Raw genomic sequence first — 144,179 nt, 5'->3', positions numbered from 1 at the left:
CAGTCTTTGCCCTCTCTCAGGCAGAAGCAACTGCAGGCCAACCCAGCAAAGCACAGTCATAGGCAAAGGGGCAGTACGCCTCCTCCAGCTTCTCCATCTCTACTCCCGGGCAGAGGTTCCTCTTGGTTCCAGAAGTAATCTGATTTTCAGGGGTTTTGGGTGCTCTTCTTATACCTCTTTCTGCTTTTGAAGTAGGACTATTTCAAAGAGAAGTCTCTGTTCTTTTCAAGATCCTGCCTTGCCCAAGCCAGGCCCCAGACACACACCAGGGGGTTGGAGACTGCATTGTGTGAGGGCAGGCACAGCCCTTGCAGGTGTAAGTGACCACTCCTCCCTTGCCCTCCCCTCAGCTCAGATGGCACATCAGGATATGCAGGCTACACCCCATCTCCCTTTGTGTCACTGTCTAGAGGAGAGGTGCAAACAGCCTAACTGTCAAACTGACCCAGACAGGGAATCCACAAACAAGCAGAGTCACAGAATTGTATAAGCAAGAAAATGCCTACTTTCTAAAAGTGGCATTTTCAAACACACAATCTAAAAACCAACTTCACTAAAATGTCTATTTTTAAATTGTGAGTTCAGAGACCCTAAACTCCACATGTCCATCTGCTCCCAAAGGCAATATGTACTTTACTAACATTTAAAGGCAGCCCCCCATGTTAACCTATGTGAGAGAGAGGCCTTGCAACATTGAAAACTGAATTTGGCAATATTTTACTGTCAGGACATGTAAAACACATAAGTTCATGTCCCACCTTCAACATACACTGCACCCTGCCCATGGGGGTACCTAGGTCCTACCTTAGGGGTGCCTTATATGTATAAAAACTGAAGGTTTTGGCCTGGCAAGTGGGTACACTTGCCAAGTCGAATTGGCAGTTTAAACTGTACACACATAGACACTGCAGTGGCAGGTCTGAGCCATGTTTACAGGGCTACTAATGTGGGTGGCACAACCAGTACTGCAGGCCCATTAGTAGCATTTGATTTACAGGCCCTATTCACCTCTAGTGCACTTTCCTAGGGACTTACTGGTAAATCAAATATGCCAACAACAGATAAGCCAATGTACACATATAATTTATACAAGTAACACTTACATTTTAGCACTGGTCGGCAGTGGTAAAGTGTCCAGAGCAGACAAAACAGCAAAAACAGAGTCCAGCACACAGAAGCAACCTGGGAAGTAGAGGCAAAAAGTTAAGGGAGACCAAGCCAATGATGCCAAGTCTAACACTCCACAAGTCCATTAAAGGGGTTTAATCACGACAGAGGTGTAGTGTCCGCCGCAATTAAACCTAAGGTCCACTCACTTTTAAATTTGGTAAGCGGACCTTTATCTTGGTGGTATGTATACTCTGTTTCCATTGCGACAGTTTATATATACACCAAGATATGAATCTGAACTACATTCTCAAGTGTACAGCAAATAAATAGAAAATCGGACACCATCCCTAGTGGCTTGGGAAGGAGTCTACCGCACCCCGAAATTCAAGAGTTTATATGGCCCTTTTTGCATAGGAAATCACGGAAACAGCAGTCAGATTGATGTGAGCATTTTTTATAACAAATCATATTTCATATATTTTAAACGTCACATAACCCTGGCATCTTATCACTAACCCACTACATATATATTGATGCACCCCTTCTATTCTAATGTCATCCAGAGTAGTCATAACAAAGTAGTTACTTATACAACTTTAAACAATCATGAGTTAATGCAATATGTGCTAGCAGGAAGAGTCTTGGAAAGTAGCAAAAAGACTTCCTCAAGAGAGTTCTCCAGAACAATATGTCATACAAAATTAACAGTGCACATCTTTCTGCATGTGTTGCCAGTGAAAACTAGAAACACAGAATGAACAGTATGATTTGGCCGCCATTTTAACATGGATGGAGACAATCCTGATGCCTAGTTTGTCTAAGCCAGAAAAACATATCAATTCAATTTCAGTTGCAGTAGCTCATTATAGTACGCCCAAAATAACTAATGTTAATGTACATCTTAGTTCAATTGTGGAAAACGTACACCTTGCTTAACCCGTTCCTACCTACCAAAGAAGCCAAAGCCTAGCCATGATGGAGCCGTGCTGTCTAGCGAGAACAGGTAATGAAACTCCCGCTGTCCCACAGAAGGCAAACGGAAATGGCAGCCCTGCGACGCGGGCACCATGCTGATTCTGCAAATGTATGCAGCTTGTTGGAAAGACATGCCACCTCCTATCCATCTCCGCTCACAGTTCCCTCCCGAGAGGTCTCGGTGAGTCTAAGAAATCAATGCTATCATTTATACGTGCGCTGGTAAATGTTCCGCTTCCCGTCCAAAATCGTTTTTCTCTTGACGTTTTCTTTTTCTCATTTTATTTTCTTTTTGATGGAAAAAGGGACTTTTTTGCTAATACATCCAACTGATTGTCATTGTGGCACCTTATTACTCAAAGGGGTCGTCTAAGCTGCATAATTAGGTTTCTGAGACCGCATACAGTCTGCCAATGTAACTCAATTTTGTTTTGTAGGATTTGCTGCGCCGGTGTTATTCCACTAATGGGCAGACACAAGCTTTTCTAATAATCATGTATTTCATTACGTAGCGCCTCAACGCTCACTTTTGCCAATTGAAGCGCTCCAACTAACAGTTTACCTCTCTCGCGTGAATGGAACGCAGAGCCAAGCTTGTCGGTTATTAAAGTCACTGCTAATGTCGGCAACAAACCGTAACTCGTTAGTCATTCTGTCAATGGTTTAATCAGTACTGACTTGCAATATTTTTTCTAATTCCAAAATGCACACCAGCCTTGCAATTCAGCACACCTGCCACTCAAGTACTGAGGCAAACACACAGTGCCACCAATGCATTTCATCTTGACCTACCAAAGCTCCTCAGTCCTGGCTTTCAGCACCCCTTATTTATCCTAGTAGTGGGATCTTCAGATTTTGTAGCTGTCGACCCCATCATTTTAGGTCAGCTGCTGTGCAAGGCGATGTTTTTGTCAGTACAGTGGGCACAATAATATTGCTATAACGCTATCATATATATTTATTTTTCCTTACGTCACCGTACTAACTTTTACTTACAATAAACAACCAGCTGCAAATTAAAGGTAATTACTGAAATCATACTACCCTTGTCGCCACGTTTGGCATGTGTTTATGAGCCATAGGTTATGCAGTAGAACTAAACTGGCAGTTTCATAATAGTGGACATACTTATTGCTTACAGTGCTGTAGGTCTCATCAGAAGGGCAGGGGCAGTGGCACTGGGGCCTGGCTGTGGGAGATGCCTATTGAACTCCAGTAATGGCTGCCTTGGTGCCCACCCTCATGGCAGAGGAGCCCATTCCTTGTTTGCTCATGATAGACCTGCAAAACCACAATCATACTCTCCTCATGCTTACCTAGTGGCAGTCCATTTAAACTCATTCAACAGTACTTTGAATGCATTGCATGCCTTCACTGAAACCCCCTTACATTGCATGGCCCTCATGACATTCTTGCGTTACCTCTTTGATGCACACCTTGAGCTTCTTTGGGTCTCAAGGGACCCGTCCGGAAGCTCATTGGTGTTTATCTTTGGCCGCATTGACTCATGCCTCAACTTGGGTTGCATGGACCTCAAGCCATGTCTCGGTCTGCATTGGCCTAATTTTCCCCTTTGAAGTGCACAGCTACCATGGTAGCTGTGCATGATTGCACTTAAAACTCATCTTAATTTGCATGACTTTATCGAATCTGTCCCTGGGTTTGCATGGACTTGATTGCTTCTTTTTGTCTAAATGGATCTCATGGCTTGTCTTATGCTGCATGCATCACATGGCCCCCTTTGTCTGTATGGGCATCGTGGCTTCCATTGAGCTTCATGAACCCTTATGGCCCCTCTTGATCTGGATGGACCTCTCTTGGTCTCTATGGACCTCAAGGCTCCCTTTGGTCTGCGTGGACCTCAAGGTTCCCCTTGATTTGTACAGACCTCATGGTTCCCCTTCGTCTGCATGGACCTCAAGGCTCCTTTTGGTCTGCATTGACCTCAAGGTTCCTCTTGGTCTGCATGGACCTCAAGGCTCCCCTTGGGCGGCATGGACCTCAAGTTTCCCCTTGGTTTATACAGACCTCATGGTTCCCCATGGTCTGTATGGACTCATGGGTCCCCTTGGTCTGTGTGGATCTCATGGAACCTCTTGGTCTGTATGGAGCTCATGGCTGGCCTTAGTCTGTATCGATCTCAAACCCTCTTTGGTCGAAATCAACCCCACAACAGCCATGCAAGTTCTCATTAAGAACGCACCTCAATTTGCATGACTTTATTGGTGCTCCCCATGGGTTTGCATGAACCTCTTCCGCCTGTTGATCTACACAACCCTCATGGCATAAATACATTATTTCATTCACACTTCCCTCAGTCTGTCAACATTTCACCTGCTTACCTCGAACCAAAGATGTGGGGCATTTTACTCTGTCCAAAGGGACTAGCACAGAGCTTAGTATGGGTTTTTTCAAGAAGTTAGAGTCCGTGACCCTATGAAATATCTTAATCAGCCTAAGGCCGGGCTGCATGCTGCGTCCCCGCGTGTGCAGTACGACCAGATGTTTGTCTTGCAGCATGGCCGAGAGATGGTCTTTATTTTTGGAAACCCTCGGACTGTAGAGCACTGAGGACATAGATAAAATGTCTTTAAAGCATCTGTAAATTATAATCTGCTACTAGCCACACATAACACATATAGGGTGACCACCTGGCATTGAGGCAAATTCTGGGCAGGACTGTAAAAAATTCAGGACAAAGGGTCAAAATTCAGGACAAAAATTCAGGACAAAGGGTCAATATTCAGGACACAAATTCAAGAACAAACGTCAGTTTTACAGACACACGCAAGAGAGGCCATGCCTCACTATGTTGTCAGTGCATTTATTTACTCTTTTTTAACATAGCACTATTTATTAATTGTGGTCTTTTTGTGATTGCCTACTGGTATAATACATTCAGGTGTCACATTACGTCCTTGTTCAGTAGTAAATTAATGCCCTTCAATACTGAGGCAAGGCCATCACCCCTACCCAAATCTACCCCATCTTTCCTGAAGAGAAAATAACAGCAACATTTTGATTATGTTTCTGAACATTTTAAAACCCCTGGCAAACAGCTTGGGAAACATTAAGGTAATTAACCTTATGCTAGTTTAAACAAATTGAACAAAAACATCTGGCTTATCCCAACCGCCCATGGACTTTCAACTAATTTTTTTTTAAAGAGGCCGGGCAAATGGTGTGGGCGACAGTCTCACACCTAATGTCAGGATGTAATGTACCCATAACTTGTCTGCAGTCTCACTGCACTAGAGTGTATGTCTGGGACTCTACATTTATCTCAGAAATGGGAGCCCGGACTACCAATCAAAGATAATAAAAGAGGAGGATGAAATCGAGAGCAAATGGGAGATCCACGGCAAGTAATTCAAAGGGTTGTTGCTAAAAACTGGATAAATAAAGAAGAGAAGAACAAGGTGGGACAATTCCTAGAATCAGACAAGATGGGTCTACCAAGACTATTCGAAGGTATTGGGTACCTGGGGAGTTGTCTCTGCACACAAGAGCGAAACAGAAGGGGCACTGTCAAAGTGGTTGAACAAGCAACACCCATCCACCTTGGCAAACTCTTCTGGTGCAATGGTCCGCTGTTAGTGCTTTTGAAGGGTGAGCAGGGGCCAGACCCCTTGTAAGGTTGTGCAAGGCAATTGCCCGCTTTGTCCATGTCTTTATATGGTTTTGAAATTGAGCAAAACCCAAACTAGAGATCTGGGTTATCCCTAAGTGTCAAGTACACATAGAATCTTCAAAATATTTGGGATGTAAATTGCACAAACAAAATTTTAAAATGTAATTAGTGTTTCTTTAACATATGCCACTGCTTTTGCCTTTATATACAATTAGATCTCAGATTGAACTGGGAACCAGTTACCTTTTGATACCTAATGATTAATATCTACCATTCTTACACTGATTTCCAGGATGAAAATCTCGGCAGAGCGAACGGTCCCTCCAAACCCAGTTTGCTTTTTGGTCTTCTCTTCTGCTTTCTGTAGAGGCCATGTGGCACTAGTGAAGATGGTGTGCTACCCCAATGATAGTATTATTTTTCAAACCTTCCCCTGCTCATCCTTCATTCCTTCTTCAGACAGGCCACACATCTAATTTGGTCACTGTGGTGCCATCAGGAGCTCTTTCCACTCTAAAGCTAACTGTGACTGCGGGTGGATTAGGTCTTCTGGACTTAGAAGGCTATTATTCAGCTGCACAGGTCTAATGGGTGGCTGGCTGGCTTTCTGGCCACCTTCCTGCATGAGATGGGGTTTACCATGTAAAGACTTTTAAGAAAGGCTTAATGCACTGCTCATTGTTTCCTACTGACCATTCTACGGATCACCATTCAGGGTTATCATGCATGGCTTTCTCTTGCCTTGCCAGAACCTGTAAACTCACTGACACAAAGAAACCCTATGCTCCTGCACTACCTTTGCTAAGCCTTCCCACTCGCACAGGATGGCTGTGCTTAGGACAACTCCATCAGTGGCATGTTGCAGGTGTCTTAAAATTGGGGACTTTGTTTCTGAATAGTGAGCTACTACATTTCCAAACCCTTGTGGTAGTTTTCTTCACCCCGGTCAACTCCTTACTTACAACCACCTTAAATAATCATTAAATGCCCTATTTCATGTCTGCCACCTAGCACTAACCTTACAAGAGGTGTGCCAGAAGCTCTGTACCATAGGAAATGGTGGCAAACTGAGAGAATGGGTGTACAGACCTATCCTGCAACATGGAAACCACTCCAGGTCTTCTCATCATACTACCTGGGTGACTGATGTGGCCAAACCTCTGCAAGATATGGACTAAAATACTGGACTTTCCCCACAAAGTATCCCACAGCTGTCCCTTTATGTAAATTCATAGTGCTTCCTTGTGAATGCATTCTGCCCGTTGCTTGCCATTGGCCTAGTGGTTTGTAACTCACAATTTGTTGCTTTCAATTTGCTGGCTTTATTTGTTTTAGGCTATGCAGCTTGAATTCGTCCCTTCCCTTGCCAAAACCTTATTTACAGTATCCTGCCGAGTGCTCCCTTGCTGTAAACAGGCCTGTAAATCTTGTTCTTATCTTATCATATTTGCTGTGCATTCAAAGGACAAAGTCAAAGGCCAGGCTCTGTCTTCGGTGGGAATTTCGTGTTTACTTTCCTTTCTCTGACTTCAAAGTGAGAGGATTTATGCGACAATCTTGCTGGATACTGGGGTTAGGAAAGAGTTTTTTCTATCACATGACAACATTTAAATAAACTTCAGAATATATCAGAATTATAAGTACAAATCAAGCACATTTTTGTTAATTCTGAACTGTGCTGGAAACAAATACCTTTACATGATTAAAACAAATCATTGCATTAGGTGATGCAATTTCCACACATCATCGTCTGTGCACAGTATAGTTTGATTTGAAAAACTGTATATCTGTCCAAATGTAATGGTCATTTCAATCAAAAATGTGTTGTCTGTCATGGCAGTGTGTTACCACACCATGCATACTCCCTTCCACTCTGGTCTGCACCTACTCTGTATCACTCTACTTTACTCCACTCCATGCCACTACACTCTTCTCCATTCAGAACCACTCAACATTATGCCACTGCACTCTATGCTACTTCACACTTATGCCTCTCTACTCTGTATCACTCTACTCTATGCCACTAGACTTTACGCCTCTCTACACCACTGCGCTCTGCTCGTCTGCACGCCATACCACTCCAGTCTAGGCAACACCAATCTAATCTGCACAACTCCACTCTCTGCCACTCTGCAACACTGCACTGTACGCCACTGCACTCTAAGCTAATACACTCTATGCTAATGCACTTTACTCTGTAACACTCAACTCTATGCCCCTGCACTCTACATCAATACACTGGACATCACTATACTCTACTCTGCACCTCTGCACTCTATGCAACTCCACTCTACCCTGCACCTCTCCACTCTAAGCCACCTCACTCTACTGTGAAATAATCTACTTTATGCCACTGCACTCTGTACCACTGCATTCTATGCCACTGCACTCTACCCTGCACCTCTCTACTCTATGCCACTGCACTCTACTGTGAAACAATCTATTTTACGCCACTGTACTCTATACCACTCTGACCACTGCACTCTAGTTCAATGCACTCTACACCACTGCAAGCTGACACTCTGCAACACTGCACTGGCCGCCACTATACTCTACACCACTCTGCTCTGTACTAGTGCACTCTGCACCAATATACTCTATTCCGCTGCATTCTATGCCACTCTACTCTGCCCAATGCCACTCTATGCAACTGCACTCTACACCAGTGCACTCTAAACAACTGCACTGTATGCCACTGCCCTTTACTCTGCACCACTGTACTCTATGCCACTGTTCTCTGTACCACTCTACACCACTGCACTGACACTCTACGCTGCACTCTATACCATTCTGCTCTATGCCACTGCACTCTAGTCACTCTACTCTACACCACTCTACAATACTCCACTACACTCTGTCACATGAGTCTACTCTGCACTATATGACACTGCACCACTCTGCATTACTGTACTCTCTGCTACTCTATTGTATGCCACACTACTCCACTGCACTCTATGTACCTCTACCCCATGCCACTCTATGCCACTGCACTCTGCGCCAATGCACTCTAAACAATTTCACTGTACGCCACTGCCCTCTACTCTGTACCACTGTACTCTACGCCACTGCTCTCTGGGCCCCTCTACATCACTGCACTGACACTCTACTCTGCAGCATTGCACTCTCCACCACTGTACTATACACCAATCTACTCTGTACTATTGCATTCTATGCCACTGCACTCTATGTCACTCTACTCTGCATCACTCCACTCTACAGCACTTTGCTCTACTCTGCACCACTCTACACTACGCCACTGCACTCCCTGCAACGTGAGTCTACTCTGCAATCTATGCCACTGCACCACTCTACACTACTGCTCTCTCTGCTCTCTCTGCTACTCCATTGTATGCCACTCTACTCCACTGCACTCTATGCCACTCTACTCTGTCCCACGCCACTCCATGCCACTGCACTCTATGCTAACGCACTCTAAACAACTGCACTGTACCCCACTGCACTGTACTTTGCACCAATGGGCTCTACGCCACTGCTCCTATGCCACTCTACTCCACTCCACAGAACTATGCCACTAACTTTAAGCCATGCTGAACAGCAGCTACTCTGGTGTAGAACATGGCTAATGGCTAAAACACATTAGCAAAGCCAATAACTCTTTTGTAGATGAGACCTATTGGCTTTGCCAATGTTTGTTAGTACTATGAGGTACCGAGGTACCTGAAAGAACTGTAAAAAATACAATTACATCATAATAAAGGCTGCTACAAAATGCACAAATAAATTTCGGTTAAATAAAAAAAAAGTGCTTCTCAAATACAGATTTGAATAATATACAGTTTATACCTAGTACTAAAAAATGTTATAACACTCCATTAAAACCACACACTCCACAGCTCACCTTGGAACACCATTACAATACCTCTCTAAAATAAATATCTTTGCCACCAGAAAACTTCAAGTGACTCCTTTTAGTAAAGTCAATGCAGGTTTTCAAGCCCCTTTGTATTTGCAGATTTACCAGTTGGGCATATTTGCATGTCTTTAGGGAAAGAGACCCCCTGTCAAGAAGGTCTGATTCTTATCTCTCTGCCCCTCAGAGCACAGGAGACTCCCTGCCTTTCACTGCAGCTGGGGAAACTGATCTGCCCGTAATTTCGCTCTACCTCCGTTGCCCTTTAGATGAAAGGCTAAAATTATGGACAAATGCCGTCCGTTAAAGCTTTCATCACGGACAACGGACGGCAGGGCGAAATTACGGACAGTCCGTGAAATTTACGGACGGGTGGTCACCCTAGGCCCGCTATTCATTAAGTAGTCATTATTTATTGAGATGAATAAATTATTCATAGAAACAAAATGTATGACATTTACACAATAAAATCACATATTGACCAAATAAAACTAAGGGCACATTGCGTTCGGGGCAGAACGAAACTCCCACGGTATTCTGTAACAATACTAGGGTAATGGAAAGCGCCAGGAACGTAGCAAAGTGTACTTGCAATCAACGAGGTGGAATATTTTACCATGGCCAAACCCTTACCTGTACTCTGCCATCCTTTAACGCATACATTGGATCTACTGTCTTAAAGGGACCATATGGCGAATTACATCAAAACCCAAGCATCATCGATCAACAGAACATTCTGGAAAGTTTATTATTGGAGATTGTTAGAAAAGCAGGACCGGGTAAAAATACTGTTTTTTTCTCTTCGTGGGCACCCCTTTAAATTAATGCGTAGAGTGCCTTACATGTTGAACCTCATGAAGTTTACTGGAGGTTAACTTTCTGTCATCTTCCATCGCCTTACCTAAAGGTCTCAGAAGCACACAGAAGAGATTTAATCAAATATTCTGGCACTTGCGCTTTATTTGCTCTGGGGTCTGCACGTCTGTTTCCAATTTAGTAGCAGATTCAGTGAATCAATAGTGAGGTACGACTGAATGCAACACTGTGGCCGCTTGCTAGTAGCAATACTACAGCAACACCAGACTTGCTGTGATAAGCAACACTGAAGAAGCCACTCAGAGATATGTAAAAGGGGTGATTGAAAGCCTTGGGCATTCTGCCATATTTTCCACAGCACTCACACACCATTCACTGTCAAAAAGCAACACTATGGGCCTCATTATGATCCTGGTGGTCTTCAGATCGCCAGGGTCGTGGTGACGGTCTGACCCTGACGCTTGCGCCATGGTCGGACTGCCAGCACTGCCAGTTTCCCTCCACAGGAGTGACTGGTGATGCTGGTGGTCTGAATCCTCCAGGGCTGCACTGGAAGCAACACCGCCCTGGGGATTACAACCCCTCTCTCTGCCAGCTTTTACATGGCAGCAACACCACAGAGACGGGGTGCAGGTAGGCCCATGGGGGCACCTGCACTTGGCATGGGCAGTGTAGGGTCCCCCATGGTCAGCCCAGTTGTGCAGTTCACTGTCTACAGCACAACGGGTGCCAGTGCACCCTATACACCGCAGCATTGCAGCCGGCTCAATTATGAGCCTGCATCAATGTTGTGGGCTGTTTCCCGCTGGGCCAACCGGCGGAAACTCTGTTCCCACCCGCTGACCCAGTGGGAAATTCCTAATAGGGCCCACAGCTAGGCGCCCGCACTGGCGGCAACCTGACTGCAGGAGTTTGGCGGACTGCCTTTTCCGTCGGTCAAACTCATAGTGACCCCCTATGTTTTCCTTTTTTTTCACTAAACGTTTCTTACATTCATTTCTCTAAGCATTCAGTTTCTCTGGTTATCTTCTCACCTACCATCTTCTATAACAGAAGCTTCCTCAGAAGCAAAGTAAGTCTTAAGGTATGCCAGATAGGGGTTCAATGTCTTAAAACCAGGAGCACAGGAATAATACGGCAAGGAAAGACCAAGTTATGTGGCAGGATTGACTCAATTATGTAGCAAAAGAAGGTAAATAACACAGCATAATGTAACAAATTTAAAAGCAGTATTACTTCACTGTCTTCTCCTTTTTCTACTGTATGCACAAAGGTTGTACCTCACTATTTCAATGAAGCACCCAAATACAGCAATCAGTTAAAGCAGCGCAAATTTACAAAATACAATTATATATTAAATGAAAAATAAAGATAGCAATCAGTGTTTGGTGGATGTGGGAAGGTCCGTGATTTACTCTCGTAATGAACTTTAACAAAACGAGAGGGAATACACAGCCTCTACTTTCATTAGAAAACAAGAACACAAGAGCAGATTGGGAAAGCAATTGTTTTTTTCTAAAACCTAACTCTATTTGCAATTAACATTTTTCATTGTGTTACAGAGGTCTTTAAGAAACGTCCAAACTCCTCTAAATTTGCTGATCATCAAAAATACATTGGAAAAGCTATTGCTGCTTTTAAGCTTCATTCAGAAGTTTGAAAGGTTTATCTTTAATTCTGGCCATAGCCCTGCTTTAAAGTCTTACCCACATGCATGTAAGTGGAACGGAGCTCTAGTGATAGAAAGAAGAGACCCAGAAAATCGTATTTTTTTAATTGTGTGGGCCCACTGGACTCCGACCAGACATATCTAACTTTTTAATATCTTTATGCCCCTCTTTTCATGCTAATTCCTAAAACACAGCTGAACAGATTCACATCAAATCATAAAAATCATGATTTCTGAATACAATTCTTACTTTAGGGCACATTTTGTGTAATTTCTTTTAGGCGTTTTTTGGGTGAGCCTAGACAGGGCACATGCGCTGTCTGCAAGACCTGTTGGATGGAGTATAGGACTTTGCTCCTGTCTGCTGCTTACAATAGGATAAAGACAGTGTCTCTCTTGTTTTGCTGCCTCCTAACTGGCTTGGCATCCAATATGCCCCTTCCTGTACTTGGCTGAGGAGCACCGGCCAAGTACAGTATACAGTAATTACACCTGGAATGTTTTTCTGATGTTTGGACAGACTATTTTTCTTTATTTCCTGCCTCTTGTGTTTGCCAGGAAGCTCTTGTGTTTATGCACGTGGTTCGTCTTCCTTGTTTGCCTTTCACTTGGTCCTTACTTTACATAATCAGTAACTACAAGTAGTTGTGTTGGGTGTGTATTTTGTACTTTTTTTTGTTGCTTTATATAGTATGAAATCGACCCAGGAATGAATCCTCAACAGCAGCTCTCCCGGCACAGCAGAAGAGCTGTTACAAAAATATTCACTACACTTGGGGAAACTCACCCCATAATGGTTTGCAGGCATTCCTTTATACAACACATTTTTGGCCATAACTCAGCCTGTGGTGGTCCTAGGGTAATCGGACCACCACCAAAACATTCAGGGCCATATTTATACTTTTTGACGCACAACTGCGCCAACGCAGTTGTGCGTCAAAAATATTAACGCCGGCTAACGCCACTCCAAAGCGCCATGCGGGCGCCTTATTTATGGAATGACGTTAGCCGGCGGAGCTGACTGGTGTGCGTCAAAAAAAATGACCCACACCAGGCAGCGCCGGCGTAGGGGAAAATGGAGCTTGGGCGTCAAAAAATGGGGCAAGTCGGTCTGAGGCAAAAAATCTGCCTCAACCCGATTTGCGCCATTTTCTTTTTACTCCCACCCTCCTTTGTCATGACTCCTGTCGTAGCAAAGACAGGAGTCATGCCCCCTTGCCCAATGGCCATGCCCAGGGGACCTATGTCCCCTGGGCATGGTCATTGGGCATAGTGGCATGTAGGGGGGCACAAATCAGGTCCCCTATGCCACAAAAAAATAAATATATATATACTTACCTGAACTTACCTTAAGTTCCCTGGGATGGGTCCCTCCATCCTTGGGCGTCCTCCTGGGGTGGGCAAGGGTGGCAGGGGGTGTCCCTGGGGGCATGGGAGGGCACCTCTGGGCTCCTTCCGAGCCCACAGGTCCCTTAACGCCTGCCCTGACCAGGCGTTAAAAAATGACGCAAAAGCGGCTGGACGTCATTTTTTTTGACCCGCCCACTCCCGTGCGTCATTTTTGCACGGGAGTTTAAATAAGGCGCACATGCCTTGGAGTCATTTTTTAGACGGGAACGCCTACCTTGCATATCATTAATGCAATGTTGGTGTCCACGCTAAAAAATGACGCAAACTCCCAGATCTTTGGCGCTAGACGGGTCTAACGCCAAAGTATAAATATGGAGTTAGCTTTGCGTCGGATTTGCGTAAAAAAAACCAACGCAATTCCGGCGCAAACAGAGTATAAATATGCCCCTCAATACATTGTGCTTTTTCTGTTCAGGCCATCTTGTGGGTCACGCAATGTGAGAACGGGCCCAAAACTCATAACCTTTTCCACCATTCAATCCATATTTAAATTCTCTTATATCTGAAACTTGCATTTTTACAGCTTGGAGGAGTTTGTGTTAGAAGGGCTTTGTTTGTAATAATATTCTGACTGCATTGCTTGGTCTGCAAATGTATATTGCACTATGCTATCCAAAGGCTGAAGGATGATAACTACTAAATCAGTTGGCTCGACAGTGACATCTAGCCACGACCAGTGGTATTGCACCTTCTGCTAATGCACAAACACAGTTTATTCTGATAAAGGTTTAATATATGCACAGAAAATCAACCCATAATGCATTGTAGGCATTCCTTGTACAACACATTTTTGCCCAGAACTCAGCCTGTGGTGGTCATAGGGCAATGGGACCATCACCAAAACATTCAGAACAATGTGCTATTTCTGTTCAGGCCATCTTATGGGTCACACTAGGTGTGATGGGCCCTAAAAATCATAGCCTCTCCCACCATGCAGTGCATTGTTTAAATGTTCTTGAAATTGAAACCTTTGTTTTTGTTCAGTTTCTCTGATTATTCTCTCACCTACTATCTTCTATAACAGTAGCTTCCTCAGAAGCAAAGTGAGTCCTAAGGTATGCCAGATAGGGATTCAATGTCTTAAAACCAGGAGCACAGGAATAATGCGTCAAGGAAAGACTAAGTTATGTGGCAGGATTGACTCAATTATGTAGCAAAAGAAGGTAAATAACACAGCATAATGTAACAAATTTAAAAGCAGTATTACTTCACTGTCTTCTCCTTTTTCTACTGTATGCACAAAGGTTGTACCTCACTATTTCAATGAAGCACCCAAATACAGCAATCAGTTACTGAAAAATTAATTGCCTAGGAACGACCAACGACCTAACATGGTGCAGCAACACGTGTAACTTTTAGGCCCATATTATACTTTTTTTGCACTGCATTTGTTACACATAGGAAAGTCCTTACAAATTAGTCATCTTGAGTCTAGTAGGTAACAGTATTTGCTTGTAAAAGTCAGGTTACGGGGAGCAGATACTATAATTTACGAGGGCAAGGCGCTTTTCCAATTCAGAAAAGCATACGTTTCTATGTGAGTAAATCGAGAATTCCCCAAATGTGCCCCTCAGCAGCCATGTGAGGTTAACTCCAGGGGTACATTCATGTTTTTAACAAAAAGAGATCCTCATTGTCTTTGCATTCATAGATTGAGGCTGATTGTGTAGGCAGTGCCTTGTAATGTCAATATAAGACTATACTGTTTCACCAGCACTACATGGTTTGTGGAATCCTTCCTTGGGAGATTGTGAAGGGAAAACAGAAGCACACATTGCTAGAAAAGTAATTCCTGGAGGCACGCTGCAGGGTAGATAAAATAGATAGTCCTGTGCTGTTTTGGAAAAAAGGTTGAGATTTGCATCTCTAGTCTCTGACTTAGTATGTGATGTATAATGGTCCCAAAAGAAATGTTATTTGCAAATAAACCTTATTACATCCAACAAAACCTGAATATGCTGTATATAGATTTATGTCATCTCTACATGTATTTTTTGAAAAAGGAAGGGGCATATTTATGAGCCCCTACCGCCACGGAACGTCACTTTTTGTGATGCTCCAGGGGTGCTATGCCCTGCGCCGTATTTACAAGGTAGCGTTAAGGTAAGCCACTTGTTGTGGCTTAACGCCACCTTGTAAATACCGCCCCTTCACAGGTAGCCCTTTGCGTTGATGGGGCATGCAATCGGTGTTGCTGTGGACAGGCCACAGCAACAACCATTACACTTTGATGCTGCCTCAGATTTACAACTTTTCTCAAACCTGAGGCAGCGCCAAAATCTAATGCCACTCCAGGGGGTGATGTTAGCAAGGTGCAACAAGGAGGAATACTTTCATTTCTCCAAGTTTTTTGCTTTTTCTATGTGTGCTGCATTCTGCAGCATGCATAGAAAGAGCAAAATGCCAGACATGATTGTTTATGTGTGGGATGGTGTCCCTTCCTGCACATAAACAATCATTTCAAAATGACGCTTTGGCACTTCTGGTGTGGTGCATTTTGCAGGTGTCTTGTAAAACACATGTGTACCATAGCCTCTCTAAGCTCAAACATTTTTCAGTTATGTCTAGTCACAGTATTGTAATTTAACAAACAGTGTTCAACATGCCTCTTGCCATTTGGGTCATGTCCAAGAACTCTATTTGTACAGCAGACCTGACATTGTGAACAACAGTAGCACGTAAAAAATGCCATTGAAATACATAGAGGACCATATATTAGAAAAGATAGTCTGGAACAAGTAGAGTGTAAAATAGTAAGGAATATGTGTAGCCCAGGTGATAAATGACAAAGTATTCTACACGTGGAGGAGTAGAAATGCCTCACTAGTGATGCACCACTTTTCTTGCGGCCCCTTGCATCCCCTAACACCACCATGGTAGCACCATATTTACAACATGGGGCACCGTGGCACATGTTAGGGGCAATAGAGTCATTTTCTTGACGCTATTATAACGTTATACTGGATTAGCGTAAAAAAATTGAAGCTAATCCAGTATAGTGTTACGAGGCTCATTGAAATCAATGGAAGTCTCATTTTAATGCCTGCCTTAAGAAGGCATTAAAATGACTCTAGAGATGGTGCAATGGAATCTTGTAGATTCCATTGCACCATTTTTAGTGACCCTCTAATGAGCGAACCCCACCTTTGGTGCAAAGGGTTTACAGCATGGCGCAAACCTAGTTTCGCCCCCTTGTAAATATGGTGCTATGGTAGTGGCCTGGTAGCATCACATTTGCGGCAAAACAAATTGCAGCAAATGTGGCTCTAAGGGGCGCAAAGGCCTTGTAAATCTGGCCCTTTATTGCTAGCAACACAAACAAGTGTCAGAGCTCTTCGTGTGGAGGTGTTATGTGTCATTTACAAAAAAAAAGGGCATATTTCAGAGCCCCTAGCACCATCTACCGATGCATTAGCATCATTTTCTTGATGCTAATTTTACATTAGATGGCCAAAATCCCCATGCCATATTTACAAAGTGGCATGATTCATGCATTGCGCCACTTTGTAACACTTTGAGCTACATTATGCCCGCACCAAGCATAATGTATGCAAAGGGGGCATTCCCTCGTTAGGGGGCAGAAAAAGTGGCGCAAGAATATCTATCAGATTTCCTTGCATCACTTTTTTGAGGCACTTTTAACACCTGTCAGAGTAAGCGTTAAAAGAGGGCACACAATTGTTTACAATGGGTCCCTACGTACTCTGCAGGAGTAGAACCAAAATGTTGGCGCTACTCCTGCAGAGTACTTCAACAGTGTCATAAATAAATCACACTGTTGCCCCCTACCTCGTGTCATAGTGCAACATATTTTAAATATGGTGCATACATGGTGGCGGTAGGGGGGTGGTGAAGGGTGCAAGAAAAGTGGTGCTGTACTGTGTGCAGCGCCACTTTTCTTAAATATGCCCCTAAGGATGCTGGGAGAAACACCAGGAAGGTGTTTAAATGTAAGAAAGAGAGCTCTAAAAATAATCCTGTCCCCTACGGAGGAAATCTATCTTCTATACAGAGCCTCGGTTTCTGAAGCCACAAATGGAGCGCAGTGTGCACGTTGGTGCATTCTGGGCTACTGGCACTGTCTCAGCAGCTTGTTTGGGAATCCATGCAATAAGAAATAGGGAAACTCAGAAACAATTAAATACTATACCTATAAACAGGGCCACTAGAATTATGCGGCACAGGAGTACTAAATTATGGGGAAAGGATGACCAAATGATGCAGCCAGGAAATACAAATTAGGTGGCATAATGATACACATTTTTTAGAACTATGATTTCATTATTTTGTAACTTTTGCACATGGGCAAATAGTTCACCTCATTACTACCAGTTTAACAACCAGGTTCAGAAATAATAATCTAGCTAACTTTTGCAAAGTGTCTTCCACTGTCTCATTTTTTGTAACTTTTGCTCTGTTTGAACTAGTAGCAAGCTTTTTTGTTACAATCTACAGATTTTACAGCAAATTATGGATTATATAGCAAACGCAGCGAATCCATAACTATGCAACAACAGCAGCTGCAGAAGAATCACATCATTCCAAGGGCCCTGCCCACAAGTCTGGTATTTTGTCTACAGAAATGTTGTGAAATTATTTTTAACTTGCATATCTTTGTATCAAACCTACAACTTTGCCACTAAATACATCTGCCTTTAATACATAACTCCTGCACACATGTGCTTGTCAACAGAACATAGAGAGTGAGGGAGGGCGAGGGAGTGAAGGTAGCACAGACAATAGGGGAATCGTTATCAGGTGTATTACCCTATGCTTGCAAACTGCTTAGTATTCAGCTCTGCCATAGAATAAAAAATACTTTCTTCTCCAAAACGACAAGCACTGGCCTGGGCATGGAATTGTTGTGGCCATATGTACGATAGTTAGTGTTTGCAATTTCCATATAGTGATTTTGTAGAAATCTCTGTTTGGAAATCACAAAATAAAATGTACTTAGGCAAGCATTCTGATAAAAGTGATTTCTATAAATTTACATCCACAAATAGAAATGTTCCTATTTGGAAATCACACAGATATGATTTTCAAATAAGAAATCACAACTAGGAAAACTCCCTTTCTGGATGCAGAATGATAATGTAAAAACCAGGAAGTTTAGAAATATGAGGTGTGGTCACAACCCAGAAGCCTAAGAAGGTGCAGGAAGGAAGTAGTGCTCCTGCATGACTTATGGCATTTGAAATCTTATTTTTGAAGAACACCATGTTCCAGGGAGATGGGGACGAGGATTCTGGCAGCAGGAAGCACAAAGTAAAATTTCCTGAGAAGGAGCTGGAGCTGTCAACAGAAGAATGTGTGAAAGTCAGTTCACTTGGAGTCACCGAGGGAGCTATACCTGAGATTATGAAAAGCTGATATGACCCAAGATCCTGCACAAAAGAGAAGGTGGCCAGAAGGGTGTCTAAGCTTGTGCACAGATGGTGGGCCTTCCAAACATCCTCCTTCCACTCCAGTGAAATCACAGATTGAGGGGACACTTGAACCTGAAAGTGTGGCGGGACTGTCAGTTGACAGCTCCAACCCTGTAGGTTCCAGTCAGGGTAAGCCATTTTCCTGTTAATTTCTTATCATAACATATTTTTGTAAGTCTTCAAGTGAAACATCTTAGTTAACAATACTCCATAGAGAGGTTTGATGTACTTTGGCAGTGCATTATGAGAGCTGTAAAACATTGAGGCTGCTACTCTTACGCCATTACTTCTACACCAACTATTATGAGAGCAAATATGTCACCACTAGTAGACTTTGAGAAAGGTGATGAGGAGCTATCACAAAGCAAGAACACAATTTCATCTGTGTGCAATGCAAACAGACACCATAGTGTCCAAAAACCAACAGTTCACAGTGATGTTTTGGATGAATTGGCAGGAGGTTCCCGATTGTTTGTAGGCGTGGGCATAAAACTCTGCTCTGTCGGTGGAGTTTGTGGAATTCAGGCACTCCGCACTATGTGGAGTAGCACGAAGTTCCCGAATTCCACTCTCCGGCACATAGCAGAGTTTGTTCATGCTCATGAGATTGGGTTTTGGTGGTCTCTCGCAAGCGTGCCCATTCTCTTGGGCCACTAGTGAGCTCGAGCGAGACTTCACGTTCTCTTGCAATGCTTCCAGCCGCATCTGTGGCCAAAATGGGTTACTTGCGACCGCAAACTCACTTCTGAAGTAATATTTGTACTCCAGAGCCACTAAATCTGGTCAAAAAGACCTTTCTTGGCTAGATTTTCTTCTCCAATGGACCATGCAATTTGTTTTTCAGATTGAGAAGCCTTTCTTTTTTTCAAGCAGCAAGGAAGTGTCTCAGAGACTCCAAATTCCTGTTTCTGTCCAGTGCTTTGTCCATCCCCTGGTCACTTTTCACAAGAATGTTGAGGTAAAAGTAACTCTCTTTGCCTCCTGGATATATCTTTGGATTTAAGGACTTTGTTTGTTGTTGTGAAAACACACAAGTAAGTTCTAAAACTGTATTGAATAAGGGTGTTGTTGTTTGTTTGCTTAGGTATGCACCAGTATTTCCTTGTACTTTAATTTGAATTAAAAAATGTGGTGGGTGGCCTGGAGTTTAAGTATGGGACTAGTTATTATGTATTTTGTATTTCATTGATTTTTCACCTTTTGTAAAGGAAAATTGTTGCACAGTTCAGTACCTTCTCTACATGTGTGTAACAATATTATTTTAGAACGTGGTCTAGATTTCCAAAGGGCCATTTAGCCAGTCTGCCAAGTACTAGTTAGTGCATGAAATAAATGTTTCAGTGCTATATGTTGTTAAAACTTCATTAAGGGCAGGGATGTCAATGGATTACATTTAAAAGGCTGGCTATAGTAGGCATTTTTTTTGTTTGTTGCAAAAAGTGTATATATTGTGGGGTAATAATATTATAATTTTATTTTTTACATTTGAATTTTTATTTGTAATTTAATTTTTAAGCCGTTTTTACATGTATTTTTTATTTTAGTTTTTAAAATGTATTTGTTTACTGTTTTTTATTTTAATTCTTTTTTATTTCATTTTTTACTTTTTTAACCTTTTTTTTCTTTTGATTTTTTATTTTTATTATTTTTAATTTTAATTTTTATATTTTATTTTTTATATTTTTATTTTTTATTTTTTTATTTTTATTTAATTCTGCCTTTTTCCTTGATTCATCCATCTGATTCATTCCATTCCTCCATCAGTCCATCAATCCATCCACCAAAGATGCACAGCTGCACTCCAACATTCAGATTCCCAAGTGTAATTTCATTTCCTCTTGGATACCCTGGCTGTGGAGCACTGCAGACAAATCAACAGCATAATTCATTTTGTTAGTGATTATTCCATTTCCAATGGACCACCTTGCTGCCACGGGTTATTTTGTCTAGAGGATTCTTCCATTTACCCATGCACCCCTCTTTTTGACAACCACATATGTCTCCTAAATCAGATAGAAATAAAGCAAAGACCTAGATCTGCCTGTTGTGTTGTCTGACTTGAAATGTACATTTTTTATGGTGTGGTGGTGTGGTTTGCCTTTACAATGTTTGATTAAATACTAGGTATATCACAATGTAACCAACCGCATTAAGATTGCATTTCTCTATACTATTTTCAACCTGCTGCAACAATGTAACATTTTATTTACTACATGTTTTTCTTTCTCGGTTGTTTTTTAGGTTTACAAGAGAAGAGACTGCACATCACCCTCAGTACTGCCAAAGAGAAAGTTACTTCGGTACACGGGCACCAAACTCTTCCGCTTGTGCATCTTAGTGCCACTGCCAACCTAAGGCTAGTTGAGATGGCCCCCCAAAAAACTGCTCCCAAGAAAGTGGTCAGTGAGTAGAAGCAGGTTTCCGCCATCTTTTTCGGGAGACTTGTGCCTGCTCCCACACAGGCCTCCAGGGAGGAACCTAGGAGCACTCCCACATCAACAGCACCACCCCAACCCAAGCCCAAGGCCATGTCTGTCAGTGAGGCAGCCCATGCAATCACAGCGACGCCGAAAAGCTGTGGTGTTAAATTGGATTTTTCCCTTTTGCCATGTAGTACCTGATCATCTCAGGAAACAGAGCAAAGTGGACAGCAGCCACAGCCAGATCTTCCCAAAGTTGGAGCAGAATAGGAGGTTGAGCTTTCTGTTGAACAAGAACCTCTTCTTTTAGAGTTAAGGGCCCCAGATCTCCAGCAGGAAAAAGGAAGGGTACTACTCCATCATCTTCTCCAAGCACCACTTCTGATGATGTTGATAGGGACATGAAGTGGATCCCAACAGAGTCTGGGAGATGCCAGGAGAGGTAAGGGAAAAGAAAAGTTCCAGAAAGCCTTAGAATCATGGAAAGGGGATGATAAGGATGCTGATGACAAGCCAGTCATTGTGGAAGCTGGCAAAGAGGACTCCAACATTTTTATCCAACCTGCTCCAAGGGATCTGGCACAGGCAGCACTGCCAGCTCCCATATTTGGAAGGCCCCAGAAGAGATCTGCAGTAACCCCTACCTCAGTACAAGTATGCACTGCAGAGAGGCAATTGACACATCCAAGACCACCTACATCCAGTTCGTCTTCAGGCATTGGTACTGGGCCAATAAAAAAGTACTCCTCACCAGTTTGGGACTTTTTTTCGATTAGCAAACAGAAGCAGAACATTGCCAGATCCTCATTTGCCATGCAAGCCGAGATAAGCCTGGTCGACATTATGGCAGTGGAGGCCAGACAACCCCTAGGAAAAAACATCACTCAATCCGGTGGAAGCAGCACCATAAACAATCAACTCCATGTGGTCGCAGTGGTGAAGGTGAGGAGAGCCAGGAAACATCAGCTACACTTGGTCACATCACAGTGGAAGGTGAGGAAGAAGACGGTGCATCATCCCCATGTAAAGCAGTCCTGCCCCTAGCAGTGCGCCAGAATCAGCCACCTCATCGGCCTCACATGGCATAGGAAGTCTCAGAGTCAGATGGAGACACCACAGCATACGGTGACTGCACCATGACGCGTATTGAGTCTACCACCACCTACATTTGAAAAATCATTTGCGTTAGTGGCCCCACAAAAGAAGAACATCCAGGCTACAATTACAGGCTTGTTTAGGCAGAAGGTGCCCTACAATCGCAACATGCTATGGCATGTTTGTATAATGGGAAGCTGGCAAAAATGTCAGCAGCGGACCTCCCCACTTTTGCTTTTGTGGAAGGAGTGGGATTTTTAGAGTTTGTGGCAGCCCTCTGCCCAAACTGGAAGCTAACAAGGCAGACCTATTTTGCCCGAGTTGTTGTTCCAGCACTGATTCACAATGTGCTGCAATTGGTTGGACAAGCTTTGCAGCAAAGTGTTGTCCACATTATCCACCTGACTGCAGACACGTGCCCCAGTTGTCAGGAGACTGATTAAATGTGCATCACTGCACTCTGGATTTCTTTTCTGCAGTTAATCAAAAGATATCTACAGGTCTTGGCCCTGAAGAAATTCGGCCGCATGCAACATTAACCATGATTGCCGTAGAGAAGTCACACACAGCTGCAAACATCCTGGAGGAATTTAACAGCAAGGTGTCTGAATGGTGGCGACCCAGAGGATTTCAATTTGGATTTGTTGCAACGGACAATGGTAGTAACATAGTCAAGGCCATGGAAGACAGTGGCTATTTCAGGGTCCTGTGTTTGGCACAATGCATCAACCTGGTTGTGCAAGATTTCTTAAAAAAGAAGATATAGTCAGAAACATACTGACCACCTACAGACGCATCCGCCCTCATTTCAGCCATTCTTTTAAAGCCCGGAAACAGTTGCAGATTATTCAGCGTCATAACAGAGTACCAGTTAAAGTCCTGATGCAAGCAGTGCCAACATGTTGGAACTCAACCTATTATATGTTGCAACATTTGTTTGAGCAGTACAAACAGATCCATGACTATGTCATTGAAAGAAGAGCTGATGCAATTGGATGAGTTTTGACCATTGATGCAGACAAATGGGGCTTAGTCAAATGCCTCACACAGATGCTGCTCCCTTTTGAAGTTACGCTGGAAGTTAGCAAAGAGTTCAGTACAATTGGCCAAGCTATCCCATTATTGGATCTGCTACAAGAACAGCTAAAGAAGGTGTCTGAAAGGTTTGCATTCGAGGGTGTGAAAAAAAACCCAGAAGATCATGCCTTGATCACTAGCCTAAGCTTTTGCTTGACTTGTAATGCAAGGCTGCAAAATGACATGATCTCATCTAAAGAGTACATCTGTGCCAGCCTACTTGATCCAGACTACAATAAAATTATTTGCACTATCATTCCTTTTTCTGAAGGGGATGTGTCACAATAGAAGAGGTTGCTTGTTGAGCAAGCAGGAGAACTAAATGAAGAATGGCTGGAACTTAGAATTCCACTCTGCAGTTCTGGAGTGCTGCCTTCAACTTCCAGAGAGGGCAGTCTTGTCTCACGTCCACCAACCACACCAACAAGAAAACCGTCGACAACAGCAACAAAAGAATCAGACCCGACCTCTGCATTGGCTTGTTTTCAAGTGGCAGGTCTTAAGTCCTGTGCAGAGGCAAAGGAAAAAGCGGTCAAGCAGGTGGCAGCACTAATGACCATTCAGAGGATGTTGCAGGGGTATCTGGACAACCCAAAAGAGGTGTATGTCGATCAAAACCCATTGGTTTATTGGTATGGGAAGATGTGCCAATGGCCAGAGCTCAGCAGTCTGGCAGTAAAGTATCTAGTTTGTCTTGTAGCCAGTGTGTCTGCTGAAAATGTTTTTAGTGTAGCTGGTGCAGTAAGAAGGACCAGTCTCTTGCCGCAAAATGTGGAGAGATTAGCTATTATTAAAATGAACCAGCTTTTTATACCACCTGATTACACCCTTTCCCAAAACACCACAGGAGGAGGAAGAGGATGATTGGTCAGAATCAATTGTGTTAGCTGACCAACTTCTGGGTGAACCACCAGAGTTTGAGGGCAAACTCTACTTCGTGGACTGAGTATGCCAGTGCCAGCACCGAACTTTTGTGATTATTTCTCATCAAACTTCTTTTTGTCTTTCTTTCTTTGCAAAAAAAAAGTGGAACATTATGTTTATGTCTGATTTATGCTGCCCAGAAGCCCCGATTGGAGTTGGACATGTGTGAAGTCAAGATCCCCCACATACCCTTTAGGACATTGGAGACGATGCCTACCTCCCTCACGTGCTATTGCCTATCCTATTTTTTTACATCACCTAGGAGGGCCCTAGAAGATCATTGATTAAAACAAAAGAGTGCCAGTCAACAATGTGTTGAGTTGCCATCAAAGAGAAGATATTTTGTTCAACCACCATCCTTGGATTGGAAGAGGTAACTACTGCTAGTACTAGGGTAACTCCTTTTGCACCAATGAATGGTGATATATTGAGTGTTTGTGAATTTGTGATTGATGACTGATGTATGTGGTGGTTGACATTGAGGGAAGGAGTACAAGAAATGTGTAAACTTGTTTCTGAGGATTTGCAATGTTTTGGGGCTGATGGGCGATCATTTTTTTCCTCAAAGAGATTGGTTTTTCAAACCTAGTGAATTTTACCTGCAAGGTCCACTCCTTTTTTCTGGTTCCTCAGAACAGAACAGCCATGTTAGTTACCAAACACAAATCTACACAAAATACTCCAGTTCTGTTTCTCTATTTGCTCTAATCTTCATTTCTACTGCAGTGCACTTCACAGGTTTACCTTGCTCGGTTTGGGACTCGGGCAGAGTTACTCAGAATCTGGAGGAGAAAGATGGAAGGACTCATTGTCGGACTACCTCAACAGATAGAAGGAGAAAGTTATTGACTTCAAAGAGAGACCATGATGATGGCGAAGTCTCTGAGGCCTAGTACTCACTCACTCAGCTCTGTGAACTGTAGAGAGGTGTGTTGATTTGGAAATGCTGCTGAGTGTGTGTTTGATGTACCACTGCCTCAAACGTGAAACTGCTTATGTTCTTGTGCTGCCTCTGAGTTTTCTAGGAATACTCCTGACGGCTCATGAAGCTTACCTTACTTCCTTTTGTCATTATCCTTTACTCTGTAATACAGCTACTGTTTTTTTCTCAATTTGCAGGCCTTCTCCTAGTCCTATCCTGCATGAACAAAACTTGGGGAAAGCTCAAGACTCCAGCTTACCTATCAGACAGGTTCAGAGTCAGACTTAGGACAGGCACTCAGTAGAGACCAAAATCCAAGAAGAAATGAGAGATGCATTGCCCAATTTAGGAAAATAGTATCATTTTCGTTTTAACAATCATAATTTTTAAAAGTGTTTGGGTTTTCTTCAATCTTCCATAATTTCTATTTTGCAAAAATAGAAGACATAACATTCAGGACATACTATCTGGGGCCTCTCTGGAGCAGAAGGGCAGTTTGTTACATGCATTTAACTGAACAGTGTCATACTTATTCCTTTGTTTCCACTTTCCTTCCACAGCAGATTGAAGATAGTGTGCTGCTCAGGGCACCAAAGAATATTGCTGTGGTTTCTTTTGCAAAGCATTTGTCTTTGTCACACCTTTCCCCAAATTCTCTTTCCCATCCATTCATCAAGCTCTTAACCCTCTTCCGCGGGGCTGTGTGATTTATTGAGGTGTGACTTAATTTTATGCCATAAATGAATCACACACTTGCTGGGGTTGGTGTAGTGAAAGTGACACCAAGTTAATGGCACTCCCATGACCTTCAGCCACCTTCTACCTGAGCAATGTTCCACACCGGGCAATCAAATCATCATCATTCATGCCTTGTGTGTGTGTTCTGTAGATTCTTAACCTGGCCCTACCACTCCAGTCTTAGCCAACTTCTCCTGACTCCATGATTCAATTTCCAATATTTGGTTTTTATAGCTCCTCACCATTGTTCAGAAGAAATTGATATTGCTAGATTGTATTATCATATCCGAACTGACTCTTCTTTGCTCTGTTTCATATACTGTCATTGTGGTAGTCTGGTCTCGGTCTTCCTAAAGTTATGATATGATGACCCACTAACTTTGTTTTACTTTCTTTAAGTCGTGTTGACAGTGATGCATAACCCTTTGATTAATCCTGTGGTTGGAATGGCACCTTCTGTGAAGTTCCCCTGTTAGTGTGCTAGCCTGCTACTACTACCATCCTCCTAAGAGTTACAATGCCATTTTGGGGAAAATCCTGCAGTAAGAAGAAGACGACTCCCTGGCTTCATCTGTTCAGGTAAGAAAAGAACTATGGGTTGAAGTAGGTAACCTGTTTAGTTATTAATTTAACTCCTACTAAAGAAGATGTTGTCTTACCTGTCTATGTGTATTTAGGTTTTTAGGCAAAATAGGCAAAGGCAGTCATCCACTAGTGATCAATGTAGTACAGCTGCAGAGGGCAATAGAGCAAGGTTAACTGTATAAGTAAATGACATGCACTTTTTTAAGCAGATTTAAAAAATAGGCTACACTAAAAGACATCAGTGCAAACTAAAACACCAATATAAACATTTGACTGAGGCATAAATAAAGTAAAATAAATGATCCCTTTTTACTTTCACAAATAGAACACCCTCCCTTTCCACCCACAACAGGCCCTCCCCTTTCCCCAAACAAATAGCCTGACCCCAAAAATACCAGCGAAAAGTCCAAGTGACTTTCAAAACTCATCCCAAATCCCTCCCCACCTTCTCCACCTACAACAAGTGTTCCTCCCACCAAAACAAACAATTAAATAAAGGGTCTGAAGAGGGTGTGTCCAAGTAAGAGTAGGGTCCAGATATCATTGAGTGCTGAATCATTGCGTGCTACCCATCTGTCCAGTTGTGCTAGGTGCTGCAGGATGCGGTGTTGGAATACAGTATGTAGTCATGGGGTTGGCGTGAGAAGGTGGGGCAGCAGTAGTGGAACTGGGACGGGTTGCAGGTGCCAGTGCCGATGGTAGGCTTGAAGTGCTGGCGGCTGGCTGGAGGAGCTAGGGCCGGTGGCCATAAGTGCTGCCTCGGTCTCCTCCTCCTCCTCCTCCTGGAGGGCTACCAGCTGCTAATATTAGTTTCTGATGCCCTCTAGCCTCTGCTGCCAAAGCCGTGCTGCTATTTCCTGGCGAGTTGGATGACAGTGTCCACCAGGTGTAGGTATAGCAGGAAAGAAAAAAGAAAATGACAAAATATAAACCGTGCTCTGTTCAAACAATTTTTTAAAAAGTACAGTGACACATTAGCAGTAATTTGCTGGTCCCTTATGGCCATTGGAAATTGATGTGGCTGATTGTTTATGATGAGTTACAGGGCCTTTTTTACCCACACATGCCCCACTGTAGTTCAGTTGATGTTCAAATGTCAAAAGGGTAAATATTTGAACTGGCATGAATCCATTATGGAAGCTATGACGTTATTAACTTATACATACATGTGGTGCATGCCAAAAGGGATTTAAATGTGTTTTTGGGTGGCCTGGGACTGAACTTTGGAAAAATCATAAAGGACTGAAGTAGTATGAGGTGACAGGTTGGGCACTGGGGTAGAAGGAAAACAACTTTTTAATTTTGAATTAATTGACTTTGTAAATGCTGCATTAACTGGAGCAGATGCACATATTGCACATAAAAGACCATTGTACACTGCCACACTGCAGTTACATACTCATAGTAGGATTGGTGACTAATGGGGAGAGAGGTATGACATTGATGGGTGCGAGGACACATATCTGCCTTCCTTCAACTGCTGGGACTTAAGGGAGATGGGCGAAAATTAAAATACCCCCACTTTGAATCATAACCTTTATAATAATGCAAACCAAGCAAGCAAATCAGGTGAACAACAGCAGACATGTCCCGCTCCTCAACAGCTCTCTTATTTCTTCTTGATTCAAACAATTATACACTTATCTTTACATTCACCTAATCTGTTCACCCTTTGCTACCCACCATTTGATTTAAGCTTACACTCTCTCATCTAGTCTTTCACTCTTTCAATCCAGCCATCCATACTTATCAACCTGTCCATCCATACTCTCACCTTTCCAGTATCCACCCTTTCAAACACCCTGCTTTCACCTATCCATCCGGCATTTACCCATATATTGTTCATTACCATCTACCCATTCTCACCTGAGCATACTTATTCACCCTCCCTTCCCCCACTGAGGCATCCATTCACCCCTTTCATCCCTTTCATCCCTTTCATCTATCTTCACCCACACATACATCTCCTATAATTCACTTTTGCATCTTACTTTTCCTTTCACCCACACATCCTTTCACTCATATACCATTTCACCCATTCTTTCTTTTAGCCATCCATCCTTTGCTTTTCCATCAAGCCATCATTTTTAGTCTCCATTCAATCATTATAATGAGCTTTTGTCTGCTGATTTGCAGAGAGAAGAGGCCATTAAGATTAAGAATTCAATCCTCACTGCAGCTGCTGAACCAGGTGCTTCACAAGCAACACCCTTGCAGTGAGTTTATTAGTAATTGTCAATGAGCAAGAGCAATCTGACTTACCAGCGCCTGTCCCTGCTGCTGCCGATTCTCCCCCTCAGACCGCTGCTGCGTCCGGCATGCTGGTGCTGCCACTAGCCCCTGCACTGGTGGTCAGTGCAGCTGGAAAAAAAAAATCACAATTTAGTTCCAACAAAAGAAATGCAACCACAATATATCATTACTTCTATTATTCACTATAGGATTTTTTTTGGTTGTTAGAAAAGCAAGGTTGAAAAATCCTCAAGCATTTCGTAATGGAGGGGCAGAGCTCAGCTACGTCACTGAAGCGCATTAAAGGGGTGGGATACTTTGGTCGTTCCAGGAAAAGGTATGATGAGGTCTTATTGCAAGGGGCATGAACAAGGCAAAAAAAGCCTTCACAAACATGTGTAGAAAAGCTGACTTGGGCATGCAATCTTGTTGTTAGGGTACCTGTCCTAGAAATCAGTTCTCTTAGTATTAAGTACCAGTCTGCAAGATACATAAGGGGAGAAGGGAAAACTAAGCTTAATAAATAGTAACAAAGCAGAAGAAAGCTAATACAGACTGCAGACAGTAGGAAGTCAGGCACAGAAGAAACATTTAAATAAAAAGATAAAAGCAGGGATACCAAGAATTTAACCAAGCCTACAGAGAACGAAAATAAGTACAAAAAAAGTAGACAGGCACTATAAAACTAAAGGAAACATCATTTGAAATGAGGAGAGGTGAAAAATAAAAGTAGGGAAATAAAAATAATATAACAGAAAGACTTACTGGGGCCAGCTGATTAGCTAGCATACGCACTGGTGGTGGTACTGGAAGTACTGGCACCCTCTCCTTCCGTACCCATAGACACTGTTGCCCTCTTCTTACCCCTAGGTGCTGAGGTAAGAAATGAAGATAAAAATAAAAGATTAGTGATACAGTTGATCTCCCCAAAAATGTTGTTTTGGTGGCAATACAGTAACGTACTTTTCTGTATCAGATTGCCAATATGATGGGCTCAATTCAAGTTGACCTATTACTTTTACTTTCCTAATTCCTACACCTCAGCCCTACTCCAATTTTCCTAAACTACAAGCCATATTATTGTTTGCAAACGTTTGATGCAAGGCAGCACCGCAAATCTTCTTGCAGCGCTTTCCTGCCTCAAAAGGAGAGGGCAGGATTGTGCTATATACAATAGATATGGTGCATTCCTGTCCTCCTTTTCCCCTGCATTGACGCACAATTGATGGCCATGAGCCAATGCATGCACCCCGCACCATGCTACAAGGGTGCCTACATTGAAGGGATGATTGTTTTTGCCCAGGAAGGGACACCTTCCTGCAAAGAATTAATTGCAAGAGTTTTCCACCATAAAATCCATGGCAGGCCTCCCTGTCACAGGGTGAGTCAATGCAGTGACTTGCATTGTTAGACAACAACACACACAACAATAAATAAAAATAAATACATATTACTCACCAAGATCCGACCACTCTACTCCCAGTAGGTTCTGTTTGCAGTTGATGATGTTCACAGAAATGTTCATCAACTGCTGACGGGTCCACTGGCTCTCAGTGTGCTGACGAACCAGCTGGTGCACCTTCTCCCGCAGCAGTTGACGCTTCCGAGGAGAGTAACCTGAACTAGGCCAGCTGCTTGCTGTCAGCCTGGAGGGGAGGTGGCGCTGTACAAAAAAAACTTGTGCTATACCTCCCTCTCCTTGAAGATGGGGGTGAAGATCCACCCCTTGGCGGCGCAGCTGCTGCATTGATCTGCTATGGTGCTAGATGTGGTGGGGTGAGGACAACAAGAGATAAGCAAAAAAGAGAATGAAGGAAGGAAGAACAAACAAAAAGACAAAGGCCCTCATTACAGCCCTGGCGGTCAGTGATAAAGCGGTGGTAATACCGCCAAAAGGCCGGTGGTAAAAATAATGGGATCACGACCACAGCGGAAACCGCCAACACAGACAGCCACTTTAACACTCCGACCGCCACAGTGGTAGCAACAAACACCACAGCAGTAACCGCCAACAGACAGGCATAAGACAATGTACTGCCCACGCTATCATAACCCACCAATCCGCCAGCTTTTCCGGGGAGGTACCAACGCCATCAAAAGCATGGCGGAAACAGTACACAGAAGGGGAACCACTCACCTTTCGACACTCAACAAAGAACCTGGACGCCATGGAGCCCGAACTACAGGTCCTGCCGATGCTGGTGTATCTGCTAATATACCAGGAATATCAAAGAAGGCGGCGGCGACAACCACGGTGAGTACTGCATCTAGCACACAGGGGAGGGGGGGGTGAAAAAGAGAGTGACACACACACGCAACATGCAACACACCCACCCCCACCCCCACCATCACCCACACCACCATACACACAAAAACATGCATCAACATTACATTTACACCCCATAACTCCCTGGAAGAACTCAGGGACAAAGGTCTTGAGTGCAAATAGTAATATTTAGAAATATGCAGAAAAAGTTAACGATTTTAAACAACAGTATATACAAATATGTACAGAAGGCCGTACACTGTCCTTTGCAAATGTCCGTGGCCCAGTGGGCAAAAAAACATGGGCGAAGCCCACACTTGACTCTTGCCTCAAAACGGAGAGAACACTGCTGGAGCATCAGGTCGAAAACACACAGGCATCTCAGGGGGAAGGGGAGGGGGGGCACCTCAGCCGGAAGATGGTACTACGCCACTGCTCCTGGAGGGGACAACATGCCCACTGCTTGGTCCTGGGGAGTGCAAAGCCACAGTCTCTCAAGTGGGTGGTTTGCCCACTGCTTGGTCCTGGGGAGTGCAAAGCCACAGTCTTTCAAGTCTCAAGTGGGTACTCTGCCCATTGCTTGGTCCTGGGGAGTGCAAAGCCACAGTCTCTCAAGTCTCTTAAGTGGGTGGTCTGCCTACTGCTTGGTCCTGGGGAGTGCAAAGCCAAGGTATCTCAAGTGGGTGACATGTTCCACTGGTTCTGGAGGGGGCTTAGTGCCCAGTGTGCTTCATCCTGCAAAGGAAAGTGATAGTGGATGCATATCTCCACTGGTTCTGGAGGGGGCCTTGTGCCCAGTGATGCTGCACCTGGGGTGTGCCAGCTCCCATTCCCTCACCTGGGTGTCTGAGGCACGAGATGTGCAGGGAACAGGTAGCATGAATCTCCGTGGAGGCAGAGCCACACTCCATCCTGCGGCGACTTAGGCTAAAAACTGCTGGTAGTGCCAGTGGACAACGAGGAGGAGGGGGACACAGTGGAGGAAGTGGATGTTGGTGTGTCTGCATGTGGATGGTGCTTGTGTGAGTGCCTGTGAGATGAAGTGTGGTGCTTGTGTTGATTTGGGTGATTGTTGGTCTGAAGGTGTGAGGGGGGAGGTTAGACACAGGGACAATGGCTGCCATCAGTGCTGAGGCCAGAGCCTGAACTGCTCTCTGTTGGGCCGCCACGCCAGAATGAATGCCCTCCAGGTATGCATTTGTTTGTTGCAAATGCCTCTGGACACCCTGCTTGGCATTCAGAATGGTTGACTGCCCAACAGTGAGGGATCTTAGGAGGTCAATAGCATCCTCACTGAGGGCGGCAGAATGGCTGACTGGGCACGGGAAACACGCTGAGGGGCTGCTGGGAGGGCGGTGCTGATAGGGGGTGTGGCGGCTGTACCTGTTGTTAGGGTAGGCACAGAGGTGTCCGCCACCGCCAGGGAGCTTCCATCGGAGGAGGAGTCGCTGTCACTGGTCTCCCCTCCTTTCCCCGTCGTGGTGCTCCCCTCACCCTCCGTCCCACTGGTGCCTTCACCTTCGGTGGATTCGGACTCATGGGCCATGTGGGATGCAGCTCCCTCCATTGCCGGTGTCTCTGCTCCTCCGCCAGATGATGCTAATGCACACAAGGACAGGGTGACAAAACAAAAAGGGGGGAGAGACAGAGGATACACTTGGTCAGTGCCAGCAACAACACTACTGTTGGCATACACAACACACAGGGAGCTGCCCTATGCACTAGGTCATGCCCAACCAGTCACTAAGGTAGTCACAAGCCCGTAGGTTACAATGCCTAACACCAGCATCTGCACACCTGACACCCACAGGACCCTGCCCAGTAGTATATGTCCACTTACACCATTGGGTTTGGAGTGTTTCAGAGCCTGCACACAAGGGACCTACCCTACCATGATCGCCCTGGCCTAGGGGCACCCACAGGCCACATCCCCCACCCAGCTAGCTCCGAAAGCGCGCAAAGTCACGATTCAGAATCTGTACTCACCCCCTTGTGGCTGCTGTGATGCCCTCAAGTGCCCATCCAACTCCAGATAGGCCACCGCCAGGATGCGGAACATCAGGGGGTCATGATGCGACAGGCACCCCTTCCACGTTGGGAGGCCAGCCGTTTTCTTGGTCCAGCGGCGCAGGTTCTCCCATCTCTTGCAGCAGTGGGTGCTCCGCCTGTGATAGACCTCTAGAGTCCGCACCTCCTTGGCGATGGCACGCCAAATACACTTTTTCTGGTGGGCGCTGACCTAGTGGGAAAATACATCAGAAAACGAAATTACTCACCCGTCCGGACCGGCATACTCATTGCCCCCCAGTTCCCACCCATGCCCTGACACACATACACTGACCACCTCTCATGCAGCACTCAGGCCAGGACGCATCAGCACTCCCCAACATGTGGCTTACATCCACACCACTCCAAACTTGCATTGCCCACACATCATGCTCACAGTGTACTCACCTGTTTGTCTGGAGGACCGTAGAGTAACGTGTACTGGGGTAGGACCCCATCCACCAGTTTCTCCAACTCCTCCGCAGTGAAGGAAGGGGCCCGTTCCCCAGACACTGTAGCCATTGTCACTTCCAGACTCAGGTCTCAGCAGCACTTGCAGTGTAGGTCCTCTCCTGTTGACGGTCAGGTAGCAAGTGAGTGAATAGTTAGAAAATGGCAGTGACGTCCGCGGTGGTGCGTACCATCACTGCCGGCGTACATCGTCATTGGCTCCTGGAACCCATAGGGCCCAATGATAACCAATGCGAAGTTGCGCGGCGGTCATCGACCGCCTACTGCGACGGCGCACAATGCCAGCGTACTTACCTCATTTCCACTTGTCCCTCCTCACAGGTCAGGCAGCCGCCATTTCAGGGTGGCACATGGCATGGCACCTAACTGCATCACAGCAGACATTGGCCCATCAACTGACTCTCGACTTCACATACTGCTTGTGTGACCTAAATTCTGGAACAGTTGTGCATTCTATGTGTAAATATGACCTTCTGCTCACCGTTCTCCTCCATAGGCTACTACCGCTGAGGCAGATGATCAGTTGGCGGCATCCTCTGGTGTACAGAACCCTGGTGGACCTGTCGACAATGGAAGACAGACACATTATCATCACATACAGACTTGATCGTGCCCCACTTCAAGAACTGTGTGCCCAATTGGAGCCAGACCTGATGTCAGCTATCCGCCAGCCCACAGGAATACCCCCTCTAGTGCAGGTTCTGTCAGTGTTGCATTTCCTGGCAAGTGGTTCCTTTCAAACTACAGTGGCCATGGCATCAGGAATGTCTCAGCCAATGATCTCCAACGTGTTTTCCAGAGTGTTGTCTGCCCTGCTGAAACACAAGCGCAGCTACATCGTGATACCTCAGGTGGATGATTTGGCCGCAGTGAAAGCTGACTTTTATACCCTGGGACATATCTCCAACATCATTGGCGCCATTGATGGTACACATGTGGCATTTGTTCCCCCTCCCCCCTGGAGAAATGAACAGGTTTACAGGAATAGGAAAAGCTATCACTCGATGAGTGTGCAGATGGTGTGTTTGGGGGACTAGTACATCTCCCATGTGAATGCCAAATATCCTGGCTCTGTGCATGACGCCTATATCTTGAGGACTAGCAGCATCACTTATGTGATGGGACAACTCCAGAGCCACCGGGGTGTGCTTTTAGGTGAGCCTAAGGTCCCCACCCACTATAAGTAGGTGTCTGGGTATGGGGTTGACCCTAAGGGTTAGTGTGTGTCTAACAGTTGTCCCTCGATATTTACAGGTGACTCTGGTTACCCAACCCTCTCATGGCTACTGACCCCAGTGAGGAATCCCAGGACAAGGGCAGAGAAATGTTACAATGAAGCACATGGGCGTACAAGGAGGATTATTGAGAGAACCTTAGGCCTCCTATAGGCCAGGTTCTGGTGCCTCCATCTGACAGGTGGATCCCTGTACTACTCACCTAAAAAGGTGTGCCAGATCATCGTGGCATGCTGTATGTTGCACCACCTGGCCTTAAGACCTCAGGTGCCTTTTCTGCAGGAGGATGAGCCTGGAGATGGTCTTGTGGCTGCGGTGGAGCCTGTCGACAGTAAGGAAGAGGAGGCAGATGAAGAAGATGTGAGCAACAGAACAAACATTATACAGCAGTACTTCCAGTGACACACAGGTATGAGACTGTGACTCAACTTTACTTTTCAGTAATCTTTTGAATATTGTACATGGCAGCCTCTTACCCTCTGTCTATGGACACTGACTGTACCCTTTGGATTCTCTATTCTCAGATTTGTGGGCCCCATTCTGGCTCCTGCTATATGTACTGCTGGCCACCAAAGCTCATCCTGTAGTATATTTCACTGAACATATATGTTGCAATGCTTTGATAATGTTGTACTAATAAATTTTTCAATTCGTGACACTGGCTCCAGTATGGTATTTGTTTCAAGGGTGTTTATTTTTGTTGCAATAAGTATGGGATTATGTGCAAGGGGCTGGGGATGGTGGAGGAATGTCCAGTTAGAGTCCAGTCTATTGGTATCACAGGTGCATTGTCCAAGGGGACACAGGAAGTGGAGCAATGGCAGTTCAAGGTGGACAGGGTAACATAGTGGGACAGAAGGGTGACAATCAGGAGGGTCTTATTTCCTGGTGGGGGTCTTGTAAATGTTTTCTGTCATCTGCCTGGATCGCAAGGACCGTTTGCGGGGTGGTTCTCTTTCTGCAGGGGGTGGGTGCTGGTGGTCTGTTGGTCCTGTGGCGGGGCATCCTGTCCACCAGAGCGGGCAGAGGTGGAAGGCTGTTCCTTGGTTTGGCTAGTGTCAGGCGCCCGTTGTTGTGCCACTGCCTCCCTCATTGTCTTTCCCATGTCAGCCAGCACCCCTGCAATGGTTACCAGGATGGTGTATATTTTTGTTAGGTCCTCCCTGATCGCCAGTTACTGTCCCTCCTGCAGCTGCTGGGTCTCCTGTAACTTGTCCAGTACCTGGCCCATGGTCTCCTGGGAATGGTGATACGCTCCCATGATGTTTGAGAGTGCCTCGTGGAGGGTCGGTTCCCTGGGCCAGTCCTCCCCCTGTTGCACAGCAGTCCTCCCAGCTTCCCTGTTGTCCTGTGCCTCTATCCCCTGAACCATGTGCCCACTGCCACTGATCCCATGCCCCTGATCGTCCTGTGTTTGTGGGGTTGCCTGGGGTCCCTGTAGTGGTGGACACACTGCTGATTAACATGTCCTGGGGACGGTGGCATGAGCCCGCTGGGTGGGTGCTGTTGTGGTGTTTCCTGAGGGGGGAGGCTCAGTGGTGGTTTGGGACTGTGGCAGGGTAACTGATAGTCCGGAGGTCCCTGATGGGCCAGGTTGGTCATTGTGATCCAGGCATGCAGAACTGCTGTCATCACTGTGGGCCTCTTCTGGGGGGGGGCTGGATGTGGCTGGCACCTCCTCTCCGGTGACGTTGGATAGAGGTCCTGTTGGGAGTAAAATTCATTGTCAATGTATCTGCGTGTGCCATCTTGTGCATGGCTGTGTTTCCCTCTATGAATGTGATTTCCCTGTCGGCTTGGCCTTGTGTCAGTGGTGATTTTGTGGGCTGGGTGAGTCTCTCTATTGGGCATGCTGGGGTGATGGGTGCCCATGCAGATCTGTGATGGGTGTCCATGCATTGGGGGTGCGTGCAGGGCTTGGTATTGGGATGGGTGGGTTGTGTTAGTGGGGTATATGTGAGTTGGTAGAGTGATGGGGTGGGGGTACGAGTTTGTGATGGCATGCAGGTAGGGGGGATATAGTAGTAAAGCTTTGACTTACCAGAGTCCAGTTCTCCTGCTACTCCTGTGAGGCCCTCAGGATGCATGATCGCCAAGACTTTCTCCTCCCATGTTGTTAGTTGTGGGGGAGGAGGTTTGACTTACCAGAGTCCAGTTCTCCTGCTACTCCTGTGAGGCCCTCAGGATGCATTTTCGCCAAGACTTTCTCCTCCCATGTTGTTAGTTGTGGGGGAGGAGGTGGGGGTCCACCACCAGTCCTCTGTACAGCAATCTGGTGTCTTGAAACCACAGAACGCACCTTCCCCCGTAGGTCGTTCCACCTCTTCCTGATGTCATCCCTTGTTCTTGGATGCTGTCCCACGGCGTTGACCCTGTCCACGATTCTCCGCCATAGCTCCATCTTCCTCGCAATGGACGTCTGCTGCACCTGTGATCCGAATAGCTGTTGCTCTACCCGGATGATTTCCTCCACCATGACCCTTAGTTCCTCCTCTGAAAACCTGGGGTGTCTTTGGGGTGCCATGGATGTGGTGTGAGTGATATGTCTGAGGATGTGTGGGGTGCTGTGTTATGGTGTGTGGTGTGAGGTGCGTGGATGGTGTATGGGTGATGGTGCTCTGTGGCTCAGATTGAGTGGGTGCTCCTGGCTTGTGTCTCTCTCTGTTCGCAATCTTTTTTTTCTCGTACAGGGTTGTGGGTAATGTGGGTGGGTGTTTTATATTGGATTGGGTGTGTGGGTGTGGTGTTTGTATGTGTGTCAGGTGTGTGTAGTTTGAATTGTCCAATGTGGTGTCGTTTTGTAAGTGTGTGTGTATTTTGAGTGCGGCGGTGTGTGCCGCCAATGGGTTACCGCGGTTGAAAGACCGCTGCGTTGATTCGTGGGTCTTGATACTGTGGGCGTATTCCTGTTGGTGTAACAGTGTGGGTTTTGCTATTGCCAGTTTATCACTGACCTTTGGTCTGGCGGACTTGTTTGGGTGTCTGTATAGTGGCGGATTTCTATGTGTGGGTCATAATACCCGTGGCTGATTACAGCTGCGGTCACGGTATGTTGGCAGCCGTCAGCACGGCGGTGAGCGGTGTTTACCGCCAGGGTTATAATGAGGGCCAAAATCATAAACAAGAGGAACTTAAAAAAAAAAAGTAAAAATATAGATATAAGAGAGGCTAATGAAATAAATATAAATGAGGGGTAGATAGTTTAGGAGGGTGGAGGATTAAATGGATAGCAACGGGATTAAATATAGGCCTAAAACCATAGGCAGAGTGATAAACAAGATGGCCACTACCTTGCGAACTGCGTGGTGCCGTTCGCATGTGATGTTTAACGCAATTACATATGTTGCATTGCATTTGATGCCAAATGCAATGCGAATGGGTGCTACAGAGAACTCTGCCCACACGCGGAACTCTGCGTAGCCCAGCAGAGTTTTTGGGGAACTCTGGAGAGTTCCGTGTAGCGCAAATATGCACACTACATGGCCTGGAGAAATCTGTCATCATAGTACATCACCTGCAAACCAAACAGATAAAAACTGTAATAGGCATCTGCATAGCATGTCAAGGACAATGCTGCAATTGCAGAAAGAACAAGACTATTGGCTTGCTGCCATGGCGAAGGAGCAATGTCTGCAAAGATGCAGGCACAAGCACCACATAGCACACTATGATGCTTTCACTAAATCTATCAATTGATTGTCCATAGTCACAACCACCCTCGCCTGGAGATTTGTCAATATCAAAAATTAAATAGGAAACTGCTGCCAGGATGTTGCACGTGGGCTGGTGCATGTACCACAGCCCTGGAAAACATACAGATCCATGACCTATCTGTTCCCAACATTTTGCCGTCACCTGAAAGACAAGATGACGCTAGCCTCATTGCCTCATATGTGCCAGATGGATGCTGTACCTGTTGAACATGCCAACTCACATCTGGAACATATATATCCCCACATTCTAAGCCAATTCCTGCTGAGAAGGCGACCAACACCAAAGGCCATAAAAAGTGATTTTTGTAGACACTTAGATGTGTGATTTTGTGTTTTCAAACTTTGTTAAAAAAACACACCCTATAAGGATACAGTTGATGATGAATTGCATTGTTACAACTGGAATGAAAGGTTAACTTTCATCCATGCACAAAACATTACCATCATGTGTGTTGTCTGTTTCTTAGATGTGGTCATCGTTCTTACTCTAAAAATAGTTGTTGGTCATCTCTGTGATTCAAGCTCGACCCTCTGCTGCACATGTCCCATCCTGCTGAATCTGTAGTTAGTGGTGTTAGATTGTCAACTGATTCTGGCTCTATGTTGATGTTGTGCAGATCCTCACTCGTGGCTATGTTCTGGAGAATGGCACATGTGACAATGATTTTACAACAGGTCTCTGGTCTGTAGAGTAGTACTTCATCAGTTTTGTGGAGACATATGAATCAAGACTTGAATATTCTAAAGGTACGTTCAATTATTTATTGTGTTGTCATAGGTGCCCTGTTGTACTGCCTTTCACTTCTGGTTCTTGGATGAAAGTATGGTGTCAGTATGCAAGGGCACAAGGCATATGTAATGTCTCCTTAAATAGTTTGAGAAGGATAGACTATTAGGTCATTTTACAAAAACACTATTAGACACTGTATGAAGTGAATTTTCATTTCTCTTACCAAGTAAAAAGCTGTCACCAAAATCACCTTGGGACAGACATTTATTCTACCTTGGCGGAACATGAAGGAGTCATGTGTACTGCCTTTGAATATGGCTACAAGGTCAGTTATGATGCTTGAGACATCACACACAACCTGCACTTTGAGTGAATGTTGGGGGTATATAACAATATGTGGGCCATCAGCACAACGAATTATATTGGGAAACTGTGCTACCCAGTAAAACATTAGTTTGGTCAGTTGTAAATATTTGGGAGTATTTGTAAAATAAACATATTGGTTCACTTTGCTAACTCTGATGTCCAGAAACCTGTGCAAAAACCTAAAAAATTACTTTGTATTACTTCCCCTGCCACTGCTATGACTCCTTAGTAACTGTCAGAAGCTGAAAGGTGTAGACGACACAACACCTGCGCACGTGGTGGGATTACATTGCTTCTGCACTGTTGGGGTCTGTAGCTGAGCCTGTAATTCAGCAATTAAATCCAGATTTACCTCACTGCCTAATCTGTACATCTCGTATATCTCCTCATCAGTCTGTTCAAATAGCTTCACCCTCACCATAAATATCCTCTCCTTTCTCCTCCTTTTTCTCTGCCTACCAGCCAAAATTCTCATCTTCTTTGCCAAGACATATAGAGCCGCCATTCTGAAAAAGCCAGATGCATTTTGGGTGATTTATTGAAGTTTGCACCTGGTTCCCACCTAATCCACATTCATGCTAATTGCATTTGCTAAATAGCCATTTTGTCACAATTCACAATTAGGAAATCCTTTATACATAGTGTTAGTGATTTGCTATCTGGAAATTCCAGTTTTTGATCTCTTATTTATGAATTTCTAAAATGCAATTTCTACATGATGGGAATCGCAAATTGTACCACCGAAAATCCCTTTTGTACACACCGGTATGGCCTTTTGCATTTCCTAACTGCTTGAAATTGCAAATCACACAAAATGCTTTTCTACATAGAGGCCATAGTCTGTTAGTTGATTGTTGAGTTCTGAGTCTCTGTACCCCCACTCCAAGAAAATGATAGCTGTGTGAAGGTGAAAGGTGAACAGAGTAAGGGATGTGGGACAGTATTGTCAGGTGTCCTCCGCTGCCCACTGTCTGCCGCCTGGCTTCGTTCTTGTCATCAACCATGCAGTGGTCTTTGGAATCTGAGTGAGTGTGGCTGTAGGAGTGTGCTCTGAGCAGCATCTAGTGACCAAGTTAATCAGAGGCAATATTCAGATCACACAGACTACTTGCTATGAATGTGCCTCCCATGCCCCAGCTCCAGACTGAGTGGATGTGCATTGAACTTTGTTCTTTTCTCTCTTTAATATACAGTTTGACAGTTGAGACAGACTGTTTGTACTGTTGTCCAATGCTATAACTCACTCAGGAAGCACCTACAGAAACAAGCTATCAGTGAGTAGCTAAGCTCCTCAAGCCAGAAATGCCAGACTCTGTTCTACTCCTGTCAAGCTAAGACAGCCCTTTCTGCCTCCAAACCACTGCTCTCTACTTTGACGTCCCAGCTAAGCCACACTGGGATGCAAAGTGCACGTGGAGCCAGCTCACCCCTCCCACAAAGCAGGCTTAAATGGACATCAGACCAATCGCTGTTAGGTTTGATCCTCCCAGCCTACTCTAGCTGTGACTTCACATCAATAATAACCCAAGCAGCAACTATGTGTTGTTAACATTGCCATAATTAAATCTGGGAATAGAGTACCTGGGGCCAGCGTTGGCACCACCAGCATGAGCACATCAAAACTGAGTGGGTGAATATTGCTAAATTTGATAGACTCACCTGTGATGCATGGCAGTTGGAAAGGATGCCGAACAGGTCTGTATCTCTTTGAAGCTCATGGGGTATTCCTGGTTGCTGGAGATTCAGCCTCTTAGTTTGGGACCTCCAACTTCAAGAAAACACAAGTGTGTGTGGCAGACTGGCAGAAGATGCCTGATTGTAGTCATGAGCAGCTGCTTGGATGTCTCCTGCTATTGTGGAGAACCTCTTTTCATTCTTCTGGTTTGAAAAAAAAGCATTAAGGAGAACCTGTGGAATGCAGCACATTTTGTGACAATATTACTGAATTGTTTTGTCATTTTTGCACAGGGTAACACTCTCCGGGCAAAAGTTCCACCTCAGTAGTAACAGTTTAACACTCAAATGCAGTGATAGGCATTGAAAAGTGATTAGTAAACTTTTGCGATGGGCTTTCCACTTTACGGCAACACGTTGCTGTATTTTTAGAAACTTTCATGCATTTGAGATAGAAACAAACTTCTTTAAAAAAAAAGAAAGACAAATTATGCAGCAGATTCTGTATTATGTGACAAATATGGCAAAACCATACTTAAGTGTATATGCCTCCGAATAGATTTCATGTAGCCCTGAATATAAGCACAATGGAAAAATAAACATGTCAAAATGTCACACATAAACACAGTGCAACTTTGCAGCTTTGTAGTGCTGCAGGAGCAACATAAACATACGCTAGTGTAAAGCAACCTTGTCAATTTCTACACATCCTGGATTTAACTAACACATTTAATTAATTTATCCATATCACTAAGAGGACTGTAGATTGTCATGCAGTTCCAGCTCAGTACCCAAAGCTGAATGTTCACAGGTATTCCTCTCTTGCCGTCTCATGGCAGTACACTGCCTCATTTCAAACTGAATAGTGACACTTCATGGCTGCTCAGAACCAAGCCTGAAATCATGTCCCGTCTGAGGCTATATTCTAACTGGACCATGATTGGGTAGCATCTCTATCTAGCAATGATTATGTGATAATTGATGACACATTGGCCTGTCCACACAATTGTAGTGCTGTTCAGTGACCACCAAGGGACTGGACTGTTATGAGAGGAAACAACTATGCAAGAATGGAGAATCAGCCCTATTACCAAACAGAGGCGGTCATTATGAACATGGCGATGTGGGCCGCCATGCCGGCGGTGCTGGGAAATCCCGCCAGCCGGTATGGCGGCCCACACCGCCACATAATGAAGTCATGGCAGGCCGCCGTAGGCAGCCCTCAACCACCGCCAGGCTGCTTCCGTCAGGCAGTCTGGCGGTGCATGGCATCATTATCTGACAGGGCAGCGGTGCTGCCCCTTGGATAACGATCCTTTAGCCTTTGGCTGGCGGAAGGGGTGCACTGGGGCACCCCTGTGGGCCCCTGCACTGCCCATGCACTAGGCATGGGCAGTGCATGGGCCCCTGTGCAGTGCCCCATCGCGCAGGTTACTGCCCGATTTCCGGGCAGTGATCTGCGCGACGGGTGCAGCTGCACCCGCCACACAGAGCCATTGGCGGCGGCTCTTCCCGACTAGGCATACCTCTGGCCCAGCGGGCGGTAACAATGTTTCCGCCAGCCGACCCAGAGAAATGTTCATTATATGGCCGGCGGAGTTCCGGGGGCGCTGGCGGTCACGGAGAAGACCGCCAGCATGAACACAGCGGTTTTCACCGCCGTGTTCATAATGAGGGCCAGCGTCTTCACCATCTGAGGAGTTTGGTGAATGGGACCTCTGACTGATGAGCAATTGTGTAACTTAGTGCTGGGGGAACTTACAGTCTGCATGAGATAGTTGCATCTGGTAACTGGCAAGACAGAGTTACTGTGACTGACCTTGCTTCAAATCAAGTACTCTGCAAGGCCTGACTCTCTAACCAGATAAGCAAGCTCCTTTGACTCTGAGGTGACAGTTTGTTCATTTGCCCAGAGTGATATGGCAACATGAACCGGCAAAGACTGCATGGCATTGCAAGGAGCTTTTTGCAGTGACTAGTGTACTGTCTGGGGGAGCAAGTGAAGCAGCACCACTGAACGGTTGACTACCACTTATCCATCATCCTGGAAAAATAAACTCTTTTACACCCCTTATAAATCACTAAACATATCAATATATTGAAGCAAAGCTGCTAATCTGTAATATCAACATCTACAGAATAAAACTATGTACTAAGATCAGACAGCAGTAAAAGGATGAACAATTCCCACTGAAAAGATGAAACATAGTGAGCCACATATACAAAATGTTCCACTGACCAATTACGAATTAAATAGAATTTTCTGAACTCATCTACGTACTAATAAGATGGTTTGAAAAACTCCCATTTGAAGTGGGTACAATTCAACCTACCTCATTACTATTCATGGGGTAAGTCACAAATGGCAATTCACTCATATTCGTGGCCATTGTAGTTATATTGGCCTATTGGGGTCAGCAGACCACCATGTCTATGACCACTTTGTAAGATTTTTTTTTATGCAGACAGTTTTCCTTAAAATAACTGAGGAAGTATTTAAAAAACGTTTTCATTTTTTGCCAAGTTTATTTTTTGAGTAGGTAGTGGTTTTGGGGACCTCTGCCTACTCTCCAACAAACTTTTTTTAAACTTTCACAAAAGTGCAGGTGCTCTGCCTACTAAAGTTGGTATGATTGTCTTATACCTAATTGGCAAATTTAATTTACCTATAAGTCCCTTGTACAGTGTTATCTCTATACCCAGGGCCTGTAAATTAAATGCTACTAATAGGCCTGCAGCGCTACTTGCGCCACCGGCTGAAGTAGCTTTTCAAACCTCTCTCAGGGCTACTAGGGCAGGGGCTGTGTGCACAGTTTCTGCCACAGGGACCTGGCATCTAAATGTACTTGCCAGGCCCAGAACTCCCCTTTTACTACATGTAAGTCACCCCTAAGGTTTGCCCTAGCTTGCCCTATGGGCTGGGTGCCGTGCATGTAGAAGGCAGGACATGTGGCAGGTTGCGTGGCCTGTCCTGGTAGTGACAAACAGCCTAACTTGATGTCTCACTGCTGTGAGTGCTGCCTTCTCATAGGATTGCCTTAGAAATGCCCTGCCTTATGTGTAGGGGGTTTTGTCTGATTTATGAGGTATAGCTTAGGCATGTTTGGCATGGTTGTAATGGTAGTGAGAAATGCTGCTTACTGGTGTAGGTGGATTTTTTATTACTAATGCAGAAATTAGCATTTCTCTGTGCTTATGACGCTTATGACGCTGGTGTTTTGCAGGTTGACTCTAATCCACGTCAGGGCAGAGTGACAGTTGGGCTTTGTGCATAGTTTTCAGACACTTTGCATACAGGGAGGGTGGAGGTGTCACAGAGGTACATCTGCATGTTGAATAGTCTTCCTGGGCTGAGAGAAGGGGGAGGCGGGCACACATGCATCTGTAAAGGCTGTGCCCTTGCCTCACACAAAAGGGTCGTTTACCCACTGATGTTTGGAGCCTGTGCTAGAGGAGAGAAAGGGGCACACCCTGAACCAGTTGCAACCTCCTCTCCCCTTCTTTGTTAACCCACTGCAAAAACTGAATATAAGCAGAGGGGATTTTTCCCCACAACTTGGAGACATTTTGGAACTAAAGAGACTTGTAACTGGACACAGAATGCTGCTGGAGGGACTCATCAGGAACCACCTTGGTCTGCTGCTGCTGTGCTGACCTGTGACCTGCTGGTCACTTGGAAGATCTGCTAACTGCCTGCAACCCCTTTGTGCTGGCCTGCTGCTGGGCCCTGCTGCCCTGTGGTCTACCTGCTGTTGTCCCCCAGGGACTGGGTGCTGTGGCCCCTGGTCCCTGTTATCATCTGATAAAGTGCAGGTGGAATGCTTTATTTGAGCACCTCGAAGCGCCTTAGCGGTGTTTTCCTTTTGATGTACCTTGCGCTCTGTAAGCGTGTCGTGGTGTCTGAAATTGCCCCCGGCACTCGTGAAGCGCTTTGCCGCTGTCCGATATCACCGCTGCGACTTGGGCATTGTCGACTTTAAGCACCTGAGATGCGCTGCCCCTGGGACCCTCGGGGCACCACTAAAGTAAAGACACCCGGGGCACCATTAAAGTAAAGAAAGGAGCGATCACGCTCCTAGCGTGCCTCAAGAGGAGCACCCCGGGGACACAAGCAGGCACCCACTTTGGTGCTTGCTCACAGTAGTGGCCTGGGATGGCTCTGCTTTCTGTCTAGGAGACGGATGGGTAAGGAAGCCTCATCGGATGCTCCCCTGCCCCACCGGAGCCCCTTGTGTGTGCTGCAGAGGTCGGGTGGGGGTGGAAGCCTTGCCCGGGGCTGCCCGCACCACGTCGTCGTTCCTTTTGGCCCCTATTGTGTCCTAACTCCCCCCCTTCTGGAGGGCCAGTTGCGGTCCAGAGCGGCCCCCAGAGATCGCGGGCCCCAGGAGCGACTGGATATAAAAACCGGATGGGGTGCATGCCGCCCCGGTGACATGAGCATGAGGACCCGTGGAGCGCAAGGTGCACCAGGGGCCCACTTTGTGTTTAGTGGCACTAGAGGTGCCTCGCCATCATTAAAAACAAGTACTCTTCCTGGACATATTCTTTCCTGATATTCTTATGATGGACTTGCAGGGACTGTGAAGCTAACCTGTTTTTTGAGTATAATGTGACATATGTGTGCTGATGTTCCTTGTTATGGGCATTCTAGGCTACTATGTTTTTATGACTTGCCATATGCTTTCCTATGTTCCTAATATGGACATTTATGGTATTTTTATGACAAGTGTATTTCTTTGGTAATGTGACTCCTGACTACTGTTTATGTTGCAGAATAATAATTAACCTGTGTGTTATGTGGGACTACTGCTGGATTCTGCAGAGTAACTATTGTGTAATGTTCTGACAACTGCTTGGGTAGCAGGGTATTACTGACATGTCATGTCTGGTCTAATAATGTTGTGTACAATACAGTTTATTTTTATATAGCTTGGTGTTGTGTTTCCTTTGTGGTGGGGATAGCGCGTCACGGGTTCTGTGTGTGTTGTGCAAATTCTTTACACATTACCTCTGAGATAGGCCTGACTGCACCTGCCAAGCTACCAAGGGGGTGAGAGGGAGTTATATTAGACGTGTAACTCCCTTGTCCCGACTGGAGTGGGTGGGTTCTGCCTAGCTTAGGTGCATACCCTAGCCAACCAGAAACCCCATTTTTAACATTGGTTGTCAGCGGTGAGGATAGGGCTTGTGCTTGCACAATACCATTGTGACTCATTATTGCACCACAAAAACTGTATTTTAGTCCATCACATGTTTTGATTCTCCTAACGTCTCTCATTGGTCATTTTTCCTCTTTTCAATTCTCCCGCTTGGGTATTTGGGTTGTCACACTTGTGTTTACTGTACCTTTTCAAAATGGGGCCAACCTTTAACCTAGAGTACCTGCCATTTTACACGCAGAAATAATTAGAGGGTTTCCGTAGAGAGAGAGGCCTGCCAGTGAGACGGGGAACCCAGGAGATCTCTGAATTTCTTTGAAAGGTTTGTGACATGTGCCCAGGGTAAGAGTGTTCTTAGGGTCCCAGAGGATCCATAGTGTAGTGAGGATTCCCAATGGGAGGGCTCCCAGACGTCATCCCTAGAGAGTGTTGGAGAGACTGATCAGGAGGGTGAGAATGACTGGGCGGGATGCCAGTTGACAGGGAAAGCCCCAGTAATAGGGAGTCCCTTGCTGGGTCCAATTTAAGAAGCAGGGCTACCTCTCATTCCTTGATGCCTGATGAGCTAAGAGATAGGCAGAAAGAGAGGGACCTGAAGTTTCAGATAGCACATCCGGCTGTGGAGGAGAACCTTAGTGCAGGAGAGGATGGCAGAGGCAGACAGGGCTTTTGCCTGGGAGAGACTCACTGTTGAGCGCAGTCTGAATCTTCTGAACTCACTAGTGCTGCAGGTGGAGTCCAGTGGTGGCAGCAATGTAGAGTGCTGTAGCAAAGATGGTCCTCATATACCCACAGATCTGGTACCTAGGTTCCAAGAGGGGGGTGGCATACGGCAGGTGGTTAAAGGAATATGAGAGAACTCTGGTAGAGAGCAGGATCCATGAGAAGGATTGGTGAACTGGCCTAGGGAGCTATATTCCTGAGGAGGGGAGGGATGCCCTGCTGGCTCTGGAAGGAAGTGACAGGGAGAGGTACTCCACTATGAAGAACACACTAATTGAGAAGTATGGGTTTTCCCCTGAGGAATACAGAAAGAAGTTCAGGGGCTGTAAGAAACTGCCCCACCAGTCTTGGGAGGAGTTTGTGGAGGATTGCTGCATTGCACTAGATGGATGGGTGAAGGGTAGCACAGTAAACTATTTTGAAGGGCTGTTCAATCTGAATGTCAGAAAGCACCTGCTTCGTTCTTGTTTTCCAGGGTTACGTCAACACTTGTCAGTGTATGAGCTCTTTGACCCCAGGGAGCTTGCAAAGGAGGCAGACCTCTGGTTGAGTGCCAGAGGGTCTGGTGTGGCATTAGGGGTTGTTCCTAAAGAGAGTGGTCTAGGTGTTTCCCAACCAGGTGTGGTGGGAGAGGCTTGTGTCCCAGGTAGGTCCCAGTGTAATGGGATGGGTTCAGGTTCCCATGACTTGTCTCAGAGGAGAGGGAGTGGGGGTGTGCTGTGTGCCAGGATGTCCGAGACCCAGTCTCAGAGCATGGTTGATTCCATGAGGGAATGCCAGGAGAGGAGCCTAGCCTGCACTGTAGGGCAAGCTGCTCAGAAGGATCCCATTTTGCCAGGAGGACTTAGGCAGGTGGCTGGTGATAGCGTTCCGCCGGTCCTAGTGTCTGGGAGTCTCACTCCAGAGTGGAGGAGGCGGAAATCCAGGTGTAAGGTTGAGAGGGGGCTGCGAGCCCCAGTGGAGAACCTAGGTGTTCAGGAGTCAGCTCTGAGGTCAGAGCCCCCAGGAATGACCTTGGCGATACCATTTCTGTGCTGGGGGAAATCCAGACTGTGCCAGGTGGACAGAGGTCAGGAGACCTGTGCCAGACAGACTCTACTGTAGCCCTTGGGGAAGGTGTTTCCCTTGTGGGGGGTAGGTGTGCCCCCAGGAACTCCTGGTGTGCCATGCAATGGTTCAACCTCAGGGTGGTGACTCTGGGTTGGATGGTCAGGTTCAGGGGGTAAGCTCTGACCCGGGGGAAAGGGGGAGGTGTGCTCCCCAGGAAGTCCTGGTTCTCCGGGCAGTGGTCCAGTCTGAGGGTGGTGACTCTGGACTGGGTAGACAGGTTCAGTGGGTAAACTCTGACCTGGTTGCAAGGGGGGGGGGTTGGTGTGCTCACCCCCATGTGTGACTTCTAGAGGCACTCCCCATGGTTGGGAGGTGCAGTGCTCTGGATGTGGGGTTCAGGGAGGTGGAAACTCTCCCCGGACCCTGATGCAATCCATGGGTAGTGACCCTGGGTTGGGAGGCTAGTTGCTGGGTGGTGATCCTGGACTAGCGGGAGAATTGTGCAGGATGGCTGTACCCAGCTCACTGACAGTTATGGATTCTGGTGATACCCCTCCTAGGAGCGGAGGGCGGAATCCTAAAAGGAGGGGTAGAGGGTAGAGAGCCTCACCTCTAACCCCAGTGGACCCTATGGGTGCGGACCCTAGGTTGGTGGATCATTGGCAGGGTAGACTCCCTGAACTGATTGGAAGTGGAGTGGAGACAGATTGCTATGCACCTGGGGGTACCGCTCCCCACTCATTGTGGTTTCAGAGACCAGAGGCCCCTAGATGGGCTGGGGCCTGGTTCTGGCCATTGGCAGCTAGGTAGCCCCTGTGGGTTACTCTAGGTTGCCTGGGAAGCATTGACAGAGGGACCATACTGGGATCAGAGTGGCGTAGACCTGGAGCGTGCCCCTGCAGTTGTGGGCCAGGGTCCATGTTCTATCGCCCCAACCAGGGAAGCCCATCAAGGTATTGATTGGTCACCCCTGGCTTTAGGCTGGTGGGAGGTCGTGTTGGACCTGGCCCTTTTGGCAGGTTCATCCCCTGACTTTTTGCCTCCTTCATCCTATGTTTTCTGACCTCTCGCTGTTGTCTCTAGGACTCTGAGCACTTTATCACTGCTGATCAGTGCTAAAGTGTGGGTACTCTCCCTACTAAAGTTGGTATGATTGGCTTATACCTAATTGGCATATTTAACTTACCTTTAAGTTCCTTATCAGTGGTATCCCTATACCCAGAGCCTGTAAATTAAATGCCACTAGTGGTCCTGCAGCACTACTTACGCCACCCACTGGAGTAGCCATTCAAACCTGTTTCAGGCCTGCTAGTGCGGGACCTGCATTCACAGTTTTCTGCCACAGGTACCTGGCATCTAAATTTGCCAGCCACTGTACTCCCCTTTTACTGCATATACTGTATATAAGTCACCCCTAAGGTAGGCCCTAGCTGGCTCTATGGGCAGGGTGCTATGTATGTACAATCCAGGACATGTGCCTGGTTGCGTGGCCTGTTCTGGTAGTGACAAAAAGCCTATTTGGTTTCTCAGTGCTGTGAGTGCTGCCTTCTCATAGGATTGCATTGGAAGTGCCCTGCTTTATGTGAGGGGGTATTGTCTGATTTATGAGGGTAGCGTAGGCATGTTTGGTATGGTTGTAATGTTAGTGAGAAATGCTGCTTACTGGTGTGGGTGGATTTTTTTATTACTATTACTGAAATACCACTTCTAGAAATCTCTGTGCTTATGACTCTGATGTTCTGCTGGTTGACTCCAATCCGCATCTGGCAGAGTGACAGTTGAGCTTTGTGCAGACTTTTCAGACAGCCTGTACACAGGGAGGGTGGAGGTGTCACAGAGGTGCATCTGCAGTTTGAATAGTCTTTCTAGGCTGAGAGAAGGGGGAGGCGGGGAACACATGCATCGGTAAAGGCTGTGCCCTGGCCTCACACAAAAGGGTTGTTTACCCCCAACTGATGTTGAGAGTCTGTTCTGGAGGAGGGAGGGGACACTTCCAAAACCAGTGTAACTGGTTGGATCCTCCTTTCCTCTTCTTTATTAACCCACTGTAAAAACTCAGTATAAACGCAAGGGATGTTTCCCCTCAATGTGGAGATATTTTGGAACTAAAACAGATTTGTAACTGGACACAGAATGCTGCTGGAGGGACTCACCAGGAACCGTCTTGGACTGTTGCTACTGTGCTGGCCTGTGACCTGCTGGTCATTTGAACGAACTGCCAACTGCCTGCAACCCGTTTGTGCTGGCCTGCTGCTGGGCTCTGCTGCCCTGTGCTCCACCTACTGATAGCGTGCAGGAGGGGCGCTTAGTTTGAGCACCTCAAAGTGCCTTTGAAGTGCTTTCCTATTGATGTACCTCGTGCTCTGGAAGCACGGTGTGGTGTCAGAAATTGCTCCACTGCGCTCGTGAAGTGTTTTGCTGCTGCGCGATATCACCGCCGCGATCCGGGCATTTTCAAGTTTGTGTGCTGATGTTCCTTGCTATGGGCATTCTAGGCTACTATTTTTTTATGACTTGCCATACGCTTTCTAATGTTTCTGATATGGGCATTTATGGTATTTTTTATGACAAGTTTAATAATGTGACTTCTGACTATTGCTTATGTTGCAGAATCATAAGTAACCTGTGTGTTATGTGTGACTGCTGCTGGTTTCTGCAGAGTAACTATTGTGTAATGTTCTGACAACTGCTTGGGAGCAGGGTATTACTGACATGTTGTGTCCGTGCTAAGAATGTTGTGTACAATATAGTTTATTTTTATATAACTTGGTGTTGTGTTTACTTTTTGCTGGGGATAGTGCGTCACATGTGTTGTGTGTGTTGTGCAAACGCTTTATATATTGCCTCTCAGATAGGCCTGACTGCTCGTGCCAAGCTACCAAGGGGATGAGCAGGGGTTATCTTGGATGTGTAACTCCCTTGCCCCGACTGGAGTGGGTGGGTTCTGCCTGGCTTAGGTGCATACTCTAGCCAACCAGAAACACCATTTCTATCAGTTACCACCCCAGCTGTAGCTTTGGTAACTTTTTCAATGTTTTGCAGCAGGAATGAAGTCACAAAACATTAGACATTGCATAACGAATTACAATTTGGATGTGGTGCCCTTCACATGCCCTTTCATACTACTAATTTAATATGCATTTGTAAACCCATTTTACATTTCTGTACCCATTTTTACTGGATCTCAAAATGGACTTAGTACATAATGAAAAGTAATTTTGCAGTGAAAACTGCAATTTTCCAAATTGCAGACTTTGCAACTGCTAAATGGCTTCATTCCTCTAGCCCCATGTACACCATTGTAGGTTTTAGCAAAACATGCATTATTATATTTACTTGTTTATAGATACAAATGAAATAAAACTACTCTCCCCTGTGTAGCCCCAACCGCCACTGCTTGGTCTTAAATTTTTGTAACTCTATCCTATATGCTAACATTTTACACACGTTCAGCAAGTTCAGGGTTTCTAAACCAACAACTCATAGAAAAACTGCAGGACCCAGAAACCAACAATCTGCATCAAATTTCACAAAAAGTTAGGGAGGGGCTCGCACATCATTTCTGAAATTGACATAATTACTAAGGCATACTGTTTCGTTTTCTTTTGGCACTCAAAATATCACACACAAAACAATTAAATGACACATGTAAACATACTGAACACTTGTGGCACTTTAGCTCAATACGTAGAAGCTATTGTAAGTGGTACAAATTAACAAATTTACTGTGACTGTCTGTAAAGCTGTTTGCAGCACTGGTTGCACAAGCCCAAAGGAACAGCAGGGGCCAGCATCACAGAAAGACAGGCAGGAGTCCAGTCCTAACTCCTCCTTCTGCTGTCTAGTGAGTCTGCAGGTGATGTGTGTCCTTGCAGGTGGCATTTGAGCCTGGAGACCTTGAAAAGTGTGTTGCTAAGCAACACCTTAGCAAACCCTTAGCTAGTGGGACAAATTGAAACAGCTGCAAACTTCATCTGTGGGCTGCCTCCAATAAGAACAGCCTGGACCAACTGCTGTTTTAAAAGCAAAGATTTTTTTAATTTTCAGAGGAAAATGTCTTGTTACCACTATTCCTGGTGCCGCCTATTGCAGCCTGCTGCACTCTAGCCCAGGAGTTGCAAGGACAGTGCCAGAGTCACAGGAGAAAAGCCAGAGGTCACACCTACAAACCCTGGCAACCCTAAATTATGCCATGATCTGCTCCTGCTCCCCCATGGAGAGACTTTGGTGGTCATTACAACCCTGGCGGACGGTGTAAGACCGCTAACAGGCCGGAGGTAACAATTTTGCAATTACGACCGTGGCGGAAACCGCCAACAAAAACAGCCACTTTAACACTCGGACCGCTACTACGGTACAAACAAACAGTGCGGCAGTCAACGCCAACAGACAGGTGGAGGACAATGTACCGCCCACACTATTACAACCCACCAATCCGCCACCTTTTCCGGGGCGGATTCACCGCGGATAAAAACATGCCGGAAACAGGATTCCGAAGGGAAACCGCTCACCTCTACACACCCCACGAGGAACCAGGACACCATGGACCCGGAACTCCTCTACCAGGAGCACGAACACCAGCGGCGAAGACCACAGTGAGTACTGCACCTACGACAAAGGGGAGTGGGGAGGGAAAAAACAGGGACACACGCACGCAACACGCAACACCCCACCCCCACCCTCACCCACTACAACACACACGCTAATGCATATTGATACATCACAGTTACCCTTCCCAGCCCCCCTGGAAGAATGCAAAGACAACAGAAAATGAATGTAACCATTGTAATATATTAAAATCAAGTATGCAAAAATATATAAAATATATATATATATACCATGTACAAAATATATACCAAGCATAGCAGTCCAGGTAGTGCTCCAATTAAGTCCGTGGAACACTGGGCCCACACGGTATGGGCGAGGCCCACACAAGATCCCCGACCATGACGGAGAGAACACTGCAGGGGCATCAGAGAGCAAGAAAACAGGCACCTCAGGGGAAGGGAAGGAGGGGGGCACCTCAGCCGGTTGAGTGCACGACGCCAAATCCACGAGATGGCCACATGCCCACTTTCAATCCTGGGGAGTGCAAAGCCACAGTCTCTCAAGTCTCACAAGTGGGTGGGTTGCCCACAGTTCAATCCTGGGGAGTGCAAAGCCACAGTCTCTCTAGTCTATACAGTGGGTGGGTTGCCCACAGTTCAATCCTGGGGAGTGCAAAGCCACAGTCTCTCTAGTCTATACAGTGGGTGGGTTGCCCACTGTTCAATCCTGGGGAGTGCAAAGCCACAGTCTCTCTAGTCTATACAGTGGGTGGGTTGCCCACTGTTCAATCCTGGGGAGTGCAAAGCCACAATCTCTCTAGTCTATACAGTGGGTGGGTTGCCCACTGTTCAATCCTGGGGAGTGCAAAGCCACAGTCTCTCAAGTCTTTACAGTGGGTGGTTTGCCCACTGTTCCATCCTGGGACTGCAAAGCCACAGTCTCTGTAGTCTATACATTGGGTGGGTTGCCCACTGTTGCATCCTGGGGAGTGCAAAGCCACAGTCTCTCTAGTCTATACAGTGGGTGGGTGGCCCACTGCCTTATCCTGAGGAGTGAAGAGTGCTTCATCCTGCTAAGGACAGAGGTAGTGGATGGATCTCTCCACTGGTTCTGGAGGGGGCATGGTGCCCAGAGTGCTTCATTCTGCTAAGGACAGAGGTAGCGGATGGATCTCTCCACTGGTTCTGGAGGGGGCATGGTGCCCAGAGTGCTTCATCCTGCCTGTGACGGACTCAGTAGCGTCAGTGCTCTTGGCTCTCATGGGCCAGCGGTGCTTCATGCGGCGGTGCCCTGTTCAGTGGTTGTTGAGGCAGTGGTGCCCTGGTCAGTGGTGCATGAGACGGCGGTGCCCTGTTCAGCGGTTCTTGAGGCGGCGGTGCCCTGTTCAGCGCTTCTTGAGGCGGCGGTGCCCTGTTCAGCAGTCCATGAGGCGGTGGTACCCTATTCAGCGGTGCATGAGACGGCGGTGCCCTGTTCAGCGGTTCTTGAGGCGGCGGTGCCCTGTTCAGCGGTGCATGAGGCGGCGGTGCCCGGTTCAGCAGTTCTTGAGGCGCGGGGGCCTGTTCAGCGGTTCTTGAGGCAGCGGTGCCCTGTTCAGCGGTGCATGAGACGGCGGTGCCCTGTTCAGCGGTGCTTGGAGCGGCGGTCTCCATTGCAGTGACTCAGCTGCTGTCCTTCATGTCCCAGCGGGGCTTTTGCTGGCGTTGGCATCCTGGGCAGCTGGGCTTTTGCTGGCGGTGGCCTCCTGGGCAGCTGGGCTTTTGCTGGCGGTGGCCTCCTAGGCAGCTGGGCTTTTGCTGGCGGTGGCCTCCTGGGCAGCTGGGCTTGTGCTGGCGGTGGCCTCCTTGGCAGCTGGGCTTTTGTTGGCTGTGGCCTCCTGGGCAGCTGGGCTTGTGCTGGCGGTGGCTTCCTGGGCAGCTGGGCTTGTGCTGGCAGTGGCCTCCTGGGCAGCTGGGCTTGTGCTGGCGGTGGCCTCCTGGGCAGCTGGGCTTTTGCTGGCAGTGGCCTCCTGGGCAGCTGGGCTTGTGCTGGCGGTGGCCTCCTGGGCAGCTGGGATGATGGCGGTCTTCTCCGCCGTGCTGCTCTTCCCAGACTTGCTGACTTGTGCCCCTTCCCCACCTTGGAAGGTGTTGCAGCTGACTCTACACTCCCACCTGTACCCTTGGGAGAGGCTTTGGTGGCTGGAGTCTTCCCCCTCTCCCGCAGGGCACTGGCCAACTTCTGATGCTTGACTGGTGGGGGACTGTCTGTGCTGTGGCTCAATGCCACACTAGCTGCCCTGGTGGCCGGTGCACTCCAGATTCCGGTGACTACAGGCACCACTGGTCCCGGAGATGTTGTGGCTGAGGTGCTAGTTCGGGACCTGGGAGACGGACGGGGTGGGGGAGGTGTGGGAAAGAGGTCAAGGTTGGACAGGAAATGTTTTTTTGACACACTGGGACGGGTAGCTGGAGGGGGTTTGGGAGTGGAGGAAGAGGTTGTGGTTGTAGGAGGTGTTCGTTTGCTGACTTTGGGTGAAGGTGCATGCGCTGGAGGCTGTCGTGAGGTGGATGGCTGTTGGGTGGGTGTGTTCCTGCGTTTGTGTATCTTGGGAGGGGGTGTCACAGACACACTGGGAGAGGACACAGGGGATGTGTGAATGGTAGTGGGGGTGGTGACTGCACATGAGCGGGGTGTGGTGGTGGGTGTGCTGGTGATGTTAGTAGTGGCTGTAGAGGTAGTGCATGCAGGTGTGAGTGTAGACGAGACTGGGAGGGAGGAGGGAGATGAGGAGGAGGGTGACACAGTGGAGGCAGTGGATGTTGGTGTGTCTGCATGTGTGTGATGCTTGCGTGAGTGCCTGTGGGATGTGTGGTGCTTATGTTTGCCTGAGCTTCCCTTGTGTGTTGACGTGTGTGCATGCTGGTCTGTAGGTGTGCTTGGGATAGACTGAGGTACAGGGGATTGGGCCTGGGTGGAGGAAGTTGGAGGGGGGAGGCTAGACGCAGGGACAGTGGCTGCCATCAGTGCTGAGGCCAGAGTCTGAAAAGCTTGCTGAAGGGCCACCTGACCAGAATGAATGCCCTCCAGGAATGCATTTCTTTGTTGCAACTGCCATTCTACACCCTGGGTGGCATTCAAAATGGTAGACTACCCAACAGTGAGGGACCTGAGGAGGTCAATGGCCTTCTCACTGAGGGCAGCAGTGTATGGTCACTGAGTTGTCACTTTCCCTTACGATTTCACAGATGTGGGTCCCACTGTGTGACATCTGCTTTGATTCCTCATGGACTAGAGCTGTGTGACATAGGTATGTTGATATTACCAATGAAAAAGCTTTTTGCCACAGTTATTGCTAGTACACTATTTCGAAATCACAGACTGACTCCAGATAGTTTTGTGCTTTAAGGGTGTTTATTTTAGTGCTCAAAATTGGAGGGGGTAACAAAATGGTAGAGTCCAGTCTATCAGTCTCACAGGTGCATTGCCCATATGTGCATAGGAAGTGTAGCTGGGGCAGTTTGCGGATGGCCCTGGTGACAAAGTGGGACAGTAGGATGACAATCAGGGTGGTCTCATTTCTTGGCGGGGGTCTTGGCATCGTTCTCTGTCTTTGCCTTGGATCTCAGGGACCGTTTGCGAGGTGGTTCCCCCTCTGCAGGGTGTGGGGTGCTGGTATGGTGGTCCTGTGGCGGGGCGTCTTGTCCACTAGCGCCGGCGGAGGTGGTGGGCAGTTCATCGTCCAAGCTAGTGTCAGGGGCCCCTTGTAGTGCCACGGTGTCCCTCCTGGTGTTGAGTACTTCCTTCAGCACCCCTACGATGGTGCCCAGGTTGGAATTGATGGTTCTGAGTTCCTCCCTGAAGCCCAAATACTGTTCCTCCTGCAGGCCCTTGGTCTCCTGAAACTTGGCCAGTACCGTTGCCATCGTCTCCTGGGAGTGGTGGTAGGCTCCTATGATGGAGGAGAGGGCCTCGTGGAGAGTGGGTTCCCTGGGCCTGTCCGCCCCCTGTCACACATCAGCCCTCCCAGTTCCCCTGTGTTCCTGGGCCTCCGTCCCCTGGACCGTGTGCCCACTACCACTGCCCCCAGGTCCATGTTGTTGTTGGGGTGGTGGGTTAGCCTGGGTTCCCTGTAGTGGTGGACACATAGCTGATTGACGTGTCCTGGGGATGGAGGTACGGGCCCGCTGGGTGGGCGCTGTGCTGGAGTTTCCAGAGGGGGGAAGGTCTGTGGTAGCCTGTGACTGTGTGAGGGGAACCGACTGTCCAGAGGTCCCCGATGGGCCGGGCTGGTCATCTAGATCCAGTTGGACAGAGGTGCTGTCATCACTGTGGGCCTCTTCTGTTGGTGGTGTGGACATGTGTGGATCCTCCTGTCCGGTGACGTTGGGTAGGGTCCTGCAGGGGTATGAAAGGATGTTTATTACATCTGTGTGTGCTATGGTGTGCAATGGGTGGGTGACCGTGTACCCCAGTGCTTGCATTCCTGTGTGGGACCTTGTGTGATGATGGTTTAGGGGGGTGTATGGGTATGTGCAGTGGGCATGCTTTAGTGATGGGTGTCCATGCTTTGTTGTTGCATGCAGGGCTTGGGGTTAGGATGTGTCGTTTGTGATGTTGGGACATTTGTGAGGAGTTAGAGTGATGGGGGTGAGGGTGAGGGTGGGGGTATGTGCTGGCACGCAGGTAGGGTGGGAGATGTAATAGTTAAGATTTGACTTACCAGAGTCCATTCCTCCACCTACTCCTGTGAGGCCCTCAGGATGCAGAATCACCAAGACCTGCTCCTCCCATGTTGTTAGTTGTGGGGGAGGAGGTTTGGGTCCACCGCCAGTCCGCTGAACCGCCAGGTGGTGTCTTGAGACCACGGAACGCACCTACCCCATTAGGTCGTTCCACCTCTTCCTGATGTCCTCCCGATTTCTTGGGTGCTGTCCCACTGCGTTGACCCTGTCCACTATTCTTCGCCATAGCTCCATCTTCCTTGCAACTGAGGTGTGCCTCACCTGTGCTCCGAATAGCTGTGGCTCTACCCGGATGATTTCCTCCACCATGACCCTGAGATCCTCCTCCGAGAACCTGGGGTGTCTTTGCAGTGCCATGGGGTGGTGTAGGTGATGTGTGGGGTGGTGTGTGGGATGATAAGTGTGATAATATTTAGTGGTGTGTAGTGTGCGGTGCGTGGTAGTTATGTGGGTGATGGTGTTGTGTGCCTGTGGATGCTAGTGTTGTTGATGGTGGTGTCTTTCTCTGGCCTTCGTTCGTGATTTGTTGTCGTAAGGGTTTGTGGGTGATGTGGGTGTGTGTTTTATATTGTATTGCGTGTGTGGGAGTGGTGTGTGTATGTGTATCAGGTGTGTGTATTTCGAATTGTCCAATGTGGCTGTGTTTTGTAAATGTGTGTGTATTTTGAGCGCGGCGGTGTGTACCACCAATGGAATACCGCGGTTGAAAGACTGCCGCGTGGATTCGTGGGTCGTGATAGTGTGGGCGTATTTCTGTTGGCATGACGGTGGAGGTTTTGTTTTCGCCAGTTTATCACTAACCTTTGGTGTGGCGGACTTGTGTGGGTGTCTGAATTTTGGCAGATTCCGAGCTGTGGGTCATAATAGCTGTGGCGGAATTTCGCGGCCACAGTGGTGTGTTGGCGGTCTTCTGCACGGCAGTAAGCGGCTTTTACCGCCAATGTTGTAATGACTGCCATAGTCAACTAGAGCACCAGTTACTGCATAGTCCCTCCAGACAAGAAACTTTTCTAATATGTGCTCTAAGATGGCAATCAATCAATCAATAAATAGATCACTCAATCAGTAGATTTGTAGCGAGCTACATGTCTCCTTTCAGGATACCCAGGCGCTCGCAGGGTCCAGTTGATTAGGCTAATATTCAGGTCTTCAGGGACTTTCAGTACTCTGGAAGAAATGGGGAGGCGCGTAGATGAAAGGGGAGATCATTCAGTGTCTGCGCTGCTAGGTAGGAGAAGAAGCCACCTCTGGATCTGATACGTCAGATCAGGGCAGTGAGTGTTAGAGAAAGAGACGTGGATCCAAGGTATCTGGCGGACTGATAGAAGTTTAGGCGGTGGTTCAAGTATGCTGATCTGCAGTTGTGTAAGGCCTTGTATGCGTGGCTCAGGATCTTGAACTGGCATCTTTACTGTACAGTGAGGCAGAGGAGTTCCCTGAGGTAGGGGGTGATGTGGGTTCATCTAGGGAGTTCCAGGACGAGTCTAGCTGCAGCCTTCTGTATGGTCTATAGTCATCGGAAGAGATGAGTTGGCAGCCATTGAAAAGAGTAAGGCTTATGTGTACCTTTGACACTTGTACAGGTAAGGTGGCAGCTAATCTGTTATGGCCCTCATTTGTGTGTTTGCATTCTGCTGTTGTCCAGCACATTGCCTTGTTTAAGCTTTGCAGTCAATGACAGGTAATCATAACATATCACTTCTCACCTCAGGAGCACAAGATATTCAATGAGGAATGGTAAACATCATTTCATTTTTTGGTAGCACCAACGGGAATTCACCCATCTTTAAAGATGTATGGTTTGTATTTTTGGGCACAGACTAACTAATCCTTAATTGATGGCTTATCTATGACATACTTCAGTGTATTCTTTAGGATATACTGCTGTTCCCTAGATTTTAGGCCCCCCACTTTAATCGTTTCATTTGATCATGTATTTGATAACATTTCATAACATCGCTATTGCTATCTGAGCCCCAAATATGTAAGGAAAGTGGGATTCTACTCATGATTCTGTGATCTCTAATTGAACATTAGGATTGTTATCACAGCCTCGGAATAAGTTCTGTTAAGGACTGCTGTCTGTGGCCTGTGATTTTGAATTTTTTATAAAATTTTGAGTATTCACACTGACCCTTTCATGTAGAGTCTGAATGGGAAATTAAGTGAAGGCAGACAGAATGTACATTCTATAAAATGATCGGCTATTTGAAATTTGTTGAGACAGGTTTTCTCAAATATCCTAATGAATAGATATCTTCAGCAAAACTTTGGTAGACATTACATTGCTAAGCCATGGCTTGAAAACCAGTTATTCAAATTATTCTCGAGGAGGGCATCCCCCAACAACTCAGAGGAAGGTAAGGCTTGTTTAACACACCTCAAATTGTTTTGAATATTTCATTAGTGCCCCTTTAACAATTCTGCTTTTTTAAAGGTTTTATGTGAAATGTTTGCTGTAAGCACAGCAGTATTTGGCTCTATGATTATCAAAAGGAGGACCTTGTGAACATTCCTAAAGGTTCACCAGTTAAGGCACTGTCAGGGAGTTAGTGGTTAACCCTTTTAAATGCTGGAGGTTTGTACTTTGTAAGTTTGTAGGTAATGGTGGATGACATCAACTGCTTCGGAGGACCATGACTTTATGAAGGAATAACTTTGCATTTGGCCTCATATGAATAAACTTCTCTTGTCACCTATAATAAGTAAATGATGCAGCTGTTCAACTGTCATAAGTTATTACTTTCGAGTTGTGTAATCATATTATTATGTAATCATATTACAAGTTGTGAGAGTCAACAGCAAAGGTGAGAGATAGGTCATAGAAAATAATTACAGCTGCAGTTAAAACCACAATATATTAGAACGGGCTTTTTGTTCTTCTGATCTATTTTTCTAAAATCAATAGTGATCAGATGAAAGGCGATATTTATGGCGACATCTTTTCGCATGGTGCAGGTCTTAGATCATTACAAGAAATTTAGAATTTCTCTGTATGTTAATACACATTCAGCGCGACATGATTTTTGTTAATATGATTAACATTACATGATCCTAATACCTTCATACTAAAAATACTAACTCCTTTTTGCTGTGTTTATTTAAGACCAAATTTCCTGCTTGTATTCTTCATGTTTGCAGCCCTATTGTTGCTTTCATATGAAAGAGCAAGACATCAAGGGATTAATTTGTCTGTGGTAAAATTTGTTTGCATTAATGGTGAGAGTTTGACCTTGTATTATAAGGATTAAAATGATTTCTGCCATACCTTATATGGATATTTCAAACAACTTCATACTTCCATGATTATTTCCACTGGCTAGTAATAGTTAGGGCCGCGTTACCACAGGAAAAGCATTTTTTAGTAACTTTGGCACCATTTGATGAATCTTCACAAACCTTTTAAAAACATAGTTCATCCACCTCAGCCCCTTCCCGAGAAAAGAGGGAGTTCTAAAAATGTGTTTTCCCTGTGCAATTTACTATAGAAAAATTAGACACAGCTACCGCTATAATACTTGAGTGAAATTACACCAAATTTGGAACAAAGCTAGATCTTGGTGCAGAAGTGCATAAAGGGTGCTTTGTGTGATTTGGTGTAATCCTTTCAATAGTTTTTGATAAATGAAGGAACATATTTATATTTGTTTTGCACCAAATTTGTGTCATTTCTTTTTTTTACGCAAATTCGGTGCAAAACTAACTCGATCATCATACTTTGGCGCTAGACCTGTCTAGCACCAAATTTATGGAGTTAAAGTGATTTTTTGGATGTGGAAACCTACTTTGCATCAATGTAATGCTAAGTAAGCGTTCCCATGCAAAAAAAGACTCTATGGCCTTAGCACCATATTTATCCCCTGTGATAAAATCATGCACGAGAGGGAGGAGGGGTTGGAAAATGGTACAAAACTTGCTTTGCACCATTTTTTAACGCCTGGGTCAGGGCAGGCTTTAGGGGACTTGTGGGCCTATTACCATGGTGGAACACCATGGAATAAGCCCACAGGTGCCCTCCCCAGGCCCCAGGGACACCCCCACCCACACCAGAGGGACAGAAGAGAATGGGGGACCACATCCCAGGTAAAGGTAGGTAAGTACAGGTAAGTATTTTTTTTTTAAGTGCCATTGGGGGCCCTGAAACGGGCCCCCCTACTTGGCACTGGGTGCAATGGCCATGTCCAGGGGACCCTGGTCCCCTGTGTTGGCAATTGGGGCAGTGGGCAAGACTGCTGTCTTTTCTAAGACAGGAGTCATGTGGTATGGATGGTTTTGCATCAGAAAACGACTCAATGCAGGTTAGAGTAATTTTTTTTACTCTAACCTGCTTAAAGTATTTTTTTTGGTTCAAAACCCCCTTCTTCCATGCCGCCAGGCCCACCCGACTAACGTCAGTTTTTTTACGCTAGCCTATCCTTTGCACCGGCTTACACTATTCCATGAATATGGTCAAGGCTGGTGCACAGAAATGATGCAAGCCAGTGCTAAACTTTTTGGTGCAAAACTGCGTTAGTGCAGTTTTGAACCAAAACATATAAATCAGGACCGAAGTTTCAAAATGTATGTATTTATATATATCACACTGCTGGGGACCCGTGGATCCAATAGATCAAAATATATCATTTGATTGGCTGCCACCACATCAGCAAAGATGTGGCAGCAGTCATTTTAACACTCAGGTACTCGGTTACCTGTCTTGCATAATGGTTAAAAAAATAAAAGGGACAGGGTAGGGATACCCTGACACTTTGGGCCTGGTTGGGGGGTTCCAGAGGAACTCCCATGGACAAAAACATATTTTTTAATTCTACAACAGAGGATCTGTGGATCCTCAGCCCAGATAAAAACAATCAGATTCTCACCCTTTTTAGTTCTATGGGGGTGTTATTTTTAGTGTTATATAAGGGGTGGGGTAAGTACAGTTCCCCTCCTCGAGCCATTATCAGACCCAGGGAACCCATCCCCCAGGGCTGCAACAGAAGTCAAAATTGTGTGGGTGCCCATGTGCCCAACTGGGACACCTACAGCAATTGCTGCCCATAGTGCGACGGGGGAGCCCCAAGGTCCCCGCATCCCTGACAGCTCCCCTGCCAGAACCCTTCCAGAGTGTGATGGTGCTGGCTACAGTGGTTTGCTCCCACAGCTTTTCTCCGCTCTCAACTGGCAGGAGCAAACCTGTGTTCCCTGCTTGCAAGATCCCAGGTAGGGAGTTGAAGTGCTCCCTGCCCACGCTTTTACAGGCAGGGACCTGCAGTGTCCCAAGGACCGAGTCCCCTGGGCTTTTCCATCATCAGGACCCAGGCTAGGGTGTACCTGGTGCCACTGGATGTGTCAGGGAGGGGGGTTCATGCAAATCATTCATGAGGAATGAGGACCCAAGAGTGCTTAAGTGGTCAGGGTGTAGGGCCCCATGTTCCCTTCGCAAAGACAAAAGTCAGCCCTGGTGGATGGTATCCTCAGGGCCCTTAAGTGTCTCAGGGAGGAGGCCCCATGCCCCTTTCCATTTAAAAAGATATCAGCCCGAGGGCAGGGGTTCCCATGGGCCTTTAGAAGGCTCGGGGAGGCTACACAACCCTTTCCCCCACAAAACACATTTTTGTCCTGGGGGTTGGGATCCCTGGCACTCTTACATGGCTTGGGAAGAGGTGCTGCATGCCCTCTTTCCCAAAAGCTAAACCAAAGCCCCAGGGGATGAGATCTCCAGGGCCTTTTCATGTCACGGAAGGGAGGGCTGTGCGTCCCCCTCCCCCTTAAAATAAAAGGATTTTCCCCAGGAGATGGGATCCCCAGGGCCATGAAGTGGCTTGGAAAAATGGGCTGCATGCCCTCTTACCCAAATAATAATTTTAAAAAAATAGTGAATGTGGAATGAACTGTCACAGTTGACTCGTCGCTTACGCGAAGGACCAGATGTATCTGCCGGATGGTCTTGCTTCTTGTAGGTCCTGCCTTGACTGAGATATGGGCGACCCTTTCTGGTAGCCACAGTGCTGCTGACAAGGGAACGTCAAGGCAGTCCGTGCCCTCCAACAGGAGTCCCTGAGGAAAAACCCGAAGGAAAAAACCTCAAAGGCTGGAACTCCCTGGCACAAAAAAGAGGCACAGGCAAAGGTAAGTCTTCAATAACAAAAATATAACTGGAAGTACCAGAAAAAAGGCAAAAGAAAGGCTGGAAATCCGGAGCGTGATAACCACCAAAGGAAGTGTTACAGCGCAATGAGACCAAGAGTCTCAGTCCTTATATACCCAAGAACAGGAAGTGACATTCAGGAAGGAAAAATACGCCATGTTAGATTGGGAAAAACTACCATGTTGGAAAGGGATCCTGATGCATGCAGGGAAGAGAAAGACATGCTGGGAAGAAGAAGAACATGGCTCCACCCAAAAAGAGGCTGACAAGAATAGAAAAGAACAAAATAGAAAAGAGAAGAACAGAACAAAGCAAAAATACCAGGTAAGTGATACAGTGGGGGGAATGGAGGTCCACTGTTAATTCCCAGGCCGTGCCGTGCCCCAAGCTCGCCGAGGCCCGATGCCAAACCTAGGGCCTCGTGCGAGGTAATGCTGAAAAAAAGGGCAGCGGCATGCCCAGCAGCCGAGGAATTGCACCGCGGCCCCAGCCGCATTCCGACCTGTTTCTCCGTGCATGCCACGGTAGGCCGTGGCGCAACATGAACAGAGTAACCGATCATTTCACATTCACTGCTCCACCTGGGGAGCACTCCTTAGTGTCCTGCAAGAGCTCTTTTGAATCAAGGTGGTGTGCCTAGAATGGGCAGGGTCACCACCAAGCTTTTTTAATATTGTGGAGGGCTGTAGGGAGCGCAGCAGCCCCTTAGCAACATTAAAACACCCAGTAATTCAACTGGATCATTGAGTCCATGACCCCAGGATAGCATAACATAATCTTGGAGCTCAACCTCCATGCCACACATGACCGAAGGCCATAGAACAACCATGGAGAGTAGGGTCCTGCATCCCGCCCCATGTCGCACACAGTTGAAGGCAGTGCACTGATGGAGCGGGGCACTCACGGGGAGCTGGTGCAAGGCATAGCTATATGCCTGGTCATGCTGCCAACCATGCCACACATGGCCAAAAGCCATGCACAGTGGGGGTTAGGACACTCACGGAGGTTGAGCACAGTCCCCAACCCCAAGCCACAAAAGGCCAAAGGGCATGCATTACAGGTGGTTGGGCACCGCACAAGGTAGTAGACATCCTACTTTAGGTTGAAACATAGACATTTAATGAAAATCAAAGATGCTATAGTTAGGAATTATAAAAATATTTTACTTTATATTCCAAAAACACCTTAGAATTACACTGAACAAAAAACAAAGGTTAAAGGGACTTTATAGCTGGGTCAAAATGTCTGTTGAAACATACATTTTAAACAAACAAAACAACTGAAATTCACTGGTTATAGTTATCTCCAGTAACTACAATTTGTGACCTAAGGCAACTATTACTCATGCCCTCACCATGCACTGCTAGCTACCTCAGATATTACATAATTCATGACATGTTCTATGGCATAATTGATAATAGTTATAGTTATGTTTAGCTGAAGTAACTATAATTCGTGCCATACTGTAAATATAATTTGCGCCCCAGCCATGCACAGTTTTGTCCTCAATAATTTTACTGCAGATGTTACATTGATATTATAGATAATGTTATCACAGATATCACAAGTGATGTAATATGTGGAGTAATTAGCAGAGCATGGTGAGGAACCAAGTTATAGTTACTTCAGGGCACAAAATATAGTTAATTCAGCTAACCATAACTAAAACTGCTTAATGACTATGCTTATTAAATTCAGAACCAAACTATAACGTCCCCATATCCTTTATTTTTTTAAGTGAATTTCTATTTTTTTAAGTCTATTTCCTAACAATAAGGTCCCTTTTTCAGTGAATTTCCATGATTTTTTAACATTGAGTAATTTTAATTACTTTACATTAATTCAACCACTGCTGCACATTCCATTCAGTTGTGTGAGGGTGGGGTTGGATGCAGGGAATGGCCAACCCCACTCCTTAGGCTGTGTGCAGCGGGGATTGACCACACAGCCTGGCTTGGGACCAGGCCACTCATGAAGTGCTTCTTTGTTTGGTGGAGATATGATCATATTCATGTGCATCAAGAACGTATCTCCAAAATCAGTGGGAAACGCTGCTAGGGGCTCCTTTAAGTAAGCTGTCCATCAACCTGTAAAATGGTGGGAAGACGTTGCATACCACTAATGTATAAGGGGTGGGGCTAAAAGGGCAGGGCTTCTAGGCCATTTTACATACTCGTAGTTTTTAAAAGGGATAACACATTCGCTGTTCTCAGCAGCAGATGACAAGAACAAACCCACTCATTGCAGCCACTACATGAGATATTGCGCTCCAAAAAAGCTAGAATGTTAACACCTCCATCAAGATTTACAGATAATGTTTCAAGGTGCAAATGAAGAGTAGAAACAGTTGCTTTAACTTGACCATGCACAAGAAATTAGGATGATTAATAGTTTACAGAAGTGAAGCTTCAACTTGGGACCCTTCTTTGTTTATATCTGTAAGTGCTTCCCATTGAGGTTTAATTTCTGTGAAGTTACCATCATGGCAAAATAAGTCCATCCCTGGGTATTTATCTAAGATGAGGCCACCGGATTTTTAAAAAAGGATCGGGTCCCGGTCCTGAAGTGTGGTGGTCCCCAGGGCCATGAATGGCTCCTTTGTTGTGCACGGACCGGCCCAATGGAGGTGGTCGTCCCCGGGACTTTATATGGCCAGGGAAGAAGTGTGAGCAGCCCCCCTTCATTTTGTTAAAATGTAAATAGACCTGGAGAGGTGGCTGTCCCTGGTGTGTGGAGGCCCATGCAACTCCTGCACTTATTTTGCTTTTTGCCCTAGGGAGGTGATGGATCCTGGGCCTTCATACAACCCCAGTAGCGGGGTCCATTCACCCCCTCCTTTTTAAGAAAAATCCCCAGGGATGTGGTGGTCCCTGGGGTGGGTGGTCCACACAGTCCTCCTATATAATATTATTAATGTAGCCCTGGGAGGTGGTAGTCCCTGGGACATAAAAAAGGCCTTGGAGGGGGGCCCCATGTACCCCCTCCATGCTTTTAAATAAACTGTGCATACCCTGAGGCCTGGCATACCCCAGGGGCTACACAAAAAAAAGCGCAGGAGTCTGCGCTTGAGTTGTTAAAAATTCATGGCAAAATGAGTGAATATTTATGAATTTTGCCGTAAATTAAAAAGAAATACTTTTTTGCCCTGGTGGGGTCCCAGGACCAAGGCTAAGGGGTAAGGCCATTTGTACCCTGCCCCTTTTCTTTTTTTGTGTTTTTTGGGGGGCTTGGCTGAAGCTGAGTCCTAAAATGGCTGCTAACACTTCCTAGTTGAAGTCTTGGCAGCCAATCATATTTCTACATGAGATAAGGAATATTTGCAAATTATTTGTGCACCTATATATACACATTTGCATTTCTTTTAGTTTCTCAAAAACTACTGAATGGATTTAGACTAAATAACAAAAAGTGTGCTTTCTAGACCAAGAGCTACCTTTTTGCCAAATTTGGTGTAATTGCGTCCAGTGGTTTGGAATGTAGTCATGTCTAAATTCTTCATGGGAATTAAAATGGAAAACACACTTTTTTTTTACCCCCCTTTTCCTCATCCCCTGCTTAATGGATCACTCCAAACTTTCCTTGCACAAGACCCAAGTTGACACTTTTTAAAAAAATGTCATGATAATTTGCCAAACGGTACCAAAGATATAGCTAAGTCAAAAAACAATTTTCCTTTGGAAACTAAGTCCTAACTATAAATACCTAAATACCTACTGGTGACCGACCACCAGTAGGTATATACACACACATAAATATATATATATATATATAAATAAATATATATATATATATATATATATATATATATATATATATATATTTATATATATATATATATATATATATATATATATATATAATGTATTCCTACTAAGCTATTAAGCGTGATGTCCGCTAATAGTGTGTGATCGCACCAACGTTATTCACTCTTTTTATGAATGACATTGTGAAAGTACTCCTTGATTGTGAAAATGACTCACCAACCCAAAATAATATGTGGACGACTCACTACTCATCTCCAAAACACCAATGGAGTTGCAGCTTCTTGTTGACAAATTTGTAAGCTTTTGGTCGTCAAGAGGACTAAAATTACATATTGGAAAAACAAAATAAATGGTGTTTGGTCACGATGTAGCAAAGAATGTTACAATCCAAGTCAGTGGAGAAGTCCTCAAGAGGGTGAATAATTCTGACTTCTTAGGAGTCAATCTAACTGACAAATTGAAGTGGTCGGTCACTCCAGCTTACCAAGAGCTCCTTAATTATCAAACACAGATCTAATGCTATTGTTAGGCTATATAAGAGAACCAACTCTCGTCCGATATCACCAGCCGTAGAGGCTTACCGAGCCAAGGCCCCAACACACTTTGGCGCTGAAGTCTGGGGTTACAGTAAAACTAATTGCTTGGCTATTGTTGAGAATAGATTTGTAAGGAAGTTGCTTATAATGTCACTCAGAACACTCCTTGCCCCACTTTTTTTCAATTTAGATTTGAGAAGAATTGCTGATTTGGCTGCATTAAAGCCACTTGTGTACTGGGGTTGCCTTTGGTCTACTCTTGAATTGAATAGTTACAGAGATTTTCTAACCAATTTGATTACCACCACTAATGCCAAGAGAATTCCTTGGGTGAAATTAGTTTTTGAATGGCTGTATAGATTATAGACTGTGGCCTGAACTGAATTCCCTTTGCAAAGTTGATCTCAGTGTCTTGAAGACTCATTTTTGGACTTACATCCATGAACAGTATGTATTAAATCGGGACAAAAGTCATCTGACATGCAAGTTCTTGGACTTTAAAATGTACCCTTGTTGTAAACTGTTTCTTGATCTGTTTACCCCCCACTAGCCAAAAACATGTATGTTTGATTTAGGCTTGGTTCCTTGCAGCTGAGATCTTATATCATTAAGCAGGGAGAGGATGTGGGTTCAAATGTGTGTCCTGCATGTAGATTAGACACTGAGACTGAAGCACATGTACTTTTTTTTTTCCTGGAATATCAAGATGGATATGCGCAAACTGTTTGAGTCTTGGGGTATCTAAATACTAACTAGCCTTGGGAATTTTGAAAAGTGACACCACTTAATCAATTGCCTTTGCATCAGTAGATTTTTAAGGCTCTTTTGGTACAAATAGCAAAAGTTGGTATCAGTGACTGGTTTTTGATGTTTTCATTATTGTATCCAGTGTATCTGTATTAGATGTTTTTATATTGATTTTTTAATAATGAATGTATCTTTATACGGGTTTTAGGAATGTAATGAGATGTTTAGTGATCTATTCAATTGTTTATTGTTACTTTGATGGTTACTGGTTAGAGAAAAAGTATTTCTGATGATGATATATATATATATATATATATATATATATATATATATGTGTGTGTGTGTGTATGTGTATATATATTTATAGATAGATATACATATAGAAGAAAATATAGATATTACCTACTGTTGATAGGCAGTTATTATCAGGGTCCAGGGCCAGATGTACGTAACATTTTTGAGGTTGCAAATGGCCCGATTTGCAAAATTAGGCCATTTGCGACCAGAAAAAAAACATTTTTAAATATACAAAGGCCCAATTTAAGATTCAGTAACCTATTAACAAATCGCAAATAGGGTTTGCAATTCGGTGTACTTAGGGAGTCCCTTCCTAATATCGAATCACACTGGTATGTCAATCAATCAATCACTTTTTAAGTGCGCAACTCACCCGGTAGGGTCTCAATTTGCTGGGGGTGGGGGTGCTACTGCTTAAATAGCCAGGTCTTGAGTCGTTTCCTGAAGGTCAGGAGGTCCTGGGTGAGACGTAGGTTGACGGGGAGGAAGTTCCAGGGTTTGGCGGCGAGGTAGGAGAAGAATCTGCCACCGCTTGTGGTTCGATGGATGCGGGGGACAGTGGCGAGGGCGAGGTTGGCGGAGCTGGCGGGTGGGTACGTGGAAGCAGAGATGCTCTTTGAGGTAGACAGTGCCTGCATCGTGGAGAGCCTTGTGAGCGTGGATGAAGTTTTTGAAGGTGATCCTCTTGTTGACGGGGAGCCAGCGTAGGTCTCTGAGGTGGGCTGAGATGTGTTCGTAACATGGGACGTTGAGGATGAGGCGTGCGGGGGCGTTCTGAATACGTTGGAGTTTCCTCTGGAGCTTGGCCGTTGTTCCTGTGTAGAGTGCGTTGCCGTTGTCCAGTCTGCTGCTGACGAGGGCGTGGGTGACCATTCTCCTCGTTTCGATGGGGATCCATCTGAAGGTCGTGCGAAGCATGCGGAGAGTGTTGAAACATGATGATGGGTTGGCGTTGACTTGCTGGGTCCTGATGAGCGATGAGTCTAGTATGAAGCCGAGGTTTCGTGCGTGGGTGGTGGGAGTTGGTGTGGTTCCAAGGGTGGCTGGCCACCAGGAGTTGTCCAATGCTGAGCGGTTGGAGCCGAGGATGAGGATCTCAGTCTTATCTGAGTTCAGTTTGAGGCGGCTTATCTCCATCCAGTTGGCGATGGCATGCAGTCCGTTGTGGAGATTGATCTTAGCGGTGGTGGGGTCCTTGGTGAGTGAGAGGATCAGTTGGGTGTTGACCGCATAGGAGACGATGTTGAGGCCGTGAGATCGGACGATGTTGGCGAGCGGTGCCATGTAGACGTTAAAAAGGGTTGGGCTGAGAGAGGATCATTGGGGGACTGCACAGATGGACTTGGTGGCTTTCGACAGGAACGGAGGGAGGCGGACTCTATGAGTTCTACCGGAGAGGAAGGATGTGATCCAATTCAGGGCCTTGTGGCGGATCCCGGTGTTGAGGAGGCGTGTGCAGAGGGTGTGGTGACAGAAGGTATCGAAGGCTGCCGAGAGGTCAAGGAGGATGAGGGCCGGGGCTTCACATTTGTTGAGCATGATCCTGATGTCATTGGTTGCGGCGACGAGAGCAGTCTCAGTGCTGTGGTTCTTGCGGAAGCCGGATTGGGAGATGTCTAGTGTGCTATTGTCCTTCAGGAAGCGGGATAGTTGGCTGTTGACTATCTTCTCGATGAACTTCACTGGGAAGCGGAGGAGGGAGATGGGCCAGTAGTTCTTGAGGTCTTCGGGGTCTGCTTTGGTTTTTTTTGAGCAGTGTGTTTACTTCGGCGTGTTTCCAGCTCTCCGGGAAGGTGACGGTCTCGAAGGAGCTGTTGATGATAGCACGGAGTTGGAGGGCCATGATTTGGCTGGCTTTGTTGAAGACATAGTGAGGGTAGGGGTCGGTGGGTGATCCAGAGTGGATGGTGCTCATTGTCTTGGAGGTGTCTTCATCGTTGGTTTGAGTCCAGGCACTCAGGAGGTTGGTGTGGTTGGGTGCGTTGGGGTTAGTGGTGGTCGGGGAGGCGAAGCTGCAGTGGATGTCCTTAATCTTGGGGTGAAAAAGATGGCGCAGAGATCTTGCGAGGGGGGGTCGATGGAGCAGGATTTGGGGTTGGCGAGTTCTTTGATGATGCTGAAGAGCCCTTTGCTGTCGTTCCGTTGTTGTTGATTCGGTCCATGTAGAATGATCTTTTGGTAGTCCAGATAAGCTGGTGATGCTTGCGGATGGCTGTTTTGAGGGCGACGTGGTTTCTCTCTGTTTGTTTGTGGCGCCATATCGTCTCGATTTTCAGGCACTCCCGCTTGAAGGCCTGAAGGTCTTTTGTGCTGGTGCGGTTGTTGGGTGGTTTCCTAAGTGGGGCGAGGGTGTTGGCGCAGTTGTCTAACCACTGTTTGAGGTTGATGGCGGCGGTGTTGGGGTCGCTGGTGCTGGGTGGTGTGGCATGGGCGAGGGTGGAAATCAGCTGGTCTTCCGAGATCTTGTTTCCAGCTGTGTGAATGTTATGCAACCAAAGTATGGTCGCAAAACATTTGAATTTTACTGACTCCTTGGAGGAGATGGTTACCCATTTGCAAATAGGAAGTGGTACCCAAAGGACCCCATCCCATTTGAGAGTGCTTGTAAAAATATTTTTTAAGAGCATGCAGTGGTCCCACAGACCACTACCTACTCTTAAAAAATGAAACAAATCCATATTTTTTTTAAATGCATCCCATTTTCCTTTAAGGATATGGTCTGCATTAAAAAAAGTCTGCTTTATTTAAAAGCAAATACAGTGTGGTCTGCTGACCCCAGCAGGCCACTGTCCCTGTGATTTTAGCGCTTCCTGATGAGTCGCAAAGCTAGACCTACCTCATGAATATTAATGGGACAGGTCTATTTGCGACCCACTGGAAATCACAAAAAGTATCAAAGACACGTTACTAAATGGTTTTTGTGATAACCAAAGAGCGAATAGCAAAAATTTGCAATTTGATAATCGCAAAACCAAACCTACATGACATTTTGAAAACTAGTTTGCCACTGATTTCAGCCACTGTGTGGAAAGGTTTATAGTAATTAGTGAAAAAGTGGAGGTCCCAAAACCTGTTATCCTCATGCAATTTCCCTTATGGATTATAGACATGACTACTGTACAAACTGCAGAATAGAATTACACTAAATTTAGAAGAAAGCTAGATCTTGGTCCAGAACACGTGGTTTTTGTGATTTGGTGAAAATCAGTTTTGAAGATAATAAAGGAAAAAGAAATATAGATATATAGGGACCTGGATCCATAGCAGATCGTTGGGTACCTTCAGAGGATCTGAATCCCAATGGGGGAAAAAAGCTCACACAGCATAACTCTGTCACGCACAGCCGAGTGATGTGTGCAGTGTGCAGTTGGGTGCATGTGGGGGAGTTGGAAACAGGGCCCAATTTCAAATAAATAAATATATACTTATGTACATATGTACAGCAAGGGCCATTGGCCAGTCCACAGTGTACAAATGGCCACAGGGCAATGGCCAAGACTCAACTTAACGTCTGACAACCCAGTTGCTCCACTGGGCAGGGGCACCATCATGATGGAGTCAGGCACCTCAGGGGGTGGGGGGTTTCTTCTTGGGAGGGGGGTGCTTGGGCTTTGGCTTGGGAGGGGAAGGGTCTTCACCCTTCTGTCTAGGTGCGGAGGAGCGGGCTTGGGGCGGGAGGCAGGTGCAGTTTTAGGAGGAGGAACAGAATTTGACTGGGAGCGGGAGGTACTGAGTGGTGGATGATCTTTCTCTTACAGGCAAGACGGAGGGGGAATAGGTCAAGCCGGTAAAGGAAAATCTTCTTAGGACAAAGGGGGAGGGTTGTGTGGAGAAAAAGTGGAAGTTGAGGTAGAGTGAGTGGTTGTATGAGGAGTACGTGTGCTGGACTTGGGTGCCATCGCATGGATAGTGTGCATGTGAGAGGTGGAAGGCAGTTGTCTGAGTGGGAATGTTTATGTTTAATTGGAGGGGGCAGATAGGGTGGGAGAGGACAAACACATGTGTATGTATTGTGGTGGTGTCTGCAAGTGAAGTGGGTGTGCTGCATGAGGTTGTGATGGTGGTGGTAGTGACTGCACATGTGGTGTGTGGGGTGCATGTCTGCATGTTGTGGTGACTGTGGGCAAGGCTGTACAGATGGCAGGTTCTTGGACTGATGATTCACTGCATGCAGGTGTGAGTGTTGATGTGACTGTGAGGGAGGAGGAGGAGGAGACAGTGGAGGCAGTGGCTGTTGTAGCATGTGCATCTGTATGTTGGCTGTGTTGTGCTTGTTGAGTGAAGTGCGGTGCTTGCATTTGTCTGTTCGAGTCCTGTCGGTTGTTTTGGGTGAATGCTTGTCAGATTATGTGTGTGGGATGCGTTGGGAAGAGGGCTGTGGGACTGGGAACAGGTAGTTGGAGGTGGGACGGAAGAACCAGGGACACTGGCTGCTATCAGAGAGTAGGCCAGAGCTTGAAACGATCTCTGTAGGGCTGCCAAGCCACTATGAATGCCCTGCAGGTAGGCATTGCATTGCTGCATCTGGGATGCCAGCCCCTGGATGGCATTCCCTATGGTTGACTGCCCTACAGAGATGGATCTCAGGAGGTCAATAGCCTCCTCACTGAGGGCAGCAAGGCTCACGGGGACAGGACCTTAGGTATCTGGGGCAAAGGAAACACCCACCCTCCTGGGTGAGCAAGCACGGGAAACTGGATGGGGGGCTAATGGGAGGGCGGTGCTGATATGGGGTGGCAGAAGACCTTGTAGCATGGGTGGTCCCAGAGGGGTCCGCCACTACCAGGGAGCTTCCATTGGAGGCAGAATCTGAGTCTGTAGTCATCGCTCCTGTCTCCCCGTGGTGCTCCCCTCACCCTCCAACCCACTGGTCCCCTTGGTGTCTGTGCTGTCTGTCTTGGGTTCCTTGCGCTGAAGCTCCCCCACTTGCCGGTGCCCCTGCTCCTTCGCCATATGATGCTAATGCACACAAGGACAAGATGACAAAAGGAGAGAGGGTGGGGGAGAAAGAAAGGGACCACATGGCCAATTACAGCAACAACAGCACATGTGGCATACACATCACATTCACTCACTGGAACTAACAATGTGCAGCATGGACAACAATGACAAACCATTACCTAGGTACAACAGCAGTAAAGAACCCAAACACTACCATCTGCACACCTGCTGGGACTCACTAAGCCTTGTCTGCCATGATATCCTAGCTGCTCACCAATACCAAATGAACATACTACCCTAGCTTAGCAGAACCACACAGGAAAAGCTAAACCGGCATTATATTGGCACCCACTGATTAGAACCTTGCACCCAAACCCCATGCCTGCAAAAAAAAGAAAAACCCACACAGTGTGTACTCACCCCCTTGTGGCTGCTGTGAAGTGCCCATCCAACTTAGGATTGGCCACTGCCAGTATGTGGGCCATTAGTGGGGTCAGTGTCCGATGGGCACCCCTCCCTCGTTCCCAGCTGGGCCTCTGCGGTCTTCTGGGCCCAGCGTCTCAGGTCCTCCCACAGTTTCCTGCAGTGGGTGCTCCTCCGGCTATGGACCCAGAGGGGCTCACGTCCTTGGCGATGGCACACCACAAACCTTTCTTCTGATGGGCGCTTACCTGTAGAGGAGACACAGTCAGAAGGATACCATGAACTCAACAATCCATTCTGTCCCACAAATGGTTTACATCCAGCACATGACCCACATGAAACACACACATGACCCCTACCTCTGCATACACATTGCATGCAGCCAAACGCCCCCACATGACACACTGCCAGCACACACATACCTCTTCATGTAGCCATGTTGCATCCAATGTACCCATAATTTACTCACCTGTTGGTCTGGAGGCCCATACAACCGTCCATAAAGGGGTAGGAACCCATCCACAAACATCTCCAAATCCTCGGATGTGAAGGATGGGGCCCTTTCCCCTGAAGCACAGGCCATTGCACTTTCCAGACACAGGTCACAGCAGCACATGCAGTGGAGATGTTCAACTCTAGAGAGTCAGGAATCAAGTGAAGTGATACAGAGAAAATGGCTGTCAAATCCACGGAGGTGAACACTGTCACCGCCGGCGTTAATCATCCCTGGTTCCTGTACTCCATAGAGCTCCATGTTAGCCAATGAGGAGTTGCACGGCGGTGCAGACCGCTGTCCGCCATGACGCCAAACGCCGGCGGAGTGAGGTCACTTCCACCTGTCCCTGCATACAACACAGGCGTTAGCCATTTCCTGTTACTCATGTTGGACAAAATATTGTGCGCCATTGGTATAGATTGTACACACCTTGACAATTCCAGTGCTCTACATACATACATGTTTTGTATACTGTTGTATTGTGTCCATACTTCCTATAGTCACTCAAATTTTTATTTTGGCTCACTTAGGTACCAACCACTGCGGAGGATGAGGAGGAGGAGACAAGCTCCTGTGTACAGACCCTAATGGACTTGGCTGCGCTGGAGGAGCGGCACATCATACTCTCCTTCCGTCTAGACAGGGCCACAATTACTGAGCTGTGTGTGCATAGTTGAAGCCTGATCTAATTCCTGCTGTCTGTAGCACAACAGCAATTTTCCCTGTAGCACAGGTACTCTTGGTGCTCCACTGCCTGGCAAGTGGTTAATTCCAGGTGACAGTAGGATTGGCTGCATGAATGTCACATCCAATGTTTTCTATAGTGCTTGGAAGGGTTTTGGCTACGTTGCTCAAACACATTATCAGCCACATCTCATTCCCCCAGAGTGAAGATTTGCCCACTGTGAAGGCTGGATTCTACACCATGTGACTGGGGCCATTGACGGGACCCATGTTTCCTTGGTCTCTCCCAGGGCAAACAAGCAGGTCTACAGGAATAGGAAGAGTTTCTACCCAATGAATGTCCAGATGGTGTGACTTGCAGACCAATACATCTACCATGTCACTGCCAAGTTTCCTGGATCTGTGCATGATGCATATGTATTGAGGAATAGCAGCATCCCACAGGTGATGGCACAAATACAGAGGCACAGAGTGTAGCTCATAGGTGAGCTTGAATCTTCACACAATGTATGTCAATGTATGCCAACTGGAGTCGTACTCTGCAATTTTACATTGGTAATGTGTGTCCTTCACTACTTCCAGGTGACTCTGGATACCCAAACCTGTGCTGGTTGTTGACCCCTGTTAGGAATCTGTGAACAGGGGCTGAAAATTGGTACAATGAGGGACATGGCCGTACCAGGCGGGTTGTAGAACGCACATTTGGTTTACTAAAAGCCAGGTTCAGTTGCCTCCATTTAACTGGTGGATCCCTATGCTATGCCCTAAGAAGTTCTGCCAGATTTTGGTGGTCTGCTGTATGCTGCGCAATTTGGCCCTCAAACGCCATGTGCTCTACCTGCAGGAAGAGGGGAGGGACAATGTACCTGTGGCAGTAGTTGACCCTGAAGACAGTGAGGAGGAGGAAGAGGGGGAGGATGTGGACAACAGGACACGTCATAGAACAGTACTTCCAATGACACACAGGTTAGACTGTAGATCTGATCATATCTCTTACTAAGCTAAGCGCTGTGTGCTAGCTGTGTTGTGCCAATCACTGCCTATACATTTCTATTGACTGTCACGTTTGCATTGCCTTTTTGCAGATGTTGGTGTGGTCACAACTGTGTACTGATGTGATGACTACAGTCTGCTTTAACACATTTGTTGGATGGAACTACACATTAAAGGACATTTGTACAGGATGATACAGTTCATTTAATTGCGCATTTCTGTCTGATAAAGCACTATTACACACGTTTCATTCAAGGGTGTTTATTTAAGAGACTATAATAATCGGATAGTGCAATGGAGTGGGGTGATGGTTGAGGAAAACTTCAGTTTAGTGGCTCACTTGGTGTGTAGCTCAGGTCTAGTGTCCGTGGGACCATTGAAAGTTAAGCAATGGCAGTCCAAAGTGAACAAGGTGACAACAGTCTCTGCTGTCTGTCTTGGTCGCAGGGAACATTTGCAGGGTGGTTCTTCTGCGGCAGAGGGAGACGTGCTGTTGTCCTGTGGGCCTTGTGCCAGATCCTCCTGCCCACTAGCTTCAGCAGATGTTGATGGCTGGTGAGTGGACTGGCTAGTGGAAGTGGGCCGCTGGTGTTCTCTGTTCTCCTGCATGGTGTTGGCCATGTCACCCAGCACATCTACAATGGAGGCCATGTTGGCATTTAGGCCCTGCAACTGCTGCATGACCTCCTGGTAGTGTCCCCCTTGCAGCCGCTGGTACTCCTGCATGATTCTGATCACCTGACCCATCCTGTCCTGAGATTTTTGGTATGCCCGAGGACATGTGTGAGTGCCTCCTTGGCAGTCGTCTCCCTGGGGCTGGCCTCCCCCTGGCGCACAGATGACCACCACCGTCCCTGGCACCCTGTGCCTGTGTCCCCTGAATGGTGTGCCCACTCCCACTTACACCAGGACCTTCACTGTCTTGCATGTATGGTGTTGACAGGGGTCCCTGTATAGGTGGGCCCATATTGATCGACGTGTCCTGGGCACAGGGGTCTAGGGGTGTTGAGTGGCTGCTGTGGTGTTGAAGTTGGGGAGGGGCCTGTGGTGGACTGAGTGTGGGATGTGATAGCCGAATGACCTGTGGTCCCAGATGGCCCATGGAGTTCATCCAGCTTGGGACATCCTGAGTTGCTGTCATCACTGAGGGCATCTTCCGGGTGAGGACTGGGTTTCGTGGCATCTACTCGCCGCCGACATTGGCTGGGGCACCTGTGGGGATGTAAGTGATTTGTTAGGGTCATTATCTGTCACATTCTCCACATTTCTACCTTTCCCTATGGGTTTGCTGTTGTCCTCACACCTTTGGTCCTGTATGGTGATGGATTGTGGGATTGGTAGTTCTATAGGCTGTCCATGCGTTGTTGGTGGGTGTGCACGCAGTGCTGGGAGGGGTATGCTTGCAGTGGGTAGGGCATGCAGGGGTACACATTTAAGTTTGGTCATTGGGGTGATGCACTGTGTGGGATGGAGTGTGGTGTAGGGAGTTGGGGTAAGGGGGTGACATACCATGCAGGTTTTGGTGGAGGTAGTTATTAATGTTGACTTGCCAGTGTCCAGCCTTCCAATGACTCCAGTGAGGCCCTCAGGATGCAGGAGTGCCAAGACTTGCTCCTCCCATGCTGTGAACTGTGGTGGTGGAGGTGGGGGTCCACCGCCAGTCCTCATGATGGTGAGCTGGTGCCTTGATGCAATAGAAAGCACCTTCCCCCGTAGGTTGTTCCAGCTCTTTCGGATGTCTTCACTTGTGCGTTGATATTGTCCCACGGAGTTCACCCTATCCACGATCCTCCTCCATAGCTCCATCTTCCTGGCAATGGAGATCTGCTGGACCTGTGCACCAAACAGCTGTGGCTCTACCCTGACGATTTCCTCCACCATCACCCGCAACTTCTCATCTGTGAAACTATGGTGCTTTTGTGGAAACATGCCTATTGTGTGGTGTGTGTTGTGCAGAGGGTGTTCAGTGTTGTGGTAGGGTGTGTGGTGTGTGATGCATGACTGATGAATAGGTAGATGTGGTGTGTGTGCGGTTCTCTAAGGGATTGGCCTGGCAAGGTGTAGCAGTCTTTTCGTGTTTGCATAGGATTGTGATTTATGTGGGGGTGTTTTATAGTGCTGTTGGTGGGTGTGTAAGGTGTGCGTATGTGTGTTAGGTGTGGGTTTTTTGATCTGACCAAAGTTGGCTTGAAGTGGTGTTGGGTGCCCAACTCCGCTGTGGCGGTGTGCACCGCCTATGGGTGAATGCTGTTGAATGTCTGCTGTGGTGATTCGTGAGTCATAATTTCGAGGGCGGTGTTTTGATGGCGTAGCGGTGAGGGTGGTGTGTCCAACAGCTTTTCGCCTTTGTTGGATCTTCCAGACTTGTGGGTGCGGCTAGTTTCTGTCAGTTTTCCATTTGTGTGTCATAATCTGGTGGGCAGATTACTGCCTCCCTGGCGGTCTGTTGGTGGCCGTTACCACGGCGGTCTTCGGTAAAGACCATCAATGTCATATTGACCACCTTTATGTTTAGAAATAAATAGACATTCACTGAAAAAAACAAAGGTTATAGGGATATTATAGTTAGGTTCACATGTAATCCACACAAAACTATAGAAATTCAGCAGTTATATTTATACTTATAGCTATACCTATCTGAAGAAACTATAACTTGTGCCATTAAATAACTTTAGGCCACAGGTTAAAGGTTCTTAATGTAAAAATAACTATAACTGTAACTGCTGAATTTCTATGGTTTTGTGTGGATAAAATGTGAACCCAACCATAACGTCCCTGTAACCTTTGTTTTTTCAGTGAATATAGATATATATTCATATATTTCCACTGCTACCCGAAACCATATGTCCCAATCCTGGTGAGGCAGTATTTATATGGGTCTTCAGGTACAACTTGAGAGCAATCACTACTCCTCCGTACTAAAATCCCACACCCAGTATGCTGGTGAAACAAGTGTTTATTAAGTGAGACAGGTAGACTGGCTCAGCACATTTCGGCTCCCACAGCTAGCCGCGATCACTAATGAATCTATATAGACAGATATATCTAGCTGTATATATAGAAAGAGAGAGAAAACATTGGCCCAGTTGTGCGTCAACATTTTTAACGCGGGATACCGTCATTCCCTAGCCTTATCCATGCACCATATTAAAAAAATTATGTACGATGATACTAAGGAATGGGTAGTATCATAGAAAATGACGCTAGCCAGTGATGGATGGCATTACAAAAAATTATGCTAGTGGCCTAATTAGCGACAAAAAAATCGGACGCTAGTCAGCCTAGTGTCATTTTCCGGTCGCACACGCAGCCATATTATGACGCCTGTCTAAGAATAGACAGGAGACAGTACCACAACCACAATGTCCAACACAGGGGACCAGTGTCACCAGTACAACCCCAACAGAACCAGTGCCAGCCAGGGGGCGCTATTTAAGAGGCCCAAAGTGGCACACAACAGACATGTACGTATACTTACGGAGGATGGGCTCCCTCCACTTGTACTGCCCCTGTGGTGTGGGTGGTGGTGATGCAGGGGTTGGGTTGGGCCCAAAATAGTGACACCATGGTGGACTCCAAGGTGTTTGCACTGTGTTTCCCTATGGAACTGGGCCCAACATCACTTTAACACCTGGTCTGACCAGGCGTTAAAATGTGAAGATAATCAGCCTTTTTGGGTCCGCTTCCTTAGTGTGCGCCGTTTTTGCAGCATGAGGTAAATATGGCGCTGGAGGGCTAGTGTCATATTTTGGAAGGGAATGCCTACCTTGCATATCGTTGTCACAATACGACGCAAGGTGGGTTGGTGCACGTGTCTAGCATCAAAATATAAATAATGAGTTAAGTTAGCGCCGCTTTTGCGTAAAAGAACATTGACACAAAGGCGGTGCACACTTTTCATAAATATGGGCCAGAATGGGTAACTCTGTAATATGAGGTGATATATTGCCATGAAGGGATTCTGGTGAAATCATAATATATGCGATTTTGATGATAACTCAATATTTGTCACAAGCCTTCAAGTGTCTGTGTGTAGTGTCTCTCTTTGCAATTTTGCAGGTTTCTTTTCATAATGCTCATCATGGAATAATCTGTTGCAGTGTGCTACTCTCAGTTAGTGATTGATGATATCTATATACAGGATCGAATTTGACTGTCGCCCAGTCAAAGGCCAAGGGACAAACTCAGTGTGGGCCCTTTTTATGGGTGAGTGCAAAGCACTCTGTCTCATGCTGTAATCTCTCTTTGGGCTTCTAACCACGCCCATGTCATGTCAGTCACTTTCATTGGTTTGTGGGCTTGCGTTTTTAAATCTGTTTGCTTTAATTTGTGAAAGGCATGCATACGCCTTTTCCGGTGTTTAGCCCACCTACAGAGCACCAGTAAACTACTGAAACCATTCAAGGCTCGATTTTTTTAGCATGGTTTCCGGACTACTTTATCTTTTTATTTTCCATGCAGCGTGATCGCGCTGGGGTTTACATAGCCGAATCACGCTCAGTTTTTCTGTTTTCAATTTCCGCGTGATCGCGCTGCGTATTACAGAGCGCGATCGTGCTGTGTTTTTTTTCTTTTAATTTGTGTGGCAACGAACGTCCGGTTAGGAGTTTACAACGCTAATAGCTCTAACTCGAGCAAATGCGAGACCCATTGCATTGCAAATGCTTGTTTCACCTGCTATGTGTGTGCAGGGGCGGGCTAATAGAGCTTCTGTACAACCGAGAAGGCTTCTTTAGCCCGGAGAGCGCACACTTTCACGGGATCGGACAGCATCATGCACAGAATGACAACGAGAGAACTAAGGAAGGCAAAGCTGACTTGTGCTTGATCTTTTCTAGGACAGCACAGTTACAACTCCACAGGGAAGGAGGATGGGTCAGAATGTTAAGGCTGCGGGGGCGTAGGGGGATAATGTGAGCTAGCACAGAGCTTTCCTTTTCTTATGTCTCTTCAGACATGTTCGGCTGATAGTGCGAATTATCACAGGAGAAGTGTATGCAGGTAAAGCTACTATAGGTAAACTTTTTATCAGCAGGTTCATTTAATTTAGAAAAGTGTTGAGGTTTTCCTATTAGCAGTGAGATGTGATTTGCATGTCAAAGGCCATGTCTACCCTTTCCAACACCTGCCAGGTTAATGTTCTGAAAAAAAGAGCTTCACAGTTTAAAGTGCAGAGCAGTAATCTCTTGTAGAGGAATTTGTCTTACTGATAAACGCACCAAGATGTGTACGTGATCTATAGGAGGGGGATGGGCATGAACAATATATCACGTGTTATGTCACAAAATAAAAATAAAAAACACCCAACTAAATTTGCATTTCCAGGCCTTCCAACTAGCATGGAGCCGCTGTGTGACATATGATTTCATGCCTCATCATATGGCCATACCATGATGTGGCATACTCTGATGGTGAGCTGGGAATGCATGCACAAAAGGGGTTTCCAACTAATTCGTGAACGCTCTGCATGGCAGGTGCACTCTGGTGTGCATATGGCTGGTTCCAAACTGAGGGGAACTTGTAGGTGCCAAACAACGGGCTGAGGTGTGACCCCGAGAGACTGCCAGTTGCTGGGATTAATTTAAGCATTCTATCTTTTGTTTTTGATTATCTAAGTCTAACGGACATGTTCATATATGGGTCCTGTACTCACTGTGCCACTGCTAAACCTGGCTGATGAGCTCAAATAATGGCGAAACCAGTCCTGGGTTGCCCGTCTTCCAGTTCAGGGAGGATCTGGGCTTGGACTTCGAGCTGAACTGTTGTCATTGGAGGAGGGTCAAGACTGATCTGAAAATGGCTTGATCCAAACTGAGGGGGCATGGTGAGGAAAATACGATAGGTTGGGATTTCCCTAAGAGATTGCAGGTGGCTGAGATTATTTTCATTATTCCATCAATCACATTTTTTTTTACTCTATGAAACTGGATTGTAGCAGCTGTCACACCATCATGTCAGCCTGGCTGTCAGCAGGCTCAACCGCCCTGGATGTCTCTGAGGGCACAGTGCCCTATTCCAGGCTCTGGGTTAATGGCGAAGCGTCGGAGGTCATGGATGCAGCAGATGGTTCTTCAGGATAGGGTGGATTCTCTGACACCCTCCTTCACAGCGGCCTGCTCTTTTTCAGAAACAATGTCTGTACCACAGTTCTCTTCATGCGTATATCAGAACAGTGCCTCAGCCGGCCACACTTCTCGGAAACACTTCAGGACGGTGCCACAGTTTTGACCATACATTGGGTTCAAAGCACCTTTGCATGCTTTAGGCACACTTCAGAACTGTGTTACGGGTTTGACCTCTGCAGGCAGGGGGGTCACTAGTCCAAACAGGGAGTAAGCTGGTTGTGCTCTCCAGAGTCTCTCTGGGTGAATGGATCCATGCTCCTTGGGCAGCTCTGCTGTTCCTGGTAGCCAGCACCTCCTGGACAGTTGGCACACTCTTTTCTCGTCAGGCAAATCATTTTCCTGAGCTTCAGAGTGAGGACACAGCTTTTCCTTCCAGATTAGATTTCCGGTGATGTTCCCTCACCTCTAGAAAGGTGGCTGTCAGGTAGACACTACTTCTGTTTGCACTGCAGTCCTCTGAGTATGCTGTGGTGCACCCCTTTCCAAGACATCGGTCTCCAACATTTTCTGTTACAAAAGCTACACATGTCTAATGAACACCATCCCGAGCTACTAATGTTATTACTGTATTAGTGTTGCAGTAGTGACCACATAAGAAAAGATGACGTAAGTGGTCACCCCATGCAAGATTATCAGTACTGATCACCTCAGTGCATCAGACTGGGTTGCCAGCAGTAATGTAAAAAAGGCGTTTATCAGTTTGGAATGACCATACACGTGCAATACATAACGGCCTTTGCTCCAATACACCAAGGTAATAAGTCACTCCAAAGCTGCATATGTTATCACTCAAAAGTCACCTTTAAGTATAACCTAACGTGTATATTAGTAAAGTGTACATTCATTCTGAAAGGTTTTGTTAGCCAACTCAGTGGTTGGGATTGGTTCAATTAGAACTTCATTTGGAAATTCAATTGGAACGTCAACCAATTTTCTCCATCCGATTGGGATGTGTCTGAGCGTCAGACCATCAGAGTGGCAGAGTGTTGGAATGTGGCCGCTGGGTGGGGCGGTTGTGCAGCTTGCTGCCACCGAGAAGTGATCGGTGGAAGACGTGTGCATTACAAAAACACTTACCCACTTGTGAGGTGTTTAAAAGGATGCTTTATTGAAACAGGTGCACTTAACAAGAAAATACCGGGGCAAACTGCTTTACAACACTACCACCTTTCTGTACATGCAATTAACTATCCAATTTCCTACACCCACCCCTACTGATCCATCCACAATATCCCACCCCACAAGTATCACCATGTTATTGAAATGCATTTTAACATTTTTAACCTTAACCTTTCCCCATTCTATGTGCAAATATAAAACTCTAACACTTAAACATCTTAACCTTATAATACCTTGAGCTTCCTGCCTTCCCTCCCTGCTCCCCGTTTCAGATTCTGTAGCCTCCTAGAAACTTTCCAGGCCACCGCCACCCAGAAAAAGGCTTTTTCTGATTTTTTTCTGCCTCTCCAAATCTGAGGCTGTCCCACCAAATCCTCCCCATAGCCTCAGACATTCAAAGTCCTCACTATTACTTCCTTCAGCTCCAAAAGATACAACTCCATTCCAACTCTAAACAGGTGAATTCTGTCACCTCTAAAAAAATCCACATTGTCATATTGAATAACTGAGCGCCGGATGCAACCAAAACCAATGTTCCTGCATAAACGACTCATTTCTTTGTTGATTTTCCTACATGTCCTGTCCACTGCTGCTAGCTTTGCCGCCACCCTCTACTGCCTGTGGGGCATAATTTCCATGCACAAAATTAAACCAACTGACCACTGCACATTCAACAAATGCAAATCATGTTTCATGTCCCTCATCAATACTACACCTTACTCCTTCACCAAATCATTCTCACCCAAATGAATGACCAGGATATCTGGGCATCTCCTCCCTACTAACATGCTGTTTAAACACTTGAGGAATTCACGCCATTCCCATGGCCCCTTTAACCAGCCAGATGGCAGAAAAAGGTTCAGATCAAAGCCCAAGTTGATTTCAGAAACCCTCTGAGGTGCCCAGTGCTCAGCCCACTTGACGAGGGAGTGTTCTACCACCCAGATGGTGACATCTGCTATCGCCAGACCTGCCATAGAACCTGAAATTAAAATAGCAGTAAATATTCACACGGAAACCCTGATGCATTAGCCTCCCCCATGGTAGGGCACCACACATATCTTCTAAAAGAAATTGATGTCAAGCACCCCAGCCTCATAATGCCCTCCCCCACCCAGCCGCAGCTGCCAGCCTCAGTCTCTGTGCCAATCATGAAAGAATGGGCTCAATATCCTGATGGTGGGATCTCCAGAACACTGAAAGAGACTGGAATGCTGTAAGCCTTGCTGCCAGCTCGATGCAGGAAAATCACCCCTCCGTTCACCCCGCAGTGTGCTGCCCACCTGTCTCCCCATGCTACCGGGCAATGTCCTAATCCTGGCATCTCTCTCAACACTATATTCTTCCCTCTCACTCTCTCCTCAGTCTTGGAACCACAAAACCATACAACCCAAACCCTTGTCTTTTTGCAACCTCCTCCAACATCAAGCCCCCAGCAATTCAGGCTCCCAAAATTCTCCAAAATATATCCATGACATTAATATGGAGAGCACACAAACTTACTCTTCCCCTTGCACACCGGTAGCAAACACCGCAGCACCTGACAGAAAAGATCTCACAAAATGGGATTCCTGATCCTACCCGCATGACCTTGTTCTCTTGCCAACCTTCCAGCATCCGCTGCCACAGATTACCCAGTAATGGAGCATAACCCCATAACAGCATCCCCGTAAATGGGATGCCTGAAAGCTTTTTAGCAAGGGTCATCGTTGACACACCTTTCTCCATCAGATCCAATATAAATAGCACTACATTCTATGACCTGCTCCACCCTGCCTCCATGTGCTATTCCCCAAATGCTAAGAATTCTGCCCATGCCTGACCATATGCTCTTCTCGTCATTTTCAGCTAGCCACCTACCACTGACTGCACCATCCTCTGTTGCCTGGGTGTCTTGCACCTGTCTGCATCCTTGGTCAGCCCACGGAATTTCTTCTATTGAAAATAAGACAAAGTATCCGCAATGTCATTGTCTTTTCCTGGCACATGCCTTGCCTTAAAGGAGGTATATACCGCAAGCAACACAGCACAATTTTAACACCTGCTCACCTCTTCCTGACTGCCTATTGAGCACCTGAACTACAGCCATGTTGTCCACCCAAAACAGCATGTTCCGGTGCGCAAACTCTTTCCCCCATAGCATGACCACTACCATCAAAGGGAAAAGTTCCAGAAATGCAATGCTTCACCCTCATGCTTTCCACTGAACTGGGCTTTCCTCCCACACCAGCGGCCCTGCCTGAGGGAAAAAAGGCCATGCCTCCTGCCGCATTAGAAAAGATGTGTACATCCTACTCATCATCATCCTGCTGTGCCAAGGGCATTCCACTGAACGACTGCAAGAAAAATCTCCACATCCTTAAATCTTCCCTAACCCCACTGAAATGCAGACATAATGATTATGAAAAAGTCATCCTTTTAGCCCTGTTCACCCATTTTATTCTGACTGATACTGTTGGTAACTGACTCTGACTGTGCCTGGGCTCTGCTAACCAGGGCCAGTGGTCTTATGAAAAAGGTATATGGTAATTAGCTATAATTACAATTGGCAATGACAGATCCCTGTAGGTCCCTAGTATATAATAAGGCAAGGGGGATTCAAACTACCTATAAGTCCGTAGTATATAATAGGACAAGGAGGTTTATAGGTCCAGTAGTTTTCCTGCACTGGAATGTGAACTGCTGTGTTGCCTGCTGTCACTTTTAAGGCAGTCCTGCTTTGCAGACTGTCTTCAAAAAGTAAAATATATGCAAATTCGACTTTTGAATTAAAGGTACTTCAAAAGTGATAATCTACCTTATTTTTCAATATGTCACTCTTAAGGTCTCCCTTAGCTGCCCCTGTTGTGGGGTGCCATGTAACTATATGCGGGCATTATAAAATATGTTTTATATGTCCTGATGAGAGAAAAAACTAGACATTTCATTTTCCCCATTGTCTATATTTAGAATCATGGGCTAACATTGGAATTCGTATTTAAGTATTAATTTTGCTAGGAAGGAGCTAGAAATCTCATCCAAGGACTCAAAAGACTGGTAATGATCAATCCAAAAATGTGCAACTGTTGAATTTATCATAACTATTGCAGAAAATAAGTTATAAGACTTTCTTTTCTGTGAGCCAAAATTCAGCCTTCTAGCAGCCTTAACAGGCTGCTTTGATGAGGTGATAAGTGGCCTGCAAATTGCAGAGGTTATCTAGTGGGGAGGCTCTGCAGTTGCAGAGCAAAGGCCAGAAAGGGGGCTGGTTAAATCAAACTGCGCTTCAAAGATAACAGGACACAAATGAATGCCAGCCAGGTGTACCCCCTCTTTCTTTACCCCACAGCCAGATGGTTGGCCAAGGAATGCAATTTGTAGATAGTCTGGAGAAGGACTGTTGATGGAAATGAACCACACCAGTACGTTGATGTTTCTTCTCTGGAGAAGAATCCTCCATCTTGGATTTTTAAAGTGCAGTGCTATGTAGGACAATAATATGCCACACTGTGGGGCAAGCTGTCCTGCTTTGGGGTGGTACCCTGCATTTCATTGGATAAAGGTGTCCCCCTGCTTGCACTCCCAGACTATTGAATAAATATGTGTAAGCTGCATAGCAACTCAGATCTGCTTCCTGAAACGACAAGTAGAAGAAAGATTGCCCTGTAGGAACCCTGGTCTGCACCCCAAACAACTGCTCTCTGAAAAACTGCTACTGCTGCACCCTGGGAACTACAGCCCTGAGAACATTGCCTTGCTTCTAAAAGGATTGGGGAGTGGACTCCCTGAAAGCAACAGATTAACAGAGCTTCCCTGCACCATCTCCAAAAGAAATTCCCAGCCTGGAGTGTGTCCAGTGGACTTTTAAGGATTTGGCTAGGTGCATTGCGGGAATCATGGTCCAAACTTCCAAAGACCATCTCAGCGCTTCTAGACCCTTGGATTTGTGTTTTGGACACATTGAACCCTCAAAGGAACTTCACGTAGAGGCTTAAGAAGTTTGGAGCATTTTTTGGTAAAAACTCCATAAGGTGACCGACCTATCATCGAGAGTCAAGCTGCCGCTGATGAACCACGACCTGGCCTGAATTTCAGGTTCATCTGGCTGAAGCTCTGGAGCTTTTCCCCGTTGTTAACACTTCCAGGATTTTACAGGGACCCCACAGAAAAGCAAGCCTACGACATTGCCTCTGATCCAGTTCTGACGAGGAGCCTTGCCCAAAGACGAGAGATGAAGCTCCTGAAAAATGACTAAGTCCAAAGGTAAAACTTTGACTGAGGCCTCCCGCTCAGTGTAAAAAAGCAGGGCTCCATTGCAGTTGGCCTCAAATTGTGACTTGGTTGCGGTCTAGTGCGACCAGATGTCCCCGGTTGTTGCTATTGGTTTTTAGGCACTAGAAAGCACTTTTTTTTATTTAATCTTTGAAAACTCATAGCTCCCAATTCCTATATTATATCTTGTCATTTTGTTGTCATTTTAGAGATAAAAATATGTCCTATTGTTATAAATTGGTGTGGGATTTTTGTTGTGTGTTGTGTCTTGCTTATTTGCTGTAGCCATGTATTTAAATGCTTTACTTCTCAGTCTCCTAAGTTAAGCCTGCCTGCTCGCTGCCAGCTACCAGGGGTTGAGCCAGGGGCTAATGTATTGAGACCTTGACTGGACCTTATGTTGGGGTGGTGGCCTTATTATTGGTGGTAGCTGCATACTTATCCCTACCAATAACTCAGCCTCCAACAATAATGTGGCAGTGAACCCCCTGCAAGTGCTAAACTTAGCTGCATACAGAATTTCCTCTTTGCCTTGACGACCCTGCAGACAAAATTCAGGTAACCCAGCAGGACCTGTATTTCCTTCTTTACTCTCACTTTCTGTCTGTTCAGCATGGCTGCCAACAAAGCCAGAATTGTTTTCTTTTATCTTGTGGAAGCCTGGCTTCTATTGCCTGTTCATCCAATTTAATGCCCAACAATACCAGTTCTGTACTGGGCCCAGCTATCTCCTCTGAGACCAGCGGAATTCCCAGGTCACTCATGAGCTCCTGGAACCTAGCCAACACCTGCTAACAGTCTGCCGAGCTGGGTGCTCTCACAAAAAAGAAGTTATCTAAGTAATGAGTCTCAAGGTTATGGCCCATCTGCCAGGTAAAAAGCCACTGCAGAAAAGAGCTGACACATTTGAAAAGTGCACTTGCGATAGAACAGCCCATTCGCAAAGCTTTGTCCACATACCCTCTCCCTTTGAAATGTAAGCCCATCAACTGAAAATCATCTAAGTGAACCCGGAGCAGCTAAAAAGCTGATTTTATGTCATATTATGCCTCTCTCGCTGGCACCACAAGTGACATGGTCACTTCCACCGAGGAGTAGCATACCGAAGACATTTCTTTGGATATAAAGTAATTGACAGACCCACCTTGAGGCCAAGTCGAATGCTAAATTAGGCAAAACTGCCCTTTTTCCGTTTTTTGCACCACTCTTACTGGTGGCACGATCAAATCATTCATGGACCAGTCATCCTAGGGGCCTACCATCCTCCCCTCCAGCATCTCCTTGTCCAATTTTCCTTGTACCGCTGTTTGTGTTCCTTTGAAAACCTCAAATTATCTGCCCACTATCAAACGCAATGGCCCCTGTACTCCAGCAGAAAATCATTCCTGAAACATTCTCTCAAAATTCTTATTTCCACGGTTTTACGTAAACTTTCAACCAGTATTCCATTCTGTCCAATATAACTGGCATACAATCCTTTTTCCCCAATTCCCTATGTCCCCTGTGTTAATGAATGCTGCTGTTGTTGGTGGGCCCCATGTCTCCCTCCAAACTGTTGGCTCTGCCTTGCATTCTGGCACCCCCAAGTGTTCCCAAAACAGTTGATAAAGGCGTGCCTGCCTGCGCATTTGGAGCACTCATGACTAGATTTGCAGTACTCCTGTGTGCATAGGCATTTATTTAAGTCCCAACAGGCTTCCCTGAGTTTCTCTGAACTTTAGTTGCCTGTCCCTCTGTAGGAAAGTACCATCTTGCCTGGCATGTTACCCCCATATTTCACTGTATATATGTTGTTTTAGTCTATGTGTCACTGGGACCCTGCCAGGCAGGGCCCCAGTGCTCATAAGTATGTGCCCTGTATGTGTTCCCTGTGTGATAACTAACTGTCTCACTGAGGCTCTGCTAACCAGAACCTTAGTGGTTATGCTCTCTCTGCTTTCCAAATTGTCACTAACAGGCTAGTGACAAATTTCACCAATTCACATTGGCATACTGGAACAGAACTTATAATTCCCTAGTATCTGTTACTGAGGTACCCAGGGTGTTAGGGTTCCAGGAGATCCCTATGGGCTGCAGCTTTTCTTTTGCCACCCATAGGGAGATCTGACAATTCTTACACAGGCCTGCCAGTGCAGCCTGAGTGAAATAACGTCCACGTTATTTCACAGCCATTTACCACTGCACTTAAGTAACTTATAAGTCACCTATATGTCTAACCTTCACCTGGTGAAGGTTGGGTGCAAAGTTACTTAGTGTGTGGGCACCCTGGCACTAGCCAAGGTCCCCCCACATTGTTCAGGGCAAATTCCCTGGACTTTGTGAGTGCGGGGACACCATTACACGCGTGCACTATACATAGGTCACTACCTATGTATAGCGTCACAATGGTAACTCCGAACATGGCCATGTAACATGTCCAAGATCATGGAATTGTCACCCAGATGCCATTCTGGCATTGGGGAGACAATTCAATGATCTCCCCGGTCTCTAGCACAGAACCCGGGTACTGCCAAACTGCCTTTCCAGGGTCTCCACTGCAGCTGCTGCTGCTGCCAATCCCTCAGACAGGTTTCTGCCCTCCTGGGGTCCAGGCAGCCCTGGCCCAGGAAGGCAGAACAAAGGATTTCCTCTGAGAGAGGGTGTAACACCTCTCCCTTTGGAAATAGGTGTGAAGGCTGAGGAGGAGTAGCCTCCCCCAGCCTCTGGAAATGCTTTGATGGGCACAGATGCTGCCCATCTCTGCATAAGCCAGTCTACACCGGTTTAGGGATCCCCCAGCCCTGCTCTGGTGTGAAACTGGACAAAGGAAAGGGGAGTGACCACGCCCCTGACCTGCACCTCCCTGGGGAAGTGTCCAGAGCTCCTCCAGTGTGCCCCAGACCTCTGCCATCTTGGAAACAAAGGTGTTGCTGGCACACTGGACTGCTCTGAGTGGCCAGTGCCAGCTGGTGATGTCAGAGACTCCTTCTGATAGGCTCTTACCTCTCTTAGTAGCCAATCCTCCTTCCTAGGTAGACAAACCTCCTTTTCTGGCTATTTAGGGTCTCTGCTTTGGGGAATTCGTCAGATACCGAATGCAAGAACTCACCAGAGTTCCTCTGCATCTCCCTCTTCACCTTCTGCCAAAGGATCGACCGCTGACTGCTCAGGACGCCTGCAAAATCGCAACAAAGTAGCAAAGACGACTACTAGCAACCTTGTATCGCTCATCCTGCCGGCTTTCTCGACTGTTTCCAGGTGGTGCATAATCTGGGGGTAGCCTGCCTCCTTTCTGCACCAGGAGCTCTGAAGAGATCTCCCATGGGTCGACTGAATCTTCCCCCTGCAACCGCAGGCAACAAAAGACTGCATCACCGGTCCTCTGGGTCCCCTCTCAGCACGATGAGCGTGGTCCCTGGAACTCAGCAACTCTGTCCAGTGACTCTTCAGTCCAAGTTTGGTGGAGGTAAGTCCTTGCCTCCCCACACTAGACTGCATTGCTGGGTACCGCGTGATTTGCAGCTGCTCCGGCTCCTGTGCACTCTTCCAGGATTGCCTTCGTGCACAGCCAAGCCTGGTTCCCCAACACTCTAACCTGCAGTGCACAACCTTTTGAGTTGTCCTCCGGCGTCGTGGGACTCCCTTTTCTGACTTCGGGTGGACTCCGGTTCACTCCCCTTCTAAGTGCCTGATCCAGTACTTCTGCGGGTGCTGCCTGCTTCTGTGAGGGCTTCCTGACTTGCTGGGCGCCCCCTCTGTCTCCTCATCCAAGTGGTGACATCCTGGTCCCTCCTGGGCCACAGCAGCATCCAAAAACCCTAACCGCGACCCTTGCAGCTAGCAAGGCTTGTTTGTGGTCTTTCTGCGTGGGAACACCTCTGCAAGCTTCTTCACGATGTGAGGAATCCATCCTCCAAAGGGGAAGTTCCTAGTCCTCTTCGTTCTTGCAAAACACCAAGCTTCTTCCATCCGGTGGCAGCTTCTTTGCACCCTCAGCTGGCATTTCCTGGGCTCCTGCCCACTCTTGACACTGTCGCGACTCTTGGACTTGGTCCCCTTGTCTTACAGGTACTCAGGTCTGGAAATCCACTGTTGTTGCATTGCTGGTGTTGGTTTTCCTTGCAGAATCCCCCTATCACGACTTCTGTGCTCTCTGGGGGTTGTAAGTGCACTTTACACCTACCTTTCAGGGTCTTGGGTTGGGCTATTTTTCTAACCCTCACTGTTTTCTTATAGTCCCAGCGACCCTCTACAAGCTCACATAGGTTTGGGGTCCATTCGTGGTTCGCATTCCACTTTTGGGGGATATGGTTTTTGTTGCCCCTATACCTATGTGCTCCTATTGCAGTCTATTGTAACTTTACACTGCTTGCATTACTTCCTTTTGCTAGTACTGCATAATGTTGGTATTGTGTACATATATCTTGTGTATATTTCTCATCCTAATATTGAGGGTACTCACTGAGATACTTTTGGCATATTGGCATAAAAATAAAGTACCTTTATTTTTAGTATATCTGTGTATTGTGTTTTCTTATGATATTGTGCATATGACACCAGTGGTATAGTAGGAGCCTTACATGTCTTCTAGTTCAGCCTAAGCTGCTTTGCCATAGCTACCTTCTATCAGCCTAAGCTGCTAGAAACACCTCTTCTACACTAATAAGGGATAACTGGACCTGGAACAAGGTGTAAGTACCTCTGGTACCCACTACAAGCCAGGCCAGCCTCCTACACCCTCTCCACCTCGGGTGGGGCACCCTTGAAAGGGCAACAGGCAACTCGCGTGCGCTGAATATTGTCTTTCAGAACTTAGCAGGCCCATGGTATGTTGTCATAAGTCTGTGTCCAATTCGCCTCATTTCGCTTCTGGGTTCCAAGCCACCCTTGCTCGGCATTCCTCATCATAACGGGCCCAGGCATACCCTTCATACTGTACATTACTTGAGCCTTGGTATTAGTTCTATGTATTTAAAAAGTGAAACAAAGCACTCGCTAAACTTTTCAGAATAGACACTGGTGTAAATTGGAGAGTCAGCAGTCCAATTATCTATTGTCAGGGGTAACCTTGGCCTCTTGGCCAGTTCATAGTCCTCCTTTGACCCCTCTTTAGAATGCACCTCCCTAAGTAGTAACTTGAACATCTCCAAATATTCACCCTTCCAGATTTTTTCCTTTGTTGCCAACATCAAGTGATCACCCAGTGACTTTGTTGTCCCCTTGTAAGTCAGTCACTTGATTTTTAACTCTTTGTTATTTGGGCCTTCTTTTTAGTCACCAGTTTCACTAGTACTCATCCGACCAGTATCCCCTGCAGCCACCCCCCTTTGTCTCTGCAATCCCCCTTCTTTTCTCCTTTTGCTTGTGCCCCTTGTGCAAAATCACCCTCTGCCTGTTCAGTACCTACTGCAACATCAGCCACATGCGTCCTTCTCCTCATCCCTCCATTACCACACGCTTCATCCACACCCATGGAAACCATCACAGGGCCTGTTTCCTTCACAAGACCCTTACCTGGATCCAAGGACGGTACCCATGCAGGTGTTTGCCACCTCGCCATTCTCTGTGATCCTGCTGATGTACCGATTTGTGCTTCATGACTAACACACTAGACAGATTCTCATTAGCAGAACCCCCTCCCTGTATCTCAACCGGCATTCCCCAAAGTTTATTTGCATCTCTCACTTTACCTTCCACAAGGCTATCCTCATCAGTCATTATCCAATCTGGACACTACCCTAGTGCCATCCCCTTCATCCCAGGTCGGACCACCCCATCAAATTGCTGTATTACATACACACTTCTCTGTGCTGTGGCCCGACACCTGGCGACCAGGGTGGCTGTTGAAACCCCACCATACCTTCTGTTGATGCTATGGCCCTCGTTATAACGAAGACCGCCAAAGCAACAGGCACCAAATGACCAGCAGTGCTGGCAGTCTTCCACCCACCATATTACGGGTACTGCTGGATTTCCGCCACATTTTGGGCGGAAATCCAGCAGTAGTCGTGCATGTTTAGATGGGTGAAAGTATGTGTGCTTGTCTGCATTTGTGTTTAGATGGGTGTGTGCATGCGTGCTTGAATGCGTGTATGAGTGCTGAGGTGAATGCGAGTATGAATGCGTGTGAGTGAATGCGTGTATGTAAGTGTAGGTGAATGAGTGTATGCGTGATGCGTGTGGGTGTCTGTGGGTGTGCATATATGCAGGGAGGGGTGAGGAGGAGTTGGGGGATGGGGTGCTGAACCTGGAGGGGGGAGGTTAGGTGCTGTCCCCGGTGAGGGTGTTCGGGGGGTTCTGTACCTGGGGCAGGAAGGAGGGTGCTGTACCTAGACGGGGGTGGGGGGAGGGTGAGGCTGTGCCTTGAGGAGGCGGGGGGGGTTTAGTGCTTGCTGGGGGGTGGGTGAGTTGTCTACCGCTGACAGGGAAGAAATTCCCTGTCGCCGGTAGCCTTTTCGTCAGGGTTTTTGTGGCAGTGCTACCACCGCGGAAACCCTGTTGGAAAGGCGCCTCCTAATACTGCTGGCAGACTGCTGTGGACCGCCGGGTTGGAGATGCTCATCTCTGGCCCAGCAGGTCCAACCGCCCTGGCGGTATGAGTGGAGATGTTACGGGTTGGCAGAGGTTGCCCTGCCACACTAATAATGTGGCGAACTTCACTGTCTGCGTGTTGACCGCCAGGGTCATAATGACCACCTATGTGTCTATCCTCCATTCTGGAATAGATATAGGTCACCCAAGACCTACCTGCAGTGTGAGCTATCAAGGTAATCCGGCACCTATTTCTGCTGGTTGCACTAGGATCCCCTGCAGATGCCCGGAAAACTGCTCTGTGTTCACTATCACTTCACCTCAGCATAAACAGCCATGGCAAGCTCTCCTGAGTCTGGCATTCTGCAATGTTCTTCCACCTGCAAAAAGGAACACAGGACTGGTGTGCTGGCATCCCACTTTCCCATCAGCCTCACCTGCGACACACCTTGGGACTCCTGACCACTGATCCTGGCCTATAGTACCCTCCTCTAAAAAGGGCTGACCACTTAAAGACCTAAAATCCCTTCCCCGATCCCTGCTAGAAAAACTGTTTCTCCCCACCCCATGATCATCGGGTTCTGTCCCATCATGCTCGCCACTCCACTCAAACATAGCAGCATCTACTGCCATGGTCATGTCCAGAGGCCACTGTAATACCCCTTGTTCACCCGAGGCCTCACCCCCAACCCATCCCAGTCCTGCTTGTCCTTACCTTGTCTACCTCCCTCATGTCCTCCCAGGGGCCCTTGTCTGTCCTACAGTCCTATAATCCCTGTGGAGCCATCTGAAGCCAATCACAGTGGCCTAGCCAAGGGTCCCAACCTGCCCCTGGTGACCTTACCCTGTAGGGTCACCACCCCGGCCTCTTGCACCAACTTATTGAAACCAGTTGCCTCTGCCAAAGCTAGGACCTCTCTGGCCCCACCCATAACCCCCATTCTCCATTCTTTTAATGGCATGTGCCCACTAGGTTCCCCTGTCCCACATCTGGCCATACTCCATGAGAGGAACCCCCCCCACCTCCCTCTCTACATTGATTCCCTGGGAGTCAGGGAGCACAGAACAGCTTCCTGACCTCCCACATTTGCCTGCTGTAAAGTATTGAGTGCCTCCTGGGGGCTGGAAGTAGCCTTCTGCCCACCCGGCTTGCCATCCAGTTTTTCTCACTTTTCCCAGAGGGCGCGAGGCCCCACAACAGCCACCCACTCAATCAACCCACCAGCTCGTGAGCACCGGGATGCGCTTGGGCGGCTGGCTGGTCGCTCTTATATTTTGCAAAGGAGGCACTGCCTACAGCCTCCCTGGTGCCTCCTGACTGTGTGGAGCCATGTCCCGGCCTCCCCTTCCACACAGGGGCACTGATGACTGGCCCTGGGGCATCAGGCCTCTTGTGCAACCCCATGGCATCCAGTGCTGCCGCATCACCTGTCACCCTGCCTAAAGATGCCCCATGCCCCCGCGCACTCCAAGAGACCACTTGTGATGGGACAGAGTGGCCTCTTTCATTTATCTGTTGCGATGCCTCCTGCACTTTGCAGGGCGACGAACAGGCCAAAATGGGTCTCTGAGTCTTGCCTCATAGGCTTCACATAGGCTGCCTCGTAGCTGCTGCCTACGACCAAATCCATGCGCCCAGCCTCTCGAAGCAACTGCCAGGCTTCTGCTACTTTGTCGACGGTAGCAGCCATTTCTCCTCTGAATAGCCAAGGGGAAGAAATGAATTGCCCAAACCCCCAGAATCACTAATCTTGGGAAACAAGCACGTGGGGTCAGTGGTAAAAAGCCCTTAAGTTCAATCAATATAGGACGTGGTGACTGAAGCTACACTAAAGCAATGGCTATCAAAAAGGCATTTCGAGAGGAAGGAAAAGCTATAAACAGCTTTGCCCCATTTCTGTTTATGAAGAACTGCAAGATTGTAAGAAAATTAAATAAAATACAAAAAAATAGTGGCAGCATAGGCAAGCTGCCAGTTGAAGTTATACCCTCTGATCCTGAACAAGGATACCAAATCAGCTAAAGATCTCAAGCCCCATGCATCACACACCCAGGGAGGAAGCTCAGTGAGCACAGTCCCCTCTTCTTAGAATACCCTCCCTTAACTGTCCCATTAGTCCTCTCTCCAACTCCACCCCAAATCTCGAATATTGGCTCAACAGTTTTTGCCATGGCAGAACAAGAGGAACAAAATATCAAGCCATATTTACAACACCATCAGTTTATCGTCACTAGGCCCCAACTCTCTTGGATAAACTTTTACATGCAATTCCACCCACATTGCAGAGGAGACCTGAATTTCAGAATGTATACCTATCCAGGAATACTCCTACGTTGCTGACAATAATTTTCAAGCAAAGCATTAAATTACATTAGCTCTTCACTTTCATGTGTGACAAATTAATAATCGTCCAAAATAAAGAACTCTTAGTTATCAGACAAGGAAGCAGAGCTCTCTATTGGGAACCCTAAAAGCAGCAGGCATTAGATATTTTGTTAAAGCCATCATATATATCATGCAGCCACAAGATTATGTCAATTGTACCAACATCCTAAAATGATAATAATAATAATGATAATTGAAAGTTCTCAGCATTCTTTCTAGGGTGTCTGAAAAATTCAGCGCCGTGGGTGGAGACGTGGCATTGTACCCACTCTACATTCTGCTTGGAGCGTGGAATTCTAGTAATATGCAACGAACCGCCACAGAGCAGAATTTTATCTTGGGTGCGGCTCGCCAACACTAGGTAGGTGAGTGTGAGCGAAAATTTGCATCCCCTAGAGCCGTGGTACTCAAAGTACGGCCCGGGGGCCGCATGCGGCCCCTCAGGCCTTTGCATGTGGCCCCCTGGACAAAAGCAGCACTGAGCTGCTTTTTATCAGACTGAGCACTAACTTAAAAAAATGTTAACTAAACAGGCGTTTATTTACAGGTTAATTGCAGTTAAAAAAAGGATATAACTAGGGTGTCCTGCACCCCTTAACTTTAGGAACACTTTAATTTTTTTAAAGACATCATGCAGCAAAAGGGTAAAAATATAAGTCTCTTCAGAATTGAAAATGTGTATTTTATTAACTTGCAGAACAGTTTCACCTAGGTAAATCAGATTATATCAGTACATGGAAAATTGAGAAGTTTTTTATTTTTTTTATTTTTTAAAGTGATTTTTTTTAAACATGAATCTAGAAACATTCATTCTTTCCCCACCCTGGAAACAATGCCAATAGTGAACTAAGAGGCAAGTCAGTGGTTATGTGGCCCTTTAAGTGGCCTGGTTTTGTGTTATACATGAACAACAATATTGTTTATTAAATCAGACACAAGATAACATTTTATACACCACTCATCCTGAAATCCTGTGTTTCTAGTCCTTTTATATGTGACAATGGAGGTAAAGTGGAAGGAAAAATTGCATAAGATCACACAGTTTCGTAAAGTGGGGAAGCTGAGATTAATGCCTGGTTTTCTGTTTTGACTTTGTGCACTTCAGCCACTAGATGTTTATGCTTTACTCCCATGAACCCACCTTACTTCCAACACCCCCCAACCACGACTACCGTTCCTCGCTTCAATGCGGCCCTCGGTCACATCACAGACCAAAATTTTGGCCCCCGGGAAAATCTTTGCGAGTACCCGTGCCCTAGAGCAATTTTCGTGTGCTAGAACACTTACCAGAGAGATTTTTCAATGTGAGCGGTCACAGCAGGTCCCGTCTATTCACATTGAGAAAACTGCTGCTCAAGTAGAAAATCTACCTGAGCAGCAGAAAGAAGCACCCCCTCTTGTGCACGGCATGGTTCTGTTAGTGCTGATTTTATGGCGCAGAAGAAGCACCCCCAACTAAAAATCAGCACAAGCAACGTGACATGCCCAAATTCTACCTGCTCACAAACCTCCGCAGAAACTCACAGAGTTTTTATGTAGCTTTGTTGAATTCTGCAGAGTTAAACTCTCAAAGTTCCACCCACCCTTAATTCTTTCCAAACATGAAGACGATTTAAATAAGACAACAAGGCTAACTTTAAATTCTGAGGCTTCAGCAGATTAAATACTTGATCAGAGACAAACAAATTCGTCTGGAATTGAAATTAAACAAATAGAGCCTGAACTTTATCTATCTGTGTTTAATGTCAACTCCAGCAAGCATTCATTGAGTTCAAGTTGACCCACTAAATCAAAACAGCCACATCGTTCAGCCGCAATTTACAATCAATGCCCAACCCCACCAGCAATCCATCACCGAAGTTCATAAGTGCACACAGCCCTGAAGGGTGCTAGCTCAATCAAATTCACAAAGCAATACGCAAACGAGATTATAATTAACTTCAGTAATCAAAGAAGAAGAACCTGTATTTTGTGAAAGCCTCTTCAACAAATGCAACATGGAGGGTCCTGGATACCTTGAACTTTGGTAAATAATAATCAACATGCGACAGACTGTGGAACCAAGTTCATCAGCATCCCTTAATTAAACAGTTTGGAAGATGCGTAGACCACTCTTGTCTTGAAATTTATCACATCAAATTCTGCTCATGGCACAAGGCGGATGGAAGTAACTGAATAAGCAAGAAGAAGCTATCAGCTATATGTCGCAAATGTGTTGCAACCTGGTCAACTAAGTAGGGGGGAGTGTAACTGGACTAATTTTCTCCAGGGTAATTACTCGTAATTGCCACAAAATTACATGTCATTTTGCAAAATTGTGTGACAAGCATAATCCAGCAATTAGCGCTACTTTCATAGTGCAAAATGCACCTTCACATCTGAAATGAGATGGAGTTTGTGCTTTGAAAATAGCGCTATGTGTTGCAAAACAAGAACGGCCAGCAGCTGTTTGCTCTCTCTAAGTTCATTGTTTTTGTTCTCACGCGGTGCAATTTTACTCTAAATTACTCTTTTTTACTCAAACTGCCATAATTGCATAATTTCAGTAATTTTGCATCACACGAGTAATGCACAGTTACTGAAATTACTCTGATTATTCCGGAGTATTTAATATTCTCCCAGGCCTACAGTTGAACCAACTTTCCTTGCTAGTTTTGAACTGTTTTTCAAGGGAGGCCAACGAGCGGGCTATCAATTTTTTGTAGAACTGCTAAGGATTTTAAAATGGAAACATTTAATAATAGAAAATCATGAGTTCTGGGCGAATTACAAACCATTCCAAGTAAGGCACATCCAAAACTTCTACAGCTCCTTATACATTTGACGCCAAATCTAAAATATCTTCAAAGGAAAGCATTTAACCTCTGCAAATATCTAAAATACCTACAGGAAATTACTTTAGCATATCTCAATGCAGGATTCATCGTTGTGGGTGACTTCAATCTGTACTTCTTTCATTTTTAATGCAAACATTGAGTCCACCATACTACAAGATAGAACCTGGCCGATTCCACCATCATAGTCCCACCCGTAGAAGCGAGGTGCCATGAGCGATGTGTTAACTTAAGTAACAGCAGTTGATTCTGGAACTCGGTGAACCAACTAATGGTGTAAACTGAGCCACCACCACTAAACCAGCTGAACAGTGTGGTATGGGGGACCTGTGTGGCTATATGAAACTAAAGAAGCAGCAGTGGAAGTTCCAGTAGAATCAATTCAGAGCTCTCTTCTAGTACCAGCACCAAGCCACCATCTCACAATTAATGGATTGAACCAGTCTGATTGGATGTGTCTTACCACTCTAGAAGATGTAATTTAAAAAAGCAGGAACGACGGGAATCCAGACTCAAATGGGCTGCCCACTGTGATTTTTAAAACAAACTGGTGGTTCTTAATTGATGGCTTCAGTCTGGCCTTTAGCAACTTTAATTTTACACCAGCTTAATTCCTTCTTCTTGACAGGGCGTGTAGATTGACTCTGTCAACAAAATGGGAGAAAGGACGATCCATCGAATTTCAGAAAGATAGCCTTGCTTGATGATGAAGCCAAATTGGCAATCATTCTTTGCAGTACGACCTGCGATGACTGAGTATTTGCACTAAGCACTTTTTACTGACCAATCATTTGCAAATAGGACATTTCCTAACTATTTTTGGAAATACTTTGTTCATGCTGTCCTAGGTCTGTTGGATATAAGTGAAGTTTTCAGAGATCGAGTGCAGATGCTAGGAGGTCCATAGGGAATATTTTAAAATGTACATACTTTTATTATGCTAAAATAATGAACAAAATGTATTTCTCTTATCAATTCATTTGAATGCTTTTATAACTTTTCTCCGAACATCATCTAAGAAATTCTGAAAATACACAATTCTATCTTGCATACATGCTTTTCAGTTTAGGTGTACATATATCAACTTAAAAGAATCTTCGAATTTAGTAGGCTGAGCTGTACACAGGAGAGCTTCTTACAGGTGGCTGGTGAGCTATCATTAACTCACAAACCACTTGTTGCAGAAACCTGGTCTTAGAGAACATTGAACTGGAACAAAATGAGGATCAACAGCTGCCACTTTTATACATGTGTTGCAGAGAGGGCATATGTGTTCTGTGTCTGCCCTTTCAGAACAGAATTTGGATTGGTTCTCTTTTGAAGGTTCCTTTCCAGGCCATTGCGTGGAGAGATGCTCCTCACAGCAAGGTTGTCTCCATGTTGTAGCCCGCGCAACAGAGGTACAAAGAGATGTGAGCATCTGCATCTGGCTCCCAAATACCACACCTAACTGAGCAAAAAGAGAGAGGAGAGGCTGCTCCCTCTAAAAAAAGCCTTAACACCCTGAACAACTGAGGCTCCAGTCCCATCCTGTACTCCTGCAAACACCCAAATGGCTGAGCTCAGGAAGACTAATCAGTAGCTTCTAGCAGCAAAAGGACCTTAAGGAATTTCTAAAGGGAGCCCCATCTCTAATTTCCCCATTCTGGGGTCTAGATATCCCCCCTCCAGCTTCAGGAATGTCAGAAATATACTTCCACTGTATGGAAAACAGCCTAAGATCCATCTTGTGCATCTGAGCCAAGAACTTTCAAAATGGAAGCCACAGACTTCGATGGCGCTGGTTCACTCACGCACACGATTTTAGTACCACACAAACCATACACATACACTCACACAACCATACACTAGGATGTTAGCAATAGGATTGGGTTATCCTGTGCAATACGAACTTTAAACAAGTAGACCAGTAGGAATCTACTTCTGTGACACAGATAAATGCCACACTTCTCAGTAGATGCTAACTGGCACATTCGTCCAGTGTCAGACAAATGAGGACACATTTGGTAGTCCCCTCCAGGTCCAGGACAGGTACACATCTTTAATCATGTCAAAGGACAATTCTAGGCCCTTAAATACATGCGAGATTAGCATGGGGCTGGAGCCAAAATAAACAGAAAAAACAATATCCTGGTACAATTGGGCATTCAGGGCAGGGTACCACAACTGTACACAATGCAGGAGACATTTCCATTCCAACAATCCGCAAATGTAGGCCAGTTTTATTTAGATGCCTGGGCCTATTTTTGGTACAAACTGAACCCTGTCTGTGTCATCCTGAGGCACTCTCTTATGACAATTTGATACTGTCCTCTGCCAGCCTGCAAACATTTTCCAACGTCTGTAAGTGACATGACCCAAGCATATGTGAGAGCTTGTGACTTGTGTAGATGCTTCTATACAGGTATATGCCAAGGGCACTCAGTATGTACCAATTTGTTTTAATGTGGTTGTGTCAGTGAGTGACTCTGTCCATTTACTTGTCTGTGATACACTCCTGTTGGCAGTCAGTGAATGGCACAATATCACAGTCAGTGACAAATTTCTCTTTATGACTGACACTGTCACAAGGCAGTCTGTGGAAGTTTCAGTGTCTGTGACACTGCAGGGGACCTGCGCGATGCCTTATACCTTTATCTATAGCGTTGCCATTGAATCTGTGACCTTAAGTAAGTGTCATTCTCTGGCACAGTGTCTTCTTGTAACCATTTCCACTGCCTGTGTCTAGCAGTGAATAAAACTACATATGTGGCCTTAGATAGTTGTCAGTCTAGCATGCTGCCAAAGTACCACTCTTAGACACTGCCCTGTTGTGATTCTGTGACTATGCTCAGTGTTTGTCCACGGCACCGCCAGGTTGTATGTCTTGCTGCCTGACATCTCTGTTTGTGAATCTGTCAACTTGCCTGTTTGTGGCATTGTACAGAGCCCTATCAGAGTATGCGTTTGTAAAGTGTATTTTATAAGACTCTGGTGGTCATTATGACAATGGACTGTTAAAGTGGCAGTAATACCTCCAACAGGTTGGCGGTAATTACCGTCAAATTATGACCATAGACAGCTAATGTGCCACACCAACCACCAGGGTGTTAACACCACTATCCACGGTGGCAGCCATCAACAGCCAGGTGGAAGCCAAGGTACCGCCCACCATATTATGACATAGCAAACTGCCATCATTTCCAGGGCGGTACCAACGCCATCAAAAGCCTGGCAGAAACACTGCACGGAAGACGAAAGACTCACTAACAGAGACATAGAGAAGTTCAACGCCGCCATGGAACCGGAACTTCAAGTCTTCCCGATGCTCTTCTTCCCTATGCCCCACCTGGAACACCAACGCGGACAAAGACGACGATGGTGAGTAAACCCGCCTAGCACATAAGGGGGGGAGGGAGGAAAAGGAGAGTGACACACACACGCACAACACACACCATTAACACACACACACCATACATACAACCAGCTGCAGAGAAAAACCAATGTCACAGGACCCACGTCATAATAATGCAAGGACAACATATAGGTATAACTGATATTGTAATTTGATGCCAACAGCCATCATATTGTCCATGTGACAAAGGAAATTGGAGTAAATGTTCAGAAAGAGCCAATGGCCAGTCCAAAGTACAAAAGCCCCATATGGCCACAGGACACAGTCCAAGCCCCAACTTGTTCCCTCCCAATACCCACACTACACTGTGCAGGGGCATCATTTTGGAAATGGGCAGGCACCACATGGGGAGGTGGGTGGGGGCACCTCAGCTGAAGTGGAGAACGTGCCCACTGGTTCTTGAGGGGGCTCCATGCCCATTTTCCTTTGCTGGGGAGTGCAAGGGCACAGTCTCTGAGGTGGGGAACCTGCCCACTGGTTCTGGAGGGGGCTCCTTGTAAAATAGTCCCTGGAAGGTGGGCTACATGCCCTCTGCCGGAGGTGAGGGCTCCTGTGTCCCAGCTGGATGTGAGGGCTGCCGTGTCCCAGGTGGAGGTGAGGGCTCCTTGCCTACTGCTGTTGGAGGTGTTACCCTGCCAGCCTCTGCTGGAGGTGAGGGTTCCTTACCCACTGCTGTTGGAAGTTTTACCCTGACAGCCTATACTGGAGGTGAGGGCTGCTTGCCCACTGCTGTTGGAGGGGGCCTCTTGCCTCTCTTAGTTGGTGGAGTGGGAACCTTCCTTTTCCTGGGCGATGGAGTGGGATCCTTCCCTTTCCTGGGTGGTGGAGAGGGATCCTTCCCTTTCCTGGGTGGGGAGTGGGATCCTTCTCTTTCTTGGATGGTGGAGTGGGTTTTGCCTCCACGACTAGGAGTTGCCTCCACTGTCCCCGTCGACTGTTTGGCTTAGGTGCTGGGTTGTGTTATTGGGACCCTGCTCTTATGGACAGGACGAGGGTGGAAGGGGAGGGAAGAGGTCAAGTTGGGCAAGGAAAAGCTTCTTAGGGATGGTGGGGCAGGATGAGGGAGGAGGAATGGGAGTGGAGGTTGAGGGAGTGGTTGTTGGAGGTGTACGTCTGCTGGACTTGGGTGCAGGTGGGTGGGCAGTGTGGTGATGTGAGGTTGATGGCTGTTGGGAGTCTAAGTGCATGCGTTTTTGTTTCTTAGGGGGGCAGACAGGGTGGGAGAGGACACAGGAGACAAGTGGATGGATGTTGTGGAGGTGTCTGCAAGTGAGGTGTGTATGCTGCTTGGTGTGGTGATGTGGTAGTGGCTGTTGATGCAGTGCATGCAGGTGTGAGTGTGGATGTGACTGTGAGAGAGGAGGAGGGAGAGACAGTGGAGGCAGTGGATGTTGTTTTGTGTGTGCAACTGTCTGTTGTTTGTGTGAGTGCTTGTGGCCTGAAGTGTGCTTCCTGTGTTTGTCTGTGCCACTCTTGTGGGATGTTTTGTGTGCATGCTTGTCTGTATGTGTGCATGGGATGGGTTGGGGAGCCTGGGACTGGGAAGTGGTAGTTGGAGGGGGGACAGTAGGAACAGGGATGATGGCTGCCATCAGAGAGGAGGCCAGAGCCTGAAACAATCTCTGTTGGGCCGCCAATCCACCGTGGATGCCCTCCAGGAATGCATTGCATTGCTGCATCTGGGATACCTTGCCCCTGGATGACATTCACAATGGTTGACTGCCCTAGAGAGATGGATCTCAGGAGGTCAATAGTCTACTCAGTGAGGGCAGAAGGGCTGACTTGGGGCAAGTCCTGAGCTGCTGGGGGCGAAGCAGATGCCCACCCTCCTGGGTGAGCGGGCACAGGCAACTCGGTGAGGGGCTACTGGGAGGGCAGTGCCGGTACGGGGGGTGGCAGCTGTGCCTGTAGCTGGGGTGGTACCAGAGGTGTCTGCCACCATCAGGGAGCTTCCATCGGAGGAGGAATCAGAGTCAGTGTTGTCATCTCCTGTCTCCGCCGTTATACTCCCCTTGCCCTCCGTCCCACTGGTTCCCTCGGCGTCCTGGGTCCTGTGGGATGCAGCTCCTTCTGTCACTGGTGCCCCTGCTCCTCTGCCAGATGATGCTAATGCACACATGGACAGGATGACAGAAGGAAAAATGTGGGGAGAGAAAGGGAGCACTGGGTCAATTACAGCACCAACACCACAGATGGCATACACATTACTGTCACACACAGGGATCAGGATTGAGTACCGTACATCACACTGGCCTTCCATTGGTTAGGTGCCACAGCAAGATGAGAGCCAAACACTGCCAACTGCACCCCTCCTGGGACCCACTAAGCCCTGTATGACATGGAATGCAACCTAGCTAGGTTACCGGATTTTGCAAAACACCCTTTACCCTTGAGCTGGATCACACAGCAATGTCTGACCTGGCATGAAGGGGCACCCATTAACTGGCACCCACCACCAGGATCCCATGCCACCTACCAATTATAGTTGTAACACCACTGTACTCACCCCCTTGTGGCTGATGTGATGCCCTCAAGGGCCCATCCAGCTCTGGGTAAGCCACCGCCAGTATGCGGGCCATCAGGAAGGTCACGTTCAGACGGGCACCCCACCCTCATTGGGAGGCCATCCCCAGCAGGGCCTCCGCAGTCTTCCAGGCCCAGCATCTCAGGTCCTCCCACCTTTTCCTACAGTTGGTGCTTCACCTGCTGTAGAACCCCATGGTCTGCACGTCCTTGGCGATGGCACACCACAATCCCTTCTTCTAATGGGCGCTGACCTGCAGAGGTATAACAGATAGAAGGACATCATTACACATACAATCCAGCCTGTCACACATATGGTCCACAAATCCCATTTCCATCTCCATTGGCACACATTACCCGTTGCCCACCATGTACACCACCACCAGACATACCACCCCCACCAAATGACACAATGCTTGAACACACATTTCCATGCAACCTTGTCACATGCACTGAGCCTATGGTGTGCTCACCTGTTGTCCTGGAGGCCCATACAGCTATCCATACTTGGGTTAGGACCCTATCCACCAAGCGCTCCAACTCCTCCGAAGTGAAGGCAGGGGCTCTTTCCCCGGTCACACGGGCCATGGCAGGATCCAGACTCAGGTCACAGCAGCACATTCAGTGTAGGTGTTGTCCTGTAGAAACTAAGGAATCAAGTGAGGTCATAGATAGAAAACGGTGGTCACGTCCGCGGTGGTGTACACTGTCACCGTTGCCGGTGATCCCCATTGGCCACTGTACTCTATAGAGCCCCATATTAGCCAATGAGGAATAGCACGGCGGTGCAAGACTGCCTTCCGCCATGACGCCCAACGTCGGTGAAGTTACCTCACTTCCACCTGTCCCTACATAGAGGACAGGCGTTCGGCTTTTTATGGTGGTGGACAACATTCAGATAATCAAGAACTGAGTTATTGCTATGATTTGCACATACATTGCCATTCCCTTAGTGCCAACACATAAATGCTTAATGTACACTGAGGTGGTGGTTCCATTGTTCAAATTGTGACACCCTACTCACTCTTGTGTCCTTTAGATACCTACCAGTGTCGATCAATAGGAGTAGGAAACAAGACCCCATGTACAGACCCCTTGTGGACTTGGCTACACTGAAGGACAGGCAGATTACACTGACCTATAGACTGGACAGGGCCACAATCACAGAGATGTGTGCTCAATTGGAGCCTGATCTGATATCATTTATCTGTCATCCCACTGGGATTCCCCCCTCTTGTGCAAGTTCTATCTCTACTCCATTTCCTGGAAACTGGTTCTTTTCAAGTGACAGTGGGCTTGGCAGCAAGAATGTCACAGCCAATGTTCTCAATCGTGCTGGCAGGGGTTTTGTCTGCCTTGGTCAGACACATGTGCAGCTACATTGCTGTTCCCACAGGTGGAAGATTTGGCCACTGTGAAGGCAGAAGTCTATGTAATGAGACATATACCTAATATTATTGGGGCGATTCATGGAACACATATAGCGTTTGTCCCCCGCGCAACAATGAACAGGTGTTCAGGAATCGAAAGAGTTTTCTCTCACTCAATGTGCAAATAGTGTACATGGCTGACCAGTACATCTCCCACGTCACTACCTAATATCCAGTGTTGGTGCATGACGCCTTCGTCCTAAGGAATAGCAGTATCCCAAATGTGATGGCACAACTACAGAGGCACAGGGTGTGGCTAATAGGTGAGCCTGAGTCCCCACCCAATGTATGTCAGTATATGCCTCCAGGAGTTAACTCCACACCATTGTGTAAGGCTAATGTTTGTCCCTCAATACTTGTAGGTGACTCTGGCTACCCAAACCTATTGTGGTTCCTGACCCCTGTGAGGAATGCTCGGACAGGGGCTGAGAATCGGTATAATGATGCACATGGGCAATCCAGAAGAATTATTGAAAGGACCTTCGGTCTTCTGAAGGCCAGGTTCAGATGCTCTTGTCTGACTGGTGGATCCCTGTTGTCCTCACCCGAGAAGGTCTGCCAGATAGTAGTAGCCTGCTGCATGTTCCACAACCTGGCCCTGGCGAGCCTGGCTAAAGAGGGGTGATACCCCGAAACCGGTCCCAGGATGCTTGTTTCTGGTCCAGGGAAGACCTGGTCTGGCAGTTCGGGCTGGACTGTTACCATGGGGAACAGGGTCAAGGCTGATTTGCATATGGCTGGGTCCAAACTGGAATGGCATGGTGAGCAAAAAAACTGATGGATTAAACCCAGATCTGTGACTGGGGGTGAATGTTTGATTTGTTCTACATTCCGTCCATCAACTGTTCTTTTTGCATTTGTCGCCCCCAAGAGGGAAGGGTATGCCCAGACGTGGGTCCCGTGCTCACTATGCCACCAGATCCAAGCTAGCCTGGCTGAAGCGAGGTGATACCCCGAAACTGGTCCCAGGATGCTTGTTTCTGGTCCAGGGAAGACCTGGTCTGGCAGTTCAGACTGGACTGTTCCCATGGGGAACAGGGTCAAGACTGATTTGCATATGGCTGGGTCCAAACTGGAATGGCATGGTAAGCAAAAAAAAATATGGATTAAACCCAGATCTGTGACTGGGGGTGAATGTTTGATTTGTTCTACATTCCGTCCATCAACTGTTCTTTTTGCATTTGTTGCCCCAAATGGAAGGGTATGCCCAGACGTGGGTCCGGTGCTCACTATGCCACCAGATTCAAGCTAGCCTGGCTGAAGAGGTGTGATACCCTGAAACCAGTCCCAGGATGCTTATTTCTGGTCCAGGGAAGACCTGGTCTGGCAGTTCGGGCGGACTGTTCCCATGGGGAACAGGGTCAAGACTGATTTGCATATGGATGGGTCTAAACTGGAATGGCATGGTGAGCAAAAAAACTGATGGATTAAACCCAGATCTGTGACTGGGGTAAATGTTTGATTTGTTCTACATTCCGTCCATCAACTGTTCTTTTTGCATTTGTTGCCCCAAGAGGGAAGGGTATGCCCAGACGTGGGTCCCGTGCTCACTATGCCACCAGATTCAAGCTAGTCTGGCTGAAGAGGGGTGATACCCCGAAACTGGTCCCAGGATGCTTGTTTCTGGTCCAGGGAAAACCTGGTCTGGCAGTGCAGACTGGACTGTTCCCATGGGGAACAGAGTCAAGACTGATTTGCATGTGGCTGGGTCCAAACTGGAATGGCATGGTAAGCAAAAAAAATTATGGATTAAACCCAGATCTGTGACTGGGGGTGAATGTTTGATTTGTTCTACATTCCGTCCATCAACTGTTCTTTTTGCATTGGTTGCCCCAAGTGGAAGGGTATGCCCAGACGTGGGTCCGGTGCTCACTATGCCACCAGATTCAAGCTAGCCTGGCTGAAGAGGTGTGATACCCTGAAACCGGTCCCAGGATGCTTATTTCTGGTCCAGGGAAGACCTGGTCTGGCAGTTCGGGCTGGACTGTTCCCATGGGGAACAGGGTCAAGACTGATTTGCATATGGTTGGGTCCAAACTGGAATGGCATGTTAAGCAAAAAAACTGATGGATTAAACCCAGATCTGTGACTGGGGGTGAATGTTTGATTTGTTCTACATTCCGTCCATCAACTGTTCTTTTTGCTCAGACGACATGTGCCATATGTGCAGAAGGAGGAGATTGGAAATGCCATTGTGGCAGCAGTGGACCCTGAGGACAGTGAGGATGAGGAGGCAGAGGATGAGGATGTGGACAACAGAATATCAGTTATAGGTCAATACTTCCAATGACACACAGGTGAGACAGTGTAACTGACCATTCCTCTGACTATTGATGTTTTCTGTGTGGCTGTAGCAGGATCACATTCACTTCCTTTGCATCTCAACTGACTGTCACCTATACCTTCTAATTTTGCAGATGTTGGTGTTATAACAACTGTTGACAGATGTGATTACTACAGACAGCTAAAGGTCTCCATTTGTGTGCTATCACAGTGTTCAGATTATTTTTACTAAATGTGACTGTTTCCATAATTGTACATTTTCATAACATAAAACACTATCACTCATGTTGTATTCAAGGGTGTTTATTGTAGTGCAAATTATAGACGGTAAAGTGCAATGGAATTGGGGTGATGGTAAAGGTAAGTCCAGGTTATAGGTCCAGTCTGTTTGTAGCACAGGTGCTGTGCCCAAGGGGCCATAGGAAGGGGAGCAAAAGCAGTTCAGAGTGGACAAAGTGACAGTGTGGGACACAAGGGGGACAGTCAGGAGAACCTCATTTCCTGGTGGTGGTCTTGGCAAGTGTCTCTGGCTTCTGTCTGGGTCGTAGGGAACATTTGCGGGGTGGTTCACCTTCTGCAGGGGGTGGGGTGCTTGTGGCCTGTGGTTCGTGTGACAGGGCCTCCTGTCCACTAGCTGCAGCAAAAGTGGAGGGCTGGTCAGTAGACTGGCTAGCAGTAGGGGCCTGCTGGTGTGCTGTCCACTCTCGCATGATGTTGGTCTTATCTGCCAGCACCCCTGCGATGGAGACCATGGTGGTGTTGCGGGCCTGCAAATCCTGATGGTGTACCTCCTGCAGCCGCTTGTTCTCCTGCATGTTGGTAAGGATCTGGCCCATCTTGTCCTGGGATTGTTGTTAGGCCCCCATGACATTAGTGAGTGCCTCCTGGAGAGTCAGTTCCCTTGGCCTGTCCTCCCCCTGGTGCACAGCTGTCCTCCCAGTGTCCCTGTTCCTCTGTGCCTGTGTCCCCTGAACGGTATGCCCACTGCCACGTACCCCAGGTCCCTGATTGTCTTGGGGGTGAGGTGTGGACTGGGGTCCCTGTACAGGTGGGAACACTGCTGATTGACATGTCCTGGGGACAGAGGTGTGGGGACGTTGGGTGGGTGCTGTGGTGTTGGATACTGATGGGGAGCCTCTGTGGTGAACTGTGAGTGAGCTGGGGTGGTCAACTAACCAGTGGTCCCTAATGGGCCAGGTAGTTCATCCAGATCCTGAAGTCCAGAGTTACTGTCATCACTGGGGCATCTTCTGTTGGGGGACTGGATAGTCATGGCACCTTCTTGCTGCTAGGTTTGGCTGCAACACCTGTGGGAATGTAAGTGATGTATTATGCTTCATGTCTGTGACATATTGTACATCCCTAGCTTCCCATCTATCACTGCTGTTGCCCTGCCACCTTTGTTTGTGTATGGTGATGTATTGTGTGATTGTTAGTTCTCCATGCTGTGCATGCTTTTGTGATGGGTATACATGCAGGGCTGGGAGGGCTGTATATGCATTGGTATGGCTTGCAGGGCTTGGCATTGGGGTTAGTCGTATGTGTAGGTGCACTGTGTGGGATGGAGTGGAGTGATGGGAGTCAGGGTGAGGGGGTGAGATGGCATGCAGGTATGGGGGTTGATAAGTAGTAAATATTCACTCATCAGTGTCCAGTCCTGTGGCTATTCCAGTGAATCCCTCAGGATGCAGGATTGCCAAGACTTGCTCCTCCCATACTGTGAGCTGTGGGGGAGGAAGTGGGGGTCCACTGCCAGTCCTCTGGATGGCGAGCTGGTGCCCTGCTGCTATGGAACGTACCTTCCCCTGGAGGTCATTCCACCTCTTCCTAATGTCATCCCTTGTTCTTGGATGCTGTCCCATGGCGTTCACCCGCTCCACGATCCTCCGCCATACCGCCATCTTCCTGGCAATGGATGTTTGCTGTACCTGTGCTCCAAAGAGCTGTTGCTCTACCCTGACTATTTCCTCCATCAGGACCAGCAACTCCTCATCGGTGAAACAGTGTTGCCTTAGTAGGGACATGGGTGTTGAGTGGTGTGTGTTGTGCAGAGGGTGTTGAGTAATGTGGTGGGGTGTGGGATGTGGGGTGCCTGACGGATAAATCGGTGTTTGTGGTGTGTAGTTGTCTCTGTGATTTTCGTGTCTGTCTCATGGCAATTTTTGGTGTTCATAAAGGGTTCTGAGTAATGAGGGTGTGTGTTTTATAGTGCTGTGGGCGGGTGGTTGTGGTGTGTGTATGAATGTCAGGTGTGTGATTTTCATTTTGGAATGTTGTGTTGTTTTGTATTTGGGTGGCCATTCTGAGCGTGCCGGTGTGTACCGCCAATGGTTTACCGCCATTGAATGTCTGCCGTGGTGATTCATGGGTCATAATGTGGTGGCCGTTGCTTTGTTGGCTTAACGGTATGGGTGTTTGTACCAACACTTTAACACTGACCTTTGGGCTGGTGGATATTTGTTTGTTGCAGTATTCTGTTGGTTTGGTGTGTGTGTGTCTCATAATATGACAAATGGATGTTCGTCACCGCAACAGTATGTTGGCGGCCATCACTTCAGCAGCAAGCAGGATTTACTACCAATGTTATGATGAGGCCCTCTGTCTAGCTGTGGTGCTGTCTGGTCGTTTGTGGAGCTGAACTGTTGCATGCTAATATTGCCGCTCCACGCCCGGACGCATGGTCTCGAGTTATGGTGCTCTCAAGTCTGGCACGGAGCTGGGCTCCTTTGCGGAATGGTGGTTAGACAGAAGGGTTCTCTGGCGCTGAAAGGATAACACAGCACTACAGGACTCAGGAGTGTGGATCAGCTGAATGGACAATCTGTCTCTGGCACTCTGCAATGGCCTCGGTGGGCAAGGGTGAAGGAGGCACAGCTGGATAGCTGCATATATAGGGATCCTTGGCAATTTATAATTATTCTATAGCACACCAGACCAGACTGGCCTTTGTAGTGAAGAGCTGTCCGAGCACACTCTGGCACTTCACACTGAAATTATGGCATAACACATCATACTGGCATTCAGGGCTGGCAAACAGAGAGACAGTCGGTTCTGAAGCCATTTAAAAAGGCTCAAATGGATGCACACCCTTAAATCAATGTGGCTAATAGAGATTGACACATAACAGAAGCAACGATTATGGAGAGAAGCAGGGTACACCATTTTGTATATGTTCCTTAGTCTGTAATGTTGTACTGTACAGCTTGTGTGCTATGAGACCCAAACTCCTGAGCTGTGACATGATTAGAATGCCCTTGGATTTTTCCCACATTCTTTTCTAGTTATAAAGTTTCCTATTTTTGGTTTACTATCATGTTGGCTATTATCTACAGAGGTCCACTATGATGTCTACCTGAAATGTGTGCCAAAGGGTTGTAGTCCGGAATACTAGGTGGTAAATATAATTTTACCACAATGTCAAAGTCTAAATGCCGAAGACAAAAATAGCGAGGAGGTAAGCTAGTGGGACAGGAAAGGTGTGGGCAAACCCCCACCTGTAATGATGTCTGAATCCCTAATGCTGGTTTTTGTTGTCATGTGTGAACATGGATCATATGTGTTCATCATTATATAGACTTCTCTTATGGATTGCAGTCTTTTTGGACTGGGAGCATCACCCAAAGCAATCCATAAGCAAAAGCATTATGGTGAAAGTCTGCCAGGAGTTAAGCAACAGAAGCACGGTGGTGGCAGCATGCCATGTAGTGATCAGTAGGAGTGAACATGTCCTCTTTATCTGTGTCACTGGAGGGAGGCCTTCAGGTTCACTCATTTAAAGTTATGAACTGTGTGCTTTACTAACCTTTAGCCTACATCGGTTTGGAGTGTAGATCTGGGCACTGCATGTGTGTTACACATGTATTGGGTGTATGTGTGCTGTGAATGGCACAACACAGGGATAATGAAGTGCTGTGCCGTGTGTGTATATTATATGCATGTGTTAGGTGTATAGATGCCTGTGAATGGTAAAATACATGAAGGATGTAGTGCTGTGCATGTAGGCTATAGGCATGTGCTGTGTATTTCTGCATTCCTGTAAGCAGGATGCGACACACTGGAGAAATGGAGATCTAGGCTCTTCAATGCACTCAAAGGGTGCTCTTTGATTCAGAGAGAGGGCCCTGGGAAGCGGCCTGGACACATCTCACCAAGAAGATGGGACTGATAAGATAATCATAAAGAGCAGGGCCGTTGCTCTGGGAGTAACATTTTGATATACATGGCTGACATTAAGGCATAAACCTTTAGTCAATCCCATTGCTTGTGTGGGGGATATCAAATTTGAAGCCACTCCTGTTGTGGCAGACTGCCTTCTGGAGGAGGGGCAGAGCAGAGGAGTTCTTCAAAAGGAAGCAGGCCCTAAACATAAAATTCAAAGACTTATGGCCATATTTATACTTTTTTAGCGCCGCATTTGCGTCATTTTTTGACACAAAAGCGGTGCAAACTTGCAAAATACAATTGTATTTTGTAAGTTTGCGCCGTTTTTGCGTAAAAAAGTGGCGTAAATGCGGCGCTAAAAAAGTATAAATATGGGCCTTAGACTCTTAGGTGGTCATTCTGACCATGCGGCCACAATAACGCGGCCCACGTTCCAACATTCCCGCTGGGCCGGCGGGCGCTAACCATGTTAGCGCCCGCCGGCCCAGCGGGAATGAGGCCGCAACACAGGAGCCGGCTCCAAATGGAGCCGGCGGTGTTGCGGCCGTGCGACGGGTGCAGTTGCACCCATCGCGCTTTTCACTGTCTGCCATGCAGACAGTGAAAAGCAGGCCGGGGCCCTGTTAGGGGGCCCCAGGACACCCCTTACCACCAGCCTCTTCCTGGCGGTGTAAACCGCCAGAAACAGGCTGGCGGTAAGGGGGTCATAATCCCCAGGGCAGCGCTGCTTGCAGCACTGCCCTGGCGGATTATCACCGCCGGGGGAAATTCGGCGGGACACCGCCGTCCCCGGCGGTGCGACCGCGGCTTTACCGCCGCGGTCAGAATGGGATATGAAGCACCGCCAGCCTGTTGGCGGTGCTTCCATCATTCTTGCCCTGGCGGTCCAAGACCGCCAGGGTCAGAATGACCCCCTAAATATACATTTGGTGTCCGCAAATGGACTATAGGAAGGAGAGCTTGAGTCCCCCAAAATTGTCAAATTTCAATTAGCAAGTCGAACTGTGCGAGGAGGAGAAGCTCTGCAAGACTTCTGCGACACTGACCCTTGCTACAAACTGTGAAAAAGGCATACCATGTTGTTAGAACATGTAATTTTCAGATGTTATCATTACATATTGTAAAACTGTAATCATGCAATAATTATCTGGGTTTGAATCCTTTTGATGTCACCTTTATTACATATTTCACAAATTGTATTATGTAATATTTAGAGCAATAGGATTCTATGCAAGCTGGAATATATATATCCTATGTCAACATGGCTGCAATGTCCTAACCAAGTATAATTTGCTTTGATTTCTGTTTTAATTTAAATTTCATAGAAATTGATTGCAAAGTGATATCAAGCAGCATGGATTTTAAATCATAGTTTGTTTTGATGTCAAATGTTGAAATGTTGCTGTCTTAATTGTAAAAACACTCTATTGAAAGATCGCTGACTTTGTTTTGTTTAGTTTTCTGCGCCATATTGTGATGCTGGTGACCGTGAGTGGTCATGCGACTGCTCCTCTAGTAGATTTTTCACTCGAGAAGCAGATAATCAACTCAAAACAACTTTTTCGAGTTGATCTGTTTGTTTTTTAGTGCAAAAAATATTTTTTTAACTTTTCTTCCAACAGGAAGGCAGTGCCCCATAGTCTCCAACTTCCTTTCCTCAAAGGATTTTCCCTATGCTTTGTCCATTTCCTAGCCACTTTGCATTTGAATTTCAAAGGGAAAGGATTATTCTCTTTGTCTGTAATTTCTTCTTCAGATATGCTATTGGATTTTTATCCTCTTAGCTGCTGGGCCTTTACCCCCCCCCCCCCCCCCCCCCCCCCCCAGTGCTGAGCCCTTTTTTTGGCTATTTGGGGAAGTTCGCACTTAGGCCTTCATAACATTTTGTCCACATAAGCTATCCACGTCAAATTTGCACCCTTTTTTTCCAAAATCCTAGGGATTCTAAAGGTACCCAGGGTTTCTGGGTTACCCTAAAGGAGACCAAGAAATTTGCCAAAATACGCCTAACATTTCGTTTTTTTTCCAGAAATATTTGAAAAAAGGGCTGCAGACGAAGGCTTGTGGTTTTCCCTGAAAATGGCACCAACAAAGGGTTTGCAGTGTTAAAATCACCATCTTCCCAGCTTTCAGGAACAGGTAGAATTGAATCAGAAAACCACATTTTTCAACATAATTTTGGCATTTTACTGGGATATACTTCATTTTTACTATTTTTGGTGCTTTCAACCTCCTTCCAGTTAGTGACAGGAATGGGTGTGAAACCAATACTGGATCCCGGAAAGCTAAGCATTTCTGAAAAGTAGACAAAATTCTGAATTTAGAAAGGGGTCATTTGTGTAGATCCTACAAGGTTTTCCTACAGAAAATAACAGCTGAAATAAAAAAATATTGAAATTGAGCTGAAAAAAACAGCCATTTTTCTCCATGTTTTACTCTGTAACTTTTTCCTGGAATCTCAGATTTTTTAAAGCAATATACCGTTACATGTGCTGGACTCTTGTGGTTGCAGGTATATTTAGGGCTTGTAGGTTCATCAAGATCCCTAGGTACCCAGAGCTAATAAATGAGCTGCACCTTGCAATGGGTTTTCTATTCCGGGTATTCCGGGTATGCAGCAATTAATTTGCTGAAATGTAAAGAGTGAAAAATAGGTATCAAGAAAACCTTTGTATTTCCTAAATGGCCACAAGATAAGGTGTTGAGAAGCAGTGGTTATTTGCACATCTCTGAATTCTGGGGTACCCATATTAGCATGTGCATTTCAGGCCATTTCTCAAATAGACGTCTTTTTTACACACTGTCTTACATTTGGAATGAAAAGATGTAGAGAAAGACAAGGGGCAAGAACACTTGTTGTGCTATTCTGTGTTTCCCCAAGTCTCCCGATAAAAATGGTACCTCACTTGCGTGGGTAGGCCTAATGCTTGCGACAGGAAAGGCAATATGGACACATCCATTTTTACACTGAAATCTGATGTGTTTTTTGCAAAGTGCCTAGCTGTAGATTTTGGCCTCTAGCTCAGCCGGCACCTAGGGAAACCTACCAAACCTGCGCATTTTTGAAAACTAGACATCTAGGGGAATCAAATATGGGCTGACTTGTGGGGCTCTCACCAGGTTCTGTTACCCATAATCCTTTACAAACCTCAAAATGTGGCCAAAAAAACACTTTTTCCTCACATTACGGTGACAGAAAGTTCTGGAATTTGAGAGGAGCCACAAATTTCCTTCCACCCAGCGTTCCCCCAAGTCTCCCGATAAAAATTATACCTCACTTTTGTGGGTAGGCCTAGCGCCTGCGACACAAAATGCCACAAAACACAACGTGGACACATCAAATTTTCCTAAAGAAAACAGAGCTGTTTTTTGCAAAGTGCCTAGCTGTGGATTTTGGCCTCTAGCTCAGCCGGCACCTAGAGAAACCTACCAAACCTGCACATTTTTGAAAACTAGACACCTAGGGGAATCCAAGACGGGCTGACTTGTGGGGCTCTCACGAGGTTCTGTAACCCATAATCCTTTGCAAACCTCAAAATGTGGCCAAAAAAACACTTTTTCCTCAGATTACGTGACAGAATGTTCTGGAATCTGGGAGGAGCCACAAATTTCCTTCCACCCAGCGTTCCCCCAAGTCTCCCGATAAAAATGGTACCTCACTTGTGTGGGTAGGCCTAGCGCCTGCAACAGGAAATGCCACAAAACACAGTGTGGACACATCACATTATCCTAAAGAAAACAGAGCTGTTTTTTGCAAGTGCCTAGCTGTGGATTTTGGCCTCTAGCTCAGCCAGCACCTAGGGAAACCTACCAAACCTGCACATTTTTTAAAACTAGACACCTAGGGGAATCCAGGATGGGATGACTTGTGGGGCTCTCACCATGTTCTGTTACTCAGAATCCTTTGCAAACCTCAAAATGTGGCCAAAGAAACACTTTTTCCTCACATTTCAGTGACAGAATGTTCTGGAATCTGAGAGAAGCCACAAATTTCCTTCCACCCTGCCTGCCCCTCAAGTCTCCCGATAAAAATGGTACCTCACTTGTGTTGGTAGGCCTACGGCCTGTGACAGAAAATGCCACAAAACATAGCGTGGACACATCACATTTTCCTTAAGAAAACAGAGCTGTTTTTTGCAAAGTGCCTAGCTGTGGATTTTGGCCTCTAACTCAGCCGGCACCTAGGGAAACCTACCAAACCTGCGCATTTTTGAAAACTAGACACCTAGGGAAATCCAAGATGGGCTGACTTGTGGGGCTCTCACTAGGTTCTGTTACCCAGAATCCTTTACAAACCTCAAAATGTGCCCCAAAAAACTCTTTTTCCTCATATTTCAGTGACAGAAAGTTCTGGAATCTGAGAGGAGCCACAAATTTCCTTCCACCCAGCGTTCCCCAAAGTCTCCCGATAAAAACTGTACCTCACTTGTGTGGATAGGCCTAGCGCCTGCGACAGGAAATGCCACAAAACACAACGTGGACACATCACATTTTCCTAAAGAAAACAGAGCTGTTTTTTACAAAGTGATTTTGGCCTCTAGCTCAGCCGGCACCTAGGGAAACATACCAAGCCTGCACATTTTTTAAAACTAGACACCTAGGGGAATCCAAGATGGGCTGACTTGTGGGGCTCTCACTAGGTTCTGTTACCCAGAATTCTTTGCAAACCTCAAAATGTGGCCAAAAAACACTTTTTCCTTACATTTCAGTGACAGAAAGTTCTGGAATCTGAGAGGAGCCACAAATTTCCTTCCACCCAGCATTCCCCCTAGTCTCCTGATAGAAATGGTACCTCACTTGTGTGGGTAGGCCTAGAGCCCGCGACAGTAATAGATCACAAACGGTCAATGTTGGTCCTTACATGAGGCAACTGTTGACCCTGGGGTGATCCATTCCTGACGCAGGCACTAGTTATAGGCACTCAAGTGGGGTAGTGTTTTTATCAGGACAGGTGAGGAATCACTAAGTGGTAGGAATTTTGTGGATCCCAGCATATTCCTGTAGTTTGTGTGACAGAAATGCAAGAACATTTAGTTTTTATTCATCATTTCAGCTTTGCAGGGTATTCTGGGTAAGAAAACGTTGGGGAATCCGCACAAGTCACACCTCTGTGGACTCCCCCGGATGTCTAGTTTCCAGAAATGTTTGGGTTTAGTATGTTTCCCTATATGGCCACTGAACCCAGGACCAAAAATACAGGTGCCTGCCTTACAAAACCAGTTTGTTTTGTGATAGATAATTCTGATGTCTCCATAATACGATTTGGGAGGTGGAATTTGGGTCCAAACTAAATTGGGGAGCTCCCAAGAGAGCACTCTCTCTCTGTGCTTGCTGCCGCATTAACCTGATCTCTGGGTTGGCCTAACCCACTATTGCCCCGTTGTACAGACTGTGCTTGCGAAGGGACCGCAGGACTGTCCTCATCATCTCCCTCATCATTTACTGGAAGAGGAGTTATTTAATGGGACTTCTCCGACTGAAAGATCACTCCCAGAGTCCGCACCATTGTCCTAGCCCTCAGATGCTGTCTCAGTATCTGCTGTCTCAGTCTCTGATCCCATGTCAGAGCTGTCCTCTATAACCCGAGTGACGGCGTCAGCAGCAGTCATCCATCAAGATGCCATCTCTGCTATTAGCTAAACTGTTGCTCTAAAACACTAGCCTACGTAGACAGTCACAAAATTGCTGGTGTGTGTGTGATACGTGCAACAGTAGAGGTTACCTTACCTGCGCTTCATCCCTCATTCAGCACGTTCTTTCAAAACACTCAAAAAACACCTTGTCACATACCATTCATCACAGTGTTTAGCACCTCCTGTACCCAGTCCAACAATCATTATTGGAACTCCCACTCCTATGTCCTCCTCCTCAGATTACCTCATTACCATCCAGCAAAAGTGCCTTTCATCTCTCCATAGCGGTCACCCATCCCGCACATACATTTCATTTGTATTGAAGCGCAGGAAATGGCTCACTTTACTAATGTACTCAGCTATTTACGTAAAATACTGATTTTCTCTTTGAAGTAGGCATATAAACCTTTGGTGCTTCTTTATGGCACTAAAACTGCCACTAGACAAAAGTCTGAACCTTTTGTAGCAGAAGCATAATCACAAGACTTACTTGACTTTTTGTTATTGCTGTCTAAAAGCTACAGTTGAAATTCGTCAGATGAAGTATGTGCATTGCTTTGAAGACGCAAGCTGCAACTACAAGACAACTGGTGGCAAATATATATATATATATATATATATATATATATATATATATATATATATATATATATATATAGATATCACTTTGATATGTGGGTCTGGGTTTCCTGGGGGCCGATCGCAACCCCCAGGGAAACCACACATGCATTGACAAAAGTGATTTATATATATGTATATATATATATATATATCTTTATATATACATATATATATATATATATATAGATCTATCTCTATATAGATATATCTATCTATGTAGATAGATATACCTATCTACATGGATTTATCTATAGATCTATCTATCTATCTATCTATCTATCTATCTATCTATCTATCTATCTATCTATCTATCTAGATAGATATATATATATAGATAGATAGATCTATCTATATGTATAGATCTATATATATATATATAGATCTATATTTTTTTAGTAGTTGTATGGTTTCCTTTGGGGCCAAAATGGCCCCAGGGAAACCCTACAGCTACTAAAAAAAAGTATTGCCCCCACAGGGGGTCGCCCTGCCCACAGACGACCCCCTGTCAAATTATTTATTTTCTTTAAAAATAAAAAAAAATTAACCCCTGGGGGACCGCGATCGTGCTCGATCGCACCCACCCAGGGGCCACCTACCTCATTATAAAAAATAAATATGCCCGAGGGGGGCTGGCCCATTTTTCCAAGGGGGCTGACCCCCCAAGTGAAATCCCTGGTGTCGTTTCCTGCTCCGATGGGGAAAACTACAATGTGACGTCACAAAGGGGTGGGTGGGGGGTAGGAGGGGACACGGTAAAGCTTCCGTGTCTCCCGGGTAATAGGATTTTCTAACCCCCTCCCTGGTGTCGGCCACTGGTTGTGACCCGCACCAGGGAGGTAGTGAGGGAGACGGCCAGAGGCCGACACCCGCACTCAACAGGTTAAGAACTTTATTTTTGTTACATCACAACAAGGAAGTTCAAAACTTTTGGCTAAGGGTGTTGTTTGATAGCGGAAATCAACCAGTATTTTTATATGTACATTTATTAAATTTTTAAATTTGATTATGGTTGTGGTGGGGCGCCTGGAGTTGCAGTAGTGGCCCAGTAATTTTTTGCATTTAGGTGCATATTTTTACTCTGTTTGCGCCGGAATTGCGTCGTTTTTTTTGACGCAATTCCTACGCAAAACTAACTCCATATTTATACTTTGGCGTTAGACGCGTCTAGCGCCAAAGTCCATGGAGTTAGCGTCATTTTTTAGCGTGGACACCTACTTTGCGTTAATTATATGCAAGGTAGGCGTTCCCATCTAAAAAATCGACTCCGAGGCATGTGCGTCGGATTTATACTCCCGGGCAAAATTCACGCCCGGGAGTGGGCGGGTCAAAAAAAATGACATACGGCCGCTTTTGCGCCGTTTTTTAGCGCCCGCAAAAGGCAGGCGTTAAGGGACCTGTGGGCTCTGAAGGAGCCCAGAGGTGCCCTCCCATGCCCCCAGGGACACCCCCTGTCACCCTTGCCCACCCCAGGAGGACACCCAAGGCTGGAGGGACCCATCCCAGGGACATTAAGGTAAGTTCAGGTAAGTGTTTTTTAAAAAAAAAAAAAGTGGCACAGGGGGGCCTGATTTGTGCCCCCCTACATGCCACTATGCCCAATGACCATGCCCAGGGGACAGAAGTCCCCTGGGCATGGCCATTGGGCAAGGGGGCATGACTCCTGTCTTTGCTAAGACAGGAGTCATTTCTATGGGGGTTGGGAGTGAAAAAAAATGGCGCAAATCGGGTTGAGGCGAAAAAATTGCCTCAACCTGACTTGCCCCATTTCTTGACGCCCAAGCCCCATATCCCCCTACGCCAGCGCTGCCTGGTGTACGTCGTTTTTTTTAACGCACACCAGACGGCGCCGGCGGCTAACGTCATTCGATAAATACGGCGCCCGCATGGCGCTTCAGAATGGCGTTAGCCGGCAATAATTTTTTTGACGCAAAACTGCGTTAGCGCAGTTTTGCGTCAAAAAGTATAAATATGGGCTTTAATTTTTTTTTTTTTCAGGAATTTTTTTGCAGAGTTAAGTACATGTTCTCCATGTTTGTTAACTTTGTACTATTTATTTTGCTGTGTGGCCTACTTTACTCATGGGCAATCCAGCCAGTGCTAGTCTTTGTGTTTATGGAACAACTGTTTCTTTGGTATGTGTTGTTTAAAAACATCTATGATTAAGGCCAGGGATGGTGTTGGATTAAATGAAAAATATGGGTTTTTTGTATTTCACTTTTTTCTGTAAAAAGTGTATTTTGTTTGGGTAATAATATCATGCTTTGGTAGAATATTTGTTGTTGTAAAAACTTTCATAGCTGACTTGATTTTCACTTTTAGCACTGCTGAATTAATGACAGTATGATCTTCATTGTTTACCATGCCTGCTTTGTCTGACTAGTGTTTGTGTTTGTGTGTGTGTGTGTGTTTGCAATGTACAACCATTTTGTCTTTGTTCTCCATGCCATGTGGACGGCAGCCAATTTGTGTAGTCAGTGTCCAAGGCATGCATGTGTTCATTGTTCTCCCTGGCTGTTTGCTTTTTGTTGTTTGACCATGTGGCGGGTGGCAATTTGGTGTAGCCAGCCAGTGTGCTTTTGCTATAAGCCTGCATGCTTATTTTATTATCCATGGCTCCTTGCATGTTGTTGTAGTTTAACCATGTGGCTGGCAACCATTTGGTGTGTCACCCAGTGTGATTTTGCCATCAACATCTTTTTTGTCCATGCATCCCTACTTGCTGTTTTTGTTTGGCGATGTGGGCGGTGGCCATTTTGTCTCACCAGTGTGCGTTTGACATAGACCTGCATGTGCTCTTTGCTCTCCAGATATCCTTGCTTGCTGTTTGACAAAGTGGCAGGTGGCCATTTTCAGCCAGCCATCCATTTTATTAATTCTTTTTTTCTAGTTTTCAAAGCCATTTTCTAGAGACATTGATAGAAGAGGTCTATGCCATTTTTGTTCATTTTTGTACCTTTTTACCTGATATCAGTTTAATGTGCTTGAGGATCTTTGCAGCATATGTATGAACAGTGTTTATAATATTATATGCATTTTTTGGATTTTTCCTGCACCTCCTTGCCCTCCAATGGATTTCTCATAGCCCCTACTGACGCGCCAGCTATTCCATTTTTTACATGTCCCATAGATCTTCTTCATAGACGCACATCAGCACTCTTTTTGTTAAGATTGTCATTTTACCCTGAACCTCTGCCTGTCTTAGGCACACAGCAGTCCATCATTAATGTTTTAAGGATTATGGGGGTTATTCTAACTTTGGAGGAGTGTTAATCCGTCCCAAAAGTGACGGTAAAGTGACGGATATACCACCAGCCGTATTACGAGTTCCATAGGATATAATGGACTCGTAATACGGCTGGTGGTAAATCCGTCACTTTTCCGTCACTTTTGGGACGGATTAACACCTCCTCCAAAGTTAGAATAACCCCCTATGTCATTTTATTCTGCACCCCCTACCTGCCATAGGTGCCCACCACCATGATTCTTTTAAGGATTATTCAATTTTTCCATGCATCCCCTGCCTGCTATAAGGTCACACCAACATTCATTTTTCAAAGATTATTTAATTTTCCCGCACCAACCCACCAGCCTCCCATAAATGAACTTAAAGCAAACAGTTACATCTGAATGTTGTTATACTGGCTGAAATATTATGTTAAGGTGTGTATTGGAATCAATACACTATTGTTGTAAATTATTTGGGATGACCTCACTAAATTATATTATCTGCACTAGGAATAATTCAAACTGCAAAAATGCCAGGTCTCACTATGTGTTTTGCTTCCTTCTTTGCCACTAGGTGCACAATACGTCACCCACAGTACTACCATACAGAAGGCAGGCACAAATTGACAGCACACGACATGACATAAGACCTCCTCTGCCTACTTCCATCTTTGCAGCTAAGTTCCAACTGACAGATCTTGAAGGTGGCCCCAAAGAAAGATGTTCCTGCCAAGAAAGTGGCCAGTGAGGAGGAGAAGAAGAAGCACATTGCCACCACTGGCATGCCACCCTCCACCTTTTTCAGGAAACATGGCAGGCCTGACGCATTGTTCTCTGGGCAGTAAGCTGGGAGTAGCACTCCCATGTCAGGGGTGTACCACTCCAACCAAAGCCCAAGCCCATGTCTCTCAGTGAGGCAACCAATGCAATCATGACAACAAGCAGTGAGTCTGAACTGGATTTTTCCCAGCCACAAACTAGTAGCCAGTTGTTACAGGAAACAGAAGCAAAGTGAACAACAAGAGCTGCAGCCAGAGCCAGCAATAGCTTTTCCTGAAGTAGGCACAGAACAGGAGGGTAGCCTTCCTGCTGAGCAAGATGTATCTCTTCTTGAACCACTGGCTTGCCAGTCTCCTGTAAAAAAAAGGCCACTCCACTATCTTCTCCAAACCCCATTTCTGGTGATCTGGACATGCAATGGGCCTCAGCTGAGTCTGAAAACCATCACAAGAGACAAGGGAAAAGGAAAGTTCCTTAAAGCCTTAGAATTATGGAAGTAGAGGAGGATGAGCCAGTCATTGTCTTGAAAGCTGGCTCAGAGGACACCACCATTACACCTCCTATTCAACCTGATCAGAGGTATGTGGCACTTGTGCCACCGCCACCACCAGCTTCCATATTTGTAAGGCCCCTACTGAGACCTGCATCCACCAATACCCCAGTTGAAGTACACACTGCAGAGAGGCAATCACCAACACACCCTGCTATCTCCCGTTCTTCAGGCATTGGCAATGAAACCAGTGTCACACTAAAAAAATTCTCCTCCGCAGTTTGGGACTTCTTTACGATTATCAAGGAGGAGAATAACATTTCAATATGCTCCATTTGCCGCACAAGTGTTCATCAAGGTAAGCTTGGTTCACACTATAGTACTGGGCCAAATGACCCATATGACAAAATAACATGCCATCTGGTGGGAGGAGCACTTAAAAAAATTGCAGAAGATGATGGTGGTGATGAGAGAGGGGCATCAGCTCCAATCAAGGTGGGATGTGATGAGGTAGAAGAGGGTGACAGCTTTATACAAAGCAGCCCTGTGCCAGTGTACCAGCAGCATCACCCACATCAGCAACTTTGAAATGGCACAAGACTCAGATGGAGACACCACCACATACAGTGATATCTGAAGGTGCCTGAGTCTACCACCTCCTGGTTCTCTCCAGAAATTGCCTGCGTCAGTGGTACCACAAAAGTAAAAATATCCACGCTACTGTTGTTGGGCATGTTTATCTAGGGGGCTCTACAAATGCAACCACTCAACAGCACATTTGTACACATTTGTACAATGGGAGCTGGCTAAAATGTTATCTCTGGACCTCCTCCACCATTTTTCTTTTGTGGAAGGAGTAGATTTGTTTTTGAGTTTGTGGTGGTTATCTGCACAAAATGGAAGGTTGGCAGCCAGACCAATATTGCCAGAGTTTATGGTCTAGCACTTCGTTATGATGTGCTGCAATTGGGTGGAGAAGCTTTGCAGCAGAGTGATGTTCACACTGTCCACCTGATGACAGACATATGGACCAGTTGCTAAGCAACTGATTAAATGTGTAACACTGAACACTGGATCTCTTTTGTGGGGGATAGCCAACAGCTATCTGCAGGTCTTAGCTCTGAAGAAACCTGTAAGGTTATTCAACGGCATGCATTAGTCATGATGTTCTCCATGGAGAAATCCCATACAGCTGCAAACATCTTGAAAGACCTTAACAACAAGGTGTTTGGATGGGGAAACAACCTTAACAACTACGTTTGAATTACTACTTGCTTTAACAACGAATCTTGAAGAACTACTGGGTCTTAACAACGAAGTTTTGAACAACTACTGGTTTAACAACGATTTTACCTTAACAACTAATGCCAGAACAACGAATTTTAAAGTAAGTGAATTCTTTTTTGATAAATTTTAAGGTGAGTTTTGTGTTTTGTTTTTTATTTGTTTAGGGTTTAATTATTATATGTTTAGTTTTTTAAAGTATGTTGTGTGGATTAAGTAATGGATTCTATGGGTTGTGGGTTTTATGGGTGGGGTATTGTATTAATACTCAGGTATTATTTTAAGTACTTGTGTTTTTTTATATGGTGTAATTTATGTTGTGGGTTTAGGGGCGGGATATATGGGATGTAGGGGTTATGGGTGGGGAAGTGTATTAATACTCAGGTATTAATTGAAGTACTTGTGTTTTTTTATATGTTGTAATTTATGTTGTTGGTTTAGGGGCGGAATATATGGGATGGAGGGGTTATGGGTGGGGAAGTGTTTTAATACTCAGGTATTAATTTAATTAATTGTATTTTTTTATATGTTGTAATTTAAGTTGTTGGTTTAGGGGCGGGATATATGGGATGTAGGGGTTATGGGTGGGGAAGTGTATTAATACTCAGGTATTATTTTAAGTAATTGTGTTTTTTTATATGTTGTAATTTATGTTGTAGGTTTAGGGGCGGGATATGTGGGATGTAGGGGTTATGGGTGGGGAAGTGTATTAATACTCAGGTATTAATTTTAGAACTTGTGTTTTTTTATATGGTGTAATTTATGTTGTGGGTTTAGGGGTGGGATATATGGGATGTAGGGGTTATGGGTGGGGAAGTGTATTAATACTCAGGTAATAATTTAAGTACTTGTGTTTTTTTATATGTTGTAATTTATGTAATTGGTTTAGGGGCGGGATATATGGGATGTAGGGGTTATGGGTGGGGAAGTGTATTAATACTCAGGTATTAATTTAAGTACTTGTGTTTTTTTATATGTTGTAATTTATGTTGTAGGTTTAGGGGCGGGATATATGGGATGTAGGGGTTATGGGTGGGGAAGTGTATTAATACTCAGGTATTAATTTAAGTACTTGTGTTTTTTTATATGTTGTAATTTATGTTGTAGGTTTAGGGGCGGGATATATGGGATGTAGGGGTTATGGGTGGGGAAGTGTATTAATACTCAGGTATTAATTTTAGAACTTGTGTTTTTTTATATGGTGTAATTTATGTTGTGGGTTTAGGGGCGGGATATATGGGATGTAGGGGTTATGGGTGGGGAAGTGTATTAATACTCAGGTATTATTTTAAGTAATTGTGTTTTTTTATATGTTATAATTTATGTTGTAGGTTTAGGGGCGGGATATGTGGGATGTAGGGGTTATGGGTGGGGAAGTGTATTAATACTCAGGTATTAATTTTAGAACTTGTGTTTTTTTATATGGTGTAATTTATGTTGTGGGTTTAGGGGCGGGATATATGGGATGTAGGTGTTATGGGTGGTGAAGTGTATTAGTAGTTGTGTTTTTTTATATGGTGTAATTTATGTTGTGAGTTTAGGTGTGGATATATGGGATGTTGGGGTTATGGGTGGGGAAGTGTATTAATACTCAGGTATTAATTTAAGTACTTGTGTTTTTTTATATGTTGTGATTTATGTTGTGGGTTTAGGGGCGGGATATGTGGGATGTAGGGGTTATGGGTGGGGAACTGTATTAATACTCAGGTATTAATTTCAGTACTTGTGTTTTTTTATATGTTGTAATTTATGTTGTGGGTTTAGGTGCGGGATATATAGGATGTAGGGCTTATGGGTGGTAAAGTGTATTAGTAATTGGGTGTTAATGTACATAGTTGGGTATTTTTTTTTTGTTTTGTGAAATTGGTGTGGGGTAGTATATTCATATTTGAGTATTTTATTAGGACTTTAAGTATTTTTTTATCTTTTATTGAGGGTATATTGTGGATTAATTTTTGGAATGTATGGGTTGTGGTTGTTATGGGTGGGGAAGTGTGTTAATACTTGGGTATTAATTTAAGTAATTGTATTTTATTAAATTTTGCAATTTATGTTGTGGGTTTTGGTGTGGGATATATGGGATGTAGGGGTTATGGGTGGGGAAGTGTATTAATACTTGGGTATTAATTTAAGTTATTGTATTTTATTAACATTTGGAATTTATGTTGTGGGTTTAGGGGTGGGACATATGGGATCTAGGAGTTATGGGTGGGAAGTATATTAGTAGTCTGGTATTATTTATTGTATTTGGTTATTTTTTTATTTTTTTTTATTGAAAGTATATTTAGAATTAGGGGTGGGATATAGGGGATGTAGGGTTTATGGTTGGGGTATTGTTCTTATGATTAGTTTTTTTTTTCTATGTTTGAGTTTTTTTTTTATGTTATTTATTTTTTTGGGGATGCAATTTGGTTTATTGGTGGATCATGATTTGGACATGTATTGATAGTTTATAATTTTTTATTATGGGTGAATAATTTTTTTGTGTTATATTTTTAGGTTTTGTATTTTGTTGTTGTTGTTATTAAGGGTGTAAAAATAATTGTGTTTAAAAATAGTTATGTTTAAAAATTTATATTTGATTTTTTAATAGTATAGTAGTTGGTATAGTAGATTTTGGAATATAATAATGTTAATTTTTTTTATTTTAAATATTTATTAGATTTAAAAAAGAAATTGTGATTTTTAAAATTTGTTAAAATGTTTGTTTTTTTAGTGATTTTTATTTTTTTATCTGATGTCATTAATATTATTCATATTTTGTAATTATTTTTTTGGATGTATAATTGTATACATATATTAATTTGTCTTAATATTATTTCTAAAAATTAATTAATTAAATAATTATTTGTAGATTATATATAGATTTTTTTTTTTTTGGGGTGTTAGAAATGTTTGCATTTGCAATAATGTTTTTCTTCATGTAAATGTAATTTTAAAAAAATAAAAATACCATTCTTTTTTTTAAAATATTTTTTATTTTGAACATAATCAAGTTTAAAAAATGCAAAAAAAATGTTTTAAATTATTGTTTGATATTTACAGATTTATAGATTTTTTTTTTTTTTTTTTTTATATTTCTTTATCTATTTTCTGTGGTATTTTCTTATTTTCCCTATTATAGTCTATGAGTGAAATAGTCTGTTTTCTATTTTTAATGCTCTTCCATGTTTACGTTGTTTGACGTCTTCTGTGTTCAGTCGGTGGAGAGTCGCGGTCAAGATAGGACAGAAGCAGAGACCTCGTTCAGGTAAGTGGGATTATAATTTTTTTTACAGTATGCAGGAGGGTATTTTTATTACAGAAATAGTTGTTGGAGGTAGTTATAAGGTAGGTAGTAGATTTTCGGTGTTTGTTATGTTTCTTATGTTTAATTATTTGTTATCGTATATTTTTGAATACGATAGTGGTTTCGTAAAAGTAAACAAATTTGTTTAGCAGTGTTTTATCTTACAAATGATTATACTGCTTTTGTAGTAGTTGGAAAGAAATGTATATTTTTTTGATAAATTTAGTTTTGGGATTAATAGGTTTTGTGATTAATTTTTTATTTTGTGTTAGTAGTATCCTTTATATTGTTTTCATGTCTTTTTCTTGATAGTTAATGTTTTAATTAATGATGTGGCTTTGGTTAGTTGGTGATTTTTACTTTTTTTTTTGTAAAAAAAAGTATATTTGGTATTTTACGTTTTTTAGATATTTCTCGAATTTCTGGTTTGGTAAAGTATTATATTTTATTTCTTTCATTGTTTTTATAGTATATAGAGTTGTTTTTTGTATCATCCATGCAATATGAATATTTTTTATTTGTTTTTGGATGACTAATGTTTTTTTTTTTCTTTTCTAAGTATGAGATGCTTCTTTCTATATTAATGAAGGAGATTTATTCAGCATCACATGTTTGGATAAAGACATGAAAACTTGAAAGGTAAGAACAATTTTTGTTGTGTAAATTTAGTGTAAAAAAAATTTGAACAATGCCAATTTAATTGATGGTGTTTGGTGTTTTTTAGAACTGGCAAGTAATTTTTCAGTAGGTTAGTGGTTGTTAGTAATGTAGAATATATGCTAGACTGTTGAGATACTCTGATGGTGTTATTGTATCAAATTGTTGTATTTTTGCCAAAATTCTTTCGGTCATTTCTTTCCTTTTTTTACTTGTGCGTGGGTTCAGGCTACCTGACAGTGATTGAGCAAGTCTCATTTCTTGGAAACTTTGTTCCTTTTTCAAAATTTCCATGAAATGATACAGGTTTGGTTGGGGTTTACCTATTACTTTATTGAAGGCGTTGTGCCATCCTTCAATGGCATTATTAGTCTTTGCACCACCTTCTAAACAGGTTTGGTAGCAGTTCCACCATTCTATTGGAAATCTTGGTTTTCGTCTGCGACCAGATCTGTTTAGGTGTCCAATCCAGGTTTCTTCGAAGTAATTTAGTAAGGGTTCTAATTTGTCTTCATTTTGTGTATAATAGTTAGACTCTGTTATTGCGGTGTAATACTCATCTACTTTTGTAGGTGGTACAAAGCATAATGCTGTGAGTTTTTTTAATTCAAATTGTAGTATGCAATCTGAGAAATATTCTCTACTTAGGGATTATTTTTGTATTCTACGCCAATATGCTTGTGAAAAGTGGAAAAAGCATCCTTGAATTTGGGTTTGTGGATATATTTTTAGTGTTGTATTTATCATTGATAATTTGAAATCTAGTATTACTTTTCTAGGTGTTTTATTTAATGTTTTGTTTTTGATTGTTGATAAAAATTCATTGTATGTAGAGGAATGTTTATCAGGTAGTAATGCATACACTAGGGGGATTGTAGTGTTATTTTTTGTGGCATGTATGGTGTAAATTTGAGTGAATGGATGGGGTGTAGATTTAAAAGTTCCATCCATCATCCAAATTTCACTATTTTGTAGGATTAGTAAATTGGATGTTGTGCTGAATATTAAAATTCTTTTTTGAGGGTTTTCGTTGTCGTGAATGAGGAAAGTTTCTTTGGAGAAGGTAATTGTTAGTTCTGGGGGGATGTTAATGTCTTCATAGGTTTGTGTGTTATATGTTGGGGATTACTTGCCAGTCTTTCTCGTTGAAATATTCTCCTAAGGTTTGGTACAGAAGGCATGCTACCAGAAATCTGTACTGGAATATATTGTACTACCTCCCTTATAACTTATCCGTAGGAGTCATTGGAGGTGTGTGCAATGTTTTTTATTTTTTGTATGTTTTCTCTTATCTCAATTTCTATTGCAGAGGCAGAGTGGTTGTGATCTGATGTCTTAACAACTGTGTTTTCTAGAGTTACAGCTCTGCCTCTACAATGTGAAGATTAGAATTGTACACACCTCCAATGGCTCCTGAGGTTGACAACCTTGTCTCTGCAATAAAGATAACCTTCATATTTTAGTAGCTGGTTTCCGGTTCTTGAGGTTATGTAACTTGCTTCTCCTTGCGATGCCATTTGTGAAATATCTGTAAATAATATAAAAGAAATAGGTTAAAAGAACTTTGCAGTTTTTATTATTAAATTTGTGGTGGATTTAGTTTACTACTTAGTAAGTTAATTAATATATAATGTGTTCTATTTGTAAGTGTTTGGTGTAGGTGGTTTGTTATCTTTTATATTTGGTGATTGTGTGTTATTTATTGAGGTAATTAGGTTAGTGGGGGGTTTTAGGTTTTGGGGAGGGGGTGGGGGGTTAGGGGGTTTTAGGTTTTGGTGTGGGGTTGGGGGGGTGGGGCGTTTTTGGTTTTGGGGAGGGGGTTGGGGTAAGGGGGTTTTAGGTTTTGGGGTGGGGTTGGGGCGTTTTTGGTTTTGGGGAGGGGGTTGGGGTGAGGGGGTTTTAGGTTTTGTGGTGGGTTTGGGGAAGTGGGGTGTTTTTGGGGAGGGGGTGGAGGGTCAGGGGGTTTTAGGTTTTGGATGGGGTTGGGGGTGGGGCGTTTTTGGTTTTGGGGAAGTGGTGGAGGGTGAGGGGGTTTTAGGTTTTGGGGTGGGGTTGGGGGGTGGTGCGTTTTTGGTTTTGGGGAAGTGGTGGAGGGTGAGGGGGTTTTAGGTTTTGGGGTGGGGTTGGGGGGGTGGGGCGTTTTTGGTTTTGGGGAGTGGGTGTGGGGTCAGGGGGTTTTAGGTTTTGGTGTGGGGTTGGGGGGTGGGGCGTTTTTGGTTTTGGGGAGGGGTGGGTGGGGGGGGTAGGGGGTTTTCGGTTTTGGGGTGGGGTTGGGGTTGGGGGGTGGGGCGTTTTTGGTTTTGGGGAAGTGGTGGAGGGTGAGGGGGTTTTAGGTTTTGGGGTGGGGTTGGGGGGGTGGGGTGTTTTTGGTTTTGTGGAGTGGGTGTGGGGTCAGGGTTTTTTTGGTTTTGGCGTGGGGTTGGGGGTTGGGGCATTTTTGGTTTTGGGGAGGGGGTCGGGGGTCAGGGGGTTTTAGGTTTTGGGGTGGGGTTGGGGGGTGGGGTGGGGTGTTTTTGGTTTTGGGGAGGGGGTGGGGGGTTTGGGGGTTTTAGGTTTTTGGGTGGGTTGGGGGGTGGGGCGTTTTTGGTTTTGGGGAGGAGGTGGGGGTTAGGGGGTTTTAGGTTTTGGGGTGGGGTTGGGGGGGTGGGGCGTTTTTGGTTTTGGGGAGGGGGTCAGGGGGTTTTAGGTTTTGGGGTGTGGTTGGGGGGTGGGGTGAGGGATGTAGGGTGAATGGTGATTATTAGTAATGCTTTTATTAAGAATGCTTTTACAATTAAATATTGTTGTTAAGGCATTTGTGGTAAAATTATTAGTAGTAAGAACAAGGTTGGTGTTCTGTCCTTGTTGTTAAGGTACTAGTTGTTTTGGAAGTTGGTGTTTTGTTGTGAAATTTATTTATGTTTATAGTCCAGCAGCTGTTTAGAGGTAAGTGTTTGGTGGAGTTGTAATAGTTATTTCTTTTATATAATATATGTACTGTGTTTGTGAAGTGTTTTTAATTTCATTGAATTTATGTGTTTGGTGTTAAGTTAAGGGGTATTTGAATAAGAATGTTTGTTTAGTTTTATTTAACTTTTTATTTACCTAGAAAATCTGGTTGTATGTTATAATGAAAATATTATACTTACTTTGAGTTTATTTTCTTATTTCAAATGTTATTTATTTTTTTATTGATTTATTTCACTTTTTTATGTCTTCTTATGTTTTTTGGGGTTTTTGGAGTCTGTAAGAAATAAGAAAGAGTGTATTATTTAGTTTATTCTTTTGTTTTATTAATTATTAATGTTTTGATTTAGAAGTAATTTTTTAGTAGGTTTGAAATGTGGTGAATAATATTTGTTTTTTGGTTAAATTTATTAGGTGAATTAATTTTTATTTTTAACTAATTTGTAGATTTAATATTTTATAGATATTTTAATTATATTATGGTATTCGTTATTTAACAATTTTTTTAATGCAATTGTTTATGGTTTAGTGAAATTGTTTTTGAATAATGGTAATGGTTTACCTTTGATGGTGAAGGTGGGGTGTTTATCTTTTTGGTCAGAATCTTGATATTTATGCCTGTAACAAAATAGTACGAAAGGTACATTAATTATATATTATTTTAGCTGTGGTATAGGTTAGTACATTTCTTTATATTTATTTATGGATATTTTACCTTGTTATCTCAGTAGATGGCGGTGTTTGATCAATTATATTTTAATTATTTTCCGTAGTGATATACTCGTCTTCTCTGTAAGTTGTTCGGTTTAGTAATGAGTAGAAAATGGAGGTCGTTGGTATTTATATATGTTTTTGTAAGTATTGTTTTATTTGTAAATTGAATGTGTTTTCGATGTGTTTTTTTATTATGAATTCGTTTGTGATGTTAGATATATATAATTGTGGAGTGTATTTGTTTTGTAGTTTGTATATTTTTTTATGTTCGTTCTCGTTTGTTTAGTAGAGGAAGTACTTCAGGGGTCATGTAGAAAGTGTTGTAGGACTATCGTTTTATGTAGTTTTTTTTTTTTGTGTTGTATTTGTTTTATAATTATTTAAGTATTATTAATTTTGATTTAAAACGGTGTTTATATGTTTTGGATTTTTGTGATGTTTTGTTTTTTGTATGTAGGAAATATATTGTTATTTTCGATTTCGTTTATTTTTTACGCAGTACTGTAGTGGTTTTAATATTTTATTTATTAATCGATATTGTTTAGTTGTGATATTAATTATTAATATTTTTCGTTGTTTGGAGTTCGTTTTAAATATATTAGGTGTTTAGGCGTTTTCGGTGTTGGGTAGTATTTGTTTGGGTATTCGTTGTTTGGCTAGTCGTTTGTTTGGGTAGTAGTTATTTTAGGATTCGTTGTTTAAGTATTCGTTGTTTGGGTAGTAGTTTGTTTGGGTATTCGTTATTTGGGTAGTCGTTATTTAGGTAATATTTTTTTTGGGTAGTCGTTGTTTAGGTAGTAGTTATTTGGGGAGTCGTTGTTTAGGTAGTCGTGGTTTACATAGTAGTGGTTTAGTGGAATATTCGTGATTTAGTGGTTTTCGTAGTCGTTAAATAGGTGTTCGTTATTCAGGAATAATTTAGTTAATGGTTTTTTTCGTTGTTTAGACTTCGTTGTAAAATAATTCGTTTTATAGGTTTTTTCGGTGTTGGGAAGTCGTTGTTTAAGTAGTAGTTGTTTAGGTAGTAGTGGTTTAGTGTCATATTCGTTTGGATGGCTGTGTCCTAGATGTTTCAAATTGGATTAGTTGCCATGGACAATGATATAATATAGTCAAGGCCATGGCAGATAGTGGATTTTTCAGGGTCCTGTGTATGGTGCATTGCATTAACCTGACTGCAGCACTTAAAAAAAAAAAGACATTGCCAGCAACATACTGACCACCTACAGAAGAATCTGCAATCATTTCGGACATTATTTTGTAACCCGGAATCAGTTGAGGATCATTTAGTGTGCTAATAGAGTATCAGTTAAAGCCCGCATACAGGAGGTGCCAACACATTGGAACTCTACCTACTACATGTTGCAACATCTTTTTGACCAGTACAGACCGATCCTTGACTATGTTCTTCAAAGAGGAGGGAATGAAACTGGGAAACTCATGACTATGGAGATTGACAACTAGAGCCTTGTCAAATTCCTGATACAAATGCTACTCCCATTTGAGATTTTCACCCAGGAAGTCAGCAAGGAGGACAGTACAATGAACCATGCTATCCTGTTGTTTCATCTGCTACAGGACCAGTTAAAAAAGACATAAAAGTTCACGATGTGGATGGCAACAGAGAAGCGCATGAGTTGCTTGAGAGCGTAATCCTTCGCTTGGCTGTTATTCCAAAGCTGCTAAGAGAGACTGTGTCCTGGAAATAATGCATCTGTGCCAGAATACTTGATCCACAGTTCAAAAAAACACTAGCCACTTTCATTCCTTTTTTAGAAGGGGATGTTTCACTATGCAAGACGTGGATTGCTGCGCAAGAAGGAGACCTGGAAGAAAAATGGCTAGAAGTTAGAATCCCAGGAAGAAGTTCTGGCGTGCAGCCTTCAATGTCCAGAGAGGGCAGTACTGTTCTTTAATAGAAGTCAACACTAGCAACAATACCAGCAAGAGAAGAATCATACCCAACCTCTGCAATGGCTTGGTTTTAATTGGCAGGGCTTAAGTCGAGTGCAGAGGCAGAGGCAACAGAGGTTGAGCAAGTGGCAGCATCAGTGGCCATTCAGAGGACGTTCTAAGACCATCTGGATGACCCAACAGAGGTCTAGGTGAACCAAAACCCATTGGTCTATTCGTATGGGAAGATGTGCTAATGACCGGAGCTGAGCAGGCCGACAATAAATTATCTGGTTTGTCCAGTAGCCAGGGTGTCTGCTAAGTGTATGTTCAGTACAGCTGGCAGAGTTGACTAAGTCAGAAGGACCAGTCTCCCACCTCAAAATGTGAAGAGATTGACTCTGATTAAAATTAACTAATACTTCATATCACACAATTACACTATTCCTGAAACACCACAGGAGGAGGAGGAGGACAAATTAGTCAGACTCAAGCATTAACTGACCAACTTCTGGATGACCTCCTGAGTTTGAGGATGGACTCTACTTTCCTGACTAAATAGGCCACCATAGTACTTTCAGATTATTGTTAAACTGCTTTGCCAAAAAAAAGGATCTTGCTAGAGGAACATTATTGTCGCGCCGCACCACGCGGCGCGAGCCGAGCGTTCGGCACAAGCCGCGCGTTCGGCTCGGGCCGCGCTCCGCGTCTCTAAGACGCGGCGCGCCCCGAGCCTTTCTTGCACCCTGCGAGGCCCCAGGACTTACTGGGGGCCTCGCGCTGCGCTCTCCCTCCGTCTTGTTGGGGTCTCCTGACCCCTCTTACCTGTTGGGGCTCCCTTTTCTTCTTTTCTGTCTTTCTTCCTTTTTGGGTCTGTTTTCTCCTCTGTCCTTTATGTCTTTTCCCCTTCCCAGGTTACCTCTGTCTTCCCAGCATTCCTCCTTTCCCTATTCTCTATGGTTTCTGCTCCAGTCTATTCTATCTACTTTTCCCTATTCAAGATGGTGTCCTTTTTCTTCCTGTGGGTCACTTCCTGTTTTATGGTATTTAAGGGTGGTTTTTCTTTTCCTCTTTGCGCTGCAACACTCTCTGTTTCAGTTAGTGTCCTCGCTCCTGATTTCCTAGTCCTTGGCTCTGGATTTCGCTATTTCTGTGTTACGTCAGTTCCTTTGATTCCTGTTCCTCTGTTCTTGTTCCAGGAATCCCCTGCGAATCATCTGGGAGGTTTTTTCCTCTTCTTCTGAAGGGGTTTTTTCCCTCTGGCGCTACTTTCTCACGGTCACGGTCTGTCCTTGGCGTTTCCTCGCCTACAGCACCGTGGCTACCAGAAAGAGTCGCCCCTTTTTGGGCCAAAGTCGAACCCTCAAGATCCACGCCTCAAGATCTGCAAACTCCAGGCGCAAGCAGCACGTGAGTCGTGACAGATTGCAGCGCCTAACCATCCCGACGTCTTCTAACACCATGGAAGACACTGTGGTAGCTGCGGCGGATCCGGATCAAGCTTTTCTAACTACAATTCAGCAACAAGCTCAAGAATTACAGCAACTACGCAGTGAGAATGCTGCGCTGCGACAGGCCTTGGCTTTCCGCAGTGGTGATGTCCCGACGCTCTCCGCCTCTACCCATCGTTTTTCGGGTGAACCAACCAAGCTGCGAGAGTTCCTTGACTCCTTGACAGTGTACTTTGCCTTCCGACCCACCCAATTCTCCCATGACAGAACAAAAGTGGGTTATCTCATCAGTGCCTTATCTGGTCCTGCCTTGGCCTGGGCAACCCCGATGGTATCATCTAACGATCCGGTATTGTCGGATTATTCCGCCTTTGTGAACCGCTTCAAGCTGATGTTTAGTCGTCCGGGATTGGAGGCTTCAGCAGAAGAGGCCTTATGCGATATTCATCAAGGTTCACAAGATGTCCTTCAATACATCACACGCTTTCGTCAACTAGCGGCAGAGACCACCTGGGTGGAACGTACTTTGGTGACTTTGTTTCGTAGAGGACTCAAAGAAGAAATCAAAGACGAACTAGTACATTCCACCAGAGTGGAAGATCTTCGTGGCCTGATGGATCAAGCCCTCTCCATCGAGTATCGCCTTCAGGAACGGAGAGCAGAGAAGAGAAAAAGCAGAGGGTCTTTTCAACCAAGCACCTCACGAGTTTTTCCACATCGTTCTGAGGAACCTCGCCCTCCTGTCAGAGACACCGAAGGAGAACCCATGCAGGTGGATACAACTCGAGGCCCTCTCTCCCCTAGCGAACGAGAAGATAGACGAAAGAAGGGTTTGTGTTTATACTGCGGATCTGCCGGCCACATACTGCGTACCTGTCCAGTACGTCCATCAAGGCCATCGGGAAACGCCGCTTCCCGTCCTCTGTAAGAAGGGAGGGGACGGGATTAGCAGCTATACCTTCCATCAGTTCTTTCAACGACAATACCACATCCTTGTTCATTTTACCAGTAATGTTACAATTACCTGATGGCCGTCAAGAGAAGACTATGGCACTACTAGATTGTGGAGCTAGTGGCATTTATATGGATAAGAAGTGGGCCACCACTCAACAAGTTCCTATACAACCTAAGGAGGTTCCAGAACAAGTTCACACGGTGGATGGATCTTTGATATCATCGGGTCCAGTAGATACAACTACCCTGATGCTGAATCTACAGATCAGTAACCATCAGGAACACATTTCCTTTGATCTTATAACTTCCCCCAACCATACCATCATTCTTGGAATCCCGTGGTTCATCAGACATAATCCATATGTGAACTGGGCTACCCGGACGGTTTCCTTGTCTTCACAGTTCTGTCACGAGCACTGTTTTGCTTCAGACAAGTATTGGTCGCCTAAGAGGTCAATAATCACGGAGGGTACCACCGGTTCGACCATAAATACAGTCCAAGGAGTTCCTGAACACTATTTGGATTTTCAAGACGTCTTCCAAAAACCTTCCAAACCTGTGTTACCTCCACATCGAGATTACGATTGTGCTATTCCCTTGGAACCTGGCACTATCGTTCCTTTTGGCAGGATGTATTCCCTCACGGAAACTGAAAAGGAAGTACTAAAGGAGTATTTGGATGAAAATATTCAAAGTGGTCTTATTGTTCCATCGTCTTCTCCGGCCGGGGCTCCTCTCTTTTTCGTACCCAAGAAGACAAAGGACCTTCGCCCTTGCCTGGATTTTCGAGGCCTGAATAAAATAACTATTAAAGATCGTTATCCTTTGCCTCTCATAAGGGACATTTTAGAGGCAGTCAGAGGGGCCCAACGGTTTACCAAACTAGATCTACGGGGAGCCTATCACCTCTTACGCATTAAAGAAGGAGATGAGTGGAAAACGGCCTTTAGGACTCCATTTGGTCACTTTGAATACAGGGTAATGCCTTTCGGTCTTACTAATGCCCCGGCAATTTTTCAGAGATTTATGGACTCAGTATTCTCGGATCTCCTGAATCAGACAGTTGTAATCTACCTTGATGATATTCTTATTTATTCCAGAAATCCCGAACTCCATTCTTCCCATGTTAAACAAGTCCTTCAACGACTCCGGGCACATCAACTATTTTGCAAACCCGAAAAGTGTGAGTTTGACCAGACGGAAGTCAAATATCTAGGATATCATTTAAGTACCACCGGAGTAGCCATGGATCAAGAAAAGGTACAAGCTATCCTAGATTGGCCTTCTCCATCTTCCATTAAAGAAACACAATGCTTTCTAGGATTGGCGAACTTCTATCGACAATTCATCGCAGACTTTGCTAAACAAACTAGCCATATAACTCACACTTTAAAGAAGGAAAATCTTGTTAAAGGGTTTGTCTGGACTAAAACTGCTGAAACAGCTTTTCAGGAATTAAAGAAGGCATTTACACAAGCTCCCATCTTAAGACATCCAGAGACCAACAAACGATTTATTGTCGTCACTGATGCTTCTGAAAAGGCCATTGGTGCCGTTCTACTCCAACAACAAGAGGACGATGGTCTTGAACATCCTGTTTTCTATTTGTCTCATATACTCTCTATTGCAGAACAACATTACTCAGTATTGGAAAGAGAATTGTTGGCTCTGAAAACAGCTTGTATTGAATGGAGGCAGTTTCTGATGGGTTCCAAGGAACCTTTTGAAGTGAGAACAGACCATCGAAACTTACAATGTTTACGAAATTTCGTATGCCAAAATAGTCGTCAAGCTCGTTGGGCCTTCTTTTTCAGCCAGTATGATTTCTACATTACATATATTCCTGGCTCCCAAAACATTCTGGCTGATGCTCTATCGCGTCGTTATCCAGATTGTACTCCTGTCCCAGCTCAACCCCTACTAGAACCCAGTAAGATCATTGGGGTAGCCCAGTCTTTTCTGGAGGAGGTACAACTGGAGTACCCCAATCTATCTGATGATGAAATAGAGAACTTAAGGCCTCTTTTACATAAGAGACAAGGATACTATTATTATCACGATCTGTTATTCATTCCCACTAACAGAGTGAGAGAAAAGGCATTACAAATGTGTCATGATTCACCGGTTGCTGGTCATAGAGGCATCAAGGCCACACAAGAACTGTTATCACGATTTTTCTGGTGGCCTACTTGGAAAAAGGATATTGAAACATACGTTCAGGCTTGTCCCACATGCGCTCAAGTCAAGATTCCCCGAACCAGACCTGCGGGTTTACTCCAGCCCTTGCCGGTTCCGCCAACTCCATGGCACACCATCTCCACCGATTTCATGTGTTCGTTACCACTCTCAGCAGGAAACCGGGTAATCATGGTCACTGTGGACTCTTTTACTAAGATGGCTCACTTCACTGCCTTGAAAAAGCTACCTACATCCCAAGAATTAAGCCAGATATTCATTGAACATATCTTCCGTCTTCATGGACTTCCTCATACTCTTATATCTGATAGAGGACCTCAGTACATTTCCCGGTTTTGGAGGTATTTTTGTAAGACACTAAACATCGATAGAGCTCTGTCATCGGGCTTCCATCCTCAGACCAATGGACAGACCGAGCGTCTGAACCAAGGCTTAGAACAATACCTTCGTTGTTTTTGCAACTCAACTCAAAGCAACTGGAACACTTATCTCCCTATCGCTGAATTCTCTTATAATAACTCAGTCCATAGTGCCTCCAAGACCACTCCTTTTTTCTGTTCTTATGGTTTTCATCCTACCTCTTTTCCTACTTCTTCTCTGTCTCCCACTCCCTTACCCGCTATTACTCATTTTTCCAAACGTCTTCTACAAATCCATAGACTGATTCGTTCTAATCTCTTACACACCAAGAGATATATGAAGAAAGTAGCAGACAAGAAACGTAGGGCCACTCCGGACTACCATCCACAGGATAAAGTTTGGCTTTCTTCTAAATTCTTACCCTCACGTCTTTCTCAGAACAAATTCACACCTCGCTATTACGGGCCTTTCCGTATTCTCCAGTTACTTAATCCTGTCACTGTCCGTCTTCACTTGCCTCACACATGGAAGATTCATCCAGTCTTCCATGTCTCCCAACTCAAACCTTATGTACCAGATCCGTACTCCCGTCAGTTTTCCTGTCCTCCTCCTGTCTTAGTGGATGATGTTCCTGAATATGAGGTTCAGGAGATTTGTGACTCTCGTCTTTTTCACACCCGTCTGCAGTATCTGATTCATTGGAAGGGTTATCCTCTCAGTGAGTGTTCTTGGAAAGATGCATCTTCGGTTCATGCTCCTCTTCTGACTCAGCGCTTTCACCGTTTATTTCCTTTCAAACCAGGGCCTTCGGGAGGGGGGCCTACTGTCGCGCCGCACCGCGCGGCGCGAGCCGAGCGTTCGGCACAAGCCGCGCGTTCGGCTCGGGCCGCGCTCCGCGTCTCTAAGACGCGGCGCGCCCCGAGCCTTTCTTGCACCCTGCGAGGCCCCAGGACTTACTGGGGGCCTCGCGCTGCGCTCTCCCTCCGTCTTGTTGGGGTCTCCTGACCCCTCTTACCTGTTGGGGCTCCCTTTTCTTCTTTTCTGTCTTTCTTCCTTTTTGGGTCTGTTTTCTCCTCTGTCCTTTATGTCTTTTCCCCTTCCCAGGTTACCTCTGTCTTCCCAGCATTCCTCCTTTCCCTATTCTCTATGGTTTCTGCTCCAGTCTATTCTATCTACTTTTCCCTATTCAAGATGGTGTCCTTTTTCTTCCTGTGGGTCACTTCCTGTTTTATGGTATTTAAGGGTGGTTTTTCTTTTCCTCTTTGCGCTGCAACACTCTCTGTTTCAGTTAGTGTCCTCGCTCCTGATTTCCTAGTCCTTGGCTCTGGATTTCGCTATTTCTGTGTTACGTCAGTTCCTTTGATTCCTGTTCCTCTGTTCTTGTTCCAGGAATCCCCTGCGAATCATCTGGGAGGTTTTTTCCTCTTCTTCTGAAGGGGTTTTTTCCCTCTGGCGCTACTTTCTCACGGTCACGGTCTGTCCTTGGCGTTTCCTCGCCTACAGCACCGTGGCTACCAGAAAGAGTCGCCCCTTTTTGGGCCAAAGTCGAACCCTCAAGATCCACGCCTCAAGATCTGCAAACTCCAGGCGCAAGCAGCACGTGAGTCGTGACAATTATATGTTTTGTGTCTGACTTATTCAGCCCCATCATTCATTCACATGCATGACTGAAGTTGAGTTGGACCAGTGTGCAGTGAAGAAGTCTCTCCATTCCCTTCAAGGACATTGGAGACAATGCCTGCCTACATCCCATGCCTATCCTTCTCTTCTCATTCCCTAGCAGGACTGCTCCAGTAAATGTCATTAATGTACATGACTGATAATGGATTGCTGCAATGGGGAAAGAGGCGACACAATGCAGAAATTGTGTACCACTATGCTTGGATTGAAACAGGCAACTATTACACCAATGAGGGTTATATTATAGAGTGAGTGTGAGTGATGATGGTTTATGTGGTGGCAGACATTGAGGATGTTCAACTAATTTGAAAACTTGATTATGATGATTTGTAATATTTGGTGATTTTAGGTGATTTTGCCTGAAGGCCCTTTCACACGTAGCTAGATTTACTTGCATGGTCCATTGTGTGCTATACTTTTTTCCTCGTTCATTAGAGACCTGACTAGTTAGTTTGGTTGTCAAATACAAATCTACCTAAAATGTTCAAATTCTTTTGCTCTTTTTGTCCATGAACAGCATTGCACTATTGATTTATTTCTCTCAATCTTATTTGGGTTGGGAGTAGGACTGATTCATTAGTAAGAGTCAGGTCCCAGGAGAGGACTACCTGAACAGCCAGAAGAAGGAAGTTATCTACTTCAAAGGGAAAATAACATGATAATGACTCCAAGAGACCTACTCAGCCCTTTGGACTGGAGAGAGGTGTGTTGATTTGGGAAATTATGAGAAGTGTGCTGGCTCAAAAGTCAAACTCACGTATTATTTGGTTGTGTTCGGGTTGGCTGTAAGTGAGACAGACATGTGATGTCACATTATCACATGATGAACACACTTGACTAAATGTTGTGACAGTTGTGAGATTGATCACCCAGGTACATACAGCTACCTGTCTGGGATTATTTGTAAAATTGCTTTCACTTTTCCTTTAATCACAAATGGGTCATCTTGAATGATTGCAGCAGCCCATGTTCTTGCTCTGCCTCTTGGTCCACTCCTCATGAAGCTTATCTTCTGTCCTTTTCCTTGACTCAACAATATCATTACTGTTTTACAATCCACCAGCCTTTTCCTCTCCAGCACGAAAGGTGAAAGACCCATAACTCTCCTGCTTACCTTACCGGACTGGTTCAGCCAGGCACCCAAAGTGGACATTCTGAGAAGAATGCAGATGCACCACCCAATTTGCCATTTATATACAAGGGTTTCACTCCTCCATAATTTTTCAAACCTAGATGACAGCAAATGTAGATATATAATACATTGAGTCTCGGGGCTGAAGGACTGCTTGCAATTTATTTAATTGAACTATTGTTCCTTCATTTTCTTCCACAGATTTGATGATGATGATTCTGCTCATCAACCTGATGAATATTTTTGTTGCGTAGTGTTTGTTTTTTTCACATCTTTCCCCAACTATCCATTCCTATCCATTCATCAACCCTTATACCGCTTCTCCCAGACTTTGTGATATATTAGGGTATGACTCATGAATTTACACCATAAACGAGTCACACATTTGGTGAGGAAGATGTGGTGAAAGCAACACCAAATCACTGCAGGATCTTCTCTTACCTGCACAATAGCACATTCCAGCTCCACTTGCCCACTTATGCATAAAAAGGGATACATATCTACCATCATTCTTGACCACCATAAATCAGGCCTTCTATTGCTTAAACACTTAACTTTCTCTTGAGTCAACTCCTCCTGACCCGAGGATTTTATAAGTTTGGATTTAATTGATTTAATAAATTATTTAAATACTAGCTCCCCATTGCTCAGAAGAAGTTACTACTGCTAGTTTTTGTAATAATATCAGCTGTTTGTGTCATGGTTGTAATCTGGTCTCAGCCTTTGATAAGTTATGATATGAATAACCCACTAACTGTGTTTTCCATGAATCTAGTTGTCTGTGATTGATAATCCTTGTGATGTCTTCCCTGTTAGAATGCTAGCCTGCTACTACTACCACCAGGATTATGAATGCACCTTGGGAAACAGTGTAATAAGGTTTTCAAGATTAAGAGAGGTAACAGCCATGGCTTTGTCTATTCAAGTAAGTGAACTAAGACGTGAAGTGAACTAGTTTAGTTACTTTTACTGTAGATCAAGGTTTTTTTATGTATGTTTAGGCATACCCACCTAGTGGTCAATAAAGTTACAGAGGTTAGTAGGACCGGATGTAATAACAACAACAAATATGTTTATTTTGGAATAAATTTATCCTTAAAAACTACATAAAACATGTACATAAAAATCCAGATAATAATAAAACAGACAAAATCATGAAGTCAAGTGCGTCACTGTCTAGTTGCATGAATATAGACTCAATAGGATGGAGAAGATAAACTCTTTAGCACACTCAGACC

Source organism: Pleurodeles waltl, chromosome 3_1 (assembly GCF_031143425.1).
Source record: "Pleurodeles waltl isolate 20211129_DDA chromosome 3_1, aPleWal1.hap1.20221129, whole genome shotgun sequence".
NCBI classification, from domain to species: Eukaryota; Metazoa; Chordata; class Amphibia; order Caudata; family Salamandridae; genus Pleurodeles; species Pleurodeles waltl.
This window is presented reverse-complemented; position numbering follows the sequence as displayed.